General features: G+C 44.8%; 2 protein-coding genes across 2 annotated transcripts; both read right to left on the reverse strand.

Moving 5' to 3' along the window:
- Positions 1 to 1118: 1118 nt before the first annotated feature.
- samhd1 (SAM domain and HD domain 1) lies at positions 1119 to 57848 on the reverse strand. The gene is made up of 16 exons (XM_080204639.1): positions 57603 to 57848; positions 51677 to 51743; positions 50106 to 50175; positions 47116 to 47276; positions 44113 to 44228; positions 33501 to 33571; positions 31318 to 31497; positions 30686 to 30786; positions 24775 to 24883; positions 18680 to 18771; positions 18018 to 18133; positions 16943 to 17082; positions 14833 to 14925; positions 11706 to 11810; positions 11221 to 11358; positions 1119 to 4608 (listed from the first exon to the last, which is right to left on the reverse strand). The coding sequence occupies exons 1-16, from the start codon at positions 57790 to 57792 to the stop codon at positions 4444 to 4446; spliced, it is 1914 nt and encodes a 637-aa protein (XP_080060765.1). The 5' UTR covers positions 57793 to 57848; the 3' UTR covers positions 1119 to 4443.
- Positions 57849 to 71095: 13247 nt separating this feature from the next.
- Positions 71096 to 115150, reverse strand: gss (glutathione synthetase). The gene is made up of 13 exons (XM_080204640.1): positions 115038 to 115150; positions 101080 to 101217; positions 98838 to 98983; positions 95502 to 95577; positions 94019 to 94158; positions 92211 to 92327; positions 90766 to 90846; positions 86914 to 86991; positions 86496 to 86565; positions 83157 to 83351; positions 81467 to 81548; positions 79437 to 79626; positions 71096 to 76221 (listed from the first exon to the last, which is right to left on the reverse strand). The coding sequence occupies exons 1-13, from the start codon at positions 115086 to 115088 to the stop codon at positions 76098 to 76100; spliced, it is 1488 nt and encodes a 495-aa protein (XP_080060766.1). The 5' UTR covers positions 115089 to 115150; the 3' UTR covers positions 71096 to 76097.
- Between the last annotated feature and the right edge of the window lie 21657 nt (positions 115151 to 136807).

Here is a 136807-nt window from a genome sequence, read left to right on the forward strand (position 1 = left end):
TTTTGCAAACCAGACAAGTCACGGGGGTTACAGATAGTGCGACATGAACCCAAGATCCCTGTTGAGACCGTCCTCATGAGACCGTCCTCATGAGCCCTGTTGAGACCACTGAGCTTTCTACACAGTGGGACCTCTCCACTCTCAGAATGGGGTCTCCGCATCTCACTCGAAGCTCAGAACTATCAACAGGTGAGGTTTCGTAGCAAGTTCGTTCAGTAAAAGAGAAGCTTCTTGCCAGGCTGGGATAGGAAATTATTGCAGGTTCGGCGTTTAAAAGAATTCTGAACAAATACATTCAACAGAGGAGGGAGGCTTCCACCCGTGTAAAATGCATTAAAGGTTTGTTCCTTATAGCACTGCCCCCCTCCTCCCATGCCCCCGCAACTAAGTTCCTGCATGCAAGAGTCAAATGTTCCACCAGACCGAAATCACCAGCAACCAACTTGTCTTAATCCCGTAAAGTGAAAGTTTACTACCAGATTAACCACAGATTTGATCCCGATTCTCAACATCACTCACTCAGCGCCACTGCACGATTCTTTTCAACAACTTCAAACCCAAGACAATGAGGTCCTCATGTATTGCTATTGCAGTGCTGTCAAAGGTTGGTGCATGGAGAATGTGTCTCACACCAGTCCTCAGTGAATTTACCAGTTCTTTTTTAAACCAGAAGTGGTGAGCAATGCCAGATTCCTCACAACTGTTCAAACTTACACATTTTTACGGCGAGGCAGTCTCTCTCGTGAAACTCATCCGATCTGTGCCCGGAATACCAGCCTCAGGTAATTTAGCAACACATTCTGCAACACCACGGAACATTGAAACGAACTTCTCTTGGGTTATTCATTAAACAAACTTGGAATGAGCATCACAATCTTTGTTTCAAATAACCAAGGGGATTTGACTCACTAAAAATTGTTGATCAAGTTATAACGAAGCTTACCTTAGACTTGCTCCATGATCATACAGTTCACTAACATTCACCGCCTGGGCTCAGCGAGGAATAAAGTACCAGGGGTAATGCAAAAAAATGTAATGTAAACATCATTTAATCTATGATGCAGCAACACAACCGATATGATTTGGACACAAGTCTTGTATATTTAAAGTAAAGTTTATTTATTAGTCACAAGTAAGGCATACATTAACATTGCAAAGTTACTGTGAAATTCCCCTAGTTGCCACACTCCGACACCTGTTTGGGTCGATATACCTAACCAGCACATCTTTCAGACTGTGGGAGGAAACTGCAGCACCCGGAGGAAACCCATGCAGGCATGGGGAGAATGTGTAAACTCCACACAGACAGTGACCCAAGCCGGGAATCGAACTCAGGTCCCTGACGCTGCGAGGCAGCAGTGCTAACCACCGTGCCGCTGGAAAGCTCAGTGACCCTGATGTGATTTGAACACGCAACCTCCCGATCTGGAGACAGACGCGTTACCGTTGCGCCGCAAGCTCACGCTTATGGGTCATCACCTCACTGTCAAGTCAGAATCATTTGATTTTGTTAAGTGTTAAAGGTTTCAACACATCAAAAGCGCTTCAAGTATTTTTACTCTTATTTTTCTCTCTCCCCTGCCAAAACGTGGTGTATAAAATTTGCAAAGATCAACTTAGCAAAGTAACCTGGAAGTCCCCATTATCAACAGGCAACACTGAACACAGCTGTGTAATATTCCTCCGTCCCAGTAAATAGGTTAGCACCCCTGTTCAGAGTAAATGGCATTAGCCAATTTACACCAGCTCTGGAAATGATATTTTCTGGTAGAAGGTACTAAACAGACAAATGTTTAACCCATGTAAGCAAAACAGACACAATCCAGACAGACGTTTCCACATTTCGATTCAGAAGCTTCAACAATCTTTGGGTGATTTGCGATTTTTATTGTTCCTCTCTGCTGGGGTTAGTAGATCACGCCAACCCCCTTTCACTGCATTTCTACCATCAAACTGATCCTATATTCCTCACTGCACATTCCTAACCACCCTGAGAGGGTTGCTCCCGGTCTTTCTCAGGGGCCTTGTATATAGTGAGGAATTTGGGGCAAAAATGAGAATTGCCCTCCTGTCACATGCCCCCACCTCCAATAAGAAACAAAACAGAGAGAAGAGAAAATGGCCTCTCAAGCAGACTCCAAGTAAATGCAGTCTGAGCCCAAAGATGCTTTGCAGTGGATCAAACCACTTCTTCTGGTCATGATTACAAAAGTCTGGCACCATCGTCAAAAGTGGCTCGATTGAAGCTTAACACTTCAATGCAAGACACTGACCGCTCTGCACTGTGACCTATGATGGACATCCTGAGACAACAGCACAGCAAATGAATGGAAAAGACAAACACAGGCAATGCTGGAAAATCTCAGCAGGTCTGACAGCATCTATGGGGAGAGAATAGAGCCAACGTTTCAGGTCTGGGAGACCTTTGCCAGCTCTGACAGAGAGTTATCCAGACTGGAAATCTTGGCTCTTTTCTCTCTCTCTCTACAGGTGCTGTCAGACCCATTGAGATTTTCCAGCATTTTCAGTTTTTGTTTCAGATTCCAGCACCTGCAGTATTTTGCCTTTACAAAAGAATGGGAGAAGTTGTGAGGAAATAAACCACGTTTAGGCAGGAGACAGATTTCAGGGAGATACGGGGCAGGATTTTCCAAACTCGTCTGTTCCCATCCTGCTACCAGCGAGAATGGAGAATTTGGTGTTCGAGCCAAAACTCCACACCAGCACCAGAGAATCCCAGCCACAAACAAGGATTTTAGCGTTGATTTCGGCTTGGCGTTCTATTAGCATTACCGTCAATAAAAATTAGAAAAAGAACAATTTCTAAAGAGAAAATAGCACCATTTCTTTACGAAAGCCAACAAATTCTGACATCAAATCCACTGCTTCTGTAAAGAATTGATTTTACTTTCAATGTCCCCCTTTATTGCTATATAATTAAACAGGCTACGCTAGACAAAACTGTAAACTGGCTGTTTTAAACTCTGAGTGTATAAAATACCTGATCAATGGATCCTGACAAGATATCGAGAAGTTTGGGGAATCCCCTCCCCCCATAAAAACACGATCTCCTCGATTGAGAAACATTGGTACACACACAAATAACTCTGGGGATGGCTGAATGTTAAATGACTTGAGAGAATTTAGGATGGGGAAAGTGAGGGGTTTTATGGGGCCTTTTGACCAGCTTTACTGACCTGAATTTTACCAACCCTACACATTGGGTTATGTGTATGTATCGGGTAAGCTACATGTTCAGTTCACTGACTTCTCCAGTTAAAAACAAGCTGCTTATCCTTGTCTTATCTTTTTTAAAAAAGAGTCATAAATCATTGTAAACATCATTGTAAAGTCCTGAAGGAATTCCAGTCAAAGCAAAACATAGCCCCAAACTCCTGAAAAAAGGTGATGTGGTCAAACCTGAATTGACATTTGCTCTGGCTCATTCTGGCGGTATCATAGCTAAATGCACAAAAATGACCACAATCCGGGCAACGGGAAGATTTGCCAGAACAACGCAGCTCCTACCAAGCTCCGGATCACCTTCAGAGCAATGAACCCCAATCACTGGGCCATGTACTGCCCTCCCACGGCAATGACCACCAATCAGACACTAACAAGGCAATTACATTAGGAAGCCAAACCACCAATCAGCCTCGCTCTATATGTACTGAAAGAGACATTATTACCGGTTTCGTCCAATTTCCCCGAGATTCTAGTTGACTAAAGTAGAGTATTCATTTTGTATTAAAATACTTGAAACTAAACATTGAAGAGATAACATATTAAACATTCACAGTGTCTATAATACCAGATATACTTTCCGAGACAAGCAATAATATTGTTACAAGATGCCATTCCCAACTTCCGTCTAAGTTCTAAGATGTCATGGCAACCAGTTACCCAACGTTGAAAGAGTACATATCTGTAAGCAGGAGACACTAGGCCGTATAAATCTTTTCACACTGATGGGAAACACTCAACTCCCCTACCTTCACAATACTACATTCTGTATTGACTATGGAAACTTCGTTGCTCTCTCCCATTGCTATTCGGCCAGGAAGAAATCAAAGAAATCGCAAACAGGAAAAAAATGCTTCAATTTAAGGAGCCTAATCTCATCAAGAGCCTCTCAGCAATGCTGCAAACCAGCTGAAGAAATGTGAAGCAACACGAAGGGGAAAACATTCCATTTTTGTGGATGGATGCCTATTGCAAAGGCAAGCAACTGCTCACTGAGACATTGGTTTTATCAAACCAAAAAGCTCCTTCTGGTCTGAATGGCTTTGACGCCGTTTAGCTTTTATTTTCATGAAGATTACTTTCCTTCATTTAAATGGGAAAATAATTGGATCCAATAACATTCTTAAAAGCACCGGGGGTGTCTAAGAGATCCCCCATGAATACAACTCCATTACTGGAACATAACAAATCCCTTGGGATTTACAGGGAATTCCCACTCTCTTTGAAAAGCTGTGTCTTGGCTTTGTGGCTGTTGACACGGTCACTGAAAGGGCCAGACTCAGAAGCAGAGTCATCGCTGTCACTTTCACTGTTATTCCAATCAGGCTTGAGTGGTGTCAGTTCCGGAGCAACGACATCGCCATCCTGCAAATAGGAACACAAATAGAATCATCAACAACTGCTGTCTGGGAAAGGAGAGTATAATCATTTTAATCATTCTGCATCTTAAAAAGCTTTCGTCAAATATGTCCTGCAGCTGGTTGTGTGGGTACAGACTCCAGGCATGCACTAACAGTGTTGGAGATGCTACCGACTGAATGAGCCATTAAGCCAAGGCCCTTGTGTGCCCTCTCTCGCACAAATAAAAGCAAAGTTAAAAGTTTATTTATTAGCCACAAGTCGGCTTACATTCACACTGCAATGAAGTTACTGTGAAAATCCCCTAGTCGCCACATTCTGGCGCCTGTTCGGGTACACGGAGGGAGAATTCAGCACGGCCATCGCACCCAAGCAGCACGTCTTTCAGACTGCGGGAGGAAACCGGAGCACCCGGAAGAAACCCACACAGACACGGGGAGAACATGCAGATTCTGCATAGACAGTGACCCGAGGTGGGAATCGAACCTGGGTCCCTGGCGCAGGAGTGCTAACCACTGTACCACAAAAAGATCCCATTGCATGATTTTGAAGAACAGTTGAGTTCTTTCTGGTTCCTGAGTCAATTTTATCATTTTTAGATTATTTAATTGGGATTATCTGAATGTTATCGCATTGTTGTGCATGAGAACATTGATGTGCTTAAATTGGCTGCCACATTCTATTGTTACAACAGTAACTGGACTTCAAAAATACTTCATTCGGCTGAAAACCAAGTTGGGATGTCCCAGTGTTGTGAAACATGCTTAAAAGGAAATTTTTTAAAGTTTTTTTTAGGATGTGGGCATTGGGGACAAGATGTTGATCATCCCTAACTCTCCTTGGAAAGGTGCGGGAGAGCTGTCTTCTTGAACCTCTGCAGTATGTAGTGTAGATACACCTACACAGTTTTCTCTGCAGCAGTTTGACACAAGTGAGTGGCTTGTTACACTGCTTCAGAAGGCAACTGAGTCAACCACATTACTGTTCGCACTTGGAGTCATATGTCACCTAGACTGGGTAAGGAGGAGGTGGTAGAAAGATTGGGGAGAGCAGATAAAGACCACCAACGCCTCTACTTTCTCAGAAGACAAATGAAATTTAGAATTTCAGCTATGACTCTCACCAACTTTCACAGATACAGCATAGAAAGCATTCACAGCTTGGTATGGGCTCCTGCTCTGCCCAAGACCATAAGGAACTACAAAAGGTCGTGAATGTAGCCCAATCCTTCTCGCAAACCAGCCTCCCATCCATTGATTCTGTCTACACTTCTCGCTGCCTCGGTAAAGCAGCCAGCATAATCAAGGACCCCACGCACCCCGGACATTCTCTCTTCCCCCTTCTTCCTTTGGGAAAAAGGTAGAAAAGTCTGAGGGCACGTACCCACCCATCCAAGAACAGCTTCTTCCCTGCTGCTGTCAGACTTTTGAATAGATCTACCTCGCATTAAGTTGATCTTTCTCTACACCCTAGCTATGACTGTAACACTACATTCTGCACTCTCTCTTTTCCTTCTCTATGAAGAGTATGTTTTGTCTGTATAGCGTGCAAGAAACAATATTTTTCACTGGATGTTGATACATGTGACAATAATAAATCAAATCAAAATAAAAATTTATTTTCAGCCAAATGGATCTAGAACTCACTGCCTGAAAGGGTGGTAGAAACTAAATACCCTGGTCACATTTAGAGTGACACTAGTGTGCTAACCTAAAGGACTACAGGTGACTAGGGTGGCATGGTGGCACAGCGGTCAGCACTGCTTTCTCACAGCACCAGGGACCCAGGTTTGATTCCTGGCTCAGGTCACTGTCTGTTGGAAGTTTGCACATTCTCACATTCATTTGTTAGGTGTGTTCAGGAGGGTTTCCTGACGCAGTATGTGGACAAGCCTACGAGGGGAGAGGCTGTACTTGACCTGGTACTGGCGAATGAACCAGGGCAGGTGATGGATCTTTCGGTAGGAGAGCATCTTGGATATGGTGACCATAATTCTATCTCCTTCACAATTGCGTTGGAACGAGATAGGATCAGGCAGGCTAGGAAGGTGTTTGTCTGGGGTAAGGGGAGATACGAAGAAGTCAGGAAGTTACTTGGACAAATAAACTGGAAGGAGGCGTTCTTAGGGAAAAGTACCGAAGGAAGGTGGCAGATATTCAAGGAATGTGTGTCTGGAGCTCTGAATGACAACGTTCCGATGAGACGAGGGGGTTTTGGTGGGTCGAGGGAACCGTGGTGCACAAAGGATGTGTTGAACCTAGTCAGGAAGAAAAGGAAGGTGTACAAGAGGTTCAGGGAATTAGGAGATGTTAAAGATCTTGAGGAGTATAAGGACTGTAGGAGGGAACTTAAAAGGGAAATTAGGAGAGCCAGAAGGGGTCATGAGAAGACCTTGGCGAGTAAGATTAAGGAGAATCCCAAGGCCTTCTATAAATATGTGAAAGGTAAAAGGATAAGAAGAGAAGGGATAGGACCGATAAAAGGTGAGGGGGGAAAGGTTTGTGTGGAACCAGAAGAAATGGCGGAGGTGCTTAACGAGTACTTCGCCTCAGTATTCACGGTGGAAGCCGATCTGGGAGATTTTGTTATGGATTTGCAGCAGATGGAAAGGATTGAGTACGTGAATATTAAGGAGGAGGATGTGTTGGAACTTTTGAATTCTATCAAGGTAGATAAGTCGCCGGGACCAGATGGGATGTACCCCAGGATACTGTGGGAGGCGAGGGAAGAGATTGCAGAGCCCCTGGCGATGATCTTTGCGTCGTCAATGGAGACGGGAGAGGTTCCAGAGGATTGGAGGATTGCGGATGTAGTTCCTATTTTTAAGAAAGGGAACAGAGATAGCCCGGGAAATTACCGACCGGTGAGTCTGACCTCAGTGGTTGGTAAGCTGATGGAGAGGCTTCTGAGGGACAAGATTTACGAACATTTGGAGAGGTTTGACATGATCAGGAATAGTCAGCATGGATTTGTCAAGGGCAGGTCGTGCCTTACAAGCCTAGTTGAGTTCTTCGATAATGTGACTGAACACATTGACGAAGGAAGTGCCGTGGACGTAGTGTACATGGACTTCAGCAAGGCGTTTGATAAGGTCCCCCATGCAAGACTTCTTGAGAAGGTGAGAGGGCATGGGATCCAAGGGCCTTTGGCCTTGTGGATCCAGAACTGGCTTGCCTGCAGAAGGCAGAGAGTGGTTGTGGATGGGGCTTTTTCTGAATGGAGGTCAGTCACCAGCGGAGTGCCTCAAGGATCTGTTCTGGGACCCTTGTTGTTTGTCATTTTCATAAATGACCTGGATGAGGAAGTGGAGGGATGGGTAAGTAAGTTCGCTGATGACACAAAGGTCGGTGGTGTTGTGGATGATCTGGAAGGATGGCAAAAGTTGCAGCAGGACATAGATAGGATGCAGGACTGGGCGGAGAAGTGGCAGATGGACTTCAACGCGGATAAATGTGTTGTCGTCCATTTTGGCAGAACCAACGGGATGAACGAGTACACTATTAAGGGCAGAAGTCTGAGTAGTGTTGAGGAGCAGAAGGATCTTGGGGTCCGGGTCCACAGGACTCTTAAATCGGCCTCGCAGGTGGAGGAGGTGGTCAAGAAGGCGTATGGTGTACTGGCCTTCATTAATCGAGGGATTGAGTTTAGGAGTCGGGAGGTAATGCTGGAACTTTATAAGACCCTTGTCAGGCCTCATTTGGAGTATTGTGCGCAGTTCTGGTCGCCTCACTATAGGAAAGATGTAGAAGCTATTGAAAGGGTGCAGAGGAGATTTACAAGGATGTTGCCTGGACTGGGAGGCATGCCTTATGAAGTTAGGTTGAGGGAGCTGGGACTCTTTTCCCTGGAGAGACGAAGGTTGAGAGGCGACCTGATAGAAGTTTACAAAATGTTGAGAGGAATAGATAGGGTGGACTCTCAGAGGCTATTTCCCCGGTTTGAAATGGTCGCTACGAGAGGACACAGATTTAAGGTGCGGGGAGGGAGGTTCAGAAGTGATGTTAGGGGTAAGTTTTTCACTCAGAGGGTGGTGAGTGAATGGAATCGGCTGCCGTCAGTGGTGGTGGAGGCGAACTCGCTGGGGTCTTTTAAAAGACTTCTGGATGAGTATATGGGGTTTAATGAGATTGAGGGTTATAGATAGGTCTGTAGGTTGGTAGGTGATGTGGTCGGCGCAACTTGTGGGCCGAAGGGCCTGTTTGTGCTGTAGTGTTCTATGTTCTATGTTCTATTCTCCCCATGTCTGCATGGGTTTCCTCCGGGTGCTCCGGTCTCCACCCACAGTCTGAAAGATGTGCTGGTTAGGGTGCACTGGCCATGCTAAATTCTCCCTCAGCGTACCCAGACAGGCGTCAGAGTGTGGCGACTAGGGGATTTTCACAGTAACTTCATTGCAGTGTTAACTTGTGAAGCTAATTAATAAATTAAACCGAGGCCAAGAGCTGGAATGGCTGAATGGCTCTCGGTTGGCTAGTATGAACATGATGGGCCAAACGGCCCCCTTCCGTTCTATAAACCAGCTACATTTCTATGTTTGTGGTTTCGCTAACACACCACATCTGAAGAGGATACCACCCTACGATGTGGCATTTCACTCTGGTTACTTCAGTGCAGGTTCTGTTGCTTTCAGTGATTTCCTGTCTGTAAAACCATTTGCCCACAATTGCTGGCATCATTACAGATCACAAAGTCCGATTAAGATTGTGGTCTTATTGTGGGACAGAAGCTGTGAAATTAATTACAAGGGAGACACAATATTCAAATTCACTTTGCATCATGGAAAGGGAGGACAATAGTGAAAGAACTGGCTACAGAGGATCCATTCCAAACACACTAATTTATCAATATATCTCTGCTGCTGAAATCAATAGCTACGCTCCTGTTACCTGCTGACTGGACTAATCAGCCCTCTCCTAGCTCTCCACACAAAAACCGTGGCGACCCATGTCATCTCCCGCTCTAAGTCCCACTATCCAGATATCTGCAATGCCTCTGCTGAAATTCTCCCGTGGCTTCACCCTCATTAATTCTGCCTGCCCTCTTGGCACCTCTGAGTTCACATTCATCTCCCTCATCCATCCCACCCTTCACTCACCACTGGCTGCAAGAGCTCCTAAGTTCCAGGCTGTAAAATTCTCGGTCAACCGCACTACCGGTTTTCTTTGAAACCCAACTCTTCAATCAATCTTTTGGTCATTTCCACCCCTCCCCCTTTCCTTCAACCTCCATGAGAATATCATTCTAAAGCAGCTTGGCACGCTTTCTCCATGTTACAAAGGTGCAAGCTATTACTGAGTCAACATCCCTACTGCAGTCGTTTTCTTCCCCTCCCCCTGTCCTGCAGGTACGCGACTCACCCGAGGTCCAGTCCACAAGTCCTGGGCAAGCCCTCCAGAACCTCAGCTACATCTTGGTACAGCAGGGAACATGGCAGGTCTTAGACTAGGTGAGGATGAAGACAATGCCTTATCCTTATGCCGTGGCTATATACGTGCACTCACCATTGAAAGACTACAGCACAGAAGGCCATTCAGCCCATCAAGTCTGGACTGACTTTCCAACAGAGCATCTTACCCAGGTCCTATCCCCACAACCCCAAGCATTTATCCCTAACCTTGGGACACTGAGGGGAAGTTAGGCATGGCCCATCAATCTGACCAGTGGGAGCAAACTGGAGCACCCGGAGGAAACCCACGCAGACACGGAGAGAACGTCTGTGTGGAGTTTGCACAGACACCTGAGGCTGGAATATCATCAGTGATCCCCCAACTGGGGCAGCAGTGCTAACCACTGTGCCATTGTGCTGCCCCAGTTGGGGGATCACTGATGATAATCTGCAAACTCTGGGGCATTTTTCGACTCATTTATCTCAGCACCAGCTAGAATCAAACATGGGACTTTCTGTCTTGATTCATTAAGTTACCCAGGAAATTCCCCAACCTCCAATCTCTTAAATGTGGGGGTGGGACATGGTTGAAATGAATAGCTAATCAGCCACACAAGGATTTGGGTTGTTGCATGCACCATTAGCTGAACTGAAATAGAAAAGGATTTGCATTTTTATAGCACCTTTCACAACCTTGCGACGTGTCAAAGAATTTCACAACCATTTTTGCAGGGCGGACACTGTTTCAATGTACAAATGTCACAGCCAGTTTGCACACAGCAAGATCCCACAAACAGCACGTGATAATGACCAGATCATCTCTTCTTACTGATATTTATCTCGGGATAAAAATTGGCCAAGATACCGGGCAGAACTGCCTTGCTCCTCTTCAATATATTGCTTGGGATCCATTACATTGTCCCGAGATGGAACATGGGGCCTCTGCTTTAACGTCCCTTTTGACACTTTTAACTGTCGTACTTACTTAGCACTGCAAGAAGAGCGTCAGCTTAGACTGTGTGCTCAAGTATCTGGGATGGGATTTGAACCCAGGACCTTTTGGTTCAGAGGTTACTGTTGAATTATGGCCAACATCAGTGTTTGTGGTGAGGACGTTGACACGTGACAAAATAATCTTTCAACTACAGCGAGGTTCAATATTGCAGGTATGCAACAGTGCTGAGAGAAATTACAGAAACCACAACTTTCCAGTGTGGTCTCCAGCTTCCTACCCTGGGTTTAGTGAAGTTCCTGTTGATGCACCATTGTACAAAGTGTTTCTTGGCTGCTTCCACACTCCGCTCATCCATCTTCTTACAGTACACTTGGATCAGCTGCTCTGTAAACCTCTCCGGCAGCAACTGAGAGACCTGGGTGGACACGGGAGACAGAAGGTTGATTTTCACGCACATTAAAAACAGACCGACAAGGATGACATTTCTGAGTTACAGCACGGCCTTCGCTTAGTGTTGGATTGGACAGAGCTGACTTCTTAAAAGTTAAAATCAGGAACAGGATTTGCTGATGGGTGAGTGAAATCGGCTGCTGTCGGTGGTGGTGGTGGTGGAGGCGAACTCATTGGGGTCTTTTAAGAGACTTCTGGATGAGTACATGGGATTGAGGGTTCTAGATAGGCCTGGTAGGTAGGGATCTGATCGGTGCAACTTGTGGGCCAAAGGGCCTGTTTGTGCCGTAGTGTTCTATGCATCGCAGTTACCTGGTCTTTACGAATTTTAAAGGCCTGGTTAGGGTTGTTCTTGCAGTAGAACCGGACCTTGTTAATTGGATTTTGTTTCTCCATCCCGTAGTCCATCTGAATGACCTAAACAAAAAGGAGAAAACGGACGTTGAGACTCTTCAATCCAGAAAATTCCTGAATGTTCACAAATAAAAAGACTTGTATTTGTATAGCGCCTTTCACAACCTCAGGATGCCCGGAAGCACTTTACGGCCAATGAAACCCAAAGGTGTCATAATTGGAAATCTAGCAACCAATTTGCACACCCACAAACAGCAGTGTGATAATGCCCAGGTAATCTTTTCTCATGGTGTTGGCTGAGAGATAAATACTGACGAGGACGATCATCAAAAAATTATTAGAGAATTGGCTGAAAGTTGCTGTGATTCGCATATATAGAAATGAGATTGAAGAGGATGGCCTACTCCTGCTCCTATTTCTTCTGTTCTTATGTTCTTAAGTCCAGGGAACCATAACCCAATTAGCTCAGTGATGGAAAGGGTAATGAAATCCTCAATCGAATTTGTAATGGAAATAAACCTAGAAACTGTCAAACATCTCATTCTGAGATATCGTGGGTGCATTTTCCCCAATCCCAACCGCTGTGGGAATTGTCACGTATGGGATGGAAATTTGACAGATGAGTAAAAAGGTCCATTAACTTGAGGCAGAAATTTCCAGTCCCATCGACGTGTCAGCGTCCAGTCTGTGCTCGAGTCTCTGGAGTGGGATTTGAACATAAGAAATAGGAGCAGGAGTAGGCCATCTAGCCCCTCGAGCCTGCCCCACCATTCAATAAGATCATGGCTGATCTGTCGTGGCTCAGTTCCACTTTCCCTCCCTCTCCCCATAACCCTTAATCCCCTTGCCTATCAAAAACCTATCAACCCGCGTCTTAAAAATATTGAGCAAGGCATCCTCCACCACCTCAACGGGCAGAGAATTCCAGAGATTCACCACCCTTTGAGTGAAGAAGGTCCTCCTCAACTCCGTTCTAAACCGCCCCCCCTTTATCTTGAGGCTGTGCCCCCTAGTCCTACTGTCCTTTCTGAGCGGGAAGAGCCTCTCCACCTCTATCCTATCCACCCCATTCATCATCTTATACGTCTCAATGAGATCTCCCCTCATTCTTCTAAACTCTAACGAGTACAAGCCTAGTTTATTCAGCCTTTCCTCATAGTTCAACCCCCTCAACTCCGGTATCAGCCTAGTAAACCTCCTCTGCACTCCCTCCAAGGCCAAAACATCCTTGCGTAAGTGCGGCGACCAAAACTGCACACAGTACTCCAGCTGCGGCCTCACCAGTGCCCTATACAGCTGCATTGAACCTATTGAACCTGCTGGGGTAACCTCCCGACAGTGGGACCAGCAGAAATGCCATGCCCCACATCCCCCTGTCCCATCCCCAGGAGATCATGGTTACCCGTGACTTATCCGATCTGCTCTCAAATAGTCCCACCTCCTTTCGCTGAATCATCAGAAATGTAACAATTCACACTGTGGTTTAGGCAGAAAAGTCAAATGCAATTTCCAGCTTCATCTACATTAGCATCAAAGCCCCGTACCATCGACAAATAGCAAAATTGCCTCTGACTCACAAGCTCTTGGGTTCGATTTCCACTCCAGAGACTTGACATTTCAGTTTCCAGATCAGTTGCAGAATAAAGCCATTAGAGATTTACTGCTCTGTGTCATCAGCAACTTAATTACTGTTGTATCGTGACACTATTGGATGGGAGAAGATGAACTAGATGGACCCTGGTCTTTCTTCATCCAGCAATTGTTACAATAAAATCTGTTTCTTTCTTAAAATTATAATTGCTGCAAGCTTGCAGTGCTGCCCTGTGCTGTTAGTGTGTGTATGTGCTTGGGGGCACGGGTGACAGAATCTAGTGTGGATGCTCTTGGGTATTAGTTTGGACTGTACTGAAACAGAGATTAATATTCAATATCCCACCAGCGGTCTAAAAGATTAGAATTATAGAATTATACAGTGAAGAGGCCCTTCAGTCCATCAAATCTGCACTGACAGGTGGGAAAAACCTGACCTCCCACCTAATCCCATTTACCAACACTTGGCCCACAGCCTCGATTATGTTATGGTGTGCCAAGTGTTCATCCAGTTGCTTTTTAGAAGGATGTGAGGCAACCAATCTCTACCACCCTCCCAAGCAGCGCATTCCAGACCGTCACCACCCTCTGCTAAAAGAGATTTTCTTCACAGCCCCCCTGAACATCCTGCCTCTCTTTTGAACCTGTGTCCCCTGTAACCCCAGGGGAACAGCTGCTCCTTGTCCACTCTGTCCATCCATTCAAAATCTTGTACACCTCGATCGGGTCGCCCCTCAGTCTTCTCTGCTCCAACGAAAACACCACAAGCCTATTCAAACTCTCATCATAACTTAAATGTTCCATCCCAGGCAGCATCATGTTGCATCTCCTCTGCACCCCCTCCAGTGCAATCACATCCCTTCCTATAATGTGGCTGTCGCCTCATGAACCAGGATGAATGAGTCGAATTCAATTCCATTTGAGGGCAGGGCAATTTATTCAGATGGCATCTCTAGACAAGCCAAACCAGCTCCTTGGTCAATGCTCACACACATACCTGACCCAGTAGAGATCAATGAAGAATTTGATCACAGCTTTTTTTCCCGGTATTCATTTTACAGGATGTGGGAGTCACTGGCTGGGTATTTTGAGAGTCAACCACATCGCCTTGGATCTGGACTCACTCACAGGCCAGACCCTAAAGGATGGGTCAACCAGACGGGTTTTAACAACACATCTACAATGGTTTCAAGTCCATTAGACTTTTAATTCCAGATTTCTATTGAATTCCAATTTCACCATTTGCTATGGTGGGATTTGAACCCGGGTCCCCAGATCTTGCCCTGGGTCTCTGGATTACTCGTCTAGTGGCACCACCACTGTGCCACCTCCCCATTTAGTTGATGTCTGCACTACAACTATTCTATTCAACAGAGCTCAGGGTTTGAACCATTGGCGTTCTGGGCTGACCTGTAGAAGAGGTGTTCATTCACCATACCCAACTTCCACAACAGGGTGAAGGAAAAGCTCAAACATGCCCTTAACTAATACCTACGTTTACAATGAAATCTCCTGGAGTGAGTTGGACATCCAAAGGGGTGGATGGAATTGCTGCAGCGACCTGATGGTTCAGCTCATTGATCTCTTCCTGAAAGTAAAACAGATTGTAACAAAAGTTTATTTATTAGTCATAAGTAAGGCTTACATTAACACTGCAATGGAGTTACTATGAAATTCCCCTAGTCGCCACACTCCAGCGCCTGTTCGGGTCAATGCACATATTTCAGAATGTGGGAGGAAACCCACACAGACACGGGGAGAGTGTGCAGACTCCACACAGACGGTGGCCCAAGCCAGGAACTGAACCTGGGTCCCTGGCGCTGTGAAGCAGCAGTGTTAACTACTGTGCCACTGTGCTGCCCCAGTTAGTACTTTTAATGCCATGGCTAATCCATCTTGGGACGCTAAACGAGTGATTTAGCATGGCCAGCACACCTAACCTGCACATCTTTGGACTGTGGGAGAAAACCGGAGCACCTGGAGGAAACCCACGCAGACACGGGTAGAATGTCTGTGTGGAGTTTGCACGGTTACCCGAGGTCGGGATTGAACCCAGGTCCCTGGCACCGTGAGGCAGCAACGCTAACCACTGTGCCACCCGTCGCGAGCGTCCGGGCTTGCAGCCTAGTGCCAGCAAGATTATCCTGGGGACACAGTCCCCCAAAGATTCACCCCCAGGGGTGACTAGATCTCTGAGAGCAACATAAATGCCCAGCTCAATACAAGGGCACAGGCTGGGAGGGTAAAACAGCAAATACTTTCCCAATAGGATTTCCAGTGGAAAATGTAGAAGGAACAACTGCCCTCTGGGCAACTGAAACACTGGAAAAGAATGAGAGGAACTTCAACAAACATCTTTAAAACGAGAAAGGGGGTCAACAGGATGGATTTCGAGAAACTATTCCTAATTGTTGATCAGTCTAAAACAAGGAACAACGGGTGTAACATTGCCACTAGCTGGTTTTTTAAAATGGTAGCCATGATGTGGAGATGCCAGCATGGTGGGCATGGTAAGAAGTTTCACCACACCAGGATGTGTGGTGACACGGCACGGTAGCACAGTGGTTAGCACTGCTGCTTCACAGCTCCAGGGGCCTGGGTTCGATTCCTGGCTCGGGTCACTGTCTGTGTGGAGTTTGCACATTCTCCTCATGTCTGCGTGGGTTTCCTCCGGGTGCTCCGGTTTCCTCCCACAGTCTAAAGATGTGCGGGTTAGGTTGATTGGCCGTGCTAAGAAATTGCCTCTTAGTGTCCAGGGACGTGTAGGTTAGAGGGATTAGCGGATAAATGTGTAGGGATATGGGGGTAGGGCCTGGGTGGAATTGTGGTCGGTGCAGACTCGATGGGCCGAAGGGCCTCTTTCTGCACTGTAGGGTTTCTATGATCTATGATCATAGCCTTGAATGAGGATGGCTGACCTGAAGAAGGAGCAGCGCTCCGAAAGCTCGTGATTCCAGATGAACCTGTTGGGCTTTAACCTGGCGTCGTGAGACTTCTTAGTGATTCTTTTTTTAAAGTCAGGAGAATTTCCTTCCACAGGGAAGGTTGAGAATGTGAAATTTGCTGTCACGTGGGAGTGGTTAAAGTCAACAGCATTAACATATTCGGAGAATGTATAAATGAGGGAGAATTGTACACAGGATAGACAAGTTAGACTGGGAGGAGACTCGCGAGGATTATAAAATACCAGTACAAACTGGTCAAGGCACTTGGTCTATTTTTGGCGTCTCTCACACTACATCATTCTAGAATCATAGAAATCATAGAATCCCCACAGTGCAGAAGGTGGTCATTCAGCCCATCGAGTCTGCACCAACAACATTCCCACTTAGGCCCTATCTCCATAAACCAACATATTTACCCCACTAATCCCCCTAACCTATGCATCCCAGGACACTAAGGGGCAAGTTAGCACGGCCAATCCACCTAACCCGCGTATCTTTGGGCTGTGGAAGGAAACTGGAGCACCCGGAGGAAACCCACGCAGACACGGGGAGAACGTGCAAACTTCACACAGTCAGTGAGCCAAGCCGGGAATCGAACGCAGGTCCCTGTGAGGCAGCAGTGCTAACCACTGTGCCACCCCTAAAAAGGTAAATACTTACGGCCGGGATCGTTGTTTCAGCTTCAGGTTGGGTTTGTCCTACCCATTTGTAGAGCTTGCGACAGATGATATTGTTCAGGATTTCCTGCGCAGGTTTCAATTCTGGTTTAGATGAATTCAGGATTTGTTGAAAGATCTCATCTGAAAAAGCAATCAAAGCTCTGGTCAACTAAATAACTTGCTTCTTTGTCTCCTCATGAGATAAAAATGCAGCAGTTAGTGTAACAAAAAGGCCCAAAGTTTTGTATTAGCTACAGTTTTTATTTCTAGCTCGTTCCTTCATTTTAGGGTTTCTCATCCCCTTGACTTTGGTGCAGCCAGATTCCAGAGAAGGACCAATTTCCCCAGATATTATAGCAGTGAGATGGGCCAAAGGACCCTTTTGGCACTGTATAACTCGATGACTCAATGCAATGGTTCTTAAAAGTTTAGCTTATTAAACACTGTTAGACTTCAGAAATGAATGCAAACTCTAACTGAATACCAGCTTTTGGCAGGTGTTAAACCCTTGGAGAGGGTGCAGAACACCATCAGGGATGCGGGACAGGCGTCTTAATTAAGCAATGACATACAGAGGCTGGGATTGTCCTCCAGAGAGCAGGGAAGATTCATAGAATTATCACAGAATCCCTATAGTGCAGAAGGAAGGCCATTTTGACCATCAAATCCACACTGACCACAATCCCACCAAAGCCCTATCCCCGCAACCCCACAATATTTACCCTGCTAGTTCCCCTGACACTAAGGGTCAATTCAGCATGGCCAAAAATGTGCAGGTTAGATTGATTGGACTGTGGGAGGAAACCCACGCAGACACAGGGGAGAGAATGTGCAGACTCCACACAGACAGTGACCCAAGCCGGGAATCAAACTGGTTCTCTGGCGCTGAGAGGCAGCAGTGCTAACCACTGCGCCCTACCTCTGGAGTAAAATGAGAAAAGGCACAGGGCTGTGGGGAATGGGATGAATTAAACTGTTTCTTCAAAGGGGCAGCACAGGAAAGATGAGCCAAATGGCCTCACAGGCTGCAGGATACAAAGAACAATTTAAGATGGGAATGATACAGTGATGCTCACCTGTCAGTTTGGTGTAAGCCACCATATCATCAATTGAGGTGGACATTTGATAAAAATTCCCGTCTGTACCACTTATCTCGATATATGGATCTGCCAGCACCAGTGCCTCTGTGATCCTGAAAGATTAAATATTTTCAGAAATGTGTCAGTGACGTTTCCCAAACAAGGATTTTTAAATTGTTTTTTCCAGGAATCCAATGGCTCAGTGGGTACACTCACAGCCATGGGGGGAACAGACTGAGACTCAGGGTGGATCGCTGGTCTGTACGGAGCTTGTACAGCTGGACAGGCACAGCAGCAATGCTCCGTTACTGGCCTCAGTGTCCTTAGGATGGGGACAGAGAAGATTAAAGAGAATAGAAATCAGCCAGGGTTCCTCATGTTGGCCAACAGACAGAGATTGTTGCTGCAGTGTAAACGTGTCACCGTCAGTGAGGACCAGGCGGGCTGGAGTTTGATCTCTCTTAGGGCAACGTCAATCAGCTACTGACCCTTACCATCACGGCTTCACATTTGGGGATAAGGTGATAGAGGATGACCAGAAACAAAGACTTGTAATTCACAACGAGATCCTTCAGGAGAGGAGGAGAACATTTGAGCAGAAATGAGAGAAAAACAACATGAGTCCCTGAGAGACACAACTTCACTTTAGCTATACTCACATACTCTCAATAATGTTGCTCACTCTATGCTGATAGGCTCTGCGATGCAAAGTGTTTCGTGTGTGAAACATGTTATACAGATCAGCAACCTCCTGCAAGGAGAAACAGGAAAGAAAAACAAATAAACTCTTGTTCTTCACAGGGCACCAACAACCAGGTCCTTGGAGTGACATCCCGGAACAGAACTTGACAACGGATAATTCAGTGAGAATGCCTGTGGGGCATTTAAGGAGATCACACTGAACCTTAAGTATCTCCAATATTTCCCCTTAAGATTGGATTCTGACACCAGCAATCAGCCTTAGGGGTCCTCAAACTGCTGACCACTGTTGGTGAAGTCAGGGATGTGTGTGTGAACACCCTTGAGAATGTCAATATATCAACTGCATTAGGGTGGACAAGTCCCCAGGGCCAGATGGTATCAATCCCAGGTTACTGTGGAAGGCAAGGGAAGAAACAGCCTTAACAGATAGCTCACATCCTCTTTGATCACAGGCGAGCTTCCAGAGGACTGGAGAATGGCCAATGTTGTTCCCTTGTTTTGGAAAGGAAGCAGGGATAATCCAGGAAATTATAGGCCAGTGAACCTGACATGAGTGGTGGGGAAGCTTTTGGAGAAGATATTGAGGGACAGGATATTTGCACACTTAGAGGAAAATGGGCTAGCTAGTGATAGGCAGCATGGTTTTGTACAGGGAAGTTCATGTCTCACCAACTTGATTTTTGAAGAGGTGACAAAGAAAATTGATGAAGGAAGTGCTGTGGGTCTAGTTTATATGGACTTTAGTGAGGCGTTTGACAAGCTCCCAAGCAGACTGGTACAAAAAAAATCACATGGGATTCTGGGTGGACAGGCTAGATGGATACAGAACTGGCTTGATTATAGAAAATAGAGAGTAGCGGTGGAAGGGTGTTTTTTCAGAATGGAGATCTGTAGCTAGTGGTGTTCCTCAGTGTTGGGACTTCTGTTGTCTGTAGTATATATGATCTGATCTGAAGGAAAATGTGGGTGGCCTGATTAATACGTTTGTGGATGACAAGAAGATTGGTGGAGTTGCTGATAGTGTCGAGGATTGTCAGAGGATACAACAAGGTATCTATAGACTGAAGACTTGGGCACAGAAATGACCGATGGAGTTTAAACCGGACAAATGCGAGGTGATGCATTTTGGAGGATCAAATTTAGGTGTGAATTATACTATAAATGGCAGAACCCTTAGGAATATTAACATGTAGAGGGATCTGGGCATGCACAGAACAAAAAAAATTACAGCTCTTCGGTCTTCCAAATCCTAATTGACTTAACTAAAACCCCCTACTCTTCCAGGGACCATATCCCTCTAGTTCCATCCCATTCATGTACTTGTCAAGTCGCCCCTTAAAAGTCACTACCATATCCGCTTCCACTACCTCCTCCGAGTTTCAAACACCCACCACTCTCTGTACTGCCTAGATCTCCTTTAAACCTTGCCCCTCACACCTTAAACCTATGCCCTCTAGTAATTGACTCTTCCACCCTGGGAAAAAGCTTCTGATTATCCACTCTGTCCATGCCTCTCGTAATCTTGTAGACTTCTGTCAGGTCTCCCCTCAACCTCGGTCGCTCCAGTGAGAACAAACCAAGTTTCTCCAACCTCTCCTCAGAGCTAAAGCCCTCCATACCAGGCAACATCCTGGTAAATCTTTTCTGCACCCTCTCCAAAGCTCCACATCCATCTGATAGTGTGGCGACCAGAATTAAACGCTATATTCCAAGTGCGGTCTAATTAAGGTTTTATAAAGTGCAACATGACTTGCAATTTTTAAACTCAACGCCCTGGCCAATGAAGGCAAGCATGCCATATGCCTTCTTGACTACCTTCTCCATCTGCATTGCCACTTTCAGTCACCTGTGTACCTGTACACCCAGATCTCTTTGCCTATCAATACTCTTAAGGGTTCTGCTATTTACTGTATATTTCCTATCTGTATAAGATCTTCCAAAATACATTACCTCACATTTGTCCGGATTAACCTCCATCTATCATCTCTCTGCCCTAGTCGCTAACTGATTTATATCCTGCTGTATCCTCTGATGGTCCTCATCGCTATCCGCAGATCCACAGATCCCTAAAAGTGGCAACACAGATGGCCAAGGTGGTTAAGAAGGCATATGGCATGCTTGCCTTCATCAGCCAGGAGTTGGAAAACCATATTGCAGCTATATAAAACCTTGGTTAGGCCGCATTTGGAGTATCGCGGCAAATTCTGGTCACCACACTACCAGAAGCTTTGGAGAGAAGGTTCACCAGGATGTTGCCTGGTCTCGAGGGTGTTGGCTATGAGGAGAGGTTGTTTTTCCTGGAAAGATGGAGGCTGAGGGGAACCCTGATCGAGCTCTACAAAATTACGAGAGGCATAGACAGGGTGGATAGTCAGAGGCTTTTTCCCAGGGTGGAAGTGTCAATTACAAGGGGACACAGGTTCAAGGTGAGATGGGGAGAGTCTAAGGGAGGTGTGCGGGGGAGGTTTTCATACAGAGAGTGGTGGGTGCCTGGAACACACTGCCAGAGGAGGTGGTGGACGCAGACACATTAGCAACATTTAAGAGGCATCTGGATAGGTACAGAATATGGAAGAAAGAAAGAGATACGGTTCGAGTAAGGACAGAAGGTTTTTGTTTTAGTCAGAGCATCATGATCGGTGCAGGCTTGGAGGGCCGAATGGCCTATTCTTGCGCTGTACTTTTCTTTGTTCTTTGACCATTGAACATGGAGTGTTCCAAAAGTCATCAATCCTTCATTGACATATCTGATCCCAGCTGATTTTTTTGGTACAATTTGGACTCATTCAATATTTATTCTCACACAACGTTAAACCCCAGCGTTCATGGGTGAACTGGGTTCCCAGGGACTGAAGCTACAGGCTGTGCATGCACACAGTAAACAACACACAATTAATTTGCCTTTTTATTACCTCTGTTCATTCCACATTTCTGTGAAGTGACGTGGGGCATTAAGTGCGACACCGAGCAACATCCGGAATTATTAGGACAGGTGACCGTAAGTTTGGTCAGAGACATCTTGAAGGAGGGAAGCTGGTGATGTTTAGGGAAGAGATTTTGGCCTTGGAGGGAGTGCAGAGGAGGTTTACTAGGCTGATGCCGGAGTTGAGGGGGTTGAGCTATGAGGAGAGACTGAATAAACTAGGCTTGTACTCGTTAGAGTTTAGAAGAATGAGGGGAGATCTCATTGAGACGTATAAGATGATGAATGGGATGGATAGGATAGAGGTGGAGAGACTCTTCCCGCTCAGAAAGGACAGTAGGACTAGGGGGCACAGCCTCAAGATAAAGGGGGGGCGGTTTAGAACAGAGTTGAGGAGGAACTTCTTCACTCAAAGGGTGGTGAATCTCTGGAATTCTCTGCCCGTTGAAGTGGTGGAGGCTACCTCGCTAAATATTTTTAAGACGCGGGTTGATGGGTTTCTGATAAGAGAGGGGATTAAGGGTTATGGGGAGAGGGTGGGAATGTGGAACTGAGCCACGACAGATCAGCCATGATCTTATTGAATGGCGGGGCAGGCTCGAAGGGCTAAATGGCCTACTCCTGCTCCTATTTCTTATGTTCTTATGATTCTGAAGTTTAAATGCCCGAGTGGCTGAAAAGAGTAATGAAAATCATGGAGATGCAAGAGAGGCCAGAACTGAGGGAATGTGGAATCATAGAATCCCTCCAGTGCAGAGGGTGGTCATTCGGCCCATCGAGTCTGCACTTACAGCGACCCCACTGAGCCCTGTCCACACAATCCCACGTATTTGCCCCAACACTAAGGGGCAATTTATCACGGCCATTCCACCTAACCTGCATATCTTTGGACTGTGGGAGGAAACCGGAGCACCCAGAGGAAACCCACGCAGACACGGGGAGAATGTGCAAACTCCAAACAGACAGTGACCCGAGGCCGGAATCGAGCTCGGGGCTCTGGCGCTGTGAGGCAGCAGTGCCGCCTATTCTCAGGGAGGTGTAGGGTTGAAGGACGTTAGTGATATGAAGGGGCAAAGACAGGGGGAGATTTTAAAGCAAGGATGTTGAATGTTAATTAATAATTAAAATCGACCATTAAAACCAACAGAAGTCAGTGAGCACAGGGATAATGGGTGATAATTTGTGTAGTGTGTGCTCGCTGTATTTTAATTGGTATGCCCTCAGTTCAACAAATGATCAGCGTCACACAAAGCAAACGCTTTCACAATGGACTTGAATTAACAGGCAGTTAGGTTCAATTCGCCAACAGTCATTCCCAGGTAAAAGTTATAACAGCAAATTCAGTCCAAATAAAAATCATCCTTTCAATCTGATTAGTTTATTTATTAGTGTCAGAAGCAAGGCTTACATCAACACTGCAATGAAGTTACTGTGAAATTCCCCTAGCCGCCACAGTCCGGCACCCATTCGGGTCAATGCACCTAACCAGCACGTCTTTCAGACTGTGGGAGGAACCTGGAGCACCCGGAGGAAACCCACGCAGACACAGGGAGAACGTGCAAACTCCATCTAAACCCAGTACCCAAACTTAACCCAGTTCAAGCAAAACATCTGAAAAACTCGGGCAGGATCTGGAGACAAAACTTTAGTTTGCTCGTTGGGGGTTCAATATTTTTCCCACGGGATCAACTGCCTCAAAACAGAAACACCAACCAGAGACTAGGTCCAGGACAACGGTGTCACACATGCTCTCTAACAGGAATTACCATCTGCACCTTTCACAATTAAATAACGTGGTCAATTAAAATCAAATTCAAACACAAAAACAGTGCTTACATTTGTGAAACAATGCGAGCAATACAGAGCGTGACTGTCTGCAACTCCCTGCTGAGCTGACAAGTAACAGCAGACGTCTGGGATACTCACTGTAAACAATCCCTTATTATCGGTGACTCATCCTTCTGGGAAATCACCTGCCCCCAAGTCAGGGAGTGTATATTCCTTTCACCAAATGCCCAGGGAGTCAAGAAATCAAGGTTTAAACTTGTTGATGTATCTTGGCAAGCTATCAACTTTGATAGCAAAATATTAAGAGAAACAATTCAGGATTTGCAGTGAAGGGGATTTTGGAACTGGTCTTTTTGTCACCCAAATACATCAGAGCACATCATCGTCAACCAAAGCCACAAAAGCAAAACCCCAAAAGGTTTTCATAGAATCCCTACAGTGCAGAAGGAGGCCATTCAGCCCATTGAGTCTGCACCAACAACAATCCCACCCAGGCCCTATTCCTGTAACTCCACATATTTACCCTGCTAATTCCCCTGATACTAAGGGGCAATTTGGCAATGGCCAATCCACCTAACCAGCACATCTTCAGGATGAAACCCACACAAACACGGGGAGAATTTCACACAGTTTTAAAAGCATTCTCCGGATGTACCCACTATACGGAGAACCACTAAAATACAAAGCAGCCTGGACAGAACAATCTAAAATCTTAAATCAGATGTGTATGATTCACATTCAGGTCTGTGGAATCAATTCATCGTGACCTTGCAGTATCTGTTACTTTACTTTTTCTAGAGTCATAGATGTCCACAGCTCAGGAAAGGGCCTTTGGCCCATCACATCTGCGCCAGCCAAAAACAACAACCACCTAACTCTTCAACTACCACGTACCCTCAATTAGATCACCACAACCTGATGATAATCCAACCTCGGTGGATGTGTTTAGCAGATATATATCACTCGTCTATCAGTGTTGTGGGAGTGCTTTCAACACATGACTGCAATGACTCGGGGCGAGGGGGGGTGTGTCATCAGCTTTTGAAAGACAACTAGTGCCAATCCTGCCAACTATACCCATATCCCTTGAATGAATCTTCATAGGACACAATATGCTTTGAGGTTGTAGATCTGGCCCACCATTCTTTATGCCCCAAGTTCCTATGCATGGAGGCAGATAGATAAAAGGAGAATATTGGACAGCATTATATCGAGTTAACTGCTGCGAATACAGGGGTAATAATAGGTTTAGTGTGCCTGTGCGGAGTGAAAAATTCACCAGGGTTTTCTTTAAGGAAAGCTTTAACAAGACTGTCCATTTAATCTGACAATAGACATCACCTTATCTCGAGTGCAAATATGCTTCTTTTTGCCAACCTCACAAACTCGAGCAAACTTGATGAAGCGTGCAAAGTCAAAGTTGTTCCGGATTCCCAGGTGGTGACAGTCCCTTCAGAAACAAGACAAGACACCATCAATCTCAGCCTTCACATCAACTCGATTAAAGGTGACGACACGTTCTGTTGAATCATCACACAATCTCCAAATGAAGAAACCAGCTCATGCTTTCAAATTGTAAATAAGTTCCCGGCAAGGGGAAAAGCGCACCCCAACTCCATTCCTAAAGGCTCCAGGTCTAATCAGTTTCTTTTCCGTTCCAATGGCTTCCTCGCTCAGGAACTTCCCCTTTAGACAAGTAAATGTAACTCTGTTATTTAATTCTGTGTTATAATCATTTAAAATCTAAGATGTGGCGAGGGAAAATGTTGGCCATATGAAGGATCCAAAGGAAAATCTTCATGAAAAAGCAAAGGATTTGGCCAAAGGATGAAAACGAGGTCTATGTCTTCACAAAGGAAACAATTATAGAATCCTACAGTGCACAGGGAGGCCATTCAGCCCATCGCGCCTGCACTGACCACAATCCCACCCAAGCCCTACCCCCATAACCCTATGCATTAACCTTAGTGTCAGAGGGTCTAGCTAAGGGGCAACTTTGCACGGCAAATCCATCTAACCCGCACATCTTTGGAGTGTGGGAGGAAACCGGAGCACCCGGACGAAACCCACGTAGGCACGGGGAGAAAGTGCAGATTCCACACAGACAGTGGCCCAAGCCAGGAATCGAACCCTGGTCCCTGCCGCTGTGAAGCTGCATTGCTAACCACTGTGCCGCCACATAATGTGAAAGTTACACTGAATGGAGGCAAGGAAATTCTAGATGGGATTACAAGAGACAGAAGACGTATTTGGAAGATTGTTTCTGCAAGACGACAAGTCATCTGGTCCAGATGGAACATATCCCAAGTTAGTGAAAGAAAAAAAAAGTAGAAAGAACAGAGGGACTGGTCAAAATCTTTCAATCCTCGCTGAATTGAAGGTCAGAGGAAATTGCGAGGCATCTTGAAAGGAATTGCTTGATAGAGCAGACGCAGCACGGTTTCATTAAAGGGAAGTCGTGTTTGACAAATTTGCTGGAGTTCTATGAGGATGTGTCTAGGGCGGTGGATAGAGGAGAGCCGGTGGATGTGGTCTTTCTAGATTTTCAGAAGGCGTTTGACAAAGTACCTCACAAGAGGTTATTGCAGAAGGTCGAGGGACATGGAGTTGGGGGTAGGGTGTTAGCGTGGATAGAGGATTGGTTGTCAAATAGGAGGCAGAGAGTGGGGGTCAACGGGTGCTATTCGGATTGGCGAATGGTGACTAGTGGAGTGCCCCAGGGGTCGGTGCTGGGGCCTCAGCTTTTTACCATTTATATAGATGATCTGGAGGAGGGAACCGAGTGTAGGGTGTCGAAATTTGCTGATGACACCAAGATTGGGGGAACGGCAAATTGTGCGGAGGGTGTGGAGAGTCTGCAGAAGGATCTAGATAGGCTGGGCGAATGGGCCAGGAAATGGCAAATGGAATTTAATGTTGGCAAGTGTGAGGTGGTCCACTTTGGTAGGAAGAATGGTAGGAAGGACTATTACTTACGGGACGAAAAACTGCAGCAGGCGACGGTGCAGAGGGACCTCGGGGTCCTTGTGCATGAGTCGCAAAAACCCAGCTTGCAGGTGCAGCAGGTGGTCAGGAAGGCAAATGGGATGCTGGCCTTCATAGCGAGGGGGATTGAATATAAAAGTAGGGAGGTCTTGCTGCAGCTGTATAGGGCATTGGTGAGGCCGCAGCTGGAGTACTGTGTGCAGTTTTGGGCGCCGCACCTGCGCAAAGATATTTTGGCCTTGGAGGGAGTGCAGAGGAGGTTTACTAGGCTGATACCGGAGTTCAGGGGGTTGAGCTATGAGGAGAGGCTGAATAAACTGGGCTTATACTCGTTAGAGTTTAGAAGAATGAGGGGAGATCTCATTGAGACGTATAAGATGATGAATGGGATGGATAGGATAGAGGTGGAGAGACTCTTCACGCTCAAAAAAGACAGTAGGACTAGGGGGCACAGCCTCAAGATAAAAGGGGGGGCGGTTTAGAACGGAGTTGAGGAGGAACTTCTTCACTCAAAGGGTGGTGAATCTCTGGAATTCTCTGCCCGTTGAAGTGGTGGAGGCTGCCTCACTAAATATTTTTAAGATGCAGGTTGATGGGTTTTTGATAAGAGAGGGGATTAAGGGTTATGGGGAGAGGGCGGGAAAGTGGAACTGAGCAGCGACAGATCAGCCATGATCTTATTGAATGGCGGGGCAGGCTCGAAGGGCTAGATGGCCTACTCCTGCTCCTATTTCTTATGTTCTTATGAATACAAGGATACTGGAGGAGAGGTGAGTTTCTGATAGAAAGGGAAGAGGGATGAATAAGGAATCCACCAGCTATCCACCAAGAGTTTAGAAGAATGAGGGGAGATCTCATTGAGACGTATAAGATGATGAATGGGATGGATAGGATAGAGGTGGAGAGACTCTTCCCGCTCAGAAAGGACAGTAGGACTAGAGGGCACAGCCTCAAGATAAAGGGGGGGCGGTTTATAACGGAGTTGAGGAGGAACTTCTTCACTCAAAGGGTGGTGAATCTCTGGAATTCTCTGCCTGTTGAAGTGGTGGAGGCTGCCTCGCTAAATATTTTTAAGACGCGGCTTGATAGGTTTTTGATAGGCAAGGAGATTAAGGGTTATGGGGAGAGGGCGGGAATGTGGAACTGAGCCACGACAGATCAGCCATGATCTTATTGAATGGCGGGGCAGGCTCGAGGGGCTAGATGGCCTACTCCTGCTCCTATTTCTTATGTTCTTATGTTTCTTAGTCAGATTTACACCAGCACATGGACAACTACTGAAAATCCATCAGGCTCAAGAAAAAAGCTTTTATCTGGAAAGACAATGAGTTAATCAAGGAGATACAACAGTGATTTGTAAAAGGCAAATCATGTCTGACTAACTTCTTTGATGAGGTAACCGAGGTTGATCAGAAGATGCTGTATGTGGACCTTCGAGAGGCATTTCAGACACAGGAAGTTTATGAAGAAGGTGGAAGCCCATAGGTTCAAACATGTCTCAGTGGCAGGCGGCAGGAGAAAAGTAATGTTTAAAGTAATGTTTATTTAGTAGTCACAAGTAAGGCTTGCATTAACACTGCAATGAAGTTACGGTGAAATTCCCCTAGTCGCCGCACTTCGGCACCTGTTCGGGTTAATGCACCCTAACCAGCACGTCTTTCGGACTGTGGGAGGAAAGTGGAGCACCTGGAGGAAACCCACGCAGATACAGGGAGAATGTGCAACTTCCACAGCGACCCATACCAGGAATCGAACCTGGGTCCCTGGCACTGTGAGGCAACTGTGCTAACCACTGTGCTGCCCCTGGTGCTAATGCTACTGGATGGATTGGGTTATTTTATATACAGACAGGGAGGTTGTTTGCAGTAGTGTTCTCCAAGGATCAGTTTAGGGGCTATTTTAACTCTTCAATTTCTATAAATGACCCACGTTCAGATGCATAACAAGAGGCAAGGTGAAATTTTTCACTCCGAGGTCCCTGGAACACTCCACAAAGCTGATGGATATTTCATAAAATGAGAGCTGGACAAGTTCTTGAAGAGGAATCTATGGGGTTGTGCCCAAATAGAAGGGTTCTAGACTGAGCATGACTGCTCCTTCAAAAGAGCATGCATAGGCAAGATGGGCTGAATGGCCTCCAACGGTGCTGAAAGCTTCTATGATTTTGTGAGTTAAGAAATGGGGCAGAGAGAGACACCAAGAAATGACAGACCAGTTACAGGGAAGTTACTGAAACCTATAATTAATGACCAAATAAACTGCTGAACATACAAAGAAAATCCAAACACTTTAAGAAGTATTTACATCAGCACGTGAAATGCCATTGTAGCTAAGGTTATGGGCCAAGTGCTGGAAGATGGGATTAGGATAGATCATAGAATCTCTGCAGTACAGAAGGCGGCCATTCGGCCCATTAAGTCTGCACCGACCACAATCCCACCCAAGCCCTATTCCCGCAACCCCACACATACACCCCGCTAATCCCCCTGACACTTGGGTCAATTTAGCATGACCAATCAACCTAACCCACACATCTTTGCAGGGTGGGAGGAAACCAGAGCACCCGGAGGAAACCCACACAGACACGGGGAGAATGTGCAAACTCCGCACTGACGGTGACCTGAGGCCGGAATTGAACCCGGGTCCCTGGCATTGTGAGGCAGCAGTGCTAACCACTTTGCTGCCCTTGATGGCCAGCGCAGGCACAATGGGCCAAAGGGCCTTTTTCCATCCTGTAACACTATGACAATGCTAATGGGATCTTCACCGTTTATCCCAGAGAACCGTGATGTATAAGAGGGAGAGCAAAGTTGTGCCACAGTTATCCAATGCCCTGGTTCAAGCACATGTCTGGTTGCTGTACCCTACAAAAAAGGACAGAGCAGGCTACCAAAGACTCACCAGAATGTTACCAGGGCTGAATGGTTAGATTATGAGGATTACATAAACTGGGCTCATGTTCTCCAGAAAAGGGAAGGTTAAGGAATCATTTGACTTAGGTTTTAGGATCTAGAAAGGAATCGGGAGGGGTGGATAGAATGAGATAATTCCCACTGGAGGAGGGAGTCTAAGACAAGGAACCTAACCCTTAAAATCAGAGCCAGGACAGACAGGAGACAAGTTAGAAAACAAGTCTTCATAAAGGGTGGTCACAATTAATTTAAATCTGTGGTCAACAATATTTGGAGAGCCAAGAGGACAAAAGGTTGATGAGTTTAGGTGGGGTGATGGAGGTCAGTAAGGTACAGATCACCTACAATCTCAGTGAGTGGCAGGGCAGATGGGGGGCTGAAGTATCTACTCTTGTTCCCATGGATTCCCACACCAAAGGAAACAGTTTTTCTACACTGACTCTCTTAGGTTCCTTTATCATTTTGAATACTCTGATCAGAACACTCGCAACGTTCAAAGGGAATACAACCAAGCTTCTGCAACCCTTAATCATGCAATGCCTTAAACAAGGAATCATGTTGAGGATGCAGCAGTGGAAAAGACTACTGACAAACAAGTCATCATGATCCCAGTGGTGGAGAAGTCCAGAACTAGGGGTCATATTTTGAGAATAAGTATTAAACCTTTAGGACTGAGGTGAGGAGAGATTTCTTCACCCAGAGAGTGGTGAATGTGTGGAATTCACTGCAAGAAAAGGTAGTTGAGGACAAAATATTGTGTAATTTCAAGAAGGTATTAGATAAAGCACAGGGGGGCTAAAGGGACCAAGGAATGTGCAGGGGGAGGTGGGCAGTGTTCCTATGGATCAAATGGTCACTGGATTACCAATTCCTGTTTAATTAGCCCTCAGCCAAGCCTACAAATCAGGTAAGACTCTCCCTTCCTGGCTATACAACTGGTGGGAAGCACACCCATATTAAACAGCCAATGGAGTTCAAAGTCAGGCTGAAACGTGCTTCCCCATATAGTCAAACAGCCGGCCAACATTTACACATTTACAGCCACTACTCAGGGGAGACACCAGTGTCTGTGGAACCGCACTCCAGCAAAAGCAAAATCTTCAGCAGCAAAAGAGAGGAAATTGGAACAAATACAAAAGTCTCCTCTTTAAGCACGATTCTAGTGGCCAGAACCGACACACCCGATTTAAGTTAACTTTGAGCGGGATTTTCCAACCACCGGGATGGGAAAATTTGGAGTGCCATCCCTGCCAGGGTGCTGGAAAATCCCAGCTTTCGAGTTCCTGCCGTGAGGAGACATGGATGAAAGAATGTTCTTCACTAAGTGATCAGAGAGATTGAGAGAGCAGACTTACCTGGCAAAATAATCCCACTTATCAACATCAATCCCATTTCTCTTGTTGGCAACAATTTCATACAGAAAGCCCTTCTCTCTGGGCCGGCCTTTGTATGGCCACTGAAAAGACAAGATACCAAAGTTAGATACAGACATTGAACTCTCAGGACAAAGTAAATACTGAGTGTTATGCCTTGGTTTCTTCCTTCTCATCTGCACTACCTTCAATCTCTGTATCACGAGCAACTAACGTAGGTGAAATAAGATACCTCATCAACCTGACTGAGCTCTAACATATCATGCTGTCCTCATAACCCCACACATTTAGCATGGCCAATCCACTGAGACTGCACATCTTTGGACTGTGGGAGGAAACCGGAGCACCTGAAGGAAACCCATGCAGACATGGGGAGAACATGCAGACTCCGCACAGACAGTGACCCAAGCTGGGAATCAAACCTGAGTCCCTGGCGCTGTGAGGCAACTGTGCTAATGGAGACAGATTTACATTCCAGATTTATCTATTGAATTTAAAATTCCACCAGCTGCCATGGTGGGGCTTTAGCACGATGCCACCAGGGTATTTTAAAACCAACCACCTCTCACACACCTTCCCTTCTCCCTTTCCCTTGGTTCGATGGGGTCACTTACCACCGAACAGTTTGTACTGCAGCCTTCACCATTGCTCCTCGCATCGGGTATTGGCCCTCCAATCTGCTCCTTGATAAATACAAGGTCATCTGGTAACTCTAGGCCATAGTTTGTCAGAACACCATCCAACCCATTGGCTCTGATCAAGTGCTCAAACATGGTCAGAGAAGCATCCTCGTGCTAGATTCAAGGAGAAAGATTGGGTCAGCGTTCAACGCAATTGGATGACGAGTGAAGCTGACATTATCACACGCTTAACATCGGGGCACCATATTTACACTGAACTCTCCCAATGCCAGGTAGAACATTTGGAGGATTCTCAACCAGAGGCCATAACTACAGGAGAGTCACAAATAAATCCATCAGAAACTCAGGAGAAAACCTCAGCAAGAAATTGCCAACCGTTCATGCCAGTGGGATTTTCCCATCCTGCTGCAGTGAACGGAGACTTGGCCGTTGCAGCGGGAGTGTGGCGTGAACGGGTGGTTAAGATCGTGCCCCACATTCCTTACCCAGTGGGTTTAGAACGTGTGGAGTTAGCTACCACAGGGAATAGTTAAGGTAAGTAGCATAAGAAGGTTATTCTGATAATACTCTGAATTAGACAAAAGGGGGCAGAAGTTGGTTGACGTGTAGAGTATAAACACCAGCAAGGACCAGTTGACCTGAACTCCTGCACTGTGTCTTTAAGAATGTACATGGCTGAGGATTTTTAATATGGAACTAAGGGTACAAAAGAGACAGCTAAACAGTTGAAGTGACCATTTCCACAACGCACTGAAATAAACATTCAGTGAGATGAAGAGTTAAAGAGCGGAATTTTTCTTTTCTCGACAATGTGTCAAATCAGGTGGGGAAAAAAAGAATCAGGTGGTTAGGTGCATTGACCTGAGCAAGTGCCAGGAGTGTGGCAACTAGGAAAATTCACAGTAACTTCATTGAAATGTTAATGTAAGCTTTACTTGTGACTAATGACCCTTACTTTAAAAGCGGGGTGTAGGCTGCCTCACTGCCAGCTTTCCCCACCAATATTTTGAAAACGTAAAATAAAAATAGAAACATATCTGCCATAGAACCTCCCCCACCCACCTCCCCCAACGGGCTCAGGACGCACCCACCCCCAGGAAATGCCCCCACAGACATGCGGTTCTTCCCCCTCCTCAGGAACCCGACCCCCCTGCACCTTCCCAATGGAAGCCAGGGGCAGTACCAGGGTGCTGCCTGGGCACAACCCTCTGCCCCCGGGGGAAGGTACTTACCCGTGCGTCCACAGTAGGGGTCGATTGCCAGGCCCCTGTCTGTCAAAGGCGGTTGTAAACCCTGTCAACGGAGGGGGGAGCAGGTGTGTGTGTGTGTGTGTGTGTGTGTGTGTGTGTGTGTGTGTGTGTGTGTGTGTGTGTGTGTGTGTGTGTGTGTGTGTGTGTGCGCGCGCGCGCTACAGCAGGGAATAACAATAATGACATTTAAATGCAAGGGAATGGGGTTCCCAACCTTTCATTGTATCAATGGCAGGGAGAGTTGAGCAGGGAAATCTGCCGGTGAGAGCGCCGTTTTGGGAATCTCTCCCGATTCTCCACCCCCACCACCATTCCGGCTCACTGAGAACGAGGGTGAAAAGTCCCCACAAAGTTCTGAGCCAAACTTTGCCTAAATTTAGCAGATCTCAGCAAGTCTGTGCTGAGGTACAAAGAACTTCCAAACTGCCAGAAATAAACCACTCGCTCAGTATGTTCCCAGCAGCACCTCAGTAATCAGTTCCTATGGCGATACTCATCGGCCTGATAAGATTGGCTGCCCAGTTAAGAGTGGATAGTGCAAGTGATGGAGAGTGTTCCAGAGGACTTAGTGAGAGAGCTTCCCACTCTCACACTCTCCATCCTCTGAGCCTGTGTACAAGAAGTGAAAGTGCAGACGCAGCACACAGATGGAGACAGTTGTATGGCGAGAACTCTCCAGAAACTGGGTCAGGACTGTTTAGGATGCTTCCAACAGGAAGGCGGGAAGCTTTCACTGCAACAAGAAGCAAATATCAGAACCAGAAATGACAAGAAAACCATTACAATATTCAATTCCACTGGGAGTCTTAACCGAACCCTATTTAACATGGGCAATACGTTAATGACAGCTCACTGCATCGTTCCGTGTAACACTCGGCACATCTCGGACTCAACAAATAATATTACCTTCCATTTTGAATCTTTCCGAGTAAGAGGGATAAATTTTCCGTCAAACAGGTGGGAAAACGGCCCATGACCTGGCAAAGTGAAAGGTAAAAGTGTTAAATACGCTGTATCTTAACATCTTCTATCTCAAACCCTGATCCTGAGGGGGTATCAGTAACAGTATTATTTCCTCTGTTGAAGCAAGTAGTGTTTTCTTATTAGTGTCACAAATAGGCTTCATTGATTAATACTGCAATGAAGTTACTGTGAAAATCCCCTAGTCACCACACTCTGGCACCTGTTCAGGTACACTGAGGAAGAATTTAGCACGGCCAATGTACCTAACCAGCACGTCTTTCTGACTGTGGGAGGAAACCAGAGCACCCGGGGAGACACTGAGAGAATGTGCACACAGACAGTGACTCAAGCCAGGAATCGAATCCAGGCCCCTGGCGCTGAGAGGCAGCAGCGCTAACCACTGTGCCACCATAGCATCACCTAACGGAAAGCCTGAGCTAATTTCCTTGGGATTTGCCGTTAGGGCAGGACCAAATTTCTGCTGGGATTTACAGTGAATGTTGAAAGAAATTTCCAAACCCCAATACCAACTGGAGGGAGTTCAGATTTCAGTTCCACAAATCTGGGTCAAGAGTTGATTTCTAGACCTTAACTCTGGTTCAATAACCAACTGCAGTACAGCATTCCATCAACATTTAAGACCTTAGGACATAGGAGCAATATTAGGCCACTCAGCCTATCAAGTCTGCTCCACCATTCAATCAAGGTTGATATTTTTCTCATCCCCATTCTCCTGCCTTTTCTCCATAATCCCTGATCCTCCTATTAATCAAGGGCGTTTCTACCTCTGTCTTAAAGACACTCAATGACCTGGCCTCCACAGCCTTCTGCAGCAAAGAGTCCACAGATTCACCACTCTCTGGCTGAAGAAATTCCTCCTCATCTCTGTTTTAAAGGATCATCCCTTTAGCCTGAGGTTATGCCCTCTGGTTCCAGTTTTTCCTATTTGTGGAAACATCGTCCCCATGTTCACTCCAACCAGGCGTCGCAGTATCCTGTAAGTTTCAATAAGATCCCCCCTCAACCTTCTAAACTCCAAGGAGTACCGACCCAGAGTCCTCAACCGTTCTTCATACGACAAGCTCTTCATTCCAGGAATCATTCTTGTGAACATCCTCTGGACCCTTTCCAAGGCCAACACAACCTTCCTTAGATATGGGACCCAAAACTGTTCACAATATTCCAAATGGGGTCTGCCCAGAGCCTTACACAGCCTCAGAAATACATCCCTGCTTTGGTATTCTTGCCCTCTCGATATGAATGCTATGAACTCTTATGAATATAAACATTTCAGACGCAAACACTAAGCATGGGATTCTGTAACAACTTCAAACATTGCACACCATTCTGAAATGAACTGTAGCCATAACCCCTTCATGAGGTTTTTCTAGATTGGGGAGACCTCACTGACAACAATCCCCACCTGAGTTTAAGATACCCAGCTGCTACAGACATTGGTCTGGGTCTGAAATATTTCTCCCTCAAAGAAGTTAATTAACAGAGAATGTTATCTTCTTCCAAATAACTGCTTTTAACCAGCATCTACCCGAATATTGTAAGTCTAGGGATCTTTCTTCAAAAATGTATAGCCCTACTTAGGAATATAGAGTGAGTTATTCTTTGGAGTGGTATACAGAGCATGAGGAATCTATATTTTACTAACTTATTCACAAATTTATTTCAGAACGTAAGCAATACACTGCAAATGACGAAGTACATTGTAATATTAAAGATCATGATTTTTAGTTCCAATCGAGAATCCAAACATTAAAACTCTTATAATACAGTCAAAAAAATATAGAATAATCATCAAAATCTGAAAGTGTCATCTTAAACTCCCCCAGCAAAAGGTAGTCTTATCAAACGTACCCAACTATTTGCTTGGCTCAATGATTTGAGGGTTAAAACTCTGAAGTATTGCAAGTTCCTAACTTTATACATTTTCTAATGAGATAATTCTTTGCAGACGTGGGATGTGGTCTCTGTGCAAGTTGCTTCCCTTTTTATTATCCTCAATGCTCTATCCTTCACAACTGAATCATTGCCAATAATTGTGGAGAATTGTCTTGTTCTGTGGTCCAAACTTTTATCGGTCAGCAAATGGGCGGCACGGTGACACAGTGGTTAGCACTGCTGCCTCACAGTGCCAGGGACCTGGGTTCGATTCCCGGCTTGGGTCACTGTCTGTGTGGAATTTGCACGTTCTCCCTGTGTTTGTGCGAGTTTCCTCCGGGCGCTCCAGTTTCTTCCCCACAGCCTGAAAGAAGTGCTGGTTAGGGGCATTGACCCGAACAGGCGCCAGACTGTGGCGACTAAGGGAATTTCACAGCAACTTCATTGCAGTGTTAACGTAAGCCTTACTTGTGACATGAATGAATGAACTTTAATTTAAATGCCTACAACGTCTTCAAGTAACAACCCCTCTCAACTTTTACTTGTTCCTTACTTTTGTGTGTTTTTTGTAAAAGGGTTTTGAAACTTTACACAGAATTCAGATCTTTGTCACGATTTGACCACCCAAAAGCTCAAACTCTTTTCTTCAATAAAAAGTGGTAACATTCCTTTGAAGTTGATTTGAACAAATTGTTTCACAAAGTAGCAGTACTCATTGGTGCTAGCCTTCAATGAATTCTCTTTATGTTATTAACATTTGAACATTCCTTGTTGCTAACAGTTATCTGCTCTGTAACAGCCTGCACGAGGATACCCGTGTTCAAAAGAAAAGATTTTTCTTAATTCCAAGTGGATTGTAAAACCATTACGTAATGCTCATTTGTTCTCGAAATAACTCCTCAGAGGCAGGTGTCCTTTCACCAGGTTCCCTTTATTTACAGACTTGTCTCCATCCCCAAGAGTGCTTCAGATGCAATGTCAGGCTCCGGAATGTCAGCAGCCCTGACACTCCTCAATGTATGTCCATAGGTGAAACTCTCTGATTGGGCAGGCAATCATTACCTCAGTCAGGGAACTCTTGATTTTCCCCAACCAAAATCAAATTAACTTAGGCTACCCTCAATCAGGGAGCTCATACTCTATGAGGCCTACCTCATAGGCCTTGATGAGAGTATTACAGTTCTAAATTAAGCTTTAGAGGCTGTGGCTGGAATTTTCCTTTCCCGCCTGCCATGAGTGTTGTAGTGGGCGGGACAGGTCCACGCAAAGGACTGTTGATCTCGGGTGGGACTTTCCGGTCTTGGGTGAGCACTGCTGGAAGATCCCACAGTATGTGTATATGAGAGAGAGCGTGTGCGCGCTGGCAGAGATGTAAGATGGTTGGAGGAAAACTGATCCTTTTCCATGTCTTAAAAGAGTGACCACTTATTCAATTTATTTGTATTCATTAAAATGTAATGTCCTAATTATATACAAATTACCATTTCACCTAATTATATCTATATATTTTTAAATGTTTTGCTCCATTCTTGAAGTTACAAAGCCAATGCTCAGATTGGACTGGGCAGGCCAGAATCCATCTCCCTGCTTATTCCAAAAACCAAAATTCAAATTGAATTCATGGCCCCCAAAAGAGAGACAAACACAATCCGAGCTGACCAGAAAAGCCCCAACTTGGGCTTGATCTTAGCCAAAAGGCTTAGAAGCTATATTTCATCACAAAAGCATCAATTTTTTAAAATCATTTATTAGTGTCGCAAGTATGCTTACGTTAACATTGCAATGAAGTTACTGCGAAACTCCCCAAGTCACCACATTCCGGCAACTGTTCAGGGATACGCAATATCCAGGAAGAACTTAGCATGGCCAATGCACCTAACCAGCACGTCTTTCAGACTGTGTGAGGAAAGCGGAGCATCCGGAGGAAATCCACACAGACACAGGGAGAATGTGCAAACTCTCCACAGACAGTGACCCAAGCCGGGAATCGAACCCAGATCCCCAACGCTGTGAGGCAGCAGTGCTAACCACTGTGCTGCCCCCAAAGATTGAGCACCTTTGCATTAAACTGTGTCATCAATCCTGCGCAACCACACAATAATACATTCATAGCTAATGGAGCATTTGAATAGTCACACCCATGTGTAACACCTACAATACATTGCAGCTTATTGTGCCTGCATTCCCCTCAAATTATCAAACATCATCAAGCATGGGTGATGTTTGATAATTTGAGGGGAATGCAGGCACAGTAAGCTGCAATGTATTGTAGGTGTTACTAAGTAACTACACAATGCAGTGAGGTGACCTTGGTATGAAGTTCTCTGGAACATGTGCAATTACAATGAGAACTTTGAAAACAAAATGTTCCTGGCCTGTGAGCCACTGTAAATCCGCAATTACAGAGGTGATAGGTGAACAGAATTGGCACGCAATACCTGGTAAGAGAACCCCCTTGGAGTATGTAAAATACATAACTGACGCAGTGGAAACAGTAAAGGTCAAACTAGCATCTTCCACTCAGAATTCCCCCACATAGTGGGACAAAATCAACATAAAGTTTAACCAGGGAGATGCAATAGAATATTAATATCTAAAGTTGGACTAAATAACGGGTGGGTCACCCGTCTGCGTGGGATTCCTTCTGTTTCCTCCCACAGTCCGAAAGACGGGTGCATTGACCCGAACAGGCGCCGGACTGTGGCAACGAGGGGAATTTCACAGTAACTTCATTGCAGTGTTAATGTAAGCCTTACTTGTGACTATTAAATAAACTTGAACTTTAACCATATGCCTGTTGCGACGTGGGAATAGCATCCGGCAGCTACTCCCACACCGCCCATCACCACCGGTTCAAAGGTCATGCGGCAATCTGTGAATGGATGCAGGTGGTCTCTCCCATCTCCATAGGGCGATCTTTATGGGACGCCACGTCTCCCACTCGCCCCACTTTAAAAAGTGAGAAAGCCAGCTACCTCCTGGCCGTTTTATGTTGTAAGAAGTCTTTATATGGCCTATCACCCACTCACCTGACAAAGGAGCAGCGGGCGCTCCGAAAGCTAGTGGCTTTTGCTCCCAAATAAACCTGTTGGACTTTAACCTGGTGTTGTGAGACTTCTTACTGTGTTTACCCCAGTCCAACACCGGCATCTCCACATCATTTTATGTTGGACAGGGTTTCATTACCTCCACCGTATAAAGAGCCATTGACCAGTCTGATTGGCTGGCAGTTCTGTAGTCCCAGGAGTGCTCGCTTGAAGGTGTGTGGCTGCCCCCCGGGGCAGAGGGGGGTTATAGAAACCGGGGTATTGGCAGGGGTTGGGAGGCTAGCACCAGGAAGGCTTGAGGGAGGTCAGGGGTGCCAGGTGTGGGAGGCCAGTGAGTGGGTGGGGTTGTACGATTAGGGTTAAAGTGATCTGACATTGGGTGGGGAGGGGGCAGGGGGGAAATGCCTCCAACGGGCAGGGGACCCCAACAGGCAGTCCTCCTACACTTTGCCTTGTATAGTCCACCAACATTGAAACTGTACTCCTTACAGTCACGTTCAAGTGAACTGTACGCATACGGCTTGTTAATCTTTGGAATCCTCTTCCCAACAAGCAGTGGGGGGCTGGCTCATTGAGCATATTGAAGGCTGAGTTAGACTGATATTTGATCTGCAGGAGGTTCACGGATTATGGGGGACAGCAATGAAGAGTAGAGTTCAGGCCACAATCAGAACAGCCAAGGTCTTATTGAATAGCACAGCAGGCTCAAAGGGCCAGATAGCCTACTCCTGTTCCTATTTATGATCTGATGCATTGTAACATCAAGCTATTAGGCTCTTCCACCCCTCCAACTCCCCCCACTTTGCAGGTTCTTCTTTGCTCTGTTACAATTGTGCCTCCCAGCTTTCCGGGAGCCTGGATTCTCCTCTCTCTGGCCTGTCCCCTGTGGCTCAGTGACTCATCTCTGGGTCACAAGGTTCCGGATTCAAGCCCCACACAAACTGACACTCCAGTGCAGTACCGAGGGATGTGCTGCACTGGCAGAGGTGCCGCCTTTCAGATAAGATCTTAAACCAAGACCGCACAGGGGTACCGGGGAAGTTGATACATTTACTGCTCAGTCACCATCACTAAAAACAGATTATCTGGTCATTATCCCATTGCTGTTTGTGGGAGCTTGCTGTGTACAGGCTGGTTGCTGAGTTTCCTATGTTCCAACAGCGACTATATTTCAAAAGTACTTTATTGTTTGTAAAGCTTTGAGATATCCTGTGGCAGTGACAGGCGCTAGCAAAATACAAGTCTTCCTTCCCTTTCTGCAGCAACAGTGTCCTTTCCTGGAGCTAGTTTAGGATAAACCTTCTTCCATAATGACGGACTTTGGTTTTAATTTCCCTATTCTGCAGCATGTCCTTCATGGCCCCAGAACTGTTCCCAATCCTCCAGGAATTTCAGTCTTCCCTCCAGCATCATTCTTCCAAGCTCACATTCAGCCCCAGTGTCCTCCTGCTTCTGCACTCATTGCCATATTGGCACAGGGAACAACTAATTCAGGGAGTTTACCACCTCTGGAGTCTTGTTCCTAGAATCCCTACAGTGCAAAAGGAGGCCATTCAGCCCATCAGCTGCACCAACCACAAGCCCACCCAGGCTCTAACACTAAGGGGCAATTTACCCTAGCTAAATCAACTTTACCTGCGTATCTTTGTTCTCTAAACTTTGCCCTCTTTCCGAGTTTTGTAACTCTGTTTGTGGGAACAAATCATAGAATCCTTACACTGCAGAAGGAGGCCATTCGGCCCATTGAATCTGCACCGACCACAATTCCACCCAGGCTCTATCCCCAGAACGCCACATATTTACCTCACTAATCCCTATAACATATGCATCCCGGGACACTAAGGGGCAATTTAGCACGGCTAATCCGCCTAACTCCCACATCTTTGGACTGTGGCAGGAAACCCCACGCAGACGCGGGGAGAATGTGCAAACTCCACACAGACAGTGACCCAAGCCGAGATCGAACCTGGGTCCCTGTGACGCCGTGAGGTAGCAGCGCTAACCACTGTGCCACCCAGTATTAGGGATTCTTCATCTTTCTTTTCCCCCCAGTCTGTAACTGAAGCCTCAAGATGACTGCTCTATTATACTTGCATTTCTCTGAAATCACCTACAGATTTCCTCCTCTGTCTACGGAGGACAGCCAGCAATTTAAACAATTCCTTTCCCATTCCTCAAACCAAGCAGATTCAGTCATTGAACCCTCTGATATTTCATCCCTCTGCGGAACTGTAATATTACCATCGGTCAATGTCGAACCTCCTCCTTCTCCTGCCAACAATATTGATTCAGACATGGACCAGGTCTTCTGGCTATTCGCCTCCCACCTCACAGAGCGTCTTGCACCCGCTCAGGGATATCCGATTTCATTGCACCTTGGGAAACAATGCCCGATTCAGGACTGGTGTCCGTGACCCCAGCAACAACTGCACATACCCCGGTAATCAAATCCCTTCACTGTCCGTCATTCCTAAGTCAACCAATTCCATTGCAGGAGTCTCCGTGGCTGCGGGATAATTATTCCTGAAATGTGCTGCACAGTAAGGAGTCTGACAACACCAGGTTTAAGTCCAACTGATTTATTTGATGGTGAACTCACAAGCTTTCGGGGTTTCTCCCTTCGTCAGGTGACGCCTCTAGCTCAGAAACTCTACTCTGGAAATGTGGCTTTCTGGATCACAGCGCATTCTGGGGTTTCCACACGGACACGCAGGTTAACAAGTGTCAGAGATCCAGCCAAGTTAGCTAGCAACCATTTCCAAACTGCTTTTGTTCACAGTTTAAGGCTATTTAACTGTTTAGGCAGCGCTAACGACGCTAAAACTTTAATCACTAAAAACATTAATCGGTAAAGGGAATGCAGCTTATCTGTCTCACTCCACACTCTGAGCTGATGTTGGTGTGACCTAGCTTTTCTCCGCCGTTTTGCTTTTTATCACTCAAGGCTCTCCCACTCAACACCCCCCCCACCACCCTCAACCCCTGCTGGTTTCTCAGTCAGAGCTCCGCTGCGTTTAGTCTAATCCACATCAGGTCCTATCGATGTGCAGGAGGTCGCAGGCTCCCTGAGCTGGTGCCTTCCCCCCAAGAGCCAGCCACGCTAATCCCACCCTCTCCCGCTCGTTTCCGCACATCCTTTTAATCCTCTCCTCTTACCAAGCGACTGAGTCACTTCCTTTCCAAACATTCACTCTGCCTCGACAACAGTTGGCAGCGTAGCACTGCCTTCAGCTGGGCCTATACTCATCGGCACTAAGGAGAACGAGAGGCAATCTTACTGAAACATACTGTTTTCCAGTTAGGGGTGCTCTTAAAGCAACCCCCCAGCATCAAGATAACAACAGAGACCAGACAGGAACGATGCCAATCTCCACTTCTCAGATTTAACATACAGTGGCAACTTCGTTACAAAATCTATCCACTTTAGAATCCCTACAGTGCAGAAGGAGACCATTCAGCCCATCAGGTCTGCACTGACCACAATCCCACCCAGGCCCTATTCCCGGAACTCCACCTATTTACCCTGCTAATCCCCCTGACTCCAAGGGGCAATTTAGCACGGCCAATCAACCGAACCCACACATCTTTGGAGGGAGGGAGGAAACCCACGCAGACAAGGGGCATACGCGCGGTGGGTCGTGCGAGGGCTGCTCTTGGATTTTGCTTTGAGAGTGGGTCTGGGGGAGTTTGCGCATTCTCCCCGTGCTTGCGTGGGTTTTCTCCGGGTGCTCCGGTTTCCTCCCACACCCCAAAAACGTGCTCTTAGGCTGATTGGTGTAACAAATTATCCCTAAATTAGTCTTCCCTCAACCTTCCCCTATAGACGTAGACAAAGGTCACAGGTAGAGGAGGGCACTCAATGTTAAAATGGCAGCTCGGGCTGAAGGGCCTGTTTCCCGTGCTGTGTTGTTCTTTGTACATGGAGAGAATGTACAAACTCCACACAGACAGTGACCCAAGGTCGGTATTGAACCTGGGTCCCTGGCGCTATGAGGCAGCAGTGCTAACCACTGTGCCACCGTGCCGCCCCCTCTGTTGTTGGTTAAGATGGAGGATTACTCGGACACCTTTCAGGCTGCAACACCCTTACGCTTCTAGACCGAAAATACTAGGGGAGTTGACTGCTGGAGTTCTTGTTACAAAAGTGCTGAACTTTCTGTTATGAAGTGTGATACGAATAAGGAGTAGATGCTAAGTGTGGACTGGAAGGTCAGTCCAAACTCTGGTGAGGGAGGAGGTAGTATTAATGGTTAACATATTTTGCTAACTTGGGCCACACCTTACATCTGTCTGACTTTCCCTCTAATCAGCATTTCACAATGCTCCACAGTACTGTTCAATCCTAAACCGTCGCTGCAATAAAAGTTAGTTTCACAATTAATAAGACTAGATAGACAGTGAATCGAATGTGCCCTCCTTCTCTCTCTTCCCTGGGATACTCATAGAAATCATAGAGCCCTACAGTGCAGAAAGAGGCCCTTCGGCCCATCGAGTCTGCACCGAACACAATCCCACCCAGGCACTACCCCCATATCCCTACATGTTATACCCGCTAATCCCTCTAACCTACACATCCCTGGATACTAAGGGGCAATTTCTTAGCACGGCCAATCAACCCAACCCGCACATCTTCGAACTGTGGGAGGAAACCAGAGCACCCGGAGGAAACCCACGCAGACACGAGGAGAATGTGCGAACTCCACACAGACAGTGACCCGAGCCGGGAATCGAACCCAGGACCCCGGAGCTGTGAAGCAGCAGTGCTAACCACTGTGCTACCGTTCCGCCCCATACTGTAGGAGTTAGTACCTGATAATCACTTCATACACGTGGCCATTCTTCATGTGTGAGACACCCGGGTTACACTTACAACTGTGTGGCCAAATTCCATTCCAACTAGGTTTTTCAAGTTTGCTGATGACACCACTGTAGTGGATCGGATCTCAAACAATGATGAGACAGAGTGCAGGAAAGAGATAAAGAATCTAGTAAACTCTCACTCAATGTCAATAAAACAAAGTCATCAACTTCAGGAAGTGTAATGTAGGACATGTCCCTGTCTACACCAACAGCGATGAAGTGGAAATGCTCAAAAGTTTCAAGTTTCTAGGTGTCCAGATCACCTGTCCTGGTCTCCACATGCTGACATTGTAGTGAAGAAATCCCACCAATGCCTATGCTTTCTCAGGAGGCTAAGGAAATTTGGCATGTCTATTACGACTCTCACCAATTTTTACAGAAGCACCATAGGGGCAACAATGTGGCAGAGTGGTTGGCACTGTTATGGTGCAGCACGGTGGCAGAGTGGTTAGCACTGCGGCCTCAACGCCGGGGACCCGGGTTCAATTCCTGGTTTGGGTCACTGTCTGAGCGGAGTCGGCACATTCTCCCCGTGTCTGGGCTCCCCCCCCCCCCCCCCCCCCCCCCCCCCAGCCCGGGAATCTGTAGAACCTCCTGCCGTGCTAGACGACAGCTTCGGCTACTTAACACTTGTGGATTTAAAAAGAAACTTTTTGATCCCCATTTGTTTTGGAGTGTTATAATCCTGTTTCAGAAAAAAAGTCACATTCGTGGAGAATGCCACCCTGCCAGCGCCGACAGCACTGCTCACTCACCCAGATCATGGCAAAGGCCCGCAATCTGCACACACAGGATGTCCCGATGGTTAATCCGCAGTTCCGGCTGCCTTTCAGCTAAAGCTTTTACTAACTGGCCTGCCAGATATCCCACCCTGCAGGACGAGAGAGAGAGAGAGAGAGAATCATTTAACAAGGCCACACAACTCGCGGAAAAATCAACTGTCAGGAGGATTTTTAATGCCGTAAATTCCAATAAATTTTCCTGTGAAAAGCATCTAGTTATAGACTGCTCCAGTGTTTCCAAATGCCATTTGTGGCAAATAAGGGAAGGAACCAACAGCACCCCAAGTATCTGGAACAAGCTGCCAGGAGTAGGAGAGGTGGGTACAAATTTGTCTCTTAAAGAGCGTCTAGACAGTTACATGGGTAAGATGGGTATAGAGCGATATGGGCCAAATGCGGGCAATTGGGACAAGCTCACGGGTTTAAAAACAAAACTGCAGAATGGACAAGTTGGATCGAAGGGCCTGTTTCCATGCTGTAAACCTCTAATGATTCTGTGTGTAACAACTGATAAGATCTGAATGCTTGTACACTACCTATTATAGTCAACTTGGAAGGCAGGTCACTAACATAGCCAAGAGCACTGCTGGTTGCTTTACATGTCTGCTATTGCCAGGACAAGTGTAGTAATGATTCATTATTACATCTGTCCTGGTAATTGCATACACATAAAGCTCTTGCAACATATGCCTGCATCTATTTTTACAGAATCACAGTGTTTTAATCCAGGGAATCAAAATACCAAACCTCAGTGGGAACCCAACACTGTGCATGACACAAGAACAACTTGCATTTATGTACAGCTTGCCAAATTACAGGAGACAACTTGCTTTTAAATCATCCTTGCCGTTGTAATGTGGGAAATGAGGCAACCAATTATCATATGGCAGAGTTCCAAGAATAGTCATGGAATACCTGTGCTTTCTATGATTTTAGGGCTGAAATAATGGGCGGCACAGTGGTTAGCACTGCTGCCTCACAGTGCCAGGACCTGGGTTCGATTCCCTGCTTGGGTCACTGTGAATCATAGAATCCTACAGTGCAGAAAGAGGCCATTCAGCCCATTGAGTCTGCACTGAACACAATCCCACCCAGGCCCTATCCCCATATCCCTACATATTATACTCACTAATCTCTCTAACCTCCGCTACCCTGGACGCTAAGGGGCAATTTCTTCGCACGGTCAATCAACCTAAGCCACACATCTTTGGACTGTGGCAGGAAACCGGAGCACCCGGAGGAAACCCACGCAGACATGAGGAGAACGTGTGCAAACTCCACACAAACAGTGACCTGAGCCGAGAATCAAACCCAGGACCCTGAAGCTGTGAAGCAGCAGTGCTAACCACTGTGCTACCGTGCCGCTCCACAGTCTGTGTGGAGTTTGCACATTCCCCCCATGTCTGCGTGGGTTTTGTGTCCGAAAGATGCGCAGGTTAGATGCATTGGCCGTGCTAAATTCTCCCTCGGTGTACCCGAACAGGCGCCGGAGAGTGGCGACTAGGGGATTTTCACAGTAACTCCACTGCAGTGTCAATGTAAGCCTGCTTGCTACACTGATAAATAAACTGTAAAACTTATCGATTTAAGGTAAGGGGTGGCAGATTTAAAACAGAGACAAGGAGAAATTACTTCTCTCAAAGGGTGGTGAGTCTGTGAAATTTACTTCCACAGAGTGCCGGGGCTTTGAGTAAATTTAAGGAAGGGGGGGGACAGCTTTTTAACTATTAACGGGTTTGAAGGGCTATTGGTGATCGGGCAGGTAAGCGGAGGTGAGATCAGCCATGATCGTATCGAATGGCGGAGCAGACCCGAGGGGCTGGGTGGCCTCCTCCTGCTCTTATGACTCTGAGGAAACTTTATGCAGTCTTCGTGGGCAAAAAAATATTGCTCAATTTGTCACCTTTGAACTCGGCGCTGTGTTAGAATTCACTAAATGATTACAAGCACCCATGAGTGTGGAATTCGGGGGTCAGTGCCGGGGTCACTGTTGGGGGGAGGGGGGGTGACCGCGTAGGGGGTGACCACGTGGGGGGGGGGGGTTCCTTTTTTTTAAAAAATAATCAGGGTACCCTTTACAAGTGGCATCCTGATTGTCTGAAAGCCAAGGCTGCTGACACCCACCTCGCTGCGTAACATCAGGGGAACCACCTGCAAGATTTCTTTTGACTTAAATGTCAAAAATATAGTGGACAGAGTTGGTGGTTCAGTTGGCAGTGCAGCTGCATCCCACTCTCCCCGAGAAAATTCCACCATGAACCCAGAGTCTGTGCATGCGTCAGAGGTGTGACTCTTCCATCTCTCTGCCACCTTCATCCGTCAGGAAAAAAAAACAAAAGTCTGAGGTCATGACTCAAGAACAGCTTCTTCCCTGCTGCCGTCAGACTTTTGAATGGACCTACCTCGCACTAGGTTGATCTTTTTCTACACCCTCGCTATGACTGTAACACTACATTCCACACCCTCATTCCCTTCTCTATGAACGGTATGTTTTGTCTGTACAGCATGCAAGAAACAATACTTTTCACTGTACGTTAATACGTGTGACAATAACAAATCAAACCAAATGGGCCATTGAGCAGAAGTCAGACAATATTTTCAGCTAGTTAACGAAATTCTTTTCAAACCGGACCCTGCACACAATTGAGCTGTAAACAGAAAGGAGGATTTTGCATTCAACTGTTGTTTAGAATCCAATTAGCATAACTACCCAAAACACTTGAGGGAGAATGGGGGTGGGAACAGTGCAATTGGGCTCAGAGTCTGGTCATTTTTTAGTAGCTGCTACTGCAGACACACAAGTGCCTCCAGATCAGTCTCTTCACACGGGCAGCCTTTCAGAATGACCACTGACGGGCAAGGAACTGGCAGCTGGAATAGTGGAGGACAAATGGTTGTGGAAAAATGTTGAAGAGGAACGACCTTCAAGCTGCTTCTGAACTTCATCATCCTCAGAGCTGCTTTGCAGATGCTTACCCTATGGAGTGTTCGAACCGGTTGTGTGAAGCCCCAGGATACACAAAGTAGGTCCCACCGAGCTGCTTGATGAAGCGAAGTCGCTGGAACTGTGGTGTGTCAATGATCTGGACGAGGAGAGGATGCATCTCAATGTGTCCATGGATTGGGTCATTGAAAACCTACAGAACAATGGAAAACCTCACAGGGTTACAAATGTAAACGTGAATGCCATGCACACTCATAGAAACCCTACAGTACAGAAGGAGGCCATTCAGCCCATCGAGTCTACACGCACACACAGTTATTTGAAATCACAATCATTGCTGGGATACACATTTTCTCAGCAGACATACAACATGGTTGTCAAATAGGAGGCAGAGAGTGGGGGTCAATGGGTGCTATTCGGATTGGCGGATGGTGACTAGTGGAGTGCCCCAGGGGTCGGTGCTGGGGCCTCAGCTATTTACCATTTATATAGATGATCTGGAGGAGGGAACCGAGTGTATGGTGTCGAAATTTGCTGATGACACCAAGATTGGTGGAACGGCAAATTGCGCGGAGGGTGTGGAGAGTCTACAGAAGGATTTAGATAGGCTGGGCGAATGGGCCAGGAAATGGCAAATGGAATTTAATGTTGGCAAGTGCGAGATGGTCCACTTTGGTAGGGATAATGGTAGGAAGGATTATTACTTACGTGGCGAAAAACTGCAGCAGGCGACGGTGCAGAGGGACCTCGGGGTCCTTGTGCATGAGTCGCAAAAACCCAGCTTGCAGGTGCAGCAGGTGGTCAGGAAGGCGAATGGGATGCTGGCCTTCATAGCGAGGGGGATTGAATATAAAAGTAGGGAGGTCTTGCTGCAGCTGTATAGGGCATTGGTGAGGCCGCAGCTGGAGTACTGTGTGCAGTTTTGGGCGCCGTACTTACGCAAGGATATTTTGGCCTTGGAGAGAGTGCAGAGGAGGTTTACTAGGCTGATGCCGGAGTTGAGGGGGTTGAGCTATGAGGAGAGGCTGAATAAGCTAGGCTTGTACGTTGGAGTTTAGAAGAATGAGGGGAGATCTCATTGAGACGTATAAGATGATGAATGGGATGGATAGGATAGAGGTGGAGAGACTCTTCCCGCTCAGAAAGGATAGTAGGACTAGGGGGCACAGCCTCAAGATAAAGGGGGGGCGGTTTAGAACAGAGTTGAGGAGGAACTTCTTCACTCAAAGGGTGGTGAATCTCTGGAATTCTCTGCCCTTTGAAGTGGTGGCGGCTGCCTCGCTAAATATATTTAAGACGCGGGTTGATGGGTTTTTGATAAGCGAGGGGATTAAGGGTTATGGGGAGAGGGCGGGAATGTGGAACTGAGCCACGACAGATCAGCCATGATCTTATCGAATGGCGGGGCAGGCTCGAAGGGCTAGATGGCCTACTCCTGCTCCTATTTCTTATGTTCTTATAACACCATCGATCACGTTGCCCTTGGAGGTGCTTCAATGCAGTCGTAACCTTCACTGAATACATTCAATATGAATCATACCACCCAAGCAGTCTATACAATTCACAGCCCCTCAGTTGGCTGTCACGTCTACCCCAATCATTCCAAGAAGCTGCAACAATATAATGTATACTGTGTTACCGTTTTCCTTGGAGAGTTGTTGCAGCAACACACACTTTTACATGCATGTTGCAGTGTGGAGCCATGGACAGCAATGGTCAAGGCTCTGACTTCCTTCCCATCACATGGCTGACTGGGAATCTCTCTCACACTTACTGCCTGTCATTGGGTGTGTGTGTGTGTGTGTGTGTGTGTGTGTGTGTGTGTGTGTGTGTGTGTGTGTGTGTGTGTGTGTGTGTGTGTGTGGGGCCCTGGTGTGGGAGGGTGCCTGTGGGGGTGATGGGAGGGCGTATGTGTGGGGCGTTCAAAGAATCTGCAGATTGATACCCAGCCCGTGTTGCCATATTATGAATGCACTTTCCATGGCCATCATATACTGGAGTGGGTCTAGAACCCAGAGCTCCTGCCTCAGGGGCAAGGATGCTATCCACTGCACCACAAGACTGCAATACAATCGCTTGCTGACCCATCCACACTTTCCCTCCGTCATCTTCCAAATGAAACGCTCAATATTGCTATAGACTAGAGAGAGCAACTAGTACCCAGAGACCTCAAGCTCCGCTTTGCAACAAGATTCAGCCCCTTTGTGACTGCTCAGACACTGAAGAAGTCCATGTCCAAATGCAGCAAAATGTGGACAATGTCCAGGCTTGGGCTGACAAGTGGAACTAACATTCATGCCACACAGGTGCCAGGCAGTGACATCTCCAACATGAGGGGATCCAACCATTGTCCCTTGACACTCAATGGCACTACCATTCCCAGTATCAACATCCTGGGGGATACCACTGACCACAAACTAGCCAGATGAATACTCCAAGAGCAGGTCAAAGGCTAGGAATTTTGTCGTGGGTAATTTACCTGCAGACCAAAGCCTGTCTACAGGGCACAAGTCAGGAGTGTGATGAATTACTCTCTCTGCTTGGCTGGGTGAGCATAGCTCCAACAAGAAGCTCAATACCTTCCAGGAAAAAGCAGTCCATTTAGTTGCTGCCCCTTCCACTACATTCAATCCCTCCACCACCAACAAACAGTGACAGCCATGCGTACCATCTACAGATGCACTGCAGGAACTTACCAAGGTCCCTTAGATAGCACATCCCAAACCCACAACCTCTACCATCTAGAAGGACAACAGCAGCAGATACCTGGAAGCCCCACCACCCGGGGGTTCCCCTCCAAGCCACTCACCAGCCTGACTTGGAGCTACATCGCCGTTCCTTCACTGGGTCAAAATCCTGGAACACCCTCCCTAACAGCACTGTGGGTGCACCTACACCTCGGGGACTGCCGCGATTCAAGGCGGCGGCTCAGCGGCACCTTCGGAAGGGCAACGAAGGCTGGACTGTGCAGCAACAGCAACATCCCGTGAAAGAATAAGCGGAAAATAAAAAGTTCTCCTACCTTCACATCGAGAGGCTTCTGCCAGAGCGTATCAATACACTTGATCAAGTTTACCCGTTCACCAAGGGTGCTGGAATGAAGAAACAAAACGGCTAAATTGTATAAGTCAGCACATAAGCAGTCTTTGCGAACAAAGGAGGAGAAACGGGTCACTGGCAAACGCTGTCCCATGCAATGACGGTCTGGAATGGGTTACCACACACATCAACAGCAACGTGATTAATAGTCCATTTGTTCTGTAAAGATTGCAAGCATGCCTTCCCTTGGCAAACTGCCCTGAAACTTTAACATCCGCCTGGAACAACTCAGTCTGACATTTCCATCAGATCGGCTGTTACTACTGACAGCACCATACCTCTACAAATAGACGGCACTGACGTGTCAACCTAGATTACGGGAGCATCTGCCTTCTGCTTCCCATTCAGGAACGCTGACCCACGTTTTATCCAGGGGTGGGGACACGCAGGGGGGGTGGTGGTGGGGGGAGGAGGGTGGTGGCAGCGGGTTGGAGCAGGAAGGAAAAGGAAAGCACACTGCCTGTTTTATTTATAGAACGAGTTCAACAGCTAGAGGAGTGCAAAATGAGGAAGGAACTAGGAGCAGGAGTGGCCATTCAGTCCCTTGCACCTGCTTCACCATTTAAATACGATCGTGGCTGACCTCGTCACAGCCTCGAGTTCACTTTCCTGCGGCTCTCCATTAAAAATCTACCTCCTCCGTAAAATTACTCAATGTCCCGACATCCACCGCACTTTGAGACAAGTCATTTCTCCTCACATCCGTCTTAAATCTGCCAGCCCCCATTCTAAATCCACAACCTCTCCTCCTAGGTGGCCCCACAAGGGGGAACGCCCTCTCGACATCTACCCTGTCAACCCCCTTTAGCACCTTACAAACCTCAATTAAATCCCCCTCTGGCCTAATCTGCCCAATCTCTCTTGGCAAGACAGATCCCTCATCTCTGGAGTCAATCTAGAGAACCTCCTCTGAACTGCCTTCAATATAAAAAAAACTTCATTCCTCCTCAAGTAAGGGGACCAAAACTAGACACAATATTCAACTTGCAAACGTAGCTCCTCCTGTACTGGTGAGTACAAAAGAAGAAGCTGATTATTCCAATTTTCTACCCATTCCCTGTGACTCTGGGGAAACAATTCATTGCGGTCTTTCCTTTACATCAACAATCCTCACAGGGCCCTGGGTTCACACAGACTTATTCCCCATTCATACATCAGGGCAGCACGCTGGCACAGTGGTTAGCACCGCTGCTTCACAGCTCCAGGGACCTGGGTTCGATTCCCGGCTCGGATCACTGTCTGTGTGGAGTTTGCACATTCTCCTCGTGTCTGCGTGGGTTTCCTCTGGTTTCCTCCCACAGTCCAAAGATGTGCAAGTTAGGTTGATTGGCCATGCTAAAATCGCCCCTTAGTGTCCTGAGATGTGTAGGTTAGAGGGAATAGCGGGTAAAATAGGTAGGGATAGGGCCTGGGTGGGATTGTGGTTAGTGCAGACTCGATGGGCCGAAGGGTCTCTTTCTGCACTGTAGGGTTCTATGATTCTATCAGACTCACCTCACTCCTAGCTGTTCCAAATCAGAAGCTGTTAGATAGGGTAGGGTGGTGCCAGATATATTCTCATCTAGAAAATGAGGACAGAGAAGTGAAACATAAAACAATATTCATTCTTCCCCATCCTGACCACGTGCCACAGACAAATCCCAGTAAAGTAGGCTTCTATTAAGACTGCAATGAAGTTACTGTGAAAACCCCCTAGTTGCCACACTCCAGCGCCTGTTTGGGTACACTGAGGGAGAATTTAGCACGGCCAATGCACCTAACCAACATCAAAAGAGAAAACTCTGGAAAATTTCAGCAGATCCGGCAGCATCTGTACGGTGAGAAAAGAGCTAACATTGAGTCCAGATGACCCTTCAAAGGATAAACGCTAACCAGCGCATCTTACAAACTGTGGGAGGAAATGAGATCATCTGGAGGAAAACCACAGACACATGGAGAATGTGCAAACTCAACACCAACAGCCAGGAGTCAAAACCAGGCTCTGAGCGGCAACAGTAAAGTTGAGAGGAAACAATGGCATTGATCCTCCCTCCCATCAATCAGTATATTGATTGGGGGGTGGGGGGGGGTGTGGCGCGCGCACAGAGGTTAGCACTGCTGCCTCACAGCGCCAGGAACCTGGGTTCGATTCCTGGCTTGGGTCACTGTATGTGTGGAGTTTGCACGTCCTCCCCGTGTCTGCGTGGGTTTCTTCTGGGTGCTTTGGTTTCCTCCCACAGTCTGAAAGACGTGCTGGTTAGGCGCATTGACCCAAACAGGCGCAGTGTGGCAACTAGGGGAATTTCACCATAACTTCATTTGCAGTGTTAATGTAAGCCCTACTTGTGACTAATAAACAAACTTTTATTTTCATTATTTTGAACAGGTAATTGATAATAGGTTCGGGCAGAAGGTTTTACTCAGAAGTTTAAAAATCAAACTCCCAGCTGGTTTTCAAAACCAAAATACGCAGAAACCTTGACGCTCGGAAAACACCAGCTTTCAGTTCAAACAAAAATGGGGAAAAACGGCCAAGGAAAAGTGTGTTCACAGCACGGCGAGATGGCAAAAAGAGGTGCAGCCTTCAGAATGACAACTCCAAAAGCGTAAGCTTCATTGTAAAGTGCGCAGTGTCTACACAGTGTCATCTGGTTACTGCTTCCCGTCACCCAATAGTTCAACAATTGGATGACATTTTTTTTAAAAAAACACATGCAAATAGAACAGGGAGTCCGACTGGAAGATTGTGACAGAAGAGACATGAAATGTGTTGATAATATATCTGCATTACTCATCCTCAAACAATCCAGGCATTCTGTAGAACTTTACATCGCACAATTCCTTACCATCTGTTGTATATTGGAAAATTATGACTAATGCATGTGCAATTTTCTCAACTACTTATGTTAATATTCTGACACAGGAACATATATCTGTTGTTTGCTCCATTACTGGTCTTTCAAACCTTATATTAAATCTACTAAATCCCTCCCCTGACTTAAATTCCTTTATATTACCAGTTTTTGGCCCACTCCTCCACTAAAAAGTTAGAAAAATACCCACTTTATAGAGTTTCCTTCCATATTGTCCATTATAATCTCACCTTCATCTGTTTTTAACAGAGTCACATTGCTTTAATCTCTTCCCCTTCAAACATAGACTAAAACTTGTGGTGGCAGATATTATTTCCCTCCTATTCTCTTCTTCTCCCGCTTCATGTACTGTCTATCTTTGTTCCATTTTATAGCTCCCAGTCCACTTTCTCTTTGCATTTTCCATTAGCTTGAGACTACTTCTTTATCTCATTTGCCGAGCACTGTTGCCAAACTACAGATGGAGCTTTTAACTTAATGTACATCCTGTACTTTATATATTGTACCAATACCTCTGGGGACACTTCCCACTGTTTGTTTGTTGGTTCACCTATTAACAGTATTTGCATAAGCCTCTTATCAGCTCAAGACTGTCTCTTACCTTGTTTGTTGACCATGCCTAGCTGCTTAAGAGCTTTTAAAGCAGCGGGTCCCAAAATATGGGCCAAACCCAAACTTGGGGTTATGGAAACAGCAAGTGAGATCACAAGAAATAAAATCACATGAATCTCCCTCTTTTGCCCTGGCAGTTTATTTATTCATGGGACATGGGTGTCTCTGGCTGGGCCAGCGTTTATTTCCCATCCCTAATAGTTCTTTAGAAGGTGGCGCTGAGCTGAGATGCCTTCTTGAACCGCTGTAGTCCCGGAGACGCAGGTACATCCACGGTGCTGTCAGAGAGGGAGTTCCAGGATTTTGTCCCAGTCGGAGGAAGGAACAGCGATATATTTCCAAGTCAGGCTGGCAGGTGGTTGGAGGTGGGGGACTTCCAGGTGGTGGTGTCCCCATGTGTGTCCTGCTTGTCCTTCTAGATGGAAGCAATCATGTGTTTTGGAAGGTGCCGTCTAAGGAACCTTGGCGAGTTTAGAACATAAGAACATAAGAAATAGGGGCAGGAGTAGGCCATCTGGCCCTTCGAGCCTGCCCCGCCATTCAATAAGATCATGGCTGATCTGTCATGGCTCAGTTCCACTTTCCGGCCCTCTCCCCATAACCCTTAATCCCCTCTCTTATCAAAAACCCATCAACCCGCTTCTTAAAAATATTTAGCGAGGCAGCCTCCACCACTTCAGAGAATTCCAGAGATTCACCACCCTTTGAGTGAAGAAGTTCCTCCTCAATTCCGTTCTAAAACGCCCCCCCCTTTATCTTGAGGCTGTGCCCCCTAGTCCTACTGTCTTTTTTGAGCGGGAAGAGTCTCTCCACCTCTATCCTATCCATCCCATTCATCATCTTATATGTCTCAATGAGATCTCCCCTCATTCTTCTAAACTCCAACGAGTACAAGCCTAGTTTATTCAGCCTCTCCTCATAGCTCAACCCCCTCAACTCCGGTATCAGCCTAGTAAACCTCCTCTGCACTCCCTCCAAGGCCAAAATATCTTTGCGCAGGTGCGGCGCCCAAAACTGCACACAGTACTCCAACTGCGGCCTCACCAATGCCCTATACAGCTGCAGCAAGACCTCCCTACTTTTATATTCAATCCCCTTCGCTATGAAGGCCAGCATCCCATTCGCCTTCCTGACCACCTGCTGCACCTGCAAGCTGGGTTTTTGCGACTCATTCACAAGGACCCCGAGGTCCCTCTGCACCGTCGCCTGCTGCAGTTTTTCGCCCCGTAAGTAATAGTCCTTCCTACCATTATTCCTACCAAAGTGGACCACCTCGCACTTGCCAACATTAAATTCCATTTGCCATTTCCTGGCCCATTCGCCCAGCCTATCTAGATCCTTCTGCAGACTCTCCACACCCTCCGCACAATTTGCCGTTCCCCCAATCTTGGTGTCATCAGCAAATTTCGACACCCTACACTCGGTTCCCTCCTCCAGATCATCTATATAAATGGTAAAAAGTTTCTGCCAAGCATCTTGTAAACACGGCTGCTATTGTTCGTCGGTGGTGGGGGACATTGAATGTTTGCAGAAGGGATAGCAATCAAGTGGGTTGGATGGTGTCCCAGCTTGCCCAGTGTTGTTGGAACTGCACTCATCCAGACAAATGGAGAGTATTCCATCACACTCCTAACTGGTGCCTTGTGGACAGTTTTGGGGCTTGGGCTTGTCATGAGGTCAGCAGGATTCCTAGTCTGATTGCTCTTGTAGCCGCAGTATTTATACAGCTAGTTCAGTTTCAGTATGTCAATAGAGGTGGTTCAGCAATGGGGATGCCATTGAATATCAAGGAGCAACGGTCAGAGTTTCTTTTTCTGGCGATAGTCACTGCCTGGCACTTGTGTGGAACGAATGTTACCTGCCATGACTATAACACTACATTCTGCATTCTCTCGTTTCCTTCTCTATGAACGGTATGCTTTGTCTGTAAAGCACGCAAGAAACAAATACTTTTCACTTTATGTTAGTACAGGTGACAATAATAAATCAACTCAGAACTTGTCAGTCCAAACCTGGATATTGTCCAGACCTTCATGCATTTGAACGTGGACTCCTTTGTACCTGAGGAGTTGCAAAAAGCACTAAACATTATCCAATCATTATCCAGCAGCAGACATCCCTATTTCTGTCAGAAGGAAGATCAGTGGTGAAGCGGTTGAAGATGCTTGGGCCCAGGACAGCATCTCGAGGAACTCCTGAGGTGATGTGCTCGGACTTGGATGACGGACGTCCAACCCTCACAGCCATCTTCCTTTGTGCCGGGTTTGACTCTAACCAGTGGAGGGGGAAGTATCCAATCACAATCACCTGAACGCCAGGTGTTGGACACTGATTGGCTGCAGAGACTCTGATAAGGTGTGCTGTAACGTAACCACGTACCTGCGTAAATACAGAGATTTCCCCGGGCAGCTTCTCAGAACAGGTTGGAGCCAGTTAGATCTAGCAACCAGAAGCAACCTGGTCACATGAGCCCAGGATTTTCAGCACAGATTTTTACATTCATACGATGTCTTCTAAGTTGATCAAACATTATAACAATTATATGAATTAATGTTACTGTGCTTTTTATTACTTTTCTGGGCATCTGGGCTGTGCTAATTTTCAGGTATCAAATGGGGTCACACTGGCAAATAGTTTGGAACGCACTAGTTTACAACTACAGTATACACTTAGCACATCAAATATTTCTCTGACAAAGGACTTGGCTCCATTCTCTCTCCACAGATGCTGAGGTGTTCCAGCATTTTCAGTTTTTGTTTCAGATGTCAGAGTTCGCAGTGTTTTGCTTTTATCAAAGATTTCGCATCATTTTCAGGTTTATCAATTATCAGTCCAGCCCAGCGTAATGTGAACAAGTAACACCTCATTGCGCCACGTGTGCTTTCAATTTTAAAAAAAAATTAGTTGGTGCCCTCTCTTTTCCCTCTCAAGTCCCGACAACAAAATTTGATCACAAGTAAAGTTTCTTCCTCACTCTCCAATCCCACAGCTGTAGGGGAGACACTGGCTGAGAGTTTTCCGTCACAACACTCCCCTCTGCACCACTGTACTCCCACCTAAAGATTCAAGACCACAGGAAATTAGAAAGGGTTGTGAATGTAGCCCAGTCCATTACGCAAACCAGCCTCCCATCCATTGACTCTATCTACACTTTCCGCTGCCTCGGCAAAGCAGCCAGCATAATTAAGAACCCCACGCACCCCGGACATTCTCTCTTCCACCTTCTCCCGTCAGGAAAAAGATACAAAAGTCTGAGGACACGTACCGACCGACTCAAGAACAGCTTCTTCCCTGCTGCCGTCAGACTTTTGACTGGACCTACCTTATATAATAAGCCGATCTTTCTCCACTATGACTACATTCTATACCCTCTTCTTTCCTTCTCTATGAACAGTATGTTTTGGGTGTATAGCGCCCAAGAAACAATACTTTACACTGTATAGTAATACATGCAATAATAATAAATCAAATTAGCAGAGTTCCCAGCACAGCCCCACTAGAGTTACAGGGGATCAGTGTTACAACCCGATGTGTCAGAGTGCTGATGTCCAAATTAGGAGTCCAAAATAAGGTGTCCACAACACGCTCAGTGCATTCAATGTGTTTCTAATATTAAACACCTAATCAGAATACACTTGCAAATGAATTAAAATTATTCAGTTCCCCCAAGAATAGTCCTGGGGGATCTCTTACACTGTGAAATGAAATCTACAAAACAGAAATAGAATACTTTAGATAAATGTTTAATTCACTGGCAGTTAGATGAGGTAATTCTCAGAGGAAGTGTGTCCTGGCTTCCTGTCTGCTTTATGCGAGTGGAAGGGGCACATTTGCAAAGAGAAGGGGGGGGGAAAACACAGACATGGGAAAGACCCAGATACGAGGGACCGAATGGCCTCCTCCTGCCTTTCCCCTCCCCCCCCCCTCCTCTCCCGATGCTGAGATTCTGTACTTGCCTCTGAAGCATTGCTCGAACTTTTCAAAGCCCTGGCTCCGAAGGAAGCAGCAGACATCCTCCACAGCCCAGTCCCAGTAACTGGATTTTAACCTGACCAGGGAAACCCGCTTCTCGGGGGTCATTCTGAAACAGTGTGCCCCCGGCGGGCTGCCTGATCGCCGTCTCTTTCGGCTCTCTGTCTGGCTCATGGTGCAGCCGGTGCACTGAACCGCTCTCCAGCTGCCACTCTGTCTGACTCTGAATGACTGAGAGCACAAACCCGGAAGCGGCTGCCCCTCATCGCTGCAATGTATCCATTCCCACTGCCAATCAAAACCTCTGCCAACCCCCACTTAAAGGCACAGTCCAGGGTCCCACTGCCAAGTCCCGCACTTCTTGCCCATCCCTTCAGTGGCACAAAAGGTGGAGAGTTTTTTTTTTATCAGTGTCACAAATAAGGCTTACACTCACACTGCAGTGAAGTTACTGTGAAAATCCCCTAGCCTGTTCGGGTACACTGAGGGAGAATTTAGCATGGCCAGTGCACCTAAAACCAGACCACTGGGAGGAAACCCACGCAGACACGGGGAGAACGTGCAGACTCCGCATAAACAGTGACCCAAGCCGGGAATCAAAGAACAAAGAACGAAACAGCCCGGGAAACAGGCCCTTCGGCCCAACGAGCCCGTGCCGCCATTTTAACATTACGAGTCCCCCCTCCACCCATGACCCTTATCTATGCTTATGGCATTCCAGCAGTGTCACTGTGCCACCGTGTCACCCTTAAATGTCTCACAGCGCCAGGAATCCATGTTCCATTCCGGCCTTGGGTGACTGTGTGGAATTTGCATGTTCTCCCCATGTCTACAAGGGTATCCTCCCGGTGCTCCGGTTCCCTTCCACAGTCCGAAGATGTGCGGATTAGGTGGATTGGCTGTGCTAAATTGCCGCTTTGTGTCCCAAGATGTGTAGGTTAGGGGGATCAGTGGGGAGAATGTGTGGGGTTATGGAGATAGATTGGGGGATGGTCCTGAGTGAGGTTCTCTGTCAGAGGGCTGGTGCAGTCTCAAAAGGCCAAAGTCCCATTCTAAAATATCAACCCTCCTTCTAAAATAAAACTTTAAGAAAGAATTGAGTGCTTCCATGCCATCTCAGAGGACAGTGAAGAATCAACTATTTTGCTGTGATTCTGGAGCCACATGTGGACCGGACAGGGTAGATTTCCTTCCCTGAAGGACATGAGTGAATCAATAATTGATAATAGTATGATCATCGTAAATAAAACTTCAATTCCAGGTTTTATTAATTGAATTTAAATTCCACCAGCTGCCATAGTGGGATTTGAACTCATGCCCCCCGGTGCATTAGCCTGAACCACTGGATTACTCATCCACAGACATTTTCACCAGAATCCCGACACTGCAGAAGGAGGCCATTCAGTCCAACAAGTCTGCACCAACCCACCTTTTTTAAATTACCCAGACTCTACCCCATAACTCCACGTACTTACTCCACTAATCTCTCTAACACATGCTGGGGCACCAAGGGGCGATTTAGCATGGTCAATCCATCTAACCCACGCATCATTGGACTGTGGGAGGAAACCGGGGCACCCAGAGGAAACCCACGCAGACACGGGGAGAACCTGCAAACTCCACACAGGCAGTGAGCAAAAGCTGGAATTGAATCTGGGTATCTGACAGCAGTGTTAACCACTGTGCCACAATGCCGTCACCACTGCACCACCATCTGCCCAACATCACAGAAGTAGAGGCCATTCAGCCCACCCTTCCTACTTCTTTAAGATTCTACCAAGCTCAGGAGGGGCAGGCACTTAGCAGTTAGAACGGTAATAATTTCTCCTTCTTCAAGGAGTATCACAAATAAACCATGCCAGTTAGAAGTTGAAAGGAAACTTTCAAATTAAAATTTCATTCTGGAACCTGGGATAGCCTGGGTAATTACCTTAAATTTGTGTTGTTTGGGTCTGCTTATCAAACCTCCTGCCAATGGAAACAGTTTCTCCTTATAAACTCTATCGAAACCCCTTCATAATTCTGACCATCTTTCCTTCCACTGTGAACTATCCCAGTTCCTTCCATCTCTCCATATGACAGAATTCTCTACACCCTCTCCTCACTCTCCCTACGCCTTCTTCTTGGGGTCATGTTGATTTTTGTCTGATTTCACACCTCGGAATGTTTCTGAACTTGAAAGGTGCTATATGAATGCAAGATTTTGTTTTGGGAGGACTGAAATCATTAACGTTAAGAACCATGGCAACCTAATCGAGCAATGCTAGAACAAAGAGCCTACTTACTCCCAATAGTCTTTCAAAGATTTTCATCTTGCATGCACAGAATCCCTACAGAGCAGAAAGAGACCATTTGGCCCATTGATGCTACACCAAACCTCTGATAGAGCATCTTACCTAGGCCCTTTCCCCCACTCTATCCCAGTAACCCTACATATTCACCCCACTCATCCACCTAACCCGAATATCTTTGGACACTATGGGGCAATTTGTGACTGGATCCTGGACTTTCTAATCCACAGACCACAATCAGTGAGGATAGACAACAACACCTCCTCCACAATCATCCTCAACACCGGTGCCCCACAAGGCTGTGTTCTCAGCCCCCTACTATACTCCTTATATTCTTATGACTGTGTGGCCAAATTTCCCTCCAACTCAATTTTCAACTTTGCTAACGATCTCAAACAATGACTAGACAGAGTACAGGAATGAGATAGAGAATCTGGTGAACTGTTGCAGCAACAATAATCTCTCCCTCAACGTCAACAAAACGAAGGAGATTGTCATCGACTTCAGGAAGCGTAGTGGAAAACATGCCCCTGTCTACATCGATGGGGACGAGTAGAAAGGGTCGAGACCTTCAAGTTTTTAGGTGTCCAGATCACCAATAACCTGTGCTGGTCCCCCCCATGCCGACACTATAGTTAAGCCCACCAACTCCACTACTTTCTCACAAGTCTAAGAAAATTTGGCATGTCAGCTACGACTTTCATCAACTTTTACAGACGCACCATAGAAAGCATTCTTCCTGGTTGTATCACAGCTTGGTATGGGCTCCTGCTCTGTCCAAGACTGCAAGGAATTGATCATGAATGTAGCCCAATCCATCCCACAAACCAGCCTCCCATCCATTGATTCTGTCTATACTTTCTGCTGCCTTGGCAAAGCAGACAGCATAATTAAGGACCCCACGCACCCCGGACATTCTCTCTTCCAGCTTCTTCCATCGGGAAAAAGATGCAAAAGTCTGAAGTCACGTACCAACTGACTCAAGAACATCTTCTTCCCTGCTGCCATCAGACTTTTGAATGGACCTACCTTGCATTAAGTTGATCTTTCTCTACACCCTAGCTATGACTGTAACACTACATTCTGCACTCTCTCCTTTCCTTCTCTATGAACAGTATGCTTTGTCTGTATAGTGCGCAAGAAACAATATTTTTCGCTGTATCCCAACACATGTAACAATAATAAATCAAATCAAATTAACATGGTCAACTCACTTCATCTGCACATCTTTGGACTACGGGAGGAAACTGGGGCACCTGGAGGAAACCCATGCAGACATGAGGAGAATGTGCAAACTCCACCCAGTCACCCAAGATGGGATTCGAATCTGGGTCTCTGGCACTGTGAAGCAGCAGTGCGAACCACTGTGCCAGCGTGCCAGCCATCAGGGTGGGCAACACAGGATCTCTATCTCAAGAATTCTTGTTGATGCAACCAACCGTCTACTGATCACTGACTTTGCTTAAGATAACCCATGTTACCACAGTAACATTAAAGGCAAACAAATGTACTTCCATTACAATTGAGAGTTGGTTCCACTGGAAGGTGTAATTTGATGCAGACTGTTCGTTCAGGCTGGAGAGGTGTGCAGTGACCTATTTAAAAGCTGCCTGAATAGAACACATGTCCCAAGGTGCTTCACAAAAAGATAAGTCTAAATTTGACACCCAGCGAATGAAGGGGCACCAAGATAGGTAACCGTGCACTTGGTCAAAGAGGTAGATTTTGACCAGAGTCTTGAGGAGGAGATGGAGGTAAAGAGGCAAAAAATGTTTAGGGAAGGAATTCCAGAGCTTTGGGTGCAGACTAACCGAAAGCCCAGCTCCCCCCTGCACCACCATCACTGGAGGGATAAAACCTGGAACTGCACAGAAGGTCAGAATTGGAGGAGTGCCGCGATCTCAGTTACGCTGGAGGACTGACAGAATAGGAAGAGGCCCAGAGAACGGTAATAAAGAAAATCTTGCATTTATATAGCACCTTTCACAACCTCAGGACATCTGAAGCTCTTCATAGCCAATGGAGTACTCTTGAAGTGTAGTCCTTGGTATAATGGCGGAAGCAGCCGATTTACAGACAGCAAGCACTCACGCTTAGTAATGTGACAGCGACTGTTTCAGTGATGTTGATTGAGTGATCCTCATTGGCCAGGACAGGAGGAGAAACCCTCCCCCCCTCCCCCCCCCCCCCACCCCGCACCCTGCACCCCACCCACCCTCCCCGCACCTGCTCTCCTTCAAATTAATACAATGGGATCTTTTATATCCCCCTGAGAGTGCGGATGGGGCCTCTGTTTAATGTCTCATTCAAACAAAGGTCCCTCAGACAGAGCGGCATTCCCACAATACTGTTGTGAAGAGTCAGCCTGGAATTTTATGCGCTGTCCTGGAAAATGCCCAACTTCAAACTGCAACCTTTAATGAACTGGTTTTTCGGGTAGTTGAAACCAGCTTTTTAAGGACAGATATATTTTGGTAAGCTGCCCTGATGAAATTTGACCTCACGCTCTCTCAATTATTCAGTCAGGTCTCTGGTTTACTCATCCAATAACATAACAATGACTCCACAATAGGAGGTGCTAAACACACAGATACCGGTGTTAGTCACACCCATAACAAGCTCTTTCATTGCTGTTCTGATGACAATACTTACCTGTTAATATGGAAGGACATACAGAACCCTGATGTTGTCCTGTCAGTGTCCTCTCAGCAGTCGCATTATGATAGGGTTTGGCAGTAAAGCCAACATAAGAACATAAGAAATAAGAGCAGGAGTAGGCCATCTAGCCCTTCGAGCCTGCCCCGCCACTCAATACGATCATGGCTGATCTGTCGTGGCTCAGTTCCACATTCCCGCCCTCTCCCCATAACCCTTAACCCCCTCGCTTATCAAAAACCCATCAACCCGCGTCTTAAAAATATTTAGCGAGGCAGCCTCCACCACTTCAACGGGCAGAGAATTCCAGAGATTCACCACCCTTTGAGTGAAGAAGTTCCTCCTCAACTTCGTTCTAAACCGCCCCCCCTTTATCTTGAGGCTGTGCCCCCTAGTCCTACTGTCTTTTTTGAGAGGGAAGAGTCTTTCCACCTCTATCCTATCCATCCCATTCATCATCTTATACGTCTCAATGAGATCTCCCCTCATTCTTCTAAACTCTAACGAGTACAAGCCCAGTTTATTCAGCCTCTCCTCATAGCTCAACCCCCTCAACTCCGGTATCAGCCTAGTAAACCTCCTCTGCACGTGCACATGGCTAACCTCTTCACCAATTCCAGCATTTATTTAATGAGTGTTTTTTTTCGTGTGTGTATCCAGTGAATAGGCCATGCAACCTCAGGCTGGCTGCTGCAGCCACTTCTCCGCATAATGTTCTTGACTCCCTCTCCGTGTGAACAGAGCAGGACTGGCCCTTCCCTCGAACTATCCTCAGAAACAAGAAGCTTGGCCGCTCTGCACTGCAGCCTGACTAACCTCAGAACAGATAGAGAGTGGGACAGCATGGTGACGGCAGTGATAGATAAAGGCACACTTCAGAATGACTTTCATTTATATAGTGCCCTTCATGAGTCAGGTTGGTCCAAAGTACTTTACAGCCAATGAAGTATGAGGACAGTAACATTGCCGTGACCCACACTAAATCTCTGCAGATACAAGTTCAAATCTCCCCGCAGCAGCTGAAAGATTTGAATTCAACTAATTAATAAAACTGAAATAAAACGCTAATCTTATTAATGATCCTGAAACTAGCGGATTGTTGTAAAAACCCATCTGGTTCACTCATGTTCTTTAGGGAAGGAAATCTGCCGTCCTTACCCGGTCTGGCCTACATGTGACTCCAGACTCACAGCAATGCGGGTGGCTCTTCACTGGCACCCCCCCCCGAAATGGCCAAGCAAGCCACTCAGTTATATCAAAGCTTTGTGGGTGTACCCACTTCTCAAGGGCAAGGAGGGATGGGCAATAAATGCCCTCCCTGCCATCAGGGATGAATAAAAAAAGGTATCTTTGAAAACCAATTTTGCTTCCTATGAAATGTTTTGGGTATTACACTATCCTGAAGGTGCTAAATATAAGTTGTACTGTTATTGTATTATCGCTGTTGTAATATAGTGAAACCAAAACAGAGACTGGGATTCACCAGTCTCACACACCTCACTACTGCTGACAGCCACAACAAAGAATGTAGCACTCGGCCAAATTGTTTTAAAAATTAATTTGTGGGACATGGGCATCGCTGGCTGGGCCAGCATTTTATTGCCCACCCCTAGTTGAGAAGCTGGTGGTGAGGTGCCTTCTTGAACCGCTGCAGTCCGCGTGCTGTGGGTTGACCCGTCAGGGAGGGGATTCCAGGATTTTGACCCAGCGACTGTGAAGAAACAGCCGATATATTTCTAAGTCAGGATGGTGAGTGGCTCGGAGGGGAACTCGCAGGTGGTGGCGTTCCCGTGTATCACAGCAGCGGGACTGGAGAATCCCAGCCGTGGGCGATGTTGGAGAATCCGGCTCAGAACATGCTGGAACGACTCAGCAAGTCTGACAGCATCTGTGGAGAAAGAGGCAAAGTTTCAAGTCTGGCTGGCTCTTCGTCAGAGCGTAGTCTGGGATGTCCTGACATTGAGAGTGGTCCTGCGCAATAACAAGCTTTTCCTCTCACTCGGAAAGATTCTTTTCTCTGTAAACACTTTCACTCATGGCTTGTTTGAGATGGGGAGGGTGGGGGCTGTGGGGGGGCAATGAGATGAGTGGTTACAGGCCTTTCTATGCAATTCACACAGCTGAATGGGGTGACCACGGAGAGTTCACTTCCCACAGCCAGATCACTTTCACAAAAAAACCTCCAAGGTTAATGAACCCTCAGCACTCAGACACACCAAGGTCACATGTACACTCCCGGGATCCTCTCTAACTAAGGATCGCACACAGGGTTAGGTAAGGCCAGACATATTAATATCCCACCCACCAGCTATCTCCCAGCCACTATCTTCCACTTCTCCTGTGTCACTGGTGAAAAATGTTCTGTTTAACACTAGAGTTTATTTTTAATTTGGTTCCACCTTTTTTGATTTCCTGCCAACCCGTTCCATTTGGAGCAAATCCTTAGACAGAGAAAAGTTTGAAGTTTATTTATTTATTAGTCTCAAGTCAGGCTTACATTAACACTGCAATGGAGTTACTGTGAAATTCCCCTAGAATTTTATCTCGAGAGCGTGCACCCCCCTCGCCAACCCCCCCCAAATGCTACAACTGGCTCCCATCAGCTTAGCACAGGGAACAGGGGAAAAAATCAGTGCAGATTTAAACTGAAAATATGACTTTTCAGTTGCAGTTAAGGAGCAATACTGCACTTACACTCACACAGACACACATTTACACACACACACTGCACTCACACTCACACACATTTACACACACACACTGCACCCACACTCACACACATTTACACACGCTCACACACTGCACTCACACTCACACACATTTACACACACACACTGCACTCACACTCACACACACTTACACACACACACACTGACACACATTTACACACACATTGCACTTACACAGATTTACACACACACTGACACACATTTACACACACACACTACACTCACACACGTTTACACACATGCACTGCACTCACACACGTTTACACACACACACATTTACACACGCTCACACATACTGCACTCACACACACACACTGCACTCACACTGACACACATTTACACACACACACTGCACTCACACTGACACATTTACACACACACATTGCACTTACACACACAGATTTACACACACTGCACTCACACTCACACACATTTACACACACACACACTGACACACATTTACACACACATATTGCACTTACACAGATTTACACACACACTGCACTCACACTCACACACATTTACACACACACACATGGATGACATGGTAGCACAGTGGTCAGTAGATTCTGAATTCCAGATATTTTTTATTGAATTCAAATTCCACCATCTGCCGTGGCGGGATTCGAACCCAGGTCCCCAGAGCGTTGGCTGAGTTCCTGGATTAATAGTCTAGCGATAATATCGCGCGGCTATCGTCTAGTATCTATCTTTACCTTTCTGTGGTTAAAGATTCTACGATTTTGTGAGTGGAGTGGGTCCGTGCTGTATGAGTATTCTGTGGCTGAAAGCATCAGGTGAAGAAACATCAGGTTTTGGAGGCCGAAGGACGGAATTCTTTTCACCATCAGACACAAGCTCGGTCATACACTGGACACGGCGACGACGGAAACAGGTCAATCCAGTCATCCATTTATAGAAAGAAAACGGCTGGAAAGGCTCAGCAAGTGAGTCAACAGGAGAGTTCTGACAAAGAGTCAACTTGTCACATCAACCCACAAGAAGAGTGCTTCCTGCAATATCTTCTTAAATTGGCCTTCATAGCGAGGGGGATTGAATATAAAAGTAGGGAGGTCTTGCTGCGGCTGTATAGGGCATTGGTGAGGCCGCAGCTGGAGTACTGTGTGCAGTTTTGGTCGCCGTACTTACACAAGGATATTTTGGCCTTGGAGGAAGTGCAGAGGAGGTTTACTAGGCTGATACCGGAGTTGAGGGGGTTGAGCTATGAGGAGAAGCTGAATAAATTAGGCTTGTACTCGTTAGAGTTTAGAAGAATGAGGGGAGATCTCATTGAGACGTATAAGATGATGAATGGGATGGATAGGATAGAGGTGGAGAGACTCTTCCCACTCAGAAAGGACAGTAGGACTAGAGGGCACAGCCTCAAGATAGAGGGGGGGCGGTTTAGAACGGAGTTGAGGAGGAAATTCTTCACTCAAAGGGTGGTGAATCTCTGGAATTCTCTGCCCGTTGAAGTGGTGGAGGCTGCCTCGCTAAATATTTTTAAGACGTGGGTTGATGGGTTTTTGATAAGCGGGGGGATTAAGGGTTATGGGGAGAGGGCGGGAATGTGGAACTGAGCCACGACAGATCAGCCATGATCTTATTGAATGGCGGGGCAGGCTCGAAGGGCTAGATGGCCTACTCCTGCTCCTATTTCTTATGTTCTTATGTTCAAATTTCAGACTTCCTGCACCTTAATTTTTGTTTTCCTTTGTAAAGTTATTTTTCTGATTTGATTTATTATTGTCACATATTAACGTTCAGTGAAAATTATTGTTCCTTGCATGCCATACAGACCATATATAGAGAAGGAAAGGAGAGAGTGCAGAATGAAGTTTTAGAAGCGTAGAACGAGAGTAAGAGATAGAATTAGAGGATACGTTGGGCACAGTTTGCGAGGAGTCACCTTGCTCCAGCGTCATCTTGGATGATGGTGAGTGAGTGAGTGAATGAACCCAGCTCTCTTCATGTTTAAGTCACGTTTCCATTATCCCCATTTCACCATATTCCCACGTGGCTATTTGTGCATGTAACTCACCAACTTTACTAACTGAACTTTGTGTGTTTTTATACATGTATTATAAATCTGTCTTTGTACTCTGCATAGTCTTTCTTAGCTTGTATCTATCTAATCACAGAATCATTGAAACATAGAATCATAGAATCCCTACAGTACAGAAGGAGGTCATTTGGCCCATCAAGTCTGTGCCATCTCAGCATCTTGCCCAGGCCCATACATCCCTCCCCTCACCCCCATAACCCTCCCAACCTGGGACATTAAAGGGCAAGTTAGCATGAATGCATCTTTGGCAAGTGGGAGGAAACTGGAGCACCCAAAGGAAACCCATGCGGATATGGGGAGAATGTGCAAACTCCCCACAGACAGTGGCCCGATGTCAGGATCAAACCTGGGTCCCTGGTGCTGAGTTGCAGCAGTGCTAACCGCTGTGGAACAAATTCCTTCTCTGTTATTGTCCAACACTCTGACTTTATACACCTTATTCCTTTTGGCTGTTTCTATCTGCAGATGTCCATACTCCTGCCAATTTAGTTGAAACCATCCCCAATAAGACCACAGCAAACCTCCCCACGAGGACCTAGGCTGAGGTGTAACCCCGATCCCTTTCAAACAGGCTCCTCCTGCCCCAGAACTGGTGTGAGTGATCCCAAGAATAATCCCTTCCTCTGGCACTCTGAGGTTACACATTGATCCTTCCTATCTGTCTATTTCCACTCTCTCTAACACGTGGCACTGGGAGAGATCCAGAGATTACTATCTTCCAAATCCAACAATTTAACTTCCACCCCTAGGTCCTGAAAATCTATTGGCAGGACCATAACACCTGCCCTCTCTATGTCACTAAAATATGTTGAGAACTTGGCCCATTAACTGCTAGTGGTAATCACTAATAGTGGTATTATCGCTAGACTATTAATCCAGAAACTCAGCTGATGTTCTGGGGACCCGGGTTCGAATCCCGCCACAGCAGGTTGTGGAATTTGAATTCAATGAAAAATATCTGGAATTAAGAATCTACTGATAATGAAACCATTGTTGATTGTCGGAAAATCTCATCCGGTTCACTAATGTCCTTTAGGGAAGGAAATCTGCCATCCTTACCTGGTCTGGCCTACATGTGACTCCAGAGTCACAGCAACGTGGTTGACTCTCAACTGCCCTTGGGCAACTAGGGATGGGCAATAAATGCTGGCCAGCCAGTGACACCTACATCCCATGAATGAATAAAAAACACAGGGGATCCAAAGAAGTTTGCCAAGTCTTTTAACCCTTATTTTTTTTTAATGCATTAGATTTAGATAAAAACTTGTACGCAAAACGAGTAATTTGAACTGGATTTCACAGCAGCGTCCAAGTGGAATAGAGATGGGAATGTTTATCTCTAAACAGACAACATCGCCACCTGCTGTGCAAATCAAAACCTGTGGAACTCAACAGGTAAGGAAGGGAACACATTTAAGGTGGCAGAACATCCAACGGCGTTTTGCTGGAGCGTGTTCAAAGAGTTGACAGGAGGCCACGTGAGGCAATGTTAGAACAACTGAAGAAAAACCTGGTCAAAAGGGAGGTTTAGTGAATGTCACCAAAATTGCTGCAGTGGATAGTGAAGGTTATCTAACGCGATATTGATCAACTGAGCCAGTGGCTGGAGGAAGAGAAGATGGAGTTTAATTCAGATAAATGCAAGGTGTTGCATTTGGTAAGAGAAACCAGAGCAAGACCTCCATAGTTAATGGTAGGAGCGTTGGGGAGTGTTGTCGAAGAGCGAGACCGATGGATGCAGATAAGTAGTTCCTTGAAAGTGGCATCACAGGCAGACAGGGTGGTGAAGAAAGCCTTTGGCACACTTGCCTTCATCGGTCAGAGCAGGGAACAGGAGATGTTATGTTACAACTGTACAAGACATTGGTGCAATCGTATTTGGAGTATTGTCTACAATTCTGGTCATCCTGCTAGAGGAAGGATGTTATTAAACTGGAAAGGATGCAAAAGAGATTTACAAAGATGGTATCTTTTCTTCCCAGAGTGTAGGAGGATGAGGAGTGACCTTATACAGGTTTATAAAATCATGGTGGGGGGCATAGATAACGTGAATAGCCAAGATCCTTTCCCCAGGATAGGGGAGTCCAAAATTAGAGAACATAGGTTTACGGTGAGAGGGGAGAGATTTAAAAGGCACCTGAGGAGCAAATTTTTCCACACAAAGGGTGGTGCGAATATGGAATGAGTGGCCAGAGGTGGTGGTAGATTACAATATTTAGAAGATATTTGGATAGGTACATGGATAGGAAATGTTTAGAGGGATATGGGCCAAACATAGAGAAATGGGACTAGTTCAGTTCAGGGAACCTGGTGGGTATGGATGAGTTGGGCCAAAGGGCCTGTTTCCATGCTGTATATCTCTGAGTGTCTTATCAGTCCAAGCCTGAATATTGTCCACGTCTTACCGCAGATGGTTATGGATAGCTTCAGTACGAGACCCAAATATTGCAATCATCACTGAACATCCCGATTTCTGACCTTATGATGGGGACGCAGCTGAAGATAGTATCCTAGGCTAAATTATCTTGAAGAACTCTTGCAGTGATGACTTGGGACTGAGATGATTGAGCTCGAACAACCACAACCATCTCTTTTTGTGTTAGGTATGACTCTAACAACTACTGGATAGTTTTTCTCTTGATTCCCATTGACTCCAAGTTTTGCTACGTCTCCTTGATGCCACTCAAACGTAGCCTCGATGTCAGAGGCAGTCACTTTCACCTCACCTCTTGAGTTCAGCTCTTTTGTCCATGTTTGGACAAGGGCTGTAATGTATTGAGATCAGGAGTTGAGGGATCCTGTCAGAAGCCAAACTGAGCATCAGTGAGCAGGTTATTGCTGAGTTATAAGCACTGTCAACACCTTCCATCACTTTGGTGATGACTAGGAGCAGACTGATATGACGGTGACTGTCGTACTGAACATAGCTGGGCAATTTTCCACATTGCCAGGCAGATGTCAGTGTTGTAGCTGGACTGGAACAGCTCAGCCAGGAGAATGGCGAGCTCTGGAGCTCAAATGTTTGGTACTATTGCCAGGATATTGTAAGGGACCTGTGGAGTGAATCAAAATCAGCTAAAGACGGCCATTTATAATGCTGGGGCCCTGAGGAGAGGACAGAGATGAATCATCCACTCAGCCTCCCCATCTCTGAAACCCCCACTGTTGACATCCTGGTGTTACCATTGACCACAAACTGAACTAGCCTTGTAAATATTAACACGTCAATATTGCAGCTACCAGAGCAGGTCAAAGGCTAGGAATCCTGTGGTGAGTATCCTCACCTGATTTCTCTGGCACTGGTGAACCAGATGGGTTTTTATGACAATTGTTTCATGGTCATTATCGCTGAGACTAGCTTTTTAATCCCAGATTTTATTAACAAGAGTTTAAACTCCAACAGCTGGCATGGTGGAATTTGAACCCAAGTCCCCAGAGAACTATACTGGACCTTTGCACTAATCGCCTAATGACGTTATCATAAATGTCAAGGCTATTCTCTCCACCGCCCGGCCAATAAAACATGCTTGGCTTAGCCTTAAATGGAAAAACAGGAACTGTCCAACGTTTTACCCAGATAGAAAGCTAACAGGATAGTTTAGCTAAGGTTCATTGCACTAGACTTTCCTGAAACTTCGTGACATTGCTTGACTAGGAATGAGAAAAGGGAACTAAACACTCACTGGTTTCCCTCAGCACTCACACCTATGACTTTACAAAGGACAAAACTAACAAAAGATTGTAAATCAATGTATTTATTAATAAGTCTAGAACAATTTTTCATATATAAAATAGCCAACATTTTCCATTGAGAATCTGAAACAGCGAAGACCACACCATCTACTCTGCCTCCATCCATGCAGAGGGTTTCAGTGTGACTTCTGTTAGGATTTACGCAGGCAGCGTCTAGTTACTTCATACCGCAGAAAGCCAGTTTGATCAAAATTGCAATTTGTGCGCATCTCAGGCAGCAAATTTCCAGCAGATTTTGTCCCCACACGAGTTTTTGTTTGAGAATGGGGGTGAAGGGGCTTGTCAGGAATATAGACGAGAACGAAACAGAGCAGCGTAATTTTAAATTTCTCGCTTACTGGCAGAGAGGCCAGTGATGCAGCAGTGAAATATTGGCGGAATTGTCACAGAAACATAGTAATGTCCACAATCAATTTCCCATCCCAGAAGGGCAGTACGTCACAGGCAGAGTCCAGCAGAGTGCAAAAAGAACGTGCATTCATGTAGCATTTTTCACATCAGGATGTGCCTATGGGTTTCACATCAAATTAAAGTACTTTTTGAAGTGCATTGAAGATACATTGCACTATATATAAATAAAAATAATCAACTTTAACAGAGGGTGGAATGGTAGAATTGTACAGAGACACATTTTAAACACCTTTCTATTTGCAACCACACATCAACTTTGGCTGAGAGGCAACTGAGTTCAGCAATAGCCAGGATGACTCTATGGGGAGTACACAATGATATCGACAATTCATCTGAACCCACGCTCATTCTTCTCAAATGTTACAGAAGTGCTTCACGTTTAGTCTGAAGTGCACTGCGTGTTATTACCGGGGGAAAACACGGCTGATATTTTGCACACAGCAAGATGATAGAAGGAAAACTAGTGAATACGGTAGTGGGCAAGGGGCCAAGGGCTGAACGGTCTACTTCTGCTCCTATTCTGCACGCACTCAGCACGACTGACTCCGAACATGAAACTAACGCCAAGCACCAACTAAAATAAAAGCAGAAAAAAAAATGCTGCGGATGCTGGAACCTGAAATTAAAACAGAAAATGTTGGAAAAAAAAAACTCAGCAGCTCAGGCAGCATCCGTGGAGAGAGAAACAGAACCAACGTTGAGTCCGTTTAACTGTTCATCTCGAAGCAGGGGTTATTGAGAGCTGGCACCAATTCAGCCAGCTGTGCCCTTCAGATTAATGAGTGGCTCTATCACCACTCTCACGCAGACTGCAGCTAACTTGACGACGACTGCTTCGTGTAAGAACTACTTCATAACGCCATACTCAGGGTATATATTTTTTGATAAGGTAAATAGGTAACTAAGGAGAAAAGACTGACGTGTGACCGGACAGAGATCGAATATAATGAAGGGGTTTGGTAAGTTGGATGCGGGGAAAACGTTTCCACTGCTGGAGAAGAACCAAAACTGGAAGTCATAAATCTAAGAGTTGCTAATGAATCCAAAGAGGAATTATTGGAAACCACTTTACGAAGAATAGCGAGACGTGGAACTCACTCCTGCATGGAGTAGCTGATGAAAATAGAGGCATTTATGAGGAAGATAAACACTAGGGAGAAGGGAGCTGGGTGAAGGGTGAGATGAAGAGGGATGGGAGAAGGCTCGTCTGAAGAGTCAACAAGCCAGCTGATTAGATCATAGAATCTTGGAAACCCTACAGTGCAGAAGGTGGCCATTTGGCCCATCAAGTCTGCACTGGCAACAATCCCACCCCAGGCCCCATCTCCACAACCCCACAGATCTACCCTGCTAATCTTTAACATCCCAGGACACTATCTAGCATGGCCAATCAACCCAACCCAAATCAAATGGCCCATTTCTGTGCTTTGTGCGTGGGTAAATTTTACAAAGGACTTTGGGCGATAACAGCAAATCCAGATGTGCAGATCACAGCTTAGAAAAAGGTTTGAAGCATTTACGACCCACACACCAATGATAAAATTCCCCCTCTAAACACCAGGTTTGTTCAAAGCTCAGGCAGTGTGTAACTGAGTGATACAAACAAGATCACAGGTTCAAATGGGGCTGTTGTGTGCCAGATTAACTCATCTCACCTCAACTAGCACGGGGAGTGACCACTGAGCTGTATCACAGGGAGGTGGAAGGAAATTTTTTTTATTCTCTACAGTGCAGAAGGTGGCCATTCAGCCCATCAAGTCAGCACCAACCACAATCCCCGCAACCTCATGCATTTATCCCAGCTAGTACCACTGACACTAAGGGGCAATTTAGCATTGCCAATGCACCTACCCTGCACATCTTTGAACCGAGGGGGGAATCTGGAGCACCCGGAAGAAAACCACACAGGCACAGGGAAAATGTGCAAACTCCACACAGACAGTGACCTAAGCTGGGAATCGAACCTGGGTCCTTGGCTCTGTGAGACAGCAGTGCTAACCACTATGCCACCGTGCCACATGGATAGATCATACATTCCATCATGTTGAAAATCAGAGCCCCGCAGGCTGCCAACAATATCATTTTTAGTTTTTCATCTCCTTTAATGGTGTTCACATGGGAGAAGTAATGCATAGAAATCACAGAATCCCTACAGTGCAGGAGGCCATTCAGCCCATTGGGTCTGCACTGACCACAATCCCACCCAGGCCCTATCCTCATAACCCCATCTATTTACCCTAGATATATGCCCCCTCTGATACATGGAGTAATTTAGCACGGTCATTCAACCTAACCTGCACATCTCTAGATTGTGGGAGGAAACTGGAGCACCCGGAGGAAACCCACGCGACCACGGGAGAATTTCCAAACTCCACAGTCACCTGAGGCTAGAAACAAACCCAGGTCCTTGGCGCTGTGAGGTAGCTGTGCCACCCAACATACAGAATATGTGTTTTGTATGTTGAGCCCAGACCATCGAGTTTTGCACAAATGACCTCTGCTCGGAAGTGCAGGAATATACCAAGGGAGATTAGGCTTTGCTTTAAAGCAAGCTCCTTCATGATGCAGCAGAAAGGTCATACATCCACTGGTGCCCGTAGAACCAAACTCCAGCCTGCCAGTGAGTTCAGGAGAAGGAGCAATTATTTAAAATGTATTTCTATAAACAGCAGGTATAGAGAGACTTGGGCGTTTGAACAGTTGAAGATGGAAGGGCAAGTTAACCAGGCTGCCTCAGGAAAGATGTTAAGGCCTTGGAGAGGATGCAGAAGAGGCGATTTACTGGAACGCTCTCAGAAGTGAGGGACTCGGGACTTGTGGAGAAGCTGGAAATAATTCTCCATTGAGCAGAGAAGAACAAAAAGGTTAAACAGAGGTTCTGAGGATTAAGAGAGGTTGAAAGGCGGCAAATAAGGAGAAACCCTCTCAATTGGCAGGGGTGCCAGTAACCAGGAGAGGCAGAATTCAAGTAATTGGTTAAAGGAGAGCGAGCTGGTATGATCTGGAATGTATTTCCTAGACAGGTGGTGGAAGCAGGTTCAATCGTCAGTCTCAGAAGAGAACTGGATAAATGCAAGAGACCGAATAGTGTTTACATGAGCCTTGTGCCTGTTCTGCACACATGCTTGATGATGCTATGAATCGGCTATACGGAAAACACTTAATTTGCACCCCAAGATTACTTTTAAGAACAGTTATAATCTGCGGTCACTTCTGCGTTGCGATGTTGATGTTAATGAAGTGGAATCCAGAGGGGAGGAAGGGCAGTCAGCAGTATAAAGCACATACAAACAGTGAAACTGAACCCCTCCCAAGCTACTGATGGGACGCCTGAGGAATTTACAACATCTTTACGGAATTAACAAGCTGGTGGCTGCTCAGAATGTTAAGTGAGGGAAATGAAACTGCCTTGCATCATGTGGCTGACCAGATAAACGGCTAGAAATCACGCGAGTTAGACTCCAGTCTCTGTCTTGTTTAGCTAATCCTCTGCTCTGCTCCTCCTGTGTGTTTTTAAGCCTTTATGTATCACATAGAATAGCGGATGAATACAAAAGAGGCTTCAGCTTTCACAGCAGGCTGGGGCACATTTGGTTGGATGTACAATTTCAAATTGCCTCCAAATTTAAAAGACCACATTTACAAAAGTTTATGCTTAACTTGAACAGTTTGCCGTGTGACTCGAGTCACTTAGTTTAAATTACTAATTCAATTGTCTTGAATACAAAAAAAAACAGAACGCCACCAATAATCGTTTTACACCAAGTTACCCAGGCTGATGAACCGCAAGAATGAGGGATTAAGCTGAAAAATAAATTTATTCTGCTGGTAGACACATAACAGATAGCAGAGCTGTGACAGCCAGACTTCGCTGTGACCCCAACGTATCGACCCCCTGTATGATAGAATCATACAGCCAGCAGTATGTTTGATCCAGTCAAGACAAACACAGGCTGGGAGGCAACCAGCTACTTCTCCCACAGAAACATCAGAAGGAAGGAGAGGCTGATGAATGACTTGCTGTCAGCTTTCACTCCTGCCCCACTTTCCTCCGAGGAAAGGAAATCCTCACACAGCTGATGGGAAGGTCCAACGACACAGACAGGCACGGGACGGAGACGTACATCTGAATTAACACTATCTCAAAAAATTATTCTTTTCTATTCTGATGCCAAAAATCCAGTGAAACAAACTGCTGGAACTTTTATTCTCCAGCTTTGGGCTGTCTTCGTAGAATCCTCACAGTGCAGAAGGAGGCCATTCAGCCCATCAAGTCAGCACCAACCACAAATCGCACACAGGCCCTCTCCCTTGATTCTGCTGGTCCTTTTTGTCCAAAATTGGAAAGCGATGAACCCTTCACTACATTTTTGGTGATGAATATCTCACACTGTGCACATTCCCCACACACCGCCCGCCTGCCCCCCGACCCCGACCCCAACCTGATTGAGCTCAAGCAAGGGGGAACGTGGGGGTGGGGAAAGTTGCAAAAGAGGAGGTTTCTGCTGAACCCCTGCAATTTTAATGCTGCACACTGTACACACGCTGGGACGTACACTTTAGGAGATCTGTGGTTCAGATAAGATAGGGTGTATCCAGCACTGCCACTCCAGCAGACACTCCTCCATCTGCAAACTCCGTGCTCTTTGTGCGAAGCAGGTGACCAGCGCTTTCATTCATGACCAATTTCCCACACTTCCTACAAGATAGAAGCACAAAGACTGAGTTAACCAAAAAACAAAAGGGCACAAATCACACACAAGCTCACAAAACACACAAAATACAGTCTCGCTACCAGACATTCTATTTCTCATCTCCCCAACATCCCCTCTTGTGATAATATTGACTCCTCTGTGTGAGAGTACCAGGTAAACTCTTCTCTCCAATGCACACAACTGCTTCCCAAAATTGGCTAAGAGATGGGGCACTGTATGGCCCCAAGGATTTTGAGAGTACCACACTGCAACCCAATAAACCACTCTCGCTACACCGTGCTTTTCAGAGAATCTTCAACAAAGCAGATTAGCATTTCTGTTCTGCTTACTGATTGGGAGTTTAATATTAAGCTGCCTGCTGAATACTTGGAAGGTCTGTGATTGATTCCATCTCTTTTCACTTGCACCCCAGACAGGCAAAAATAAGTTTTCATTGAAAGAGAAGCATGAGGCGACACAGTGGTTAGCACTGCCGCCTCAGAGCACGAGCGACCCGGGTTCAAGTCCCGGCTTAAGTCACTGTCTGTGTGGAGTTTGCATGTTCTCTCCGAGTCTGCGTGGGTTTTCTCTGGGTGCTCCAGTTTCCTCCCACATTCTGAAAGATATACCGGTTAAGTACATTGACCCAAATAGGCACCGAACTGTGGCGACTAGGGGAATTTCAAAGTAACTTCATTGCAGTGTTAATGTCAGCTTTACTTGTGACTAATAAATAAACTTCACATTATACTATTGCTGTGATTCCTCACCCCGACTTGTCACAAGAAACACAGCAGAAGCCTCAAGAATCTCATTTACAGATAGTAATGCCTACATTTTAACATCTAAAATGGACAGAAACATACATTAGCCCAAAAGCAAAAAACGTTAATCACTGACAAAAACACCACTTTCAAAGCAGTTAACAGTGTTTTATTCGCTCCCTTTATTTTGCACTGAAATCCTTGTGTTTACTGTCTATTCCACACTAACAGCGTAAATAGAACTTTGTTACACAAAAAGGAATTGAACCCTGACTGAAAACCCTTCTAATCTCTCAAGTGCGTGGAGTTACAGTTAATGCTAAATTTGGGATAATGGTAACAAATGCAGCCGAAAAGGATAGAGGAATGTTGTAGTGCTACCCTGTTGTACTCAGGGTTATTTCAACTGCCACAGAACACAGGCATCAGCTGGAATCATACAGAACCGGGTCTTCTGTCAAACATGACATTTTAGGAATCCCAAATGTGAACAGAAGGATCTTCCACCAAGTTCTCACTGAATTGAGAGTGTGTAAACTTGGGCTGATTGCAAACAGTTGGATTTATTTAGAGATGTCCCCAGCAGGTACAGAGCCTGCTCATAAGCGCAGTCCTTTAAGCTGGTAGGAGTATGAATACATTTGCACTTTTGGCATCCCCTGTTTCAGAATAATATGGAGATAGTATGAAGAAAGTAGCTTTATTGAATCTCTTCTAATTACTTTGTTAGCATGGTTATATGGCCTACTTCACTGTATTAACACAAAACACCAGTAACCAGGCCAACATCTCCCCAAAGACATGGAAAAATACATTTTACACTCTCCATTAGCTCCTTATTCTTGCTTTAACCCTTCTGTTTACACGGGCATCATTGGCTAGGCCAGCACTTGTTGCCCATCCTCATTTGTCCATAAGGTGGTAGTGGTGTGAAGATGGGAATCGAAAAGGCATCTGGGCCTCCTCAGGCTGGCATGGACAAGATGGGCCGAATGACCTTCCTCTGTACTGTAACTTTTCTAGGAACTTTGAACCGCTGTAGTCCATCTTGTGTAGGAGCTCCCACTATGCTGTCAGGAAGGGTGTTCCAGGATTTTGACCCAATGACAATGAAGAAACAGTGGTATAATTAAAGGTCAGGATGGTGTGTAGCTTGGATTGAGACTTGCAGGTGGTAACTGTTTCCCATGCATTTGTTGCCCTTGTCCTCTTACGTGGTAAGTGTCATGGGCTTCAGACACCCTGTCTAAGGAGATGTCATGCCGTCAAGACGTGCCATCAATGTGCTCCGATGGTGGGGGGAGAAACAACCAATTTAAACAAGTTCCCATGCTCAGCTGAAAGCGATTTTGATGCAGAGGATGAACTGTTGGTTCCCTGCTCCAGACAATGAAAAAACAACTACTTTCTTTGTGGCTCCTGAACAATGTGCCCACCTTTTCCCACCTTTCCCATCAGAATGTCTACCACCTTTCCCATCAGAATCTTCCTCTTGTGCTAGCCACAGATCCTCTACTAAGTCACTCTCAATTACGAACATATACAAGATAGCAACATGCAGACATGCTTGCACAGAGCCTCACAAAAAGGGAGTGATGCACTTACTATTATTTTGTTAATATAACAAACAGGAAGTTTCCACCTGGGCACCGGCAATTGATGCCAATATCCTTGGGTTTAAAGTAACAGTCAAAGTTTCCATTGCTGCCATGCACATTTGTAGATGTTGGTGGGGAACAGGGAATAACACCGACTCCTTCATTTCTCAGGGAAATGCTGCTCATTCGAAACGAGGAAATTTTAGGGAAATGGAAATTCCTCCAGATTTTGTGCCTTTTAGAAACATTTTCCTCACAATTTTGTTGGGAATATGGAAATAGAGAATCCACTTTACGATGTCACTGACGTACAGTGACAAGAAATTCTATATCTTGAGACAGATGGGATCCCATCTGGCTAAACATGGTTGAAGAGTGTGTCCACCCACAGGAGACTGCCACTTGGATAGGTCTGGACCATCTGCTCATCCCTGTGAAACCTAGGCCACCATTGGAGTAAAAGACAGAGACTTTCCCATCATTCAAATGTTTTAAAGCATTTAACAAACAGATAATTAGTTTGTGTACAGTTATGTTGGCAAACTGACCATATTTCACCCAGCTAGGTCCCACAACAGCAGTGTGATAAATGACCCGTGGTAATTTTGGTTGCTACACTGAGAGATCTCCCTGCTGGTCTTCAAATTGCTGACCCACTGGAATCGACCTGAGTGGCTGCTGCCTTCAGCAATACAGCACTCAGTGCTTTACCACAGAGCAGACCTGGGTCTCCAGTCTTGGGAAAAGAGCTGGGACTCAGATGGCAGTGCGAGCAATTAAGTCAGCACCTTCAACAGAAAATAGAAGTGAGGGTGATGCTTGGGGGGAAAAACGTGAAAGATGAAAACCGTTTCTCACCTGATGTAGACTCCGAACACTCCCAACTCAACTACACATTCTGACAGTTTCAGAGCTGATCCTGGGTGCAGCAAGTAATTCTTTACTGTCTGTGGTTTGATCCTGTCCATCAGGATATAGGCTGATCGTTTTGGTCCATCCTTAATATTTCCAAGGAGCTGCTTGAGCTCTTCTCCAAAAATATTGTTTCCTGACGAAAAGACAAATAGAAAAAAATAAACACGCAAGACACGTTGCAGGAAAAAGACACACAGAATCTGTCATCGAATTATTTAATTGTTGGAAAAAGGACAACGTGCATTTAGCTGCTTTTTGACACCTAGTAAACCCCAGGATGTTTCACCCTTTAGGTGATGAATGTGGAAGAATTTCGGGTGGAGGCATGACTGAAGTGATGGAGAGGTAAGACCGAATATAGTCTCTGATCATTGTTGAGCTTGCTGCGACCTTTCCTTGTCCTAATGCAGCCAGTACATCTCCTGCATTAGCAGCTGGACAATACATCATCAGATATAGTCCAAAAATTCATTCTTGGTCCCTGCACTTCCCAGTTTTAAAAGCTGCCAAAACCGGATTTCACTTTTCACTATGGATAACACCACGACCGGCAGTATGTTTAGCTTGCTGCTAATTCGATAGCAAGTCCTGGAGTAACAGGAATTCCCAATCAACACAACATGGACAAGAATAAAGCCACCTTCATTCATCTCCTGCCAAAAATCAGACTCCCAGGCCAATAATCTGCAAACTCTGGGTGAAGCGAGTTTCAAATTTCATATGCTAGCATTAAATTTCACCCTTTCACTATTCACTAAGTACTTCCTAACCCCTACACATCAATTTAAAATTCCTTGTTCCGATGTACCAATCTCTCCAGGGTCCCGACCCTCTTCACTCTGCAGCCTTGACCAGTCCTGTGTTCCTGGACAGATTCTTTCCCCTTCAGATCCTAATGCCCCTTGTGCCTCTGTTATCTCCATCTTAACCTAGTCTCAGAACACTGAGTTCACAGTCCCCCACCTGACCAAATATTTCCTTCTCCCGACCACTTTGCCTTCCTTTAGCTACCATCTCTGCACTGCTCCTTTCACCACTATTCACTGTCTATTATTTTCAATTCTGCAAAGTGACTTGGGATTCCTGGCACCCTGCGTGCTTGTATCATAAACACACACCAAGTCCCTTTCAGCTTTATCCTCACTGACTTGCACTGGCTCCAAGTCTGGCATTGCCTCCACATCAAATTCTCAATTTCATCCATGTTTCTTGCCCTCCTCTACCTCTGTAACCTCCTCCAACTCCCAATTCTGGCCACATCCACTTCACAAATCTACAAGTGACATCTGTACTTTCAGCTGCTGAGGTCCAAAGCTCTGGAATTCCCTCCGTAAATCTATTCGCCTCTCTTCTCATTAGGCACTCCTCCACATCCACCTCTTAGACCTACTCCAGTGTGGTTCATTTTCAAATTTTATATTATAATCACTTATGTGAAGTGCTTTGGGGTGTTTTGATCAAGATGTATTAAATGTAAGTTGTATTATGTTAATGGTGCACACTATTGCTGAGTAACCTTTAGAAAGGAGGGTGAAGAGAGCAAGGGAGCAGGAGGAAAAGATGGAAAGGTTGAGGGAGATAGTTTGAGCCTTTAAGGCATGATAGTGCACGTTCTTCACAAAGTGAAGAGGCCAAGAGACATGCAAGGTCCACCCCAGAGGATACGCTAGTTTTGGCTTCATGTTTCAAAGGCATCGCCAGCAGTGTAGCACTCCCTCAATAAGGCACTGGAGTGTTAGTTAGGAATTTGTGCTCTAGTCTTTGGAGTGGCATCTGCATCCACAATTTTCTGACTTAGTGCGTTACCAATGAGCCACAGCTGGTGTCTGGCTCTTTAACGAATTATTTCTGACACTTCCCACTGACAGGGCGATGGTGGAAAAGTCAAACCACACATTCTTTGCTTTCGGGTGACCTTTGGACCCAAATATTATAATTTGGCCTTGAATTTACAGAGTGCGCCATCATCATACCTCCTCCCTCCCTCTGTGGTTTCAGCACAAAGCTTTCAGGATCTTCCATTGCCTTCTTTATTATCTCATCACCCTCAGGACCCTGTCAACACAAAGAATGTCCAAGTTAAACTATTAATCATTTGAGGTGGAAGATCATTTGCTTGTTCGTGGGTTAATTTTCTTCAGTTGGTCATTGCCAGAAAACCCAGTTTGATTGTCACACTCAATGTATCAACCCAACCAAGATGCTTCTCAATATTTCCCCTCTCCCTTACCCTCTAACTTCTTCCTCCATTCCTTCTGCTCCTGTAGCTCTCGTTCATGTTGGAGTTGGGTTTCAGGCGCACAACCAGATTTCCAGTAGCTGCACTCATGAATGTTAGCTCCTCCTTTTCCTCCCAATAATTCTACCATTAGGATCAATTCCCTTTTTGTTTTGGGTCCAGAGATGCCCTTAAATCTTCTGAACCAAGTACCATCGATACAATAAGCCAGGACTGTGTTAGAAAGCTTAAGGGACATTACTATTGTGCCTGCTCCTGTGTTCACTACAGGAGCACACAGACAATAGGAACATGCCTACTGTTACTCGATTAGGTGCCCCAGTGCTAATTGTGGGTGATGAGTTGATGTTAGACTTTTCTTAACTTGCACTGACCAAGTGTACATTCCACTGAGTCTAGAAGATTAAGGAGTGATATAATTGAAGTGTTGACCCTCTCAGATCCTTTCATTGTTGAGAGAGAGAAAAAAAAATCTGGTTTGGGAGGGACAGAGAGGGGGTCCAGGGCAAGGGGATGAAGTCAGAAATCACTTCCAGTGAAAACTTTGACAGGGTGAGTGTCTTGCTGACAAATCCAGCACTTTCCCAACTGGCTGTGACTTGCTATGTCATTTAAGAGGGCAGTTAAGAGACAACTACATTGCTGTGGATCTGGGCTCACACGTAAGGCAGACCAGATAAGGATAGCAGATTTCTTTCCCTTGAAGTGAAGGACAATTAGATTATTTTTTAAAATCAATGGTTTCATTTCAGATTTCTATTGAATTCAAATTTTACCATCTGTCATGGTGGGATTCGAATCCAGGTCCCCAGCAAATTACCCTAGGTCACAGGGTTACTAAGCCAATGACAATATCACTGCACACACTGATTCCCCATGCTGCAATGGCTGAGGGTCAATGAAAGTTTCAAGATTGAGATGACCAGGATTTTGTTCAGGTACTTGGGGACAAAAAAATACAATGCCAGTTATCCATAACGTAATTGAGATCAGATACAGAAAGGCTTGAAGTGCTGCACTTGTTCCTATGCATGAGCCAAACTAGCCAATGCCTGAGCCAACACTAAAAAAAACTCATGCATCAATTCCTTCTCTATGTTAACACAACCTCCAGAGAACATTTTATATTTTAACACGAGATTGACAGGAATATTTCAGCGTTACAATTCAAAGTAATCTCTTATCAATACAAGGAAGTGCTGCAGTGAATTGGCAAGTGAAGTCAAGGGTCCTGATTTAATTCTACGTGGCTACATTTTATAGCAAGGCTTTTGCTGCAAAACCAAGTTTCTTTAAGCAGGCCAAACCCCAGTGTGTGGTACCATTTAATATCCATATGTCCAGTTTTGAGGAACTTCCTTCCTGCTCCCCAGGAGGGCAATCATTTGGAGAGTTTTGCAGCTGGAAATTGCAACTGTCTTTACCTCATCGATGCTGTACAGGCCGACAAAAGTGGCACGGATTCGTTCAGCGGATTTTGGGCAGCTGGTTAAGTACTTCTCCACCACTCCACTGCGAGCAAGCTCCTGTTGTATTTTTTTACTTCCTACGAGGTGAGTGGCAATATCCGGACATTTAATTGCTTTGGAACGCTCAATCAACAATCTTGCATCCCAGCACTGAAGCAAAGAAGGAATGAAAAGTTAAGTGGGGACAATGATTGTCTTTCAACATCGCGCAACATCATGAATCCTGTGTACCACTTGCTCACAAACATTGCTTCCGGTTCTCAAAATTTCTCGTCACGTTTTTCTGTTAATGTTTCAACTTCAACATTGTTGCATCACCAAAAACAAGGCAGATTCTGGCCACAAGGTGGTTCATTTGACCAATTTTCCATAAGGTCACAGTACATTCAAGGATGAGGAAGCCCATTTGGTCCATATTATTTCATACATGCAAAATAACTCTTCATTCCCCTCAGAACCTGCTTAATTGCTGCTTAAATAATTCAAGAATTTTGCTTCCTCCATTCAGTGTAGAACATTCCTTTGAGATTTGCTTACATTCTTCAGGAAGTACACCCTCCTGGTGTCAGCCCTAAAGTTACCCATTTACTAATTCAAATCTGCATCTCATTGAACAAATCCCTTTTGTTTAATTTAGGCAGTATTCCAGATGAACTATTTTCACACCACCTTCTAAATGTTTCCAGCTTTTCTTATCAATGCCAGTTTAAAAAGCTTGAACTGGCCCCAGCATCCACTGGATTTTGGGGGGGACAATTTCAGACTTCGACCACCCATTGTGTGATTTCCCCCAACAGTTCAGTTCCAATTTGGAGACCATTCTTGTGTAGGAAGAGAGAACTTGCCCGTTGTAAATGGTTGGGTCAACATTTTGGTTCTGTCACTAACTGAAATGATGCAAATTCAGGCTGTGGTCACTTGGTGGTTCCATTGTCTATAGTGTGTTCAGTGTGCAAGAATAAGATAGGCAGGGCATTTGATTACCACTTTATCTGACTGGTTTTCAAATTACCCCAATCCCAATAATGTGGGAATGCCACCATCCGCAGGTTTCCCTCCAAGCCACTTCCCATTCTGACTTGGAAATATATCAGCTATTGCTTCGCAGTCGCTGGGTCAAAATCCTGGAATTCCTTCCCTAACGGCACTGTGGGTCAACCCATAGCACGTGGACTGCAGTGATTCAAGATTCAACAGGGTCATGTGATAATGTAGTTAATTGGCAATGCTGGGTCTGTACTGTGTGCAGTTTTGGGCGCCGCACCTGCGCAAGGATATTTTGGCCCTGGAGGGAGTGCAGAGGAGGTTTACTAGGCTGATACCGGAGTTGAGGGGATTGAGCTATGAGGAGAGGCTGAATAAACTAGGCTTGTACTCGTTAGAGTTTAGAAGAATGAGGGGAGATCTCATTGAGACGTATAAGATGATGAATGGGATGGATAGGATAGAGGTGGAGAGACTCTTCCCGCTCAAAAAAGACAGTAGGACTAGGGGGCACAGCCTCAAGATAAGGGGGAGGCGGTTTAGAACGGAGTTGAGGAGGAACTTCTTCACTCAAAGGGTGGTGAATCTCTGGAATTCTCTGCCCGTTGAAGTGGTGGAGGCTGCCTCGCTAAATATTTTTAAGAAGCGGGTTGATGGGTTCTTGATAAGAGAGGGGATTAAGGGTTATGGGGAGAGGGCGGGAAAGTGGAACTGAGCCACGACAGATCAGCCATGATCTTATTGAATGGCGGGGCAGGCTCGAAGGGCTAGATGGCCTACTCCTGCTCCTATTTCTTATGTTCTTATGTTCTAGAGTTGGAGTTCTGGCTAGGAATGGTTTAAAGGCAAAGGGTTTTCTGCCAGCTGCTCTGAAACTCATTTTCTCTCACAGCTTCAAGGCTATCTACACTCATTAGAGCAAGTATATTTCTGGTTGCTAAATGTATTTAAAGTGGCATTTAAGTCTGCAAGAGGAATGATGCTTACTTGGAACTGAAAGTGATAAGTTAGAAATTAAAGTTGTTTCCATTCGTTTTTAAGCATCGTTCAACTGTTAATGGTTAAGCTGCTTCATTTGTTAACTTATTAAACAAAAAGTTTGTTTTTGCAATATATAAAAAACCTAATTTGTCAGTGGAATTATTTCTACAGCGAAACATCCTATCCTCACATTTATACCAAAATAGGAAAATTGTAGGCATCTAGTCTGGCTTCAAAATATACCTTGGGGTTTGGGTCCAGTACCCTAACAATATATTCAGCTGAGGAGTTTAAAAGAAGTTCCTCACCACTCTATCAGCCAACTGTATGAAATCCACAAAATACGTCTGCCAAGATTGAATCCAGGATAATTTCTGGTGTTATTTTATAGTACAACTTTGTCCTTAGGGCCCTGTATTGCCCTCCATATTATAAGGTACTCAAAAGAACAATAAACAAGATATAAATCTTTATACTTGAAGTTTGCAGACAGCTGGAAGCAGATTTAATACTAACTTTCAAAGGAACAGATAAATACCCAAGGAGGGGGTGGGTAGAGAAAGAACCTGGTAGGTGGTGGGGGGAAATCAAGTAGATAGCTCTTTCAAAGAACTTGCACAGGCACAGTGGGTTAAATGGTGTCCTGTTGTGCTATTATTATCAGACATGATTTCCCAATTAAAAAGGTTTAGAGTTCATTTATTATTGTCACAAGTAGGCTTACATTCACACTGCAACGAAGTTACTGTGAAAACCCCCTAGTCGCCACACTCTAGCACCTGTTCGCGTACACAGAGGGAGAATTTAGTACAGCCAATGCACCTAACCAGCACGTCTTTCAGACTGTGGGAGGAAACCGGAGCACCTGGGAGGAAACCCATGCAGACACAGGGAGAACGTGCATATTCCACACAGATAGTGACAAAAACTGGGAACTGAACCCAGGTCCCTGGTGTGTGAGGCATCAATGCTAACCACTATGCCACTGTGCCACCCCGCCACCCCAGGGACAGACAGGGGAGCAAAGTCTCCGAATGACAACATTTTCAAAGTGGATCATTTTCTGCGCTTGTGCTAAAAATCAGCAATGCTTCTTGGTGAATGTGACATTTGATTGAAGTCTAAAAGGACTGTCCCTCCACCACTCCTGCCTCCAACCCACATACAGCACAAGTGTATCGGTGACAATCAGTGCTGTATAAACCAAGAAAGTCCTGCAACTGAACTCTGGTCTGTGCAGGGTTAGTTGACCTGAAAACAGTTGTGGCTATTAGCTTGGCTGGTCAATGAGAGTCAACAGAAAGCAAAAAAGGAACTGTGTGCACTCACGTCATCGTTGTGGTAATCCTCTGGACTGTATCCTGTGCGAAAGTAAACAATTGCGATTTCATATCCATCTCTAAAACATTAACACAATATGGATAGTGATTATTACAAATCTATTCTCACCTTTAGCATACAGGGCAGGCAGCAACACCTTCTAAAAATTGAACCTAATCCTGTAAATTATGACAAACCACATCCAAGTAAGGGGCCCAATTTTTATTCAGGCAGAAAACCAAACCCTTAAAAGTTGTTGGAGTGTTTGCTCCAGATAAAAATCCAACTATAAAATATCTGGCCCGGATTAAGAGTAAAGACAACTATTTTGGCAAGATATTCTGTTAGGCCTGCAGAACAGCTGACTCGAGCGAACTGGACTAAAAATCTTTGATAGCGCAGGCAGGAAATGCAAAATAAAACTCACACAAAAAGTTTTTTCTCAGCGTCCAAGGAACCTCTCTCATACACATCCAGAGTCTGCCGTCTTATTACACGAATATTTCTGCAGAGATAAAGCAAACTTTGTAAAGCAATCATCAATTTTCCAACAGCTGAATGAAAAAGATACACACACACACACACACACACACACACACACACACACACACACACACACTTTTTGAAAGTGCAAAGATCTAGGGACATTGCTGTAAAGAGACATGCTGCCAAAAGCTGAATTTCAAATTATCCCCGAGAGACAAAGAGCCCTATTTTACCATTTTGATTCAAAGTGCTGGGCGGACTTGAAACCGGGAGTGTTTCCGATCCGACTTTTAGATCCGTTCTCGGGCATCCGCATACGCAATCTGATTGAAAAAATTATTAGTGATTCCGAATCGTGCTGCACAAACTTGTGGGTGGGGCTTAACATGTTCGAAACTCTGCAGCTCCGATCGGCGCCTCCAACTGCGCATGCGCAGAAAATGAAATAATGTTCAAAATCAACATCTCTCCCGGGCCGGATAATGCTTCCTCTTGGTCCCCGCAGACATTGCGCCACTCTCTACAACATTACTGACCTCCTTATCCCCCTACTCTCCACCTCCAAGATCGATCGCTGGCCCCTCCCCCTTACCGATCTAAGGCAGAGTGGCAGCGGGCCTCTCTTCCTCCCCACCAATCTCAGGCACAGCGATCCATGCTACAGATATCAAGCTGGGAGCGAGAACTCAGCTGGCCCCAGACTACATGCTGGGCCTCTGCGATCACTTCTCCCTCAGCTGCTGGAGATGAAGCAACAGATCAAGGGAATGCAGGCGGGACTGGTGGCCACACTGGGCCAACTGAGAGGCTGTTGGAAGGAGTCCCAAAGCTTTCAGACGGACCAGCTAGTGCCTGTCCTGCGGGCTTCCCAGGCCAACGGTGCAAGTGTGGCATCTCCAGCAGAAAGCCACCGACCCCAATGAAAGGACACTCATGAGCACCATCGGACGCTACGCACTTACCTCCTCGCTAACCCTCACTGATGGAGTGCCCAAAATCGGGCTTCTATGTCTGTTTCATGCCAATTTGGGATTGGTGAACATGATGGTAAAGGAGGAAATGCCGATCAAGTTGGGTGTGCAGCCCATTATTAATTTAAATGCATTCAAATACATTTAAATGGCCGTCGCACTCAATTTGGGCGTGGTCCCAATCGCATTCAATTCAGGCCTTGGTAAAGGGGGGGAACTGGCACGGATCACACTACCCGGCTCAATATTTTATGCCTGAAAACAGGTTCAATGTGATGGTAAAATCAGACCCCCAGTACCTCTAAATTTCAAAAGCTTAACGGGCCACTATGCAAATGATATTTTCCACCATCAGGAAGCTGCCACCATCCCACCTACTACACAACTGAGCAACGTAGGGCATGATTTTTGATGCCAGATATTTAAGCTGCACATCCCAATGACTGGCCGGTCAAATCAAACATGCTCCTTTGGTTGTTTGTAACAGTCGCAATTCAGACCAGTTTGGGCTTGTAGAACAAAACGTCTACTGTTAGGATGAGCTTCTGCAATCGGACAGCACTTACTGAACAATCCAGAGAATGCAATAGCAGCTCCGGTATTAATTAATTAATTTAAGATAATCAGTTGAGATCATTTAGAAGTAGCGTACATTCACCTATAGGGACATATTCACTGCAAATAAAAGGATTGTGTTCAAACCTTGCACCTTTATTGAACTACACGAGTGTTCAGGGAGTCTCTTTCCCTGCTGCATTCTCCATGGCAATGCCTCAGCCAATTAGAATCAACGTGCCAAATAATCAGCACTCTTTTTTCCTGTGGTATAAATTGTTGTATTCATTTTAAATTTGATATTCTTGCACTTGTCCTGATGAGTGTAAGATTAAAAGCTTCAGCAACATCTCTTTTCAGCAATAGCAGGGAAAAAGATTTAATATTTTTCATAACTGTACTCACAAATGGCTAACTTTGTGCTAGCTTTCTCCCCTACACATTTTTTTCATGTGTTATGACTGGCACTCAGGTGAGGTACCCCAGTTTGTTACCCTCTGCCTCCTCCATGAGAACCTCCTCAGTGTGAGCCCAAATCCGTTTGGGTTCCTGTCAAGATATACCACCCCCCCCAACCCTGATTGTTGGGCTCCTGAGTGAGGAGGGATGAATTGGCACCCCATCTTCATGCAATCCTCTCGGACTGGTTGTGACAGGGGTAATTTAAAAAGGACCCCTTCCCTTAAGCATATCTTGTCCCAGTTTAGGAGCCAAACTAACTACACTTTGAGATAAAAAAAAAATGGGTTTATTAGTTAAATGAAGCACGAGAAGAAAATAATAAAACACAACTTACATATGCGCAGAGAAATAAGAAGTGAACCCAAAAATAAAAGTTTAAAACAAAAGAATCAGTCTTTGGCTTGTCCGTGAAGAACAGATGGTGAAACATTGCAGTCATTAAGCTAGGTGATTCCTTTGCCATTACTGGTGCCTGAATGGTTCAACCATTTTATTCTTACCTGACTTTTCAGTAGGAGTGCAAAACAATGTTTGCTGTGACAATTTCAAAAGGCAGTTAACACATTTGATTTACTATTGTCACATGTATTAACACAGTGAAAAGTATTGTTTCTTGCGCGCTATACAGACAAAGCATACTGCTCATGGAGAAGGTTACGAGAGAGCGCAGAATGAAGTTTTAGAAGCATAGGATGAGGGCAAAAGATAGAATTAGAAGGTATGCTGGGCACAGCTTGCAAGAAGTCGCCTCGCTCCAGCACCATCTTGGAAATTACTATGGATCTGGAGTCACATATAGACCAGACTTGATAAGAACGGCAGGTTTCCTTTCCTGCAAAGCACGAGTGAACTGGGTGGGTTTTTCCAAGACCCAGTACTTTCCTGATCGTCATTACTGAGACTAGCTTTTTATTCCACATTGTTCTTAACCAATTGGATATAAACTCCCCCAGCTCCCCTGGTGACTCGAACTAATGTCTCTGGGGCATCAGTCCACACCTCTGGATTACTAACCCAGGAACAATACTGCTGCACTACCTACCGTACTCATAACAGAGCAAGAAAATATTAGATGCAATGCAATGTCATAAACCATGAAGCATTCATTTAATAAAGAAACAATTCTTTTTTTGAGTGGAGGGATGCCAGCGTTGGACTGGGGTAAACACAGTAAGTCGTCTCACAACACCAGGTTAAAGTCCAACCAGTTTACGTGATAGCAATCCCACAAGCTTTCAGAAACGGTGTTCCTTTGCCAGGTGTGTGGCAGGTTCTGATCACACATGACGAACGAACAGCGTTTCCGATAGCTTGTGGGATTACTATCACATAAACTGGTTGGACTTTAACCTGGTGTTGAAAGGTTTACAGTCACAGGATGGCTTTGCACATGAATTGCAAAGTTAATTTGTGAGGCAGCAAGCAATTAGGAAGGCAAATGGTACATTAGCTCTTGTAAAGTGATTGAAATAGAAGAGTAAAGTAGTCTAAATGCATTTGTACCCAGCATGGATGAAGTAACATTCGGAATACTGGGCGCAGTTTTGGTCTCTTTCAGTTGGGGAGCATTTCACAATATGCTCCTCCACTCAATATTTCTACAGAAATCACTGAAGTGTTTTAAAATAGTCTGTGATTTCATGAGAAATGATGAGTAAAGTAAAAACATTCAGCAACTTCTGAAATGAATCAACTGTAGTAAATCCACACCTGTCCATTTCTCACCACTTCTCACAATGAAAATGTGATCAGATATTCAATTAAATTAACCCAAACGTCCCTAACCTAGCCCAGTTGATACATACTTATTCCACAGCTCCATTTCCAAGCAGCGTTGGTCAAAGATATTCCTCGAGATCTTTTCAATCAGGAAGAGAACCACTGCCCTGGATAAAAACACAGAAAAGTACAATGAGCTTGGTATCCCAGGTAACAATCGATTCAGTTTGAATTCCTGATAAACACAATGTCCTAGATCTGAGATTGCAGTCTAAGGAAACCAAATCAAATAGTTTGACTGGGTCCCTTGTTTATGGGGACCAAACTCAGTTATTATTATACAGAATGCCAAGATTTTTACCAATACTTCAGTGGATTCTTTTTCATGACTTTTGTCTATTTTCATTGGCCTAAAATGAAAAATCAGCAGTTTTATTTAAAACATATAAAGCAACTGCTACAAAGAAGAACAAAGAACAATACAGCACAGCAATAGGCCATTCGGCCCACCAACTGGTATCAGTAGGCGGTTTCTATCCCTCTATTCATATGTCTAACAAGATTCGCCTTGAATGTTGCCAACGTGCCTGCTTCCACCACCTCAACCGGCAGTAAGTCTGGAGATTCAGATTCTGTATGAAAAACTTTCCCTGCACACGTCTCAAAATCTTACCACCTCTCACCTTAAACCTGTGTCCTCTTGTAGTTGACCCTTCCATCCTATCATGCCTCAAAATTTTGAAGACGTCTATCAGCCTCAGCCTCCAGTGAAAACAATCCAAGTCTACCCAACCTCTCCTCATACCTAAAACCCTTCAGACCAGGCAACATCCTCGTAAACCTTCGTTACACCCTTTCCAAAGTGCCACTGGACTGTGAAATTTAATTCCATTTTTATTACACTTCATTGAGTGAATCTCAATTCATTGATGTCAGCCAGAGTGCACTTTAAGATGCTTGTGCCGATACGGAGACTTTAAGAAATCATGCATGGGTTCTTTCACATTTGCTCGAAAATACACACATGGTCTCAGATTAGTGTCTCATCTTGTGGATGGCACACCTGACAATGCAGTGTCACACTGTAAGCTTCCTACCCAAGTCACCATTGTGAGACTTGAACCCATGGCCTGTTGACTTGGGAGGTGAGAGTACGATTGACTGAGGCATGACTGACATCAGTATCAACAGCAATACTAGAGACTGGGTGATCCCAAAATTAGGCTTGACTATTAATGGCTTCTATGATTGAATATCCTACCGACACATCATCTAGGTTGGCACAAGAAATGGATATTGGACAAGGCCCCAAAGACCAGAAATATGTATGGAACCAAACACAAGCAAGAGGCAAAAACGTTTTAGGAGAAAATTAGAACAAACGTACATCTGAAAGAGACAGGGCACCCAGCACAAAACTTGCCAGCCAACTGTTGACCAAATTTACTGCTTCTAGATTCAAGTGTCTTTCTCCTCCACCCACCCCATGATACTAGTTACCAGTCTGACCTCAAGTTCAAACATTACTTACTCTGATGACCCATACAGTTGCCAGGCTTTTACAATTCCTTCTGCAATGCCTTTTATGGCATTGTTAGTCAAGATCTTAGCTGCTTCATCAGGTTTTCCCCAGAAGTTAAGGACGTGTCTGCATGAAACATCAGAAAAGAGGCATTATAAATGTTGTCAACGTGTTTAAAAACAAGACATCATTAAATGGTGTAATTTTAAAGCACGTGCAAGACCTAGGACTTCCTGTACACAAGTCCTTGAAGGACAAGTTGATAAGGTTGTCAAGATGAGAAAAACACTTTATTAACAGTGGTCTGAGTACGAAACCAAGGAGGTTACACATCAACAATGAGCCCTCAGCTGGCTATTGTGGCCAACTCAAGGATTGATGTCCTTAAGCACTTGGAGGTGCAGAGGAGGGTTCCCATAACGATGCCAGGGAAGACCAACTTCAGTTATGTGGAGAGAATGGATAAGTTTGGATTATTCACAAGAACAGAGAAGGTTAGAGGGGAGATTTATAGAGATGATCAAAAATTAGGAGTTTTAACAAGAATCAATTAGGAGAAACTGATCCCACGGGCAGGAGGTGACACATTTAAGATAATTGGCAAAGGAATGAGAAGAGGGGTGAGACAATTATTTTAGTGCAGCCAGGTTGGAACAAACTGTCTGAAAGGATAGTGAGAGCAGATTCAATAATAATTTCAATGGAGAATTAAATAAATATTTGAAATGGAATATTTTCAGAACGATGGGGAAAGGACATAGAAGTGGAACTAATTGGCTTGCTCTTTCAAAGAGCTAGCAGAGGCACGATGGACTAAATGGTCTCGGCAGTCTGATTCCTCCTGCCTAATCTTCTGTTTAGCTGCCAACATTCAATTATATTAAACCCAGTCTCTTCCTTTTAGGTTGATGCTCAACTACTCTCTGGGGATGTAGTTGGCACAACTGATCCCAGCGGAATGTCGATGTTATGAAGAGTCTTGGACAAGGAGAACAACTACATGCCTGAACACTCTATTAGCTTTCACAACGATTAGCACTGCTGCCTCACAGTGCCAGAGACCTGAGTTCAATTCTGGCCTCAGGTGACTGTGTGGAGTGTGCACATTTGCCCCACGTGGGTTTCCTCCAGGTGCTCCGGTTTCCATCCCACAGTCCAAAGATGTGCGGGTTAGGTTGATTGACCATGCTAAAATTGCCCTGCAGTATCAGGGAGATTGGTAGGGTAAACATGTGGGGTTACGGGGATAGGACCTGGGTGGGATTGTTGTCAGTTGAATCCCTACAGTACTGCACTGTAGGGATTCAACATTTCTATGGTAAAAGTTTGGCCATTAAAAATTGATAAAGTAGACAGTGCAGAAATTTCTTCTCACAGACGGTGGTGAGTCTCTGGAACTCTCTATCCCAAAGGGCAGTGGAGGTCGGATCATAAGCATTTAAAAAGTGGAGGTGGATAAATACTTGATAGATCGAGGAATAGAGGGCTAAGGGAAATGGCATAGGAAAGGAGTTGAGGCCAGCACAGATCAGCCATGATCGTGTAGAATGGTGGGGCAGGCTTGAAGGGTCAGGTGGCCCACACCTGCTTCTACTTCTGGTGTTAGAGTAAAGAGTAAACCACAATGCTATATATTGTACCTACATCTACACACAAAAATGGGATTACAGAATTTGTGCAGTCCATTCAGCCCCTTTTGTTCATGGTGGTATAGACACCCCATGGAGATTCTCCCACTACAGACCACAGGTAACTCATCGACACTAAGGAAAGGTCAGTTTCCACTAAGTTGTCAAAATTGCTCAATGAGCTCTTACCGATGTACATCTGGGACTCGCTCCGCCAGCCCTGCATAACTAGCAGCAATGGTATTAATTTCTATTTGTTTCAAGGAAGGGTTGTGATCCAGGCTTTTGTCAAACATATAGTCTGATCTGTTTATACCTAGAGTAATAGGCTGACATAGGAAAGGTGGAGAAAAAATAATCTTAGTTGATTTAAAGAACAAAAGCAAGAGATGGGACACTTTTAACTCAAAACACTTCCTTTTTTTAAATTCACATGTGTAGATTTTAAGTAATGTCCCATCCTTTAAAAACTTGAAGATCCACATTTTTGGTCCACGTGACCCACCCACCTTCCCCACTCTCTTCCCACAGAAGTTACTCAAACTGGCTGCGGAATTCATTCCCTGCAAAAACTGTTGACAGGGGGGGCTGGGTGATGTGCAATTGAAAAAAATCTCTCATTCCAGGATTACCAGGTGAGGGTGCCAGAACAACAGCAACCATGAACCTGGGTGGCATCGTGGCACAGCGGTTAGCACTGCTGTCTCACAGCCCCAGGGACCTAGGTTCGATTCCCGGCGTGGGTCACTGTCTCTGCAGCATCTGTATGTTCTCCCCGTGTCTGCGTGGGTTTCCTCCGGATGCTCCGGTTTCCTCCCACACTTCAAAGATGTGCAGGTTAGATGCACTGGCCAAGCCAAATTGCCCCTTAGTACCCTGGGATGCATAGGTTAATGGGATGAATATGTGGGTTGATGGGGATAGGGCCTGAGTGGGATTGTTGTCAGTGCAGCCTTGATGGGCTGAATGGTCTCCTTTTGCACTGTAGGGCTTCTATGGATACCATTAACAAAGATCAACCCTAATGCAATTGAATGGCGCTGGAATAGGCTTGAGGGGCTGAATGGCCTCTTTCCATCCCTTCCTAAACCTACATCTAAAGCAGCAGTACAAAATTGACAAGATCACTGATCCAGTCATACATTACTCAAATTAACTGCTCAGTGTAAGTTTGAGGAGCAAACAGGATGACAGGATATTGTGGTTAAGGTTGAAATGTTCCTTATGCTCAGATGTGGATGACAAACTAAGGTGCAGGGAAAAGAAACTCTATCAACAAAAGAACACAACATGTTCAAGATATATTTAACAGTCTCAAAACGTCACATTTGGAACCAATAGACTTTCACAGAGCACCAGTGAAAGTCTACTGGTTCCAATCACCAATAGACTTAATCACTTAATTCCTCATTCAAATTGTTCCCCATACTGCCAGTGATAGTGGGGTGACACAGTTAATGATCCTCTCCACACATGACCCAAGTGTAAAAGGTCAAATTCAATAAACTACATCGCTAAAAGTTTCCCACAGTTCAAGAGGACTTTTACATTCAGAAAGTTGCCATTGCACTGCTGTTTAAAAATCAATAATCCTGAGGGGAACAGACAATCACAACTGTGAAAAGGTTCAATTTCCCCATCTGCCCCAGTTAGGTTAAAATAAGATCACTACCTGGGTAATACCTTCTTCGAGCACCTGCTTGTAGATGCGGAAGAGACCAGCAGTAAATTCATCCACTTCTACAGTGCTGAAAGTCAGATAGAAGAAGAATTACTTAACAAGATGGCAGCAAAGGGGTGGCACAGTGGTTAGCACTGCTGCCTCACAGCGCCAGGGATCCAGGTTCAATTCTGGCCTCGGGTCACTGTCCACGAGTCTGCTCCAGTTTCCTCCCATGGTCCAAAGATATGCAGGTTAGGTTGACTGGCCATTAAAATTGACCTTAATGACAGGGAGATTAATAGTAAATGTGAGGGGTTATGGGAATAAGGTCAGGTGGGATTGTGGTCGGTACAGACTCCAAGCCAAATGGCCTCCTTCTGTGCTGTAGGGATTCTGTGAAAGCCTTAAGTATCCTCACTGCACATTTGGAACATGTCCAGATTAACACCCTGCCAAAAGTGAAGCTGCACTGACACAAATCTCTAAAATATATCTTCATACGTTAATTGAGGAGCCTGATTCAAACAAAATTCAGATAGGTGCCAGCTGTGGCTCCGTTGATGGCACTTGTGCTAATGACTTAGAAGATTACCGCTTCCCCAGGCACGAGCACAATGAAATACTGAATGAGTGCTGCGTGGTTGGAGATGCTGAAAAACCAAGGCCCCATCTGCCCTCTCAGGTGAAATTAAAAGGTACCATGGCACTATTTTGATGGGCAGGGGAATTATCCCTGTCCAATATTTATCCTTCACTCAATATCAAATAAAAACTGATTATCAGGTCATTATTACCATTATCCCAAAGCTATTGATGTGAGCAAATCGGATGCAGTTGAGAAAGCAGAATATAAATAAAAGGTTAACTCAGAAAATATGGGTTAGAATGGAGACCATACACACCTCTTTAACTTGTGCTTAACCCTCTCTCCACTCACAATATCTGTACCTTTCAGACTTAATTACCTGTAAAGACTAGTATTCCAACCATTATTCTGTAATCTTCTGAGGTGCGTCTATTTCAAAACCATTTGGCTTATCGAGTCTGTACCGACCACAATCCAACCTGACCCTATTCCCATAACCCCTCACAATTACTACTAACCTCTGTCATTAAGGTCAATTTTAATGGCCAGTCAACCTAACCTGCACATCTTTGGACTATGGGGGGAAACTGTGCCTTTGGTGGGAAACTGTGCCTTTGGTGTAACTAACTATCTCCCTGAAGCTACTACCTATAAACTTCTCATTCTCCTGAATGCTCCGCAGGTCATCCAGCTCCAGTTCCCTAACGCAGTTTGTTAGGAGCTGCAGCTGGACGCACCCGCAGGCTGTTGTCAGGGACACCGGAGGTCTCCCTGACTTCCCGCATCCTACAAGAGGAGCATTGCAACATCCTGCCTGGAACTTACCCTCGGCTCTGCCTATTCACACCGAAGCCTGTTCGAGCCAAAGCCATCCCACTCTGCTCCCTCTCATAAGAACATACGAAATAGGAGCAGGAGTAGGCCATCTAGCCCCTCGAGCCTGCCCCGCCATTCAATAAGATCATGGCCGATCTGTCGTGGCTCAGTTCCACATTCCCACCCTCTCCCCATAACCCTTAATCCCCTTGCCTATCAAAAACCCATCAACCCGCGTCTTAAAAATATTGAGCGAGGCAGCCTCCACCACTTCAACGGGCAGAGAATTCCAGAGATTCACCACCCTTTGAGTGAAGAAGTTCCTCCTCAACTGTTCTAAACCGCCCCCCACCTTTATCCTGAGGCTGCGCCCCCTAGTCCTACTGTCCTTTCTGAGCGGGAAGAGCCTCTCCACCTCTATCCTATCCATCCCATTCATCATCTTATATGTCTCAATGAGATCTCCCCTCATTCTTCTAAACTCTAACGAGTACAAGCCTAGTTCACTCCGCTGCCCGCTGGATAGAGCGGCCTGCTTTTTAAATCTTCTGCGTGCGCTACTGGCTGACATTTGAACAACTGTTTAATGTAGTTTTTTTCTAGAACCCCTTTTTATCTGGGCTGGGCACAGGGGAAAGCAAGTGTTTTTTGTCCACAATTTCTTTCTAAGGCAGATTATTTTCACTTTAGAAATAGCTTGCAGTAACCAAAAACTTTTCAGTTACCTGGAAAGAGCAAGGAAAAAAAAAAGGGCCTAATGATTCATTGTGTTATATCTGAATTAGCGCTAAATTGAAGCATGTAAAATCAGGGTTTCACTGTATTTCCTAACTTCTTGGTTGAATAGCCTGGATTTAAGGTTGTTGTAGATTCTCTCACCAACAGGAAATGTTTTTATTTACTTTATCAATATCATTCAATATACTAAAATCCACAAACAAAGTCACCTTTCCAGTAGGAATACAGGATTAATTTGGATAATTTTTTCTCTATAATTCACATTGGAATAAATTATTTAGTTTTGGAGCTCTCCATTAGCAGATCTACTTGGGAAATAAAGCAGTGGCAAAAGGCTGGTAAGTGAGCTATTAAAGATGCACTTCATCCAAGGACAATCTATCGCTGCTACATTGCAATTGTTTCGTCCATAAATTTCACAGTTTGTAACATGTTCAGCATTTCTAGCTGGAAATCACTCAACGTTTGCATAATCGTTTTGTCTTTGCAAACAGAAAGAATGTAATACTTAAAAGTTCTAAAAAAAATTGTCCTCAGGAGAGAAGGGTTTGATACAAAACAGAAACAAAAAAATGTTGCATACAGAACTAATTCGTACTTTCACGTACAGTCATTCATTACTTAACTTTATAGTTGTGTTTCTGAAAAGTGCAGCCTGAAATAAAACAATCTCAAGTGAATGAGGTTCTCCCATTACAACCAACGTAAAAGCTGTAGTTTGAAAAAAAAAGCAGCAAAACATTATACTCCCCAGTTGAAACTCTCTGTATTCCAAAATTCATTAAAAAAAAAACTTAAAATAAATATTGAAATATAAAATATGCTGACTCTATTGCCTCCCTCTCCCAAATCTTTGCAACAGGTGAGCAGGAAGGAGGCAGTGAAGGGGACCAGGAAGGCAGAGGGCAGGAGGTGAAGCACTGAGAGGGAAGGGGGCAGCAGGTGGCGAGAAGGCAAGGCGCAGTGGGCAGGGGGCTTGGGGAGGGAAGAAGTGAGGAAAGGAGATGGCTCAATGGAATCGCAATGCCATATTGAGCCCAGCACAAAATAGAGAAGCCTTGATGCCAAGTGTGCATACCGGCCCTTTTATATCAGCATAAAGTAGAAAGGACTTTAAAAACAAAACAAAAAGTAGCTTAAATAAACAGCAGCTTAAAACTGAAAGAGAAAACTGTAAGAGTTAATCAGCACAACTATGTTCTTACCTTGCTAGTGCTTTGGTTAAAAATTCAGAGTCTTGGCTTATTTTGTCAACCAGCATGTTGAAGTCTTGCTGGACTGCGCACGCCTGCGTAAACAGCTTCTTCGGTACTGGTGATGGGAACAGACTAAATGGTGCATAGCTGGTTGACTTTTTAAAAAACAAAGAGAAATAAATATAAAAGATCAATTACTCCCCTGATGCAAGACACTAAGATGATCAGAATTAAGAATAAATCAACAAATAAAGCATACTGAAATGTGTTAAGATAACAGAAACCTGAAAAAAAAAGCCATAAGGCTGCGACCATAAAGTTGTTCCATTGACTCTTCCCGCTCAGAAAGGACAGTAGGACTAGGGGGTACAGCCTCAAGATAAAGGGGAGGCGGTTTAGAACGGAGTTGAGGAGGAACTTCTTCACTCAAAGGGTGGTGAATCTCTGGAATTCTCTGCCCGTTGAAGTGGTGGAGGCTGCCTCACTAAATATTTTTAAGACACGGGTTGATGGGTTTTTGATAAGAGAGGGGATTAAGGGTTATGGGGAGAGGGCGGGAATGTGGAACTGAGCCACGACAGATCAGTCTTGATCTTATTGAATGGCGGGGCAGGCTCGAAGGGCTAGTTGGCCTACTCCTGCTCCTATTTCTTATGTTCTTATGAGTGATAGGAAAAGACAGGTTTAGATATTGGGTGTAAATCCAGTTCTGATGGAAGCTCTGTACCAAAATACTAACAACTCGCATTTATATAGTGCCTTAAATGTCCAAAGTATCCAAAGGTACTTCACAGGCACATAACAAAAGGAAGATAACAACACCTAGCCAGAGGAGGAGATATATGGATAGGTAACCACATAACTGTCAAACAGCGATAGGTTTTAAGGAGCAAGTGTCTCAAAAGGAGAAGGGCAGCACAGTGGAGAGATTGGGGGGGGGGGGGGGGGGGGGGGGGGGGAGAAGGGAGGAGGAGGAGGAGGAGGAGGAGGAGGAGGAGGAGGAGGAGGAGGAGGGAATTCCAGAGTTACCCAGCTGAGACATGGACACCCACACTGAGGGAAAGGAAATGTGCAAAAGCTAGAATTGATGGATTGCAAGTTAGTTCTTGGAGCTGAAGGGAGAGAAAAATGGGCTGGCACAAAGTTACACAAAGGATCTGAACACTAGGATGAGAATTTTAAAATCAAAGTGCTTGAGAATGGGAACTTGTGTGGGTCAGAGCACTGGGTGAATGAGGAAACAGCCTCTGTTGTTATGTATTAGGTAAAGATCCTAACCCATTAAAACTGGATCCAGTGTTTGTCTAGTCCTTCTCTTTATAGTTCTCCATGTCAATCTCTGCTTTTAGAACATTACAGCGCAGAACAGGCCCTTCGGCCCACAATGATCTCACAATCCAAGAATTGGCGGAGAAGATTCAAGTGCCCCCCTACAAAAGGGCAACAGTACGAGAGATGGTTCTCTTACAAATAGTCAGGAGTCACAGCTGTCATTAACCTTCTGACAATATTTAGACTGCTGCATAATTGTCAGCACTGCACGTAACACAATACATTAACCACAGTGCAGCATGCTATTCTCTCTACCTCCATGAATTTACGACACAAGCCAACACTAACAAAAAGAGCCAGAGCCTCTAACTCAATGCTTTCCAAGCACTTTCTTCATCGTGAGCCTGTTTTGAGGCTCAAAAATTGCTGTAGTTGAGTTGAGTTAGTGTATACATACTTGCACTGTTGAACTCTGTAAATAAATGTTAGACTGAGCAAAGACAGAATCCAGTACAATTGCTCATTTTTTGGCAATCATTTTCTGCCACCTGCTATTCCAGAAAACCGGTCTGTGAAGGATCGTATTCGATTCAATCTTTCCTGACTTTTATACTTTTTTGTTGAGCTAAATAATACCAGCATCAAGGGCAACCAATCACCTAATACCATTAAAAAAATTTTAACTGATTGTTGCAATGTGGCTGTGCACTACATGGTATAACATCCCTTACATTACCGCTGTTACATTACTACCGTTATGACTTCTAAACAAACTTCACGTGCTGCAAAATGTTTAGAAACTTTGTGAGCTAGTGAAAGGCGCTATATAAATCCAAGTTCCTCCTTGAGAGCACATTGGGAGTTCAGAGGACAGACAAACCAATGAGACAATTAAGATCTGAGGTTAACAGACAATGAATGAAAAGTGCAATGGTAGAACGATTAAATAGATTCATAAAAGACGCTCAAAAGGACTAACCTCAGAGCTGGATGGGTCTTCTTTTGTCCTCATGAGAACTCCGCGAAGGAGAGCTGCATCTTTTGCAGTCATTGCCAGAGACTGGATGAGACTATTGTTGTGAAGTACATCATCTGCAGCAACAGGCGGTAAAAGAACCTGCTCGGAAACAGTGGAACGATAATCAGAATGACATCGTGTTGGGGCATTCACAATATTTTTTCCTCCAATGCTCACAACCACCCTAGCCCCATTCCGCCTCTCAAATCTTGTCATTTGCCCCCATGAATCTTGCTGAAAAGAGAGACGTTGTTGGCAAGATGTTTAAACTAGAGTGGCAGGGAAATGGGAATCTGAGCAGGAAGACCCAAGACAGGGAAGCAAAGATAGAAATGAAAGATGGACAATTGAGCAAAAGTGGAAACAAGGATTTAATAAATATTTTATTTGAATAATTTACAATAAAGCTGACACCTTTCCACACCAGGTTTCATCTCTATTCGCACAATTTTCCAAATTGCAAAGAACTGTTAAGAATCAGCGTTCCAAGTTTCCCTTCTGGGATTTGGGATGCCCTTGCGTTGAACATCAGCAGGTTAAGAACATAAGAAATAGGAGCAGGAGTAGGCCATCTAGCCCCTCGAGCCTGCCCCGCCATTCAATAAGATCATGGCTGATCTGAAGTGGCTCAGTTCCACTTTCCCGCTTTCTCCCCATGACCCTTAATCCCCTTGCCTACCAAAAACCTATCTACCCGCGTCTTAAATATATTTAGCAAGGTAGCCTCCACCAATTCAACGGGCAGAGAATTCCAGAGATTCACCACCCTTTGAGTGAAGAAGTTCCTCCTCAACTCCGTTCTAAACTTATCTTGAGGCTGTGCCCTCTAGTCCTGCTGTCCTTTCTGAGCAGGAAGAACCTCTCAACCTCTACCTTATCCATCCACTTCATCATCTTATACGTCTCAATAAGATCCCCCCTCACCCTTCTAAACTCCAACGAGTACAAGCCCAGTCTATTCAGCCCCTCTTCATAGTTCAACCCCCTCAACTCCGGTATCAGCCTAGTGAACCTCCTCCGCACTCCCTCCAAGGCCAAAATATCCTTGCGCAAGTGCAACGACCAAAACTGCACACAGGTTCATAACAAACAAGGGCTAACACTGAAGGAAGAAGTATACACGTTGCAACAGTTATATATTCCTTCCTGGAACAAAAACACAACAAGAGCCCAACCACAGCTAACAAAATAAATAAAGGAAAGTATTAAATCCAAAAAGGAGTCATATAAAGGTCAGAGTCTGTGTAGAGTTTGCACATTCTCCACATGTCTGCGTGGGTTTCCTCCGGGTGCTCCAGTTTCCTCCCACAGTCTGAAAGACATGCTGGTTAGGTGCATTGACCTGAACTGGTTCCAGAGTGTGGTGACTAGGAGAATTTTGCAGTAACTTCCTTGCAGTGTTAATGTAAGCCTTATTGTGATTAATAAATAAACTTTACTCGACTTTAAAGGAGCAAGCCTGAGGATTGGGAGCTGTGCAGAATTCAGCAAAGTAGCACAATGGCACAGAGAGATTTCTATACTATAAAAAGGTACAGGGTATAAGGAAAGAGGCTTGGAGTATGATGTCCAGATAAGGGACCAGCCATGATCAGATTGAGTGCTGGAGCAGGCTCATACGGCTGAATGGATCATAAATATTCGTAGGGAAAAGGATTGGCTGACAAATCAACTCAGTCCTGATGAGTGCAAACGGAAAGTTTTGGCAACATGAGAATACGATGGAGGCAGGATTCGATGGAGGCAGGATCACTGTATATTTTCAAGGTCGCGTTAGATAGATTCATTATCAAAGGGGCCACAGGGCATAGTGAGCAGACAGGGAAGTGTAGTTAAGGCCACAATCAGATCAGTCATGATTTTATCAAATGGCAGAGCAGGTTTGAGGGGTCGACTGGCCCCTAATTCCTGTGTCCACATGTACATTTTTGTGCATTATATTCAGCTGCTAATCCTTTGCCCGCCCATTTAACTGATCCAAATTCCTAACTCTGCCTCATAATTTACTTTCCTAACTTAGCGTCACCAGCAAATTTAACAACCAGACATTCAGTCTCTCTATCCCAGTCAGTTACTTGGGTATAGAGGGATATGGGCCAAATGCAGGCAATTGGGTTTAGGTTAGGAGTTTAAAAAAAACGGTGGCATGGACAGGTTGAACCAAAGGGCCTGATTCCAAGCTGTAAACCTCTATGATTCTAAGTCATTGATAAAGACTGTAAATATTTGAGACTCAAGCATTCATCCTGGTGGCACTCCACTGGTTACAGCTTGCCAACCAAGAAATTACTCATTCGTTCCTATTGTCCGCTTCCCGTTCACTAACCAATCCTCCATCTATGGTAATATTTCGCCCTCTGCTCTATAAGCTTTTGGTAGTGCACAAGAGGCTCTACCATTTACTGCATACTTTCCTCTGCAGGAGGCGTTCCAAACACATCACCTCACACCTGTCCAGGTTAAATTCCATCTGCTATCTTTCGGCCCCGTTCTCCAGCCGATTTATATCCTGCTGTATCCTCTGACAATCCTTCTCACTAACTGCTACTCCCCCAATTTTTGTGTCACTTACAAATTTATTAATCAAACCACCCACATTTTCCTCCAAATCATTTATGAGGTCCCAGCCCTGATCCTTGTGGAATACTGTTTGATGTGGAGATGCCGGTATTGGACTGAGATAAACACAGTAAGAGGTCTGACAACACCAGTTTAAGTCCAACCGATTTATTTGATAGTAAACTCACAAGGTTTTGATGTTTGCCTCTTCGCAGGTGAAGAGGTCACCTGATGGAGAGGCAAACTTCGAAAGCTTGTGAGTTTACTATCAAATAAATTGGTTGGACTTAAACCTGGTGTTGTCAGACTTCTTACTGTGAACACCGCTTGACACAGACATCCAGTTAGAAAAGTACCCTTCCACTGTTACTCTCTGCTTTGTACGCCCAAGCCAATTTTGTATCCATCTTACCAGCTCACCTCAGATCCCACTTGACTTCGCCTCCTGTATCAGCCTGCTATGAGGAATCTTAACGAAGGCTTTATGGAAGTCCATGTACACAACATCCACTGCCCTGCCCAAATTTTTTTGTCACTTCCTCAAATAACTTAATCAAGTTTGTGAGACACAACCTCCCTTTCACAAATCCATGCTACCTATCAGTAGTAAGCCTATTCTATTCCAGATGCGAGTACATCCTGTCCCCAAGAATCTTCTCCAATAATTTCTGCACCATTGATGTAAGGCTCGCAGGCCTGTACCTTCCCAGACTGTCCTTCTTAAAGACAGGAACAATGTTAGCTACTTTCCAATCCTCTGGTACCTTGCTCGTGGTTAAAGAGGATGCAAAGGTTTTGGCCAAGGCCTCAGCAATTTCTTCCCTCATCTCGCTCAGTATTCTGGGATAGACCCTATATGACCCTGGGGACTTGTCCACCTTAATGTTTTTCAAAACCTCCAACACCTCTTCCCTTTTTATCTCAAAATGTCCTGGAATGTCAACATCCTCCATTCTACACTCATCATTCACCACATCCTTCGCCTTTGTGAATCCTGATGCAAAGTACTTGTTAAAGGACCTCACCCAGCTCATCTGGCTCCACACACAAATTCACTGTCCTTGAGTGGACCCACCCTTTCCTCATTACATACACGTAAAAAGCCTAGGCATTCTCCTTAATCCTGCCTGTCAAGGACATTTCACGGCCCATTTTTGCCCTCCTAAATCCCTTTTAAGCTCTTTCCTGCTACCTTTGTATTCCTCAACAGCCTTATCCATTTTAAATTTCCTGAAGTTTTTTGTATGCCTCCTTTTTCTTTTGTCATCCAGGATCCCCCAATCTTGCCATTTTTATCCTTCATTTTTACAGGGACACACTTGCCCTGGATTTTTAATCAACTGACTTTTAAAATACTCACACATATCAGATGTGGATCTACCCTCAAATAACCACTCCCAGTCTACATTCCACAGCTCCTGCTTAATACTGTTGTAGTTAGCCTTCCCCCAGGTTAGCATTTTCACTCTGAGAAACTTCTATTCTTTTTGACAAGTATCTTGAGACTATAGAACTGTGATCACTGTTCCCAAAATGGTCCCTCACTGAGACATCAATCACCTGTCCGGGCTCGTTTCCCAGAACCAGGTCGAAGATAGTTCAACTCGGGAAGGGGCTATCTACATATTTCCTAAAGAAACACTCTTGGATGCACTGAACAAACTCTACCCCGTCCAGGCCGCTAGCACTGAAGGAATCCCAGTTTATGTTAGGGAAATTAAAATCGCCCATCACAACAACCCTGTTGTTTTTACATCTTCCCATAATCTGCTGACGTATCAGTTCCTCCACTTCACACCAGCTGCTGGGAGGTCAGTGGTACAATCCCAACAGTGTGATTGCACCACTCCTGTTCCTGAGTTCTACCCACATGGTCTCGCTGCACGAGTCCACCAAGGTGTCCTCCCTCTGTGTGGCTGTGACATTCTCCCTAATCAGTAAAGCCACACCCTCACCAACTCACCTGAAGTATCTAAATCCTGGAATGCTAAATCGCCAATCCTACCCTTTCATCCAAGTCTCCGTAATTACCACATTATAATTCCATGTAGTAATCCAAGCTTTAAGTTCATCCGCCTTACCTGTCATACTCTTTGCATTAAAGCAAACACACCTCAGACCATAGGTCCTGTCATGTTTTGTACACTCTCCGTGTGTTTTATTTCTCATAGTGAATGGGCCTAGTAAAGCCAAGTTCATAAGAACTGGGAGCAAGAGGCGGCCACCTGGCCCCTCAAGCCTGCTCCGCCATTCAATAAGATCATGGTTGACCTTTGAGGGCTCAGCTCCACTTACCCACTCAGTCACCATAACCTTTAATTCATTTACTGTTCAAAAATTTATCTATCCTTGCCTTAAAGCCAATGAGGTAACCTGGGCAGGGTATTCCATAGATTTACAACCCTTAGTGTGAAGAAGTTCCTCCTCAACTCAGTCCTAAATCTGCTCCCCTTTATTTTGAGGCCATGCCCCCTAATTCTAGTTTCACTTCCCAGTGGAAACAACTTCCCTGCTTCTATCTTATCTATTCCCTTATCTGTTTCTATAAGATCTCCTCTCATTCTTCTGAATTCCGTTGAGTATAGCCCCAGTCTACTCAGTCTTTCCTCACAAGCCAACCCTCTCAACTCCAGAATCAACATAGTGAAGCTCCTCTGCACCCGCTCCAGTGTCCCAAGATGCTTGGGTTAGAGGGATTAGTGGGTAAATATATAGGGATATGGGGTCAGGGCCTGGATGGGATTGTGGTCGGTGCAGACTCGAAGGGCCAAATGGCCTCTTTCTGTACTGTAGGGTTTCTATGATTCCACCTTTTCCAAACTACCTGTCCTTTTGAATATTCAGATCCTGACATTGATCACCTTGGAGTCACATCTCTAACCACCACTAGGGCATACATATTTCTTTCTATTTGAGCTGACACTTCTTCAGTTTCCTTACGAATATTACAAGTACACAGATCAGCCTTTGGTCCTGTCTTTTCCTTATTTTTGAAATTCTGGCCTTACATGCTGTTGCACTCAGTTTGTGCACACTAATTATTGTTATCCTTATCGCTACCTTATTCTAATGCCTTGCCCATTCTCTTTATTCGCATGAGCGCCATTTAGTTAAACGCCTTCCCTCATCGGAGTTACACGAGTCGCTAGAACTCTCGTCCCAGCATGGCTCAGGTGAAGACCCTCCCAAGAGTACTGCTCTCACTTCCCCACTTTCTGAATCTACCCTGTTAGAAGTTCATAAGTTCCCCGTTGGTGCCAGTGCCCCAGGTATCGAAATCCATTTCTCCCATACCAACCTTTGGCCAAGCATTCAATTCCATAATCTTATTTACCTTGTACATAGATAATGTTCTTTGAGATTCCGCTTTCTAATTTAGTTCACAGGTGCTCATACTCCCTATGCAGAACCTCTTTCTTAGTCCTCGTCCCTGCGTGGACTGCGACAAATGGATCTTTCCATCCCACTCCCCTCCAGGGGATATCGCAAACCCTGGCACCAGGCAGGCAACACAGCCTTCTGGACTCTCACACTCAGCTGCACAGAACCGTACTCCCCCTGTCTATACTGTCCCCTTTCACTCCGTTCCTAGCTACTCTACACACCCCCTTTAATAGTTTGCTGTGCCACACTGTTGCAGTCAGTTTGCTCACCCACACTGCAGACCCCACTCATCTACACAAACCGAAGAGCCTCAAGCCCGTTTGAGACAACTGCAATCGTCGAAACTCCTTCATTTCTACCCATACGATCCACTGAGCTGCCTCACTTGCCGTCACACCCGTCTGGTGTGTTTACACCACGGAATAAGTCAGATGGCCCTGGTTTACGGGATGGAAACTTAGAAACAAGAAGCAGGTTAAGCCATTCGTCCCTTCGAGCCTTCTCTGGCATTCAGCTTGAGCGTGGAATTCAGTGTCCTGATTCCCTCTTCCCCACCTCCATATTCCTTGATCCTTTTAGCCCCAAGAGCTACATCTAATTTCTTATTGAAATTAGATGACGTTTTGGCCTCAACTATATTCTGCGGTAGTGAATTCCACACATTCACCACCCTTTGGGTGAAGAAATTCCTTCTCACCTCAGATCTAAAAGGTTTACCCCTTAACCTCAAACTGTGACCTGAGTCCTGGACTCCCCCACCATTGGGAACATTCTTTCTGAATCCACGCTGTCTAACACTGTAAGAAGTTTATAAGTTTCTATGAAATACTTAGATTCTTCTAGGCTCCAGTGAATACCACCAATTAGGAGTGGGGATAGAGTGTTAGATTGGATTGAGGATTGGCTGACTGACAGAAAGCTGAAGGTCAGAATAACTGGCTGGCAAAATGTAACCAGCGGGGCGTCGCAGGGGGTCAGTCATAAGAACACAAGAAATAGGAGCAGGAGTAGGCCATCTAGCCCTTCAAGCCTGCCCCGCCATTCAATAAGATCATGGCAGATCTGAAGTGGATCAGTTCCACTTTCCCGCTTTCTCCCCATAACCCTTAATTCCCTTGTCTATCAGAAACCTATCTACCCATGACTTAAATATATTCAGCAAGGTAGCCTCCACCACTTCAACGGGCAGAGAATTCCAGAGATTCACCACCCTTTGAGTGAAGAAGTTCCTCCTCAACTCTGATCTAAACTGCTCCCCCCCCCTCCTTATCTTGAGGCTGTGCCCCCTAGTCCTGCAATCCTTTCTAAGCAGGAAGAATCTCTCTACCTCTTCCCTATCTATCCCCTTCATTATCTTAAACATCTCTGTAAGATTCCCCCCTCAGCCTTCTAAACTCCAACAAGTACAGACTCAATCTATTTAGTCTCTCTTCATAGGCTAACCCCCTCATCTCCGGTATCAGCCTAGTGAACCTTCTCTGCACTCCCTCCAAGGCCAATATATCCTTGCGCAAGTGCAGCGACCAAAACTGCACACAGTACTCCAGCTGCGGCCTCACCAGTGCCCTGTACAGTTGCAGCAAGACCTCCCTGCTTTTATATTCTATCCCCCTCGTTATAAAGGCCAGCATCCCATTCGCCTTCTTGATCACCTGCTGCACCTGCAGACTGGGTTTTTGCAACTCATGCACAAGGACCCCCAGGTCCCTCTGCACCGTAGCATGCTGCAGCTTTTCGCCTTTTAAATAATAATCCCTCCGACTATTATTTCTGCCAAAGTGGATAACCTCACACTTGCCAACATTATACTCCATCTGCCAGGTCCTCGCCCACTCGCTCAGCCTATCCAGATCTCCCTGCAGACTTTCCACACCCTCCACGCAATTTGCTTTTCCACTCATCTTTGTGTCATCAGCAAATTTCGTCACCCTACACTGAGCCCCCTCCTCCAGATCATCTATATAAATGGTAAACAGTTGAGACCCCAGCACCGATCCCTGCGGCACTCCACTAGTCACCAACTGCCAATCAGAATAGCACCCATTGATACCAACTCTCTGCTTCCTATTAGACAGCCAATCCTCTATCCATGCTAACACCTTACCCCCAACTCCGTGCACCATAACCTTCTGTAGCAACCTTTTGTGAGGCACCTTATCAAACGCCTTTTGGAAATCTAAAAACACCACATCCACCGGTTCCCCTCTGTCTACCGCACTAGTCACATCCTCATAGAAATCCAATAAATTCGTCAAACGCGACTTCCCCTTAACGAATCCGTGCTGCATCTGCTCGATCAAACCATTCTTTTCTAGGTGCCTCGCTATTTCTTCTTTAATAACGGATTCTAGCATTTTTTCAACAACAGACGTTAAACTAACCGGCCTATAATTCCCTGCCTTTTGTCTGCTACCTTTTTTAAACAGCGGCATAACATTGGACCTCAAACATTTACCATCTATATAAGTGATCTGTAAGCAAGGTTATCCATTTTGGCAGAAAAATTAGAAAGGCAAATTATTACCCAAATGGAAAGCAGGTTTAAAACGTGTCCAGGCAGAGGGATCTGGGTGTCTATGTTCATGAATCGCAGAAAGCTGGTATGCAGGTGCAGCACGTCATAAAAAAGGCAAATTGGATGTTTGCATTTATTGCAAAAGGACTGTAGTATAAAAGTACACAGAGTGTTGCTGAGACCACATCTGGAATATTGTGCCCAGTTTTGATTTCCTTATTTGAGGTAAGACGTGGTGGCATCGGAGGCAGTTCAGAAGAGGTTCACCAGATTGATTCTGGGGATGAAGGGGTTGACATATGAGGAGAGGTTACACAGTTAGGCCTTACACTCGTTGGAGTTTAGAAGGATGGGGGGGGGGGTGGATCTGAACGAGGTCTATAAAATTTTTAAAAGGGATTGATAAAATAAACGTAGACCGAATGTTTCCCCTTATGGGGCAATCTCAAACAAGAGGCCACAGATACAAGTCGAGAAGAGGTAGATTTAAAACTGAGACGAGGAGGAATTCCTTTTCACAGAGGGTGATGAATTTGTGGAACTCTCTAGCCCCTTCTAGCGATCGCCCATCTATTTGGCTGCACCTTGGTGTGAACATCTTTCTAAAGCTCCTATCTATGACGCTTTCTGCCACCTTTATGCTCCTAAGTGCATCCAACTGCTGCTCCGACCTATCCACGCGGTCTGTAAGAAGCTGCAGTTGGGTGCACTTCCCACAGATGTCCGAGACAATGGATGAATCACGGATCTCCCACAGCTCACAAGTGCAGCACTTAACCTCACTGGCTGACGTTTCAAGCACTAATTATTTGAGAAAATTTATAAAACTCTTCCCTTTTCACAGTGTTTTTTTTGGTCAGAGAGGAGGAGGGAGGGAGGGAGGGAGGGAGGGAATCCTGTGGCTACAGGGGAAGTCCTGGAGGACTGGAGAAAAGGGAACGATGTACCTTTGTTTAAGAAGGGCAGCAAGAATAATCCAGGTAATTACAAGCCGGTGAGCCTTACGTCAGTGGTAGGGAAATTATTGGAGAGGATTCTACGAGACAGGAGAGGACCAGAGCAATAGTTATAGAGGACTTTATTGTTAGGCACTTCTGTGGGCGCATTAGTGAGAGGCAACATGATTTTGTGAAGGGGAGGTCGTGTTTCACTAACTTGGTCGAGTTTTTTTTTGAAGAAGTAATGAAGACGATTGAGGAGGAGAAAGTGGATGTTGTCTACATGGACTTCAGTAAGGCCTTTGATACTGTCCCTCATTGCAGACTGGTGCAGAAGGTGAAGTTGCATGGAATCAGAGGTGAGCTGGCAAGGTGGATACAAAACTGCCTCAAAGAAGAGAGGGTAGCAATGGAAGGGTGCTTTTCTGAATGGAGGGCTGTGACAAATGGCATTCCTCAGGGATCAGTGCTGGGACCTTTGCTCATTGCTGTTGTTATGTAATTGGTTTGATTAGTAAGTTTGCAGACAATACAAAGGTTGATGGATTTGCAGATAGCGATGAGGACGATCAGAGGATACAGCAGGATATAGATCAGTTGGATACTTGGGTGGAGAGATGGCGTTTAATCCAGACAAATGTGAGATAATGCATTTTAGAAGGTCTAATAGGAAATGTACAGTAAATGGCAGAACCCTTAAGATTAGTTGATAGAGGGATCTGGGTGTACAGATATACAAGTCACAAAGTGACAATGCAGGTTGAGAAGATAGTCAAGAAGGCATACAGCATGCTTGCCTTCATCTGCCAGGGCACTGAGTTTAAAAACTGGCAAGTCACATTGCAGCTTTATAGAACATTTATTAGGCTGCACTTGGAATATAGTGTTCAATTCTGGTTGCCATACTGCCAGAAGGATGTAGAAGCTTTGGAGAGGGTACAGAAAAGATTTACCAGGATGTTGCCCGGTATAGAGGGCATTAGCTATGAGGAGAGGTTGGAGAAACTTGGTTTGTTCTCACTGGAATGACAGAGGTTGGGGGGTGACCTGTCAGAAGTCTACAAGATGAAGAAGCATGGACAGAGTGGATAGTCAGAAGCTTTTTTCCCAGGGTAGAACAGCCAATTACTAGGAGGCACAGATTTAAGGTGTGAGGGACAAAGCTTAAAGGAAATACACTAGGCAGATTTTTGTTTTACACAAGAGGGTGGTGGGTGCCTGGAACTCATTGCCAGGGGGGATAACGAAAGTGGATAGAGTAGTGATTTTTAAGGGAAATACATGCCTTGGCAAATACATGAATGGGATGGGAATAGAAGGATATGGTCCCCGGAAGGATAGGGAGTTTTAGTTAAGTCAGGCAGCACGGTCAGTGCAGGCTTGGAGGGTCGAAGGGCCTGTTCCTGTGCTGTAATGTTCTTTGAGTCTGAATCATTGAATGGTTTCATGGAGATAGATATATTTCTAATAAAAAGGGATACGAGGAATAGGAGGGAAGGTGGATTTAAGGCCAGGGAGAGATCAGCCATGATCCGATTGAATGTCAGAATAGGCTCAAAGGGCTGAATTTGCCAACTTCTGCTCCTAATTCCTATGTTCCTATATTAAGGTCTTCTGGAAGAAGTGTCTAAGCAAATTCCTTTTTGCTTCGCAGATTTCAGATTGCTGGAGGTGGTTACAGAGATTTTGGGAGTGTGAAGCCACAGAGAGGTCTAAGCACAAGAATAGGCATTTACAAACAGACATTACTAGAGCAGAAGCCAATGTATGTCGGTGCACATGGGAGCAATGGATGAACGGAACTAGTTGTGAATTAGGTGCAGAGATTTGGAGGAGCTGAGGTTTTCATAGGGAAGAAGGTGATTTTTCCCAAAATTTCTATTCACGCAAATAGATTCCAAACCATATTTACCCACCTCGCTCCTGTCTCCCTTTATCTGCCCTTCATCTGGTAAGCAAATCTTGAACATTTGACTAAGTTTCTGCCTCAGTCACAAACCTTGAGCGCTCCACACCCAGAGCTTCACATTATCTGTTTAAAGTGGATTCTCTGTCTATGGTTTCTCAGGGCAGAATTGGACATGATAAACAATGGATGCTAATATTTACTGCAAACAATTACACAGCAAATAGAAAACAAAAACAGACCATGTGCATATTCCATAAATGTCCTTAAAATACAATTTACGAAGCTCAAAGACCCCTAGACAAGTCAGCAGGTTTGATGATAAACAGTCCAACCAGCTAGCAAGTCACTGACAGTAGGCTGTTGCAGCACATAATTTAAAAAATTATGTTAGAGGAGGCAGTGATGATATTTTATCAGATGATATTTTGATCCGAGCTTACAAACTCTGGGTCAACATATTTCTAGTGGCTTTAATACATAATCTCTAGCTTATCATTTAGTCTTTCCCTTCAATTCCAACAATTTTTATAATAAATGCACGCAAAGGCAATGAAAGCAATTTTTTATAATGCCTCTATACTTTTTCCTACAGAGCTGCTCACAGCAATATTCAGGAGACTGATTACATTTCAAATCTAGAGGCTACAGAGCGATTTAGGATGGCTAGCCGCCCTATCTTGATGACTGCAACCAGTTAAAACAGTATCAAAGTCATGCCAGCTCTTTTGAAAGATTTATCCTAACAATCCAGCTGCCCACTCTCTCCCATTGCTCTGAAAAAGTTTCCTTTTCTAATCTATATCCACTTTCTTTTCTAAACCCACGACGGAATCTACTTCCACCACCCTTTTGGAGGCGCATTCCAGATCACAACAATTTGCTGCATGAAGAATTGTCTCACCTCTTCCCAATTCTTTCCACCTTAAACCTGTCTCCGCTGATCACTGCTCCACTTTCCCACAAACAGTCACTCCACATCTATTTTAAGAAAGCCATTAACATCTTAAATACCTCAAAACTCTGCATCTTAGCAGCTAGAACCACTTGCCAAGGCAATGTGTGTTGAATCATGCCAGAAACTTACTTATTGATTGGTGCCAGAAGATCAAAGTATTTTAACCTTGTGAAGGCAGATAAGAGCTGAACTTCCATAGGCCAATTAGGAGCACAAATGAATTGAACCCAGCATGCAACTTGAAATTAAGTTGTGACGTGGAGATCTGGCGTTGGACTGGGGTGGACACAATAAGAAGTCTCACGGTACCAGGTTGAAGTCCAACAGGTTTATTTGGTAGCACAAGCTTTCAGAGCTTTGCCCCTTCTTCAGGTGAGCCGAGAGTTGGGTTCACAAACAGAGCATATATAAACACAGACTCAATTACAAGATAATGATTGGAATGCGAGTCTTCACAGGTAATCAAGTCTTTACAGCTGCAGACAATGCGAGTAGAGAGGGGGTTAAGCACAGGTTAGAGCCTTCATACTGAAATTAAGTTGCATCAGTAAAATGTGGAGGATACAGGGTCAACTTTTGCAAGTTAAAATTACAGATGGAGAAGAGAGAGACAAAAACCTTGAATTCATTTGAGAATTAGAGAACACAGCGCAGAATAAAAGGTAGGGAGAGACATTTCTCCAAATGTATTAAAATGAGCTTGTGCTCTTTTCTTCAACAAGACTATAATCTTTCCTGTATAATAAAGGCAAAATACTCCAGATATTGGAATCTAAAACAAAAACAGGAAAATGCTGTCATTGAGAAAGGGTCATCTAGACTTGAAACTTTGCCTCTATTCTCTCTCCGCAGATGCTGTCAAACCTGTTGAGATTTTCCAGCATTTTTCTGTTTTATAATCTTTCCAATACACTTTGTATAACAGTATCAGAAAACAATAAGGACTGCAAGTTACATAAGAAGCAAGAGCTGACCATTTGGCCCCTGAAGCCTGATCCACCTGATCTCTTTGCAGCCTTAACTCCACTTCGCCAACTCAATTTATAAGTCCTGGCAAGTTAACTTCCCTATCTCTGAAGCAGCAAATACAGCCAGACACGCTCACAGTCCCTTCACCCGAGTCATGGGCATAGATTGATGCCCCAACATATTCAAAATAAATTAAAATCAAATCAAAAACCGCCAAGGAAACAAAATGTACAAGAGTTAGAGTGATTGGCAAAGGTGGGGCTTTTTTTTTGTACTGAAACACACGCCACAGTTTACATTGCAGGAAGGCAGAGCTGGCGTTGACTGAATGAGGCAGCTTTACAGACTCTGTCCCCGCAGGCTGGAGGCTCTGTCAGTCAGCAGGCCCAGGGCAAAGGCCATTTCCCCCTGCCACCAATCCTCCTCATCGCCTCCACAGGACTTAGACCGGTGATGGGAAGGGGGTCCGAATCGCGAATCTGTATTCCACTTTTTAAACAAATCTGAAAGCAGTGCCACCAAGCAAGCCTCCCCCCACCCGTGCTCTCATCTGCCAACATTTCTCACTCGCCAATTTGGTTTTTAACTATTAATTGCCCCGGTTCAGAATGTTATCGCGCGGCTTTATTTAAATATCTGACAGACAGTCGGTCCTTGGTTGTAAGAGGATGAATGTTGTCGCCACATTACCTCGCTTTCCGCCTTCCTGGGCAGAGAGAGGCTGGGCAGCCTGCTGTGCATCTTTATCCTGCTACCTGCTCTGCCAACTCGCTACACCTGAACTGGATACATTCAACCGCTCACCGTCTCCGGGAATGATTGGCAGCCGTCCCAGTCCGGCCCCGCCCACCGCGAGGTGGGGCCTAACCTCTCTCTCCAATCCGAGGCCGCGCACGCATCGCCCTCTGCGTCCTCGCGCCGGGGGACCCGCCTCACTAGGCTGCGCGCGCATCTCGCACCCCCCACCCCAGAGGGGGCGGGGGAAGAAGGTAAGAGCGTCTCAGCGTCTCCGCGCTTGGGGAGGGGCGAGGCCTGAGCGGTCTACGCCGCGCCTGCGCATTGCTCACTGCCCTCTCGGGGAAGTGGGACTTGATACCCGCGCGCACTGGTCAGGAGGGGCGGGGCGGGGCGGGGCGGCGCTGTCTTCCCGCCCCCCTCTACCACATGGACAGCCGCCGGGGGGAGCGGGGCGGGGCGAGCGGAGGGATTGGAGCAAAAGGGCACGTCACTTCCCCTTGTACCGACACGACAGCGCCGCCTCAGGCCTGGCTGAGTTCATAGCTCAAGAAGGAGACCATTCAGCCCGTCAGTTCGGCATCCACTTTCCAAATCATAGAATGGCTATGATGCAGAAGGATTCTCATTCGGCTGTTCGAGTCTGCACCGACTCTCGAACAGAGCATTCCGCCCAGATACTATCCCTGTAACCGCACAAATTTAGCATGACGAATTTCCCTGGCCTACACAGCTCTGGACTGTGGGAGTGTGATCAACAGGTGAAGATGCTGTTAACACATATATCTGTACACCATAGAAAAATAGCCTAAAGTCAGGTAGACTGGATATAGTCAGGCACATTGCTAACCCACATTTTGGGAACAACTGTGATTGTAGTCACAAACACAGGACGTAAAATTTGCTGATGCTGAACAGAGCAATAGTCAGGGACAATAAAGAGACTGCCTGTGGTGTAAGAATAACACCAGATGTGCTGTGTGCAGTGAGGCACATACACCACATTCTGTAGGAATGTATAAGGTCCAGGTTGTAACAACAAATGGTATGCAAGATGTGTTGTTTCTACAACTGAGCATACCCCCTAAAGGGGAAAAAGGTCGCTGAGATAGTCGGGACAGCAGTGATTAAGTTGGCAAAAGATTGATTACCGCCGATCTGAACTGGACATGTAACAGTGTTAGAGAAGACAGATGAGTTTACTAATGCACTCTTGTGATAACAGGAGACATTGTTAGATGGAGAGTAGAGGAGATGGGAACTTGGGGCACCTCGAGCCAATAGGGGAATGACAACACATAGATGGGACAGGGACCACCAATTAGGGGAGAACAACACATTGCAAAGCCATTACAATGCTTGTAGAAAAAGTATAAAAATGTGCTGCAAATCGATGTAAGGTGTGCCTATTTTTTTTTGGACAGCCGGTCTTGCAAGAACGTTAAATAAAATATCTTGCTCCTTCGGAACTTGACTCGACTAAAATTGTTTGACTGTGAGCTGCGTTTCTCACAGCAGGAAACCCATGGGGAAAGTGTGTACACTCCACACAGACATTTACCCAAGACTGGAATCAATCCAAGGCCCTGGCACTGTGAGGCAGGAATGCTAACTACTGTGCCACCATGGCACACGTGTTTGGGAGGTCAGAAGCTGAGAGGCGACAGATAATTGTGGGAGCAAGGAAGGCAAGAGTGACTTCAATAAGTTTGTAAAGCCTGGTGTCTCCAGTAATTGAAGATTAATGTTGTAAACATGAAGTCCTAGTCCATTCTTCGTCATGCCCAACTCCCCATCCCCTTCCCACATCACTTTCCCATGCAACTGAGATGATACACCTGGCCCATTGCTTCCTCACTAGTTGAGCCCTTAAACACTCCTTTCAGGGTAATCAATGTGCCACCTCCACCTCCTTCCATTTGTATTCGCTACTCCCAAAGGTGTTTCCCCTCCACTGGGGAAACTCCTCGCAGACTGGAAGACCACTTTGTGAAACACCTTCGCTGAGTCCTCAACCATGACCACAATCTTCTTAATGTTTGCCATTTTAACTCAACACCTTGTTCTATGCCCACATATTCTTGGCCTGCTGCAATGCTTCATTTTGTAAAATACAAATTAAACGGGCTAACAATATATAATTATTTACCTCTGGTGATGATATGGAAGCTAAATTAGGCTAATAAAACACATAATTATGGGTTTGAGAAACTAACATAATACTGACTTAAGAGTCAATGATCTTAGACTGTAGAGACCGCTGCCGAGAGCTGTCACTATAGAAGACAGTTCTAACTGAATAAAGTATTATTCATTTAAAACATGTATTTTGAATTTATAAGTGGATGCAGTTTGCTTTTAGAATATGCTTTGCCAAACTTCAGCCAATGGCAAGATTCAGCAGGGTTTGATGGGATGATTTAGCAGATGGAGCCTGCATTCCGTGGGACAATGGTTCTAATACAGCTACTTTATCAATAGTTCATAGAGTTATAGAGTCATAGAGGTTTACAGCATGGAAACAGGCCCTTCGGCCCAACTTGTCCATGCGGCTTTTTTTTAATTCCCCTAAGCTACTCCCAATTGCCTGCATTTGGCCCAAATCCCTCTTTACTCATCGTACCCATCTAAATGTTTTTAAAAGACAAAATTGTACTCGCCTGTACTACTACTTCTTGCAGCTTGTTCCAGACATTCACCACCCTCTGTGCGAAAAAATTGCCCCTCTGGACACTATTGTATGTCTCCCCTCTCACCTTAAACCTGTGCCCTCTAGTTTTAGACTCCCCTACCTTTGGGAAAAGATATTGACTATCTAGTTGATCTGTGCCCCTCATGATTTTATAGACCTCTATAAAATCATCCCTCATTCTCCTACGCTCCAGAGAAAAAAGTCCCAGTCTATCCAGCCTCTCCTTATAACCCAATCCATCAAGCCCCGGTAGCATCCTAATAAATCTTTTCTGCATTCTTTCTAGTTTAATAATATCCTTTCTATAATAGAGTGACCAGAATTGCACACAGTATTCCAATTGTGACCTTACCAATGTCTTGTACACTTCAACAAGACGTCCCAACTCCTGTATTCAATATTCTGACCGATGAAACCAAACATGCCGAATGCTTTCTTCACCACTCTGTTCACGTGTGATTCCAGTTTCATGTACAGTTGCGTACATGAACATGTACCCCTAGATCTCTTTGTTCTGTAACTCTCCCCAATACCCTACCGTTAAATGAGTAAGTCCTGCCCTGGTTCAAGCTACCAAAATGCATCACCTCGCATTTGTCTAAATTAAACGCTGTCTGCCATTCGTCAGCCCACTGGCCCAATTGATCAAGATCCCATTACAATTGGAGATAACTTTTTTCACTGTCCACTATGCCACCGATCTTAGTGTCATCTATAAACTTCGAGTTGTCAGGAGCAAGGTGGCTACCAATGCCAATTTGATGAATAGAGCTATACAGCTCCAAGCTGATAAACAGATGCAAGGCAGACATAAGGATTTTCTCAGGGTCGGACGAGTGTCATGTGGGTTTAAGTCGGTGGGAATCATTCTCCCATCTCACTGTCCAGCGTCCTGTGTTGTTGGCCAAAGAAGGGAGGTAACATTTGTAATTACTGACAAATGAGATCCCATGAGGTCAGCATGTATATTGATATTGGCTGGAGTTAGTGACACTGATGACTATTGACTGATTTGTATTAGTGGTTACTGGATTGTGCCCACTGGAAAGATGGGAACTGTGATTTTGAAGATGTATAATTGCCCTCACAGAGGCATTGTATTTCAGAGTCATATTGGGTTGCCCACAGTCTCTACCTGGAGTGCTGGACTACTTTATATCATTCTCCCATTCGGTTGTATGGTTAGTAAAGCACGTCTTAAAATTAATACACTGAGTTTCACAAGACTCTGTTTTTAGCTTAAGTTTAATAATACATTGCCTCAAGAGAAAACCCCTGTCAACATATGGTGGGGCATGGATTAAGCCGTTGCAGCTGATGCATAGCTCATCGCGTCTCCTTCCCCACCATCCCAGCCTTTTCGTTGAAGAAAGATGATATTTGAAGGCTATTCTAGAATAGGTGGTAATATAGTCCTGAAATCTTGTGTTTGCTCTGACACTATGAATGTATGGTTATGGTGCTGTAGTCTTTGTCAGCGTAGACGATCTGGAGCATTCTGTCAGTGTGTTCATTGGGTGCAAGGCTCACTGTGTAGTCTTTTGGAGGGAATCTGTGTCTTAAGCCTGATTACTGGGGTGCTTGGTTATCTGTTGGTGTTGATTCTGATACCTGTAGGAGGTGATAACAGATACGTACATAGTGGAGCAGTGGACACTCCCTGAGGCCACTACATAACTGTTTGGTTGAGGAGAATGGCTTTTTTCCACTGTGGTCTGCATCCTGACCAGTTGAGCAGATGATAGAGGGCCGGGTCTGTGGGCACCTTAATTGTACTGCACCCTGCTTCTCAATATCCAGTGTCACACCGGTGAGAATTTCTTGTGGGAGCTGATCCAGCAGAAAGATGTCACCGAGGAGCATTCTGGGAGAAGTCATCACTGTGAACTTGACTGTATATTGGGTAGAGGAAGAACCTCTCCAGAGATAAACAAGAGGAAGAACATCCAGCAGAGACAGCAGAGAGATTTCACTGAGGCGCGTTCTGGGAGAAGTCATTACAGTCATCTTGGCTGTGGCAGGGGAATAACTTTAAACTGGATCTTCCAGCTTCAGGAACATCAAGGATGATAGCCTCAGAGTGTTCCTGGAGATCCATCTTCTTTTTCAGGAGGTCCAACTTCTTTCTCCAGTGTGGGTCAGTGATGTTGGGTGACTTTCAATATGGTGCCCACATGTGGCGCCATCATGCCCACCCCACCGCAGAATACAGCTTTAAGCCCGGGCTGCATAATTAATTGATCAAGGCTGGAAGATATTACATGCTAGTACCATTACCTTAAACACCATGGTCTCTTAATCAGTAGCCTTCTGCATGGCACCTTGTCAAAGGCATTCTGGAAATCTGAGTAGATAACATCCACTGGCTCTCCTTTGTCTAATCTGCTCATTTCCTCCTCATCAGATTTGTTAGGCATGACCTTACTTTGATGAAACCATGCTGACTTTGCACTATTTTACCATGCACTTCCAAGTAGTCTGAAATCTCATCCTTAATAATGGACCCTAAAATCTTACCAACAACCAAGGTTAGGCTAACCAGCTTGTAATTTCTAGTCTTTTGCCTCCCTCCCTTCTTAAATAGGGGTGTTGCATTAGCAATTTTCCACTCCTCAGGGATCCTCCCTGACTCCAGTGATTCCCGAAAGATCACCACTAAAGCCTCCACAATCTCTTCAGCTATTTCCTTTAGATGGGGTGTAGTCCATCTGGTCCAGGTGATTTATCCAACTTCAGACCTTTCAGCTTCCCTAGCACCTTCTCCGTAGTAGTGGCCTCATACTCACCTCTGCCCCCTGACTCTCTTGAAGTTTTGGTATGTTACTGGTGCCTTCCACAGTGGAGACTGACACAAAACACTTATTCAGTTCCTCCGCCGTTTCTTTGTTCTCCATTACTACTTCTGCAGCATCATTTCCCAGTGATCCAGTGCCATTTTCCAGTGGCCCAGTGTCTACTCTTGTCTTTCAGTTACTCTTTATTTATTTAATAAAACTCTTTTATTAAACTCTCAAGCGAGTCGATGTGACAAAGTCCTTGAGCTTTACTACCAACTCCTGACACCATGCAAATACTTTGGGCCCCGAAACACTGATAGCAAGGAGTTCATTCACTAGCTGAGCAGTTACTTCATGCTTGTGCTCTGCGCGCACTCCCAGGAAGAACTCCTGACATGTGACCTTTTTTGTAGCCCTGTCATCATGTGACCACTAAATCCACAGACATTTCTTCAAAAATGTTCTTTGACCATTTCTTTGTACCAGATAAAAGAATATTGAAAATGGGATTTAAAGAAGCTCTGAAGAAGAGTCAGTTGGAATCGGAAAGAGTATCCTGACTGGGTCCTGAGTGAGATCTGAACTTCTATCTCTCTTTATGGAGCAGGTTTGCCCATTCTTGTCACAGGTGCTAGATAACTTTCAACGGTCAGATTGGCCAACCACCCAGGAGGTAATCATGATATTGTCAATGGAAGATGTAAAAGAGAACAACCAGCAGTTCCATAAGCCTCAACCTATGGCTCCAATGATGGTACAGCAGCTCAACACTGCAATCGTCGAAGAATTTGGTGCAAAACCCAGTCAGCATGCAAAAGCCACAAAAGATGCTAGAATCTGGTAGAGTCTGCTACCAAAAGTAAGAACTACAGGAATGCTCATCCTCCGCCACAGAGGACATTGCCCTGACCCGCACAACAACAGAAGAAGCAACAGAAGTGACAAGGAGATGAGCACAATGTTACTCCACACCACAAGAAATGAGTTTGGGTAGAAACCACCCACCCACAACAGCCAAACTGACCAAGTGTGACAACACGAAGGAATGGAAGAAAAGAATGAAAGTGTATCTAGATGCCAAAGCAATCTCTGTACCTACAGGAAGAATCAACAGTCCTAAACCAGTCCCCAAATTAATTAAACTATATTTTCTTGCTCCATGTTTATGTTTAAAGTCACAAGTTCATCAAGTCCTGGATTTTGTTTGCCATTAGCTGGGATGAGAAGTCATGATTTTCCAGAGTATTCAATTAATTCTTTATCATTTTTTTCAGAGCAAACGCAGCTGCCACATATTTGGGTGCCAACTCGGGGGTTGGGATTTAGTGACGGCTCTTTTCAAAATGCTCTTCTGACTCTGAAATTTTCAAAGATTTGCTGTAGCCTGGAATTTTATAAGATTTTGCTCACCTTTGCTAAGTCTGCTGACTTTGTGCTCTGGGAGTTGAGATGGTTTTCCAAAGGAGATGCAAAGGAGTACTTTGAGAATGAAGTGGAAGAGCTACTGATCCCAAAAGCATAGAACACCAGTACCGCCTTTAGGATTTAAAAAAATTAAAGATTTAATAACAAAAAAGAAAGCATAAGCATATAAGATTAAAGTTATACAGTTAACACAATCTTACTGGGAACAAAAACACAAAAGATTTGGTTAAATCACACCGGTAAACTATCTTTATGGCAATAACTTACTTATACATTTCTAACTATAAAAATGCAGTAATATTATCCAAGGCAAAAAACTTGTCACTTTAATAAAGGAATGGCACAGAACTCTGCAAACCTTCCACTCAGATGTGGAAATTCAAAAGTTCAGAAACAAACTGCTTTCTGAAAAACAAAAGCCAGGATTTTTCGCTCTTATTCACATTGAGAGGGTTCAGCAATTACTTTTCTGTCTTGAAACTGAACAATTCACCACTGTCACACCTTTTCAGCACACAGTTTGGGTCTTCAGGACATTTCCCACACACAGCTACCACAAATTAGCTCAGCATTTTTCCTTAAATATCTTCTTCCCCTTTCATCACTAATTCCATTGTCCTCAAATTCAACCTCTTTGAACTCAGTCTTTTATGTTTCCCTATTGCCATTACTGCCAGATCAATAAAATTTAATGTAGCTTTCCCTGTTTACTTGTGAAAACTTTGTAAGTTGTAAAAGTTCCTTGTCACTTCTAAACACCCTTTTGAAATTCAACAGCTGACAAGTCAAGACTCCATTATCTTAGGATGCAAATTTTAGATTCAACCTATTGTAAATACAAACCATGACCTCACATAACAAATGCATGAACCTAAATCTTTTACCCTTTTATCTCTCAGTTTGCACAGAAAAGCTGTCTTTATAAACCTCCTCCAATTTAATTAATCATGGACACACACATACACACAGCTTTCTTAGCAGAATAGTGCGATGTTCCCAAAAATAGTTTTTTGGAAATGTCATTCATCAGCACAATGGGCTGGATTTTTAATTGGCAGCATGGTCGTGAATGAGTGTGGATGCACTTTTAAGATTACATTCCCAGAGGGTGTCTTGGATACACTCCAATTTTCAAAGTCTGGTTGCAGGGGGAGGTTGCATGGTGAACCTGTTCACCTCTAATTAATTAACAACTCACTGAGCTCCTTTGAGTGGACTAGAGAAGGTGAGAATGCAGATGAAGCTGAACATTATGGTGCACATTAATCCAAAGATCAAATTAAACATGAGCAGAAGTGAAAGTTTTTTTATACCATGAGAAGTCTTGGGACATGAGGGGAGCATGTGCTGGGTTTTGCATATTACCTCACATTTGTCCATATGGCCACTTTTGTGAGTGTTTATGCTGTCGTTCCACTCAGGTGCTACCTGCTCTCTTTGATAAGAATCATAAGAACAAGGAGGAGAAATAAGCAAATTAGCCCTTGAACCTGTTCTGCCATTGAATATTATCATGGCTGATCTCATGTCAGCCTCAACTCCACTTTCCTGCCCATTCTCCATAATCCTTCAAACCCATTACTGACTGAAAAGCTGCCCACCTATTCCTTAAATTATACAATGTCCCAGCATCCGCCATGTTCTCGGGTAGTGAAATCCACAGACTCACAACTCTTTGAGAGAAGGAATTTGCCACCTTAGTGGGTCGGATCTTAAACAATGAAGAGTCGGAGTACAGGAATGAGATACAGAATCTGGTGAACTGGTGCAATGACAATAATCTCTCCCTCAATGTCAACCAAACAAAAGAGATAGTCATCGACTTCGGGAAGCATAGAGGTGAACATGCCTCTGTCTACATCAATGGGAATGAAGTAGAAAGGATTGTGAGCATCAAGTTTTTAGGTGTTCAGATCACGAACAATCTGTACTGGACCCCCATGCTGACACTAAAGTTCAGAAAGCCCACCAACATCTCTAATTTCTCAGAAGACTAAGGAAATTTGGCATGTCTACTATGACTCAATAATGAATATTAATATGAATGATACGCTTTGTCTGTATAGCATGCAAGAAACAATACTTTTCATAATGTGACAATAATAAATCAAATTGAATCAAACCTTATCCTAAAACCATGACCTCATGTTCTAGATTACCAACTTTTACAGATGCACCATAAAAAGCATTCTTTCTGCTTGTATCACAACTTGTATGGCTTCTGATTTGCCCAAGATTGCAAGAAACTACAAAGGGTCATCAATGAAGCACAGACCATCATGCAAACCAACCTCCCATCCATTGACTCCATCTACACTTCCCTCTGCCGTGGTAAAGCAGCCATCAGAATTAAGGACTCCACGTACCTGGGACATTCTCTCTTTCACCTTCTTCTGTGGGGAGAAAGATAAAAAAGTCTGAGGTCACATACCAATAGACTCAAGAACAGCTTCTTCCCTGCTGCCGTCAGACTTTTGAATGACCGACCTCACACTAAATTGATCTTTCTCTACACCCTAGCTATTACTGTAACACTACATTTTGCACTCTCCCCTTTCCTTCTCTATGAATGGTATGCTTTGTCTGTATCGCATGCAAGAAACAGTACTTTTCACTGTATACTAATACATGTGACAATAATAAATCAAATCAAATCAAATCTTATCCTAAAACTATGATCTCTTGTACTGGATTGCCCTAAAAGAGAAAACATCCTCTCCATGTCTACTTTACCAACCCCCTCTTATCACCTTGTACACCTCAATTAGATCACTTCTCATTGTTCTAAACTCCAGGGAGTATAGCCCTGACTGCCCAATCTCTCTTTGTAAGTCAAACCTCCCATCTCTGGGCTCAATTTAGCAAACTTCTTCTGAACAACCTCCAATGTAACTATATCCCTCCTCAAATAAGGAGACTAAAACTGTACACAATATTCCAAGTGCTGTCTCACTCATGCTTTGTACAGTAGCAGAAACATTTCACTACCTTCATATTCTAGTCCTTTAGCATAAATGGCAAGATTCCATTTGCCTTCCTTATTACCTGCCGTACCTGCAGATTAGTTTTCTGCAATGCATGCATGTACAAGGACACCCAGATCCCTCCGCACTGAAGCACTCCAAAGTTTCTCTCCATTTAAGGTCATTTGTGATTGTATTTTTCCTACCAAAATAGGTAACCTCACACTTATTCACATTAAACTCCATCTGTGATACTTTGTCCCATTCACTTAACCTATTCATATCCATTTGTAAATTTCTTATTTCATTCTTGCAACTTACTATCCAACCTATTTTAATGTCATCTGCAAATTTGGCTATGAAGACAGCAGAAGGCTTCATAATGGCTAAGCCCTTTGTTGCTCATGCTGTGCAGGCAGCTCCCACTTCTTACTGTATTTACCCCAGTCCAACGCTGGCATCTCCACATCATGGTTAAACTTGGTGCCACTAATTAAGCTCTAATCTCACCTTGAGCCCTAATAGGGCATTTATGTTTCAACATTGCTTGTGTGAGTGAAGCTGTTATGGTGTTGGGGTTGGGATCCAGAAATTATCTGGGTTTTGACCTCAATTTGAAAATCCATTCTTCTGACTCTATGAATGATACAATAGAGATTGAAATGTGGATTTATGAGTTTCGCTATTTAAAAATCCATTTTATTCTGACCTCAGCCAAAGCTACAATTGATTCAGAAAATGTTGTAAATACTCAGCAGGCCCGAACTGAGGCAGAAATTTAATGAGTTGCAGTAAATTCAAAACCCCTGGCTGAAACCTTGGGGCATTTCCTGGACTGAGAGTGGGACGGATGGAGGGAGTTGAGCTCTCTCCTCTGGCACCAGGATTGAATAAACCCAAGCAGGGATGTATTCCTAAGATTGAGACTGGGTGTAACAGCAACAACTTTCATTTGCATAGCATCTTTAATCTTTTAGGATTGAGATGACGAGACGTTTCTTCATCCAAAGAGTGGTGAGCCTGTGGAATTCCTTACCACAGGAAGCAGTTGAGGCCTAAATAGTATGCGCAGGATTTTATGGCCCCACTCATTCCAAAATGATAAAATGCTGCCTGAGGTCAATGGACCTTTCCATAGTCCACCCCTCGCTAGCTTCAATTCCTCTGGTGGGCAGGATGGTAAAATTATGGTCTGTAAGTTTTCAAGGAGTTAGCCGTATCACTTGAGGTGAAGGGGATCAAGGGATATGCGGGGAAGATAAGATCAGGCTATTGAATTGAATAATCAACAATAACCTGAATTGAAGGGTCAAATGGTCTACCCCTGCTCCTATTTATTTTGATTGTATAACAGCACTTGCAGTTCTTTGTGTTCCTTGTTTATTAAATGACACATAGAACATGAAAGGGAGAAATTAAAATCTTATAATTGAGAAAAGGCCGTTAGGCCCAATACAGGACATAAGGATAGTCTGGTAATAAAATCAGGGTAGACTAATTTAGAAATTAATATAGTACAGAAAAGGTATGGCGTACCTGTAATTACAAAGGTACAGATGCATAGAAACACATATAACCACTGTAGAGATTTTAAATATGTATTTCTGAAAGAATTCTGTACATCTTGGCCAAATGCAGACTGCCCCAAGACATAACGGGATGAATGCTAAGTGAGAAGAACCACATTGTTCTTTAAGAACAACACAGCCACAGAGCATACATTTTATCAATATGGTTCCCAGACACTAAATAAATGGGACAATTTATTTAGTGCTCATTAGCAGATTATGAGAACAGCAACTCTAGAACTCTTCAGAGAGACAGTGAGGAAGTTACCTTTGAACTGTGTTACTTATGTAATAGAGATTGCTAAGAGACAAGTGGGTGAGAGTTTCTGGATTAAACGGACCATTGAGTTCTCATGCTGCCAGAGTATAGGATGTAATTGGGCAAGGGAAAGAATCAATATTAACATGATTGGTTCATCCTATTAAGATGGACAGAGTAGGCGGGCAGCTGATTTCTGAAGAAGTATAGTTATAGACGATCTTGATCATTTAATTAGAGTGATTTGAACAGTCTTAAATCATTCTCCTTCCATGGTGGAAACCAGGCCTGGGTCAGTAAAATACGTCTTCAACCAGAAACTACTGTGTCCTATGAGTTCTTTATATTTGCTGAGCTGTATTATTAAAGAGAAATCTCCTGCATGAAGCCAGCATAATACTTAGCTCTCTGAAAAATTCCTACAGCAGTGAACGCCTTTTAACCGCTCCTTCCATTGTGCATCCAATGATCCTTAAAGGCCCGGTGGTACAGTGTTTAGCACTGCTACCTCACAGCACTAGGGATCCGGGTTCGATTCCAGCCTTGGGTGACTGTGTGAAGTTTGCATGTTGTCTGTGTGGGTTTGCTACCGGTGCTCTGGTTTCTTCCCACTGTCCAAAGATGTGCAGTTTAGGTGGATTGGACATGGTTACGGGGTGGGGGATGGGCCTAGATGGAATGATCTTTCAGTGCGCTGATGCAGACTCAATGGACTGAATGGCCTCCTTCTGTACTGTAACAATTATAAGAATAGTCACAAGTCTCACAACAACAGGTTAAAGTCCAACAGGTTTATTTGGTATCACGAGATTTCGGACTGCCGCTCCTTCATCCTTCTGCCTCAGTCACAAACCTTGAGAGTCATCAATTGTAAGAATGAAATTCTATGATTACAACATTTCCCTCCCCCACCTGTAAAGTGAAGGAAAAAACTACCTCATATCATGTCTAAACTTACCTTTTATGCTTGAACCTACATCCTCGAGGTTTTACTGTTACTAATTAATTTCAAGTTATATGTTAGGTTAATCTCATCTGTGTCCTCACTTTACCTCTCAAAGATCAGGTCTCAAGCACCTTCTTCATAAGGTGAAAAGTTTTTCCTTATAATTTTGACAGCAAGCACCACCGTCAGAGTTCTTCATTGCATCACCTCTATCGCCTGATTGGCTCCCTTTTTTTTCTCCTTAGCACTCCCTCTATTGCTTTGAGCATCAGCTTCGTTTGTGCAGTCAGGTCTCTGGAGTCCGATGCAAACTAGCATTCCTGCAGGCAAGAGAGCTACCCCCTGAGATGCATGACCCTGAGGTACTCAAAATTATAAGTGGTTTTGATAGAATAGATAGGAAGCAAATATTTCTGTTGGAAGGTGGGGCAAAGATCAGAGGAGACAGGTTTAAGATAAAAACAATCACAGAGAGGTGAGGCCAATCTTTTCTCAGTAAGATGTTGTGATCAGGAAATGTAAGCCAGAATTCTCCAACCTCACTTGCGGCTGGGATTCCCCAGTCCCGTTGCAGTGAATGCAGTTTCAGCTGAGCGAAACTCTTCATTCTAACTTGCAGTGGTGGCGGGGAGAATGAGACTGGAGAATTCCTGCTGCACCTTCTAAAGGGTGATGGAAGTAGATTCAGTCATGAGTTTAGGGAGGGAATTGGATACAGATTAGAAAAGGAAACATTTTCGAGCAAAGGGAAAGAATGGGCAGCTGGACTATTAGGATGAATCTTTCAGAGGTAATATGACTCTGATAGAATGGTCACTTCTGCACGATATGATTGAATCTTTGAATAGTTGCAGTAGTCAAGATAGTGTCAATAGCTGTCTGAAGTTGCCTTAAAGCCTCTAGGAATTGAAGTATACTCAATCCCCTGAACATTGCCGTGAGCAACTCTGTAGAGAAAACAAAGAGGCATTATAAGAAATTGCTTTCATTGCCTTTGAACACACTTATTATAAAAATTGTTGGAAATGAAGAGAAAGACTGAATGATTGATTGTAAACTAGAGATCATGTACTAAAGCCACTAGAAATATGTTGATCCAGTTTGCAAGCCCAGATCAAAATATAGTCTGATAAAATGTCATCAGTGCCTCCTCTAACATATATTTTTTAAAATTATGTGCTGCAACAGCCTACTGTCAGTGACTTGCTAGGTGGTTGGACATCAAATCCACTAACTTCCCTAGGGGTATTTGAGCTTCGTAAATTGTATTTTAAGGGCATTTATGGAATGTGCACATAGTCTATTTTTGTTTTCTATGTGTGCTGCTGTGCAATTGTTTGTATTAAATATTAGCATCCAGTGTTCATCTCGTCCAACTCTGTCCTGAGAAACCATAGATGCAGAATCCACTTTAAACAGAGGGTGTGGAGCTCTGGGTGCGGAGTTCCCAAGGTTTGTGACTGAAGCAGAAACTTAATCATATGTTCAAGGTCAGTTTACCAGATGAAGGGCAGATAAGGGGAGAAAGGATTGAGGTGGGTAAATATGGTTTGGTGTTTGTCTATTTGCATGAAGGAAAAATATTAAAACAGAAAAGGTTGGGAAAAATCACCTTCCTCCCTCTGTAAACTGGAGCTCATCCGAATCTTTGTACCTAACTCACAACTAGTTCTGTTCATCCATTGCTCCCATGCACACCGACATATATTGGCTTCTGCTCTAGTAATGTCTCAGTTTCGAAATATACATCCTTCTGTCAGATCTCCCTGTGGCTTCACGCTCCTGCAAACTGTATGACCACCTCTAGCCCACTGAGATCTCTTTTCTCATTTCAAGCCATTGCACACTCAGGATTTTCTTTTTGCTTCACCCTTGGTTGCTGTGCCTTCAGCTGGAACTCCCTCCCTAAACCTCTCCAACTCTCTATCACTCTGTTTAGTCAAGGCGTCCCCCCAAAATCTACTTCTCGTACCAATTTTTTTTTAACCTGTGCCAATATCTTCCTTGCATGTCAAATTTTGTTTGATAACACTTTTGTGAAACTTTGCTTTACTCTGTTGAAGCAGCTATACAAATGCAAGCTGTTTTGCAAATTGTGTGAGTTTCTACATCATTTCTGAGCTAACTCTTCCATTCCCCCTGTCCCTCCTAAATTTGCATTATCTGCAGATGGGTTATTTGAATGTATTATCTAAGTTTGGGACACGGAACCTGAGGCATTGCCTTGGAGCAAAACCATTGCATTCTCCATTTTTAGACATGTAGACATGTACCCTCTTGACTCTAATTAATGAGGTGTTTAGTGCTCAGATGTAGCTTCCATTATGGATATAGGAAAAGAGAAACAATAGAAGTCGATAGCAAAATGTATGTTAGAAATACGACTTTGAGACAAGCAATCAAAAAATCATTTGCTCCAAGGACAAGTAAAGAGAAGGGAGAGAATAACATTCCAAATATTGCCTGGCTAACCTGTGGAAAGGAGAGGGTGCAAAACTACAGTGCTGCAGTAACAGACATTAGACATAACAGGCTACAAGATGAAGGCATGTAAGATCGCCAGCTCCAACGCACCCCTCCCTAATGAGCTCAATGCATTTTATGCCCGTTTTGAGCAAGAAGTCAGCGAGACCATGCCCTCCACCCTGCAAGTCCTGGATGAACCTGTATCTGGGGGTCACCATTGCAGGTGTCAGAGCAGCTTACCTGAAGGTCAACCCACAGAAAGGGCTGCCCTGGGTGGAGTACGCAGACAAGCATTCAGATCCTGCGCGGATCAACTGGCAGGGATATTTGCAGACATCTTCAACCTCTCTTTACAATTTGAGGTCCCCATCTGTTTCAAGGAGACGACCATCATCCTAGTATCTAAGAAAAACCAAGAGCATAACTTAATGACTATCGGCCGGTGGGTCTGGAATCCATCATTATGAAATGCTTTGAAAGGCTAGTCATGGCACAAATCAATGCCAGCCTCCCGGACTACCTGGAACCACTACAGTTTTGCCTATTGCCGCAACATGTCCACAGCAGATACCATCTCCCTGGCCCTGCATTCAACCCTGCAACTCTTAGATAACAAAGACACAAATGTCAGACTCCCATTTATTAACTACAGCTCAGCTTCAACACTATTATTCCCATGAAAGTCATCTCCAAACTCTGTGGCCTGGGCTTCACATTGCGACTGGCTTCCGAACTTCCTAACTCACAGACCATAATCAGTAAGGATAGGCAACAACACCTTCTCCATGGTCATCCTCAACACCGGTGCCCCACAAGGCTGTGGTCTCAGCCCCCTACTATACTTATACAGCTATGGCCAAATTCCCCTCCAATTCGATTTTCAAGTTTGCTAATGACACCACCGTAATGGGTCAGATCTCAAACAATGATGAGACAGATACAGGAATGAGATAGAGAATCTGATGAACTGGTGCAGCAACAATAATCTCTCCCCCAATGTCAACAAAATGAAGGAGATTGTCATCGACTTTAGGAAGTGTAAAGGAGAACATGCCCCTGTCTACATCAATGTGGATGAAGTAGAAAGGGTCAAGAGCTTCAAGTTTTTAGGCGTCTAACAACCTGTCCTGGTCCCCCCATGCCGACACTATAGTTAAGAAAGCCCACCAATGCCTCTACTTTCTCACAAGACTAAGGAAATTTGGCATGTCAGCTATGACTCTCACCAACTTTTACAGATGCATCATAGAAAGCATTCTTTCTGGTTGTATCACAGCTTGGTATGGCTTCTGCTCTGCCCAAGGCCACAAGGTATTACAAAAGGTCGTGAATGTAGCCCAATCCATCACGCAAACCAGCCTCCATTCTATTGACTCTGTCTACACTTCCCCCGCCTCAGCAAAGCAGCCAGGATAATTAAGGACCCCACGCACCCCGGACATTCTCTCTTCCACCTTCTTGCATCGGGCAAAAAATACAAAAGTCTGAGGTCATGTACCAACTGATTCGAGAACGGCTTCGTCCCTGTGCTGTCAGACTTTTGAATGGACCTACCTTGCACTAAATTGATCTTTCTCTACACCCTAGCTATGACTGTAGTATTACATTCTGCACTCTCTCATTTCCTTTTCTATGAATGGTATGCTTTGTCTGTATACCGCACAAGAAACAATACTTTTCACTGTATACTAATACATGTGACAATAATAAATCAAATCAAATCAAAAGACAAAGATCAGCTTAATATAAGGTAGGTCCATGTGGTCCACTCCTCATACTTGAGGATGAGGAGCTAACAAGGCAATAGACAAAAAGCAGCTGGGTGGGAGTAAGCATAACTGCTTTTTCAAAGAGGCAGTGCATTCCTGGTGAGTTGAACAGCCACCTGTGTCAGTCGTTCCTGTTGTACAGGATAGTTTCCCAATCAAGAGTAAGATAGTGGACAAAGAAGATAACCTCACCTACCACATACTCCTGGATACTCTTATTGAAAACAAAAAGTTCAACAAATGCTTTTTAATTGCTGAAGAAATCCTGAAGAAATCCTGTTCAATGGCCTGTCCTACAGAGTTGCCTTTTTAAAATAGATATTAGGTGGGTCCTTGCTCCTGAACAAATAAAGACAGGAAGGTATTAAATGTCTCTGTCTGTCAGCATGCACACAAAGATTCATCCATAATATTGCTTATAAGAAATTCCAGAGTACAAATTGCAAGATTTGGGAGGAGGAATAGGGTAAGGTTGATTATGAACATTAGAAGCAAAATATTTTGAATATCTCAACACATTGCAATTCTGATATTGCTGTGTTATTGTTCCACCTTATCCCATCAGATTCTTTTGCCACCTGTTGCTGCAGAGGATGTACTTCACAACAATAGTCTTATCCAACAGCTGGCAGAGGTGCAAAAGATGCAGCTCTTCTTTATGGAGTTCTCATGAGGACGAAAGACGACCCATCCAACACCGAGGTTAGTCCTTTCGAGCATCCTTTTTGATTCCATTTAGTTCTTCTAACATTGCACTTTTCATCCATCATCGGACACCGACTGTTAGCCTCAAATCTTAATTTTTATTTGTCTCGCTGGCTTGCTTGATGTTCTATTGTCTTTGAATTCCCAGTTTACTGTCAAGAAGGAACTTGCATTTATACAACGCTATTCAGGAATTCATTCCAAAGTAGTTTACAGCCAGTGACATTCGTTTTGAAGTGGTTTCAGCACAGCAATATGACAGCGATCAGATTATCTGCTTTCTTAACCAGTGTTGGTGAATGGTTTGCCCTGGATGAATGAGTTATTTACCTGTGAAAATAGGTATAAAACTCAGTAAAGATTGGCTCCAATGCTATCCTTCACTACCAGACTTTTAAGATTAGAGCAAGATAGCAAAGAATGGCTGCCTAATGTTGGAGGATTGTGTTAGGGACACAAAATTAATTTTAAGGGTTTTATATTTGTTTGTATGGTTTGCTAAACATTAGAAATAAGGTTCAAGTTAAATAGTTTTAAGTGGGTTCAATTTAATATTTCTGTGTCTGGAAGGTATAGTTTAATTCGTGCTGGACAAAGGTGTTTGTATGTGTGGGGGTTAGTTTGGTTCCAATTGCATTTCTATTGTGTTTAAAGAGGGTGATGGCATGAAGAGTAAAAAAACTAGCAGTAATTGTTTGGCAACTGAGGGCCTTGTAAATTAGGAAAGCCTTTATGTTTTAGTTTTAGCTAAATATATTGCAGTTAAAGAAAAATACTAGGGAGTGAACGCCTCTCAACGCCGCCAGGAGAAAGCTTGCCAGGAGCTGCAAGAAGGCATGCTTACCAAAGAACCAGTTACTGGCCAGTTAACAAGAGAATTGGGACAGAAAGAATGTCTTAAGACAACTGAGGTTAATGGAACAGAGACCAGGCTATTTTTCAAAAGAATTCAAAGATGAGTAAGCGTAGCATTCTGAGTTAAAGAGACAAATGGAGTAACCATATTTAAACAGGGAAAGCAGAATACTGAGGTAAATCAAAAGTTTGATGCCATTTTCATTGAGTCTGGGAATTGAGAATTAAAGCAATTGTGAGCAGTTTGTACAGCACCAAGACAAGAAATCCTAAAGGGTCGAATTAAAATTTGGATACTGGATTCACTGTTAAAAGTGGAGTGGAAGCTTTATTTAAGAGTAATTTGAAAAACCTGGACTGGAGTTCGGAATGTAATCACTATTGGAAAGCATTATTGTGAAAGAAGATTTTGAAGTCTATTTTGGGAGTGGAGTTTGGAAATTCACAAGTGACAATCATTTGGGTAAATCCTGAGCAGAAATCCACAGACACTAACTTGGGTTCAGGACAAAATGTGTATTTGACCACAGCCAATCTGTGTGCTTAACGGAACTTCATGTTACTGAGAACATTATAACTTTAGATATGCTTTGTAATCCATGTTAACCTTAAAGTCTATATATAGAATAATAGAATGCCTACAGTGCAGAAGGAGTCCATTTGGCCTATCAAGTCTGCACTGACCATAATCCCACCCAGGCCCTATTCCCATAACCCCATACATTTACCCTACTAATCCCCCTGACACTAGGATCAATTTAGCATGGCCAATCAACCTAATCCACACATCTTTGGACTGTGGGAGGAAACTGGAACACCCAGAGGAAACCCACATAGACACAGGGAAAACATGCAAACTCCACCTAGGCAGTGAGCTATGGCCAGAATTGAACCTGAGTCTTCTGCTCTGTGAAGCAGCAGTGCACTGTGTCACCGTGCCACCCAAATATAATTGTGGAGCTAAGTGGGGGAATAAGGGAGTATTTGTTGGGTACAGACTTCTCAAGAGTTGGGAGTTGGTGGATTAATTACTACTTTATTCGTTCTTCAATATATGTTGTTATCCCTTTGGTTCCTACTCAACTAATTTAGTCTTTGCTGTGTACATTCCACTGCTATCTTTGTGTGACTTTTAATTGGCTCTCATTTGTCCCAGTGTGGTTGTGTCCAAGTTTCTAGGTCAATTGGTTAGCAGAGCGCTTCTGTATTTTGTTTCAAATTTAATACATTAACTCTTACATTGCCACATATTGTATCATAACCCAATGTTTCTATTGAAACTAATTAGCCAGCCTGTGACTCTGCTGTTCCATATTTTCCATTAAAAAGTAAAAGTTACAATCTCTGAGTCAGGGTTTCATTCTGGGATCTTCTTGTCCAGTTCGAACACCAAATTGAACTGTAACAATTGTACTTGTATTATTTACAGAGATAAATGCTGTAAATATACATTTCCTAATTCAACTGAACCACTGTTTCAATCAGTGTCTATTTTATTGTTATAAATACTTTGTTCATTGACTATAGCAATATTTTAGAGATCATTTTAAGCCCTGGGAAGATTAAAGTTTGTGGGTTTGAATTCTTTTTGAATTAATTTATTATTGTCACATGTATTGGCATATAGTGAAAAGTATTGTTACTTGTGTGCTATACAGACAAAGCATACCATTCATAGAGATGGAAACGAGTGAGTGCAGAATGTAATGTTACAGTCATAGCTAGGGTGTAGAGAAAGATCAACTTAGTAAAGGGTAGGTTGATTCAGGGCAGCAGGGAAGAAGCTGTTCTTGAGTGGGCTGGTACGTGACCTCATACTTTTGTATCCTTTTCCTGACGGAAGAAGGTGGAATAGAGAATGCCCGGGATGCAGGGGGGGTCCTTTGCCAGGGCAGGTGAAGTGTAGACAGTGTCAATGTCGGGAGGCTGGTTTGCATGATGGATTGGGCTACATTCACAACATTTTGTAGTTCCTTGCGGTCTTGGGCAGAGCAGGAGCCATACCAAGCTGTCATACAACCAGAAAGAATGCTTTCCATGGTGCATCTGTAAAAGTTGGTGAGAATCGTAGCTGACATGCCAAATTTCCTTCATCCTCTGAGAAAATAGAGGCCTTGTTTGCAAAGCTGGTGTCAACACAAGTGACCATGAAGCCATCAGATTAAGCAAAAACTAACACATTCACAAAGGTCCTTTAGAGAAGGAAACTTGCAGTTCTTTTACCCAGTCTGCCCTAGGTTTGACTCCAAACCTTCTCCAAAATGGTTGACTCTTAATTGCTCTTTGAAATGGCCTACCACTCCATTCAGTTGTGTTAATACGGCTTCAAACCACACAGGTCACAACAGCTTATGAAGTTGTCCCTAACACCACAAAGAGATGGATAATAAGTACTGGCATTCTGAATTATGGCCATTACAAGAGAAATAATTAAAATGAATCTCGTGTGTTCACAGAGCAAACATGCTCATTTCTGTTAACTTTATGAGGCAGTTCACGGTTTCTCTCAGAAGAAGTAAGACCACTCAAATTACAGGGTCTAGCTCTGGCTCTGTTTGTTGGTGGTGGCTTGTGTTGTAAATTCAGCTGACATGGAGGTAGAGAGAACAGCATGCTGCACTGTGGTTGGTGTATTGTGTTACGTGCAATGCTGACAATTACGCAGTGGTCTACATATTGTCATGACATCAGTGACAGCTGTGACTCCTGACTATTTGTAAGAGAACCATCTCTCGTACTGTTGCCCTTTTGTAGGGGGACGTTTGATTCTTCTCCACCAATTCTTGAATTGTGAGATCCAAGCAGAGATTGACATGGAGAACTGTAAAGAGAAGGACCAGACTAACACTGGATCCAGTTTTAATGGGTTAGGATCTTTATCTAATACATAACAACAGAAGCTGTTTCCTCCTTCACTCCATTGGTCGTTGACCCACATAGGCCTCAAACACTTTGCTTTTAAAATTCTCATCCTAGTGTTCAGATTCCTTGTGCCATCCCATTTTTCTCTTCCTTCAGCTCTTCCTTCAGGTTCAAGAACTGATTTGTAGGTCTATCTATTCTGGCTTTTGCACATTACCTATTTCCTTTCCTTCAGTGTGGGTGTCCATGTCTCAGCTGGGTAACTCTGGAATTCCCTTCCTAAATCTCTCCACTGTGCTGTCCTTCTCCCTTTGAGACACTTGCTATTTAAAACCTATTGCTGTTTGACAGTTACTTGATCACCTATCCAAATATCTCCTTTCCTGGTTTGGTGTTGCTTTCTTTCTTTTATTATGTGCCTGTGAAGCACCTTTGGAT

Source organism: Carcharhinus amblyrhynchos, chromosome 16 (genome assembly GCF_965287045.1).
Source record: "Carcharhinus amblyrhynchos chromosome 16, sCarAmb.v2.hapA, whole genome shotgun sequence".
NCBI lineage: Eukaryota > Metazoa > Chordata > Chondrichthyes > Carcharhiniformes > Carcharhinidae > Carcharhinus > Carcharhinus amblyrhynchos.

Excerpts from the sequence above, each read along its gene's own strand:
- gss (XM_080204640.1), bottom strand. The coding sequence starts at position 115,088 with ATGCACAGCAGGCTGCCCAGCCTCTCTCTGCCCAGGAAGGCGGAAAGC. Across the intron at positions 101,218-115,037 it reads CCAGGAAGGCGGAAAGCGAG|GTTCTTTTACCGCCTGTTGC; the intron begins GTAATGTGGCGA and ends GTTTCCGAGCAG. Across the intron at positions 86,992-90,765 it reads GAAATGGAGCTGTGGAATAA|AAATATTCGTGTAATAAGAC; the intron begins GTATGTATCAAC and ends TTATCTCTGCAG.
- samhd1 (XM_080204639.1), bottom strand. The coding sequence starts at position 57,792 with ATGAGCCAGACAGAGAGCCGAAAGAGACGGCGATCAGGCAGCCCGCCG. Across the intron at positions 31,498-33,500 it reads GGAAAGATTCAAAATGGAAG|CACGAGGATGCTTCTCTGAC; the intron begins GTAATATTATTT and ends CCTTGAATCTAG. Across the intron at positions 4,609-11,220 it reads GGAACTTCACTAAACCCAGG|GATGGCGATGTCGTTGCTCC; the intron begins GTAGGAAGCTGG and ends TCCTATTTGCAG.